Genomic DNA, 121,896 nt, shown 5'->3' with positions numbered 1-121,896 from the left:
TTGCTGCCCTTATCATTGCCATCATCTGACCTTTTTAACCTGTCTCTCCTCACTGAGGAGTTTCCCATTGCTTGGAAGGCAGCCATGGTGCGTCCTTTATTTAAACGGAGAGATTAAGCTGATCCTAACTGTTGTAGGCCAATTTCCATTTTGCCCTGTTTATCAAAAGTGTTAGAAAAACGTGTCAATAATCAACTGACTGGCTTTCTTGATGTCTATAGTATTCTCTCGGGTATGCAATCTGGTTTCCGCTCAGGTTATGGATGTCACTGAAACCTTAAAAGGTCCTAAATGATGTCACCATTGCCCTTGATTCTAAGCAATGTTGTGCTTCTATTTTTATTGACTTGACCAAAGCTTTTGATACGGTAGACCATTCCATTCTTGTGGGCCGGGCTAAGGAGTATTGTTGTCTCTGAGGGGTCTTTGGCCTGGTTTGCTAACTACCTCTCTCAAAGAGTGCAGTGTATAAAGTCAGAACATCTGCTGTCCCAGCCATTGCATGTCAGCAAGGGAGTACCTCAAGGTTCGATCCTAGGTCCCACGCTCTTCTCAATTTACATCAACAACATAGCTCAAGCAGTAGGACTCTCTCATCCATTTATATGCAGATGATACAGTCTTATACTCAGTTGGCCCCTCCCCAGATTTTGTGTTAAACACTGTCCAACAAGCTTTCTCTGCCCTTAACCTTGTTCTAAACACCTCCAAAACAAAGGTCATGTGGTTTGGTAAGAAGAATGCCCCTCTCCCCACTACCTGTGAGGGTTTAGAGCTCGAGGTAGTCACCTCATACAAGTACTTGGGAGTATGTCTAGATGGTACACTGTCCTTCTCTCAGCACATATCAAAGCTGCAGGCTAAGGTTAAATCTAGACTTCGTTTCCTCTATCGTAATCACTCCTCTTTCACCCCAGCTGCCAAACTACCCTGATTCAGATGACAATCCGTTCAATGTTAGATTACGGAGACATAATTAAGAGATCGGCAGGTAAGGATTATTTCGAGCAGCTAGATGTTCTTTACCATTCAGCCATCAGATTTGCCACCAATGCTTCTTATAGGACACATCACTGCACTCTATACTCCCCTGTAAACTGATCATCTCTGTATTTCCTGTTGCAAGACCCACTGGTTGATGCTTATTTATAAAAGCCTCTTAGGCCTCACTCCCCCCTATCTGAGATACCTACTGCAGCCCTCATCCTCCACATACAACACCCGTTCTGCCAGTCACATTCTGTTAAAGGTCCCCAAAGCAGACACATCCCTGGGTTGCTCCTCTTTTCAGTTCGCTGCAGCTAGCAACTGGAACAAGTTGCAAAAAACCCTGTTTTATCGCCATCTCTTCATTCAAAGACTCAATCATGGACACCCTTACTGACAGTTGTGGCTGCTTCGCGTGATGTATTGTTCTCTACCTTCTTGCCCCTTGTGCTGTTGTCTGTGCCCAATAATGTTTGTACCATGTTTTGTGCTGCTACCATGTTGTGTTTCTACCATGTTTCTGCCATGTTGTGTTGCTACCATGCTGTGTTTTCATGTGTTGCTACCATGCTATGTTGTCGTTTTAGGTGTCTCTTTATGTAGTGTTGTAGTGTCTCTCTTGTCGTGGTGTGTGTTTTGTCCTATATTTTTATTTAACTGTTTATTTTTAATCATAGTCCCTGTCCCCGCAGGAGGCCTTTTGCCTTCTGGTAGGCTGTCATTGTAAATAAGAATTTGTTCTTAACTTACTTGCCTAGTTAAATAAAGGTTAAATAAATAAAATCTATCTTTATAGGGCTATATTCAATAGAGCAGGGCCTACATTTCTACCTGCAAACTTTAAATTGTTTCCTCTGAATAGAGCCCGCCAGCTTGTACTTCTAAAACCCAGAAATGAGTTACCTTTCCCATGGGGGAAATTAATGGGGGAAAAAAATTGGGTTTTGGGATAAACGCTGAAATTTTGTTCTATGATATAATCAGTCAGTTAACATGACCTTGATGAATATTATGAGAATTCACAAAAAATTAGCTGTTGAAGATTATCTCATAGAACAAATCGTATAAAATCTCATAAACATGTGTTTACCACAGACCTTATTTTCAGAGTTTATTCAAAAACACTTCAAAAACGCCATTAATTTCCACATATTCTTTGTCAACGAACCATGGCGGAGGTAGTGCCTACAAAAGACTCCATGACTATTTCTCTCTATAAAAAGCATACCATTAGATTATTCTGAAATAGGTATAATATACGATAGGCCAAAACAAAACGTAATCGCCAGTGGGAATCTAATTAACGATCGTTACAGAAACGACGTCACCGTGGAGGCAGGGGTGACATCTCTGTCGATGACTCCTGTAATGATCAGCTACTCTGGTCTAGGGGCGAGAAGTCAGCCGGGAGCGAGCCTTGTGGAGGGTGTGTGAAAAATGCCTTTCACCCGTCAGAGAAACAAGACCCGTGATCTCTTGAATATATTATAGCTGGTTGGCCATTGTGCAATAGTCAGGGAGGTATGCAATCCAGTTTCTAGGCGAACACGGCCGCTCAGAGCAAGGAACAACTACACAGCGATTCGTCTCAGTTTTGTGCATGGTTACATTCCGAGTAGTGACGATCGGTTCTACGCGGATTAAGTATTGATACGAATCTTTTTTTTTTTGTTGCATTGGAAGACGCTGCCAGCTACAGTTTTGAAAGGGAAACGATTCGCCACAATTGCAGACATGGGAGCTACAACTTGAAGACAGACTAGACAAACTGTTGCGGATACAAGGAAAAATAACGAACATAGCCTAATTTTCTTGTTACCCACCGATATTTATTGGAGCTATCTAGCAGCTGAAGAATACGGAATCAAGTATACAATTCTAACCACGGGTAGAGTCAAAGGTAAGCCCCCAGCATAAAACCAGATGGCTAGGCTAGCGTTGTTGAATAGGCTAATTTAGCCACTAGCTTAAGCTATTTGCTAATATATCCCAGCCTAAATATGGAGTCAAAAGGTTGTATAATGTTAGAGCAGTGTGAATTTCGGTTGGTTTTTACAAGCGCTCAGTACACGTTACACATCTACGTTGTTTAGTAATGCCTTGTTAGCTAACGTTACCTACCGTTCATTATTCAAGTTGAACAACACAAATTAGGAAAAAGCCAGTGGTTTATTCGATAAGTTTGTATTAAAGGTAAGAATTTCACCACCCCACGGAAGGACCGCGGTTGTACAGGACAAACATAGGTACAGGTAAGCGTCTTGAAAATTGACAATTGTATAAGTATCGACTGATGGTGACCCAATGTTGCTGCAAATAAATCGCTCGACCAATTATCAAAACTCAACTCCGCCTCGATATGAGAGAACGGAGTTGAGCGTTCCTCAGCTAACAAGGCATACGCTAATTTAGCTACATAGTAGCTAGCCTAATTCCGCTGTTGAGTCCGTTTATCGCATGGGGAAACTATAAATGACAGGAAGATAGGCTGGTTGTAGGCCTAAACAAACAGTGTTGCAACACCTCTGGGCAGCCTCCTGATAAAGGAATTGTAAGGTGAAACAAAATGTCTTCCATTGTTACTTCAAGCCGAGCAGCACGTTTAACATGGAGGCTACAATGTAGCACTGACTGCTTTGGAATTCTCTGACATCTGTAACGTTAAGCGATGTACGATTTCAGAAGAAACACGTCTGTGCATTAGCTACGTTGTAACTGTGCAAAGTATAATACCCCTGCAACAGTAGGCGAGGCTATGGTCGATGTTTTTCAGGTGTGTGTGGATTGGGTTGAATGTTTTCGTATTAGGCTACAACAAATAAACTGTCAGTGTGTATCTTGTGATCCATCTCTTGTCATGATGAGATCTGAGATGCTAAGTAGCCTAGCGCCCAAAAGCTTCACCCATCATGAGAATAGTAGTAATTTAACTCCTTTAAAAACACCAATTTAACGCAGTCAAAGAAGATTATTAATTAGGAATTTGTAAATGGTGGTGTTTGCACACTTATACCCAGACCTACAAGTATAACGATACACCAATAACAACACTCGGGAAATTGTTTAAAATAAGTTGTATCCTGTGGACCAGGGGATCTTCCTACTTGTAGGACCAAACTAGCCTAAGAGTTGAAAACAGACTAAATTGGAGTGAGTCAGACAAGACAACCATCTGAATGACTTGTCAGCACCATCCCAGGGACCAGTGCTGGTTCAGAGACTGAGGGGTTGAGCGATGTTGCTCCAGGTGATTTGGGGTCCAGCTGCAGCTAGGTGAGGCAGCTGGCTGGCAGAGGTTAAAGGTGAGACTAGGTGAGAACAGATGGCATGGGTGCCTATTGGCTGACCTGCTAGATGGAGTTCAACCCGGAGGTGGATGAGATTAGGCATATTCCATATACACACATTCTGTACAGGGCTGTGCGGTATATCAGATCTTTACAATGCCTGGATAAGTGTTGAACTCAGGAACCACGTCAATATGATACAATGATTTTGTAATCTGTAGTCCTGTGCTGAATTTATGTATCTGAAATGCACTGTATACCTTTCTGCTCAATGCTAGACTGAAATAAGTGCATGCTCATGGGTGCTGACACTGTTTATATTTAGGTGCAGGAACTCCAGAATACCTTTGAGATAATATTATATAACCAAAAATGGGCAAGTGCCTTTCAGACCTTAAAGGTGCTACACATAAGATTTTTTGAAGAATCTTTGCTTGTATTATGGACATTTTCTGAAATTGCATCTGCCGCTAATAGTGGAATGGTAGTGTTTCACAGTATTACTTACCAGCCAGTGTTGTGATTGGCTGTGATATTTGCCTATTGATTTCTCCCGTCGGAGTGGCATCTTATCAAAATGGGTAAGCTGTTCTGACTTTGGCTGTGTTTATCTAGTGGAAATGGTCATTTTCCTGGTTGCAAAACTGAAATTGAGCGAACAGTGTAGAATTTTATGTGAGAAACAAGCAGTGAATAGTGTAGGGAATCATACCATCTAAATTGCTGTGAAATATCTTTTTAATAACAAAAAAATTTTTTTTTTGAAGCTGCTGGACCAAAACGAAAGTTACTTATTGTTTTTGGTCCACCAGCTTCAAACAGCTGTAAAAATATATATTTTTTGTTACGTTACAGCCGTGTTCTAAAATGGATTAAATGAAATATGTTACTCATGAATTGACACACAATACCCCATAATGACAAAGCAAAATCAGGTTTTTATATTGTTTTGCAAATGTATTAAAAATAAACAGAAATGCCTTATTTGCATAAGTATTCAGACCCTTTATGAGACTTTAAATTCAGCTCCGGTGTATTCTTTTTTTCATTGATCATCCTTGAGATGTTTTTACAACTTGATTGGAGTCCAGCTGTGGTAAATTCAATTGACTGGACATGATTTGGAAGGTGTGTGCCTGACAGGATTGTGTCGAGGCACAGATCTGGGGAAGGGTACCAAAGCATTTCTGCAGCATTGAAGGTCCCCAAAAATACAGTGGCCTCCATGATTCTTAAATGGAAGATGTTTGGAACCACCAAGACTCTTCCTAGAGCTGGCCAAACTGAGCAATCGGGGGAGAAGGGCCTTGGTCAGGGAGATGACCAAGAAGATGATGGTCACTCTGACAGAGTTCCTCTGTGGAGATGGGAGAACCTTCCATGAGGACAACAATCTCTGCAGCACTCCACCAATTAGGCCTTTATGGCAGAGTGGGCAGACGGAAGCCACTCCTGAAGTAAAAGGTACATTACAGCCTGCTTGAAGTTTGCAAAAAGACTCTGAGAAACAAGATTTTTCTGGCCTGATGAAACCAAGATTGAACTCTTTGGCCTGAATGCCAAGCGTCACATCTGGAGGAAACCTGGTACGCCTATGGTGAAGCGTGGTGGCAGCATCATTCTGTGGGGATGTTTTTCAGTGGCAGGGACTGGAAGACTAGTCAGGATCAAGGGAAAGATGTACAGAGAGCTGCTTGATGAAAACCTGCTCCAGAGCGCTCAGGACCTCAGACTGGGGGCGACGGTTCACCTTCCAACAGAACAACGACCCTAAGCACACAGCCAAGACAACGCAGGAGTGGCTTCGAGACAAGTCTCTGAATGGCCCAGCTAGAGCCCGGACTTGAACCCGATCAACCATCTCTGGAGAGATCTGAAAATAGCTCTGCAGCGATGCTCCCCATCCAACCTGACAGAGCTTGAGAGGATCTGCAGAGAACGATGGGAGAAACTCCCCAAAAACAGGTGTGCCAAGCTTGTAGCGTCATACCCAAGAAGACTCAAAGCTGTAATCACTGCCAAATGTGCTTCAACAAAGTACTGAGTAAAGGGTTCTGAATACTTATGTAAATGTGATTTCTGTTTTTATTTTCAATAAAATGTGCAAAAATTTCTAAACCTCTTTTTGCTTTGTCTTTATGGGGTATTGTGTATAGATTGAGGGGGGGATAATTTAATACATTTTAGAATAAGGCTGTAACGTAACAAAGTGGAAAAAGTCAAGGGGTTTGAACACTTTCCGTGTGTGTGTGTGTGTACATATAGTACTAGTCAACAGTGTGGACACCTACTCATTCAAGGGTATGTCTTGAGCTGTTTTGGGATGAGTTGGACTGCACAGTGAAAGAGTGTGCAAGGCAAAGGGTGGCTACATTGAAGAATCTCATAAAATACATTTACTTTTTTTGGTTACTACATAATTCCAGATGTGTCATTTAAGAGTGTTTGATGTAATCACTATTCTACCATGTAGAACATAGTGAAAATAAAGAAATACCCTTAAATGAGTAGGTGTTATAAAACTTTTGACTGGTAGTGTGTTTTTGTTTTTTCTCCTCCATATTTCCCCCTAATGTTATTAGCCTACCTCTTTTGCCCTCTAGTTTTGCTTCATTCTTTCCTCGCTTTCAACATTGGTGAAGATAATCTCATGACATGCTTGAATAATATAGGACTTGAATTAGATGCCGAAGGCTTTCACTTCATGAAGATTGAATGGTTTTGGGTCTGAATAAATAACTGCTATGGCCTACCGCCATCGTGCGTTTGCTCTTCTTTCAGATGACCCGTGAGTTCTGTTGGCTGCTGTATTTAGCAAAACAAGGGCTTGTGTCCTTCTTCAAATAGTCTTTTGGTATAAGATATGCAAAGAAAATAATGTCCAGCAAGCTATTCTCGTGTAGCTTTTCCTACATGAGACTCTAAGAGGTAAGGAGAGGCAAGCAGAGCACAGTTGCATCCGTGTGGCGCAAGAGACGGAGGCTTATGTATAATCCATAATTCATTGGCTAAATATAAGGCTAGTACTGCATTGAATTTATTACTTGAAAGAGGCCAGGACATCTTTTTTTATATATGACCGTGCCAATCAATCTTGAAGAGGATGATCTATTTAGGATGCAATTTGAATGGCATTGATGGAGAGTGCACAGTCGTGCACTGATTTAAAGCAACAATATGAGTGATAGGCTGTTTTAAAACTCTGCAGTTGCAATAAATAAAGCAATTTACAATAAAAAAAAGGTGACCCCTGAAAGCCAGATATAGATGTGTAAAGACGTGCATTCGGTCTTTATATTATTGTCATGTCTTTGGCATCATTAAAGTGAAGACTTATTTTATCAAATCAGTTCTTTGTAATCATTATTACGTGATGAAACTAATCATGTAAATGTAATTAACCAGGAAGTCGGGGCACCAAGGAAAATCTTCAGATTACAAAGTTATAATTTTCCTAATATAACTTTTCAGATATTTTAATATCTGCCCAATTAGTCTTCTAATTAATAAATCATTCTTTACCTCACGTTAGTCTCATTCCAAATGTCGAAAGTTGTTGGTTATCTGCACGAACCAAGTCTTTGCTATGAATCATCCATACATCAATTGTCTTAATCATTTATTTACTAACTGAATAATCACAGAAATGCATAAACAAACAACAATATATATGGTTACAAGGAAATAAGGGAAGTGGGTGTGGACTGAGAAGGACAGGAAAGACGAGTCACTACACAGCTGATAATTATAATTGAAATGCTAATCCTTTGCACGTGAACGCTCACTCATTCGGGAATAATTGCAATCAATATATTTAAGCTCAGTGTATCATCGTGATCTCTGTTGGAAAGTTAATTCGCCCCTCTTCCACAAAGTATTTTTGGTTAGAATGGATACTTCAGCGTAACATTCAGCAATGTTCTTATAGAATAGATGTTTTGTCGGTCTTCGCATTCAGTCGACATAAATTTTAGCTGCAGACCTAGTAATTAGTATCGAAGATTTGCTCTTATTCTGTCAGTATCGATAGTCTGAGTTGAACCATTTCCACCAGTGTAGCCAATGTTCCACGTGGTTTGGTTAGGAATTCAACAACCAAGGAATGCATGGTCTCTACTCAAACCTTAGCCCTCTCGGTAATCGAGGTGCGCATGTTCTGCAGATGATTTCTCTAGGTGGGGGTTTTATTCGGAACAGCAGAAAAGGCTGTCCCATGACGCCAGATCAATGTCTGTGCTCATGGGGCGGGCCAATGACTTAGTTAAATTTTAAAGGGAATTGGATTCTCTTTCATTAAACTGTTTAAAATCCCATTACATAATTTCACAAATATTTTCATCTTTACTCATTCATTTTATACAATAATTAGATGCAAATCTCATAACGGAGACTGTTGTATAAACAAGAGTTATGGTAATGTGGCTGTATTGTCTCTCATGAGGTCACAAACATTAGACAAAATGGACCGGTCGTAGCTGAATTCTCCACCGACCGTTTATACATTCTCCAAAACATGGATATTGTTCAGTTCTCAAGTTCTGTGAAGTAGAAGTTCCTTTGTTCTACTGTGAACCCTCGCTCTATACTGCATGGCCGGGGGTGGAAGAGAGTCTCCTCCAGGAATTTACGACCTGAGATAACAGAGCCTGGGTGTAGGGGGAAGAGAGGGGTGGTGAGAGAGGGATGGTGCTTGCTACATCCAAAGAGGGCCATGTCATGACAGTAGCATAGGCCTAACTGTCACAAAGTTACCATGATGAGATGGGTCTACATGTATTGTGAACTGCGCTCCATACTGAGAAGGGCTGTCTGTCCCCACCCTGAGCGTTGATGATTCATCACGTAGAGAGAAGGCAGAAGAAAAGCTACATTTAAACATTGCATACAATAACAGTTCCATTCCATTTGACCTCAGGCTTTTCACATAATTTATTAGAATTGACAGATTTCTCAGTTATTTATCATGGGAAAGGGAGTGGTTTTGGGTGGTAAATCTTGCTAACCAGGTTCCTGACATTGTGTGTATCAGTGTTCTGAGGTCATTTCTGATTGCCTTTCCACCGGCTGCATACCCTTAAATACGTAATGACACTTAAGATCCCCAATTTAAATTCTCCCAACCAGTGAATGAATTGTGTATGGAGGACTTACTGCTGCTAGTAGCTCTACTCACACTGAGTGACAGACAGGATATTATAGATATTCAAACCTGTGTGTGTGTGGCTCAGTCAGTGAGTCAGAAATGTGGGTGGGACTCCGTCTGACACACGTAGCTGTTCTGTCTCCATGCAAAACCCCCTCATAAAGCAGTGACGCAGATGACGGAGGCACACACGTTGTCTATGTAAGAGGGAAAACAGGAGGCAGTGGTTGGACAGTCAGGTGGTGTTTTGGTCTGGGAGAGATGGTAGTGCGAGGAGAGGGGGAAGGAGAGGGAACAGTGTGTTCTGTTCATCACAGCGCTGGAACAGTCTGAGCTACTATTCCCTCACAAGCGCACACTGACACAAGGTTGACGGGGGGGCAATTCCACGGTAACGGAATTGCTCTCAGAATTCTGATTTTTCACTTAAAATGTGTACCAAGCAAACATTGATTTAAAAGTTTAACAAACCTGCATAGAGTTGTATAAGTACACTTTTTAACAATTTTTAAATTGAATGTTACATTTACTGGAATTTCGGTCAAATACATTTTGTGTTCACGTAAAAAGAAAAGGTAACACCTTCAATAATTCGTAGCAGATATTTAATGGTTAAGTTTTAATGATGTCTGCAGAAAGAATGGGGTGTCGGCTATGACATGACACATTGACTGTCTCTTGATCTCTCTTGATTATTGAACTACAGTAATGGAATTTCATCATGGGTCCCTGATCTGTACGACACAAATACATAATTAATGATATGAATGTAATTCTCTTCATGGTGATGTATCCTAAATATGTATCCTAAATTTCTACACAAGGTAGAAATATGCAATATCTTCCTTAGCATATGTGGGTGTTATACTACAAACTGGCTATTATTTTAATGAGCTCTGCCCCCAAACAAGACGCAATTTGGTTGGTCCGGACCAAATCTGAACCAATCGTAGATGTCTGTTTCACAAATTTGGACATCAAAGTGCAGTACAGCATAACACAATACTGAACAGTAGCGTACAGTAACGTATAGTTTAGGGCTGACCCCATTTAGTCGATTGTTTGGTCGTTAGGCTGTTGGTTGACCGAGAATTTCTTTAGTCAGAGCAGTTGCAAAAAAATGGTTTTATGCCACATGTCTTGATTGACACCTGTCTCAGTGGACTAATCCATTGCGGAGGCCGAAGGGATGGCTCACCAGTAGTACATTTAACGTGAATTCCCACTTGTAATCTACAATGTTTGTTTGATTACCATACTTTCTGTTAATGCATTCAATCTGGGGCGCAACTTTGGTTTTTGAAGTGTGTATTTTATTTATTAGGGATGCACGATATAATCGGTGAACATATCGGAATCGGACGACATTAGCTAAAAATGCCAACATTGGTATCGGCCCGATGTTAAAAACCGATCTCAAAGCTACCATGCATACCTATAACGTAGGTAGATGACGTGTACGTGCAACACAGCATTCATTTACATTTTAGTCATTTAGCAGACGCTCTTATCCAGAGCGACTTACAGTAGTGAATGCATACATTTCATACATTTATTTATTTTATTTTTTTCTTCTGTGCTGTAGCATTCCTAGCCTAGCCCGTGATGTTTGCTGTGTGGATTGAGCAGTCAACAAGTTGAACAGTCATTTCAAAGAGTAAGAACATTTCAGCGAGACAACTCAAAGGCGAAATCCATTAACGCCAAGATAATGGGATTCATTGCCCTTGACAATCAACCGTTCTCTGTCGTGGGTGATGTTGTCGTCTTTCGCTGACTGGTCGAGCACTGGTATACACTACCAAGTGCACTATTTTTCAGATGTTGCCCTACCAGAGTTACAGTAATAGCTTCACGACATACATACTATGGAATGCCGTTTGTGTCTTTGCGTGTCAAAAATGATACAGTAGCACTGTCAAACCTGTACAAAAATGTCTGCAAACAAGCAAACCCCAGCCACGAACGATGTGTTTACAATACTGCGTTGGTAATAAAGCATTTGTTCGACCGCAACTTCTGGGGTAGCTAGCTTTAGCTTGGTACCTAGCTAGCACCAGTACAACCAGCCTGAAAACAATGACCAGTAGAAACTGCAGTCATTTTCATTATTCTTAGCAATGATTTAGGAATCCTTGTGAGTAAGTATTAGCTAGGTTTCTACTTGTTGTTGGCCTATTGAAAATGAACAGCTAGCTAGCTACTTATCCCCGTTGCCCAAAGCTAACCTTATAAGCAGCCAGCTTGCTTCATCTGACTGGTGAGGCTTGACCGGAACCGGGTTATGTATTGTGAAGCTAGCCACAATAAGGATTAGACACAACAGTGGAACTTGCGGTTTGCCTTCAAAATAAAAGTATGTCTGACTGTGATGCAAATTAAGACAAATAGTAGAATTATGCCTTACTTTTATTTTGAAGGCTAAACGCAAAGTCCACTATTGTGGCTAATACTTGTGGCAAGCTTCATATAGATGGGTCCGACCACCATTAATCAAATGAGAACTGTCTTATAAATTAGGGTTATTTTAGATGACACCAAGCTATGTAGTTAGCTAAGTAACTATGCTATGTTTTTGGGGAAGAACATTGTTTGCATCCAAGAGCAAGCTTGCTTTTTTATGACCAGCACTGTAGGTGCGCGAGACAACTTTACCAGCATCATAGCATACGTATCGATGAATCGTTGTGACATATGAAATACGAGTGATAGTGTAATCAATGTGTAATAACTACGTTAAAATGTATGAGCGCGTTAAACTATTTGCTGCCAAAGCAGCAGCTACTCTTCCTGAGGTCCAGCAAAATTTAGGCAGTTTATACAATTAAAACATTTACAGTACATTCACATATTTCACAACACTGTGCCCTCAGGCCCCTACTCCACCACTACCACATATCTACAGTACTAAATCCGTGTGTGTGGGTGTGCGCATGTCTGTGCCAATGTTTGTTGCTTCACAGTCCCTGCTGTTCCATAAGGTGTTTTTATTCTTTTTTTTTTTTTTTTTTACTAATTTTACTGCTTGCGTCAGTTACTTAATCTGGAATAGAGTTCCATGTAGTCATGGCTCTATATAGTACTGTGTGCCTCCATAGTCTGTTCTGGACTTGGACTGTGAAGAGACCTCTTGTGGCATGTCTTGTGGGGTATGCATGGGTGTCCGAGCCTTGTGCCAGTAGTTTAGACAGCTCGGTGCATTCAACATGTCAATACCTCTCATAAATAAAAGTAGTGATGAAGTCAATCTCTCCTCCACTTTCTGCCAGGAGAGATTTACATGCTGCTTATTATTATTATTATTATTAGCTCTCTGTGTACGTCCAAGGGCCAGCCGTCCTGCCCTGTTCTGAGCAAATTGGAATTTTCCTATGTCCTTTTTTATGGCACCTGACCACACGGCTGAACAGTAGTCAATGTGCGACAAAACTAGGGCCTGTGGGACCTGTCTTGTTGATAGTGTTGTTAAGAAGGATGAGCATCGCTTTATTACAGACAGACTTCCCCCCATCTTAGCTACTACTGCATCAATATGTTTTGACCATGACAGTTTACAATCTAGGGTTACTCCAAGCAGTTTAGTCATCATCTTGCTCAATTTCCACATTATTTATTACAAGATTTAGTTGGGGTTTAGTGAGTGTTTTGTTCCAAATACAATGCTTTTAGTTGTAGAAATATTTAGGGCTAACTTGTTCCTTGCCACCCACTCTGAAACTATCTGCAGCTCTTTGTTGAGTGTTGCAGTCATTTCAGTCGCTGAAGTTGCTGATGTGTATAGTGTTGAGTCATCCGCATACATAGAAACTCTGGCTTTACAGTCAGTGGCATGTCGTTAGTAAAAAGCAAGGGGCCTAAACAGCTGCCCCGGGGAATTCCTGATTCTAACTGGATTATATTTGAGAGGCTTACATTAAAGAACACCCTCTGTGTTCTGTTAGACATGTAACTCTTTATCCACATTATAGCACGGGGTGTAAAGCCATAACACAAGATTTTCCAGCAGCAGACTATGATCAATAATGTCAAAAGCCGCACTGAAGTCTAGCAGTATGTTTTACTGATATTATGTGACTTGCAGTCATATTCAGGTCCTGATCGGTCAACAAACTTATTTGACACGTCACATTTGATGTGTATCTTTGTTGACATGCAAAGACCCAAACGGCGTTCCAAAGAAATCCTGGGTAAGAATGAAACGGCTGAACAAATGAACAACGAAACGGCAGAGCAAGTAAGTGAAAGAAATAGGTTTTGATTATATTTTACTGGTTGTGTGTGTGCAACCTTTTCTTTAACTAGGCAAGTCGGTTAAGAACAAGTTCTTATTTACAATGAAGGCCCCGACGACGCTGGGCCAATTGTGCGCCGCCCTATAGGACTCCCAATCATGTCCGGCTGTGATACTGCCTGGATTCAAACCAGGGACTGTAATGACACCTCTTGCACTGAGATGCAGTGCCTTAGACCTCTGCGCCCCTGTGTGTGCGTTAACTATTTAATTGTACTAGAATGCTTAAGGCCCCAAACATTTTAAATATTGGTATCGTTTTTATTTATTATTTTTTTTGCAAGGAAAATATTGGGTATCGGTATCGGCAAAAAATGTCATATTGTTGCATCACTAATATACATACACTTACTTCACCTGGAATACATTCCCAACATTCTTGAAAGAGTTCCCACTTATGCTGAGCACTTTTTGGCTGCTTTTACTTCACTCTGCGGTCCAACTCATCCCAAACCAGCACAATTGATTGTGAGGCCAGGTCATCTGATTCAGCACTCCATCACTCTCCTTCTAGGTCAAATAGTTCTTACACAGCCTGGAAGTGTGTTGGGTCATTATCCGGTTGAAAATGAAACGATAGTCCCACTAAGCGCAAACCAGTTGGAATGGTGTTTCACTATAGAATGCTATGGTAGCCATGCTGGTTAACCTCTCTAGGGTATGTGGGACGTGACCGTCCCACCTGCGGGGCACACTATTCAACAGCCAGTGAAATAGCAGGGCGCCAAATTCAAAACAACAAAAATCTCATAATTCAAATTTATCAAACATACAACTATTATATCCCATTTTAAAGATAATCTTCTCGTTAATCCAACCTTATTGTCCGATTTCAAAAAGACTTTACGGCGAAAGCATAACATTAGATTATGTTAGGACATCACCTTGACAAGAAAAACCACAGCCATTTTCCAAGCAAGGAGAGGCGTCACAAACCAGAAATACAGCTAAAATTAATCACTAACCTTTGATCTTCATCAGATGGCACTCATAGAACTTCATGTTACACAATACATGTATGTTTTGCTCAATAAAGTTCATATTTATATCCAAAAGCCCCATTTTTACATTGGCGTATAATGTTCAGAATTTTTTTTGCCTCCCAAAACTTCCGGTGAATGAACACATCAATTTACAGAAATACTCATCATAAACGTTGATAAAATATTAAACTGTAATTCAAAGAATTATAGATACACTTCTCCTTAATGCAACCGCTGTGTCAGATTTCAAAACTTTACAGCGAAAGTACACTTTGCAATAATCTGAGTACAGCGTTCAGACACGAAACCAAACCCGCCATTTTGTGGAGTCAATAAAACTCTGAAATAATATTATAAATATTCACTTACCTTTGATCTTCATCAGAATCCACTCCCAGGAATACCAGGTCCACAAATGTTTGTTTTGTTCGATTATGTCCAAATACCTCCTTTTTGTTCGCGTTCAGTCCACTACTCCAAATGCAGGAAGCGCGCGAAAATGTCAAGACGAAAAGTCAAAAAAAGTTATATTTACGTTGGTAGAAATATGTCAAACGATGTATAGCATCAATCTTTAGGATGTTTTTAACATAAATCTTCAGTAATATTCCAACTGGACTATTCCAATGTCTTCAGAAAAGAAAAGGAACACAGCTCACACCCATGTGAGTGCGCGCCTCTGAGCTCATGTCATTTCCTCACTCATCAACTTCCAGGCCCTCTTGTTCGCTCCATATTCACAGTAGAAGCATGAAACAATGTTCTAAAGACTGCTGACATCTAGTGGAAGCCTAGTCACTGTATAGTCAATCACTTGAAAAAACGACAAACCTCAGATTTCCACACTTCCTGGTTGGATTTTTCTCGGGTTTTTGCCTGCCTTATGAGTTCTGTTATACTCTCAGACATCATTCAAACAGTTTTAGAAACTTCAGTGTTTTCTATCCAAATCTACTAATAATATGCATATCCTACCTTCTGAGCCTGAGTAGCAGGCAGTTTAATTTGGGCACGCCTTTCATCCGGACGTCAAAATACTGCCCCCTACCCTAGAGAAGTTAAGAGTGCCTTGAATTCTAAATAAATCAGCGTTACCAGCAAAGCACTCTCACACCTCTTCCACCATGCTTCACGGTGGGAACCACACATGTGGAGATCATCCGTTCACCTACTCTGCGTCTCAATCTCAAATTTGGACTTGTCAGACCAAAGGATAGATTTCCACAAGTCTAATGTCCATTGCTCATGTTTCTTGGCCCAAGCAAGTCTCTTCTTCTTATTGGTGTCCTTTTAGTAGTGGTTTCTTTGCAGCAATTCGACCATGAAGGCCTGATTTCACGCGGTCTCCTCTGGACAGTTGATGTTGAGATGTGTCTGTTACTTGAACTCTGTATTTGGGCAGCAATTTCTGAGGCTGGTAACTTTTTAATGAACTTCTCCTCTGCAGCAGAGGTAACTCTGGCTCTTTCCTTTCCTGTGGCGGTCCTCATTAGAGCCAGTTTCACCAAAGAGTTTGATGGGTTTTGCGACTGCACAGTTCTTGAAATGTTTTGCATTGACTGACCTTCATGTCTTAAAGTAATAATGGACTGTCGACATGGACTGTCATTCTTGCCATAAGTTCTTGCCATAATATGGACTTGGTCTTTTACCAGATACAGAACTTATGTTTCACTGTTGGATTACTCCAATATATTGGTATCACTCCACGGCGGAGGGATACATCCGAGGTGAGGATTTACAGATTTACTCCCGTGTACACCTGTGTCACGGCTGGGGTCCACCCCTATATATTTTATTTAACCTGTTGGGGCTAGGGGGCAGTATTGACACGGCCGGATAAAAAACATACCCAATTTAATCTGGTTACTACTCCTGCCCAGTAACTAGAATATGCATATAATTATTGGCTTTGGATAGAAAACACCCTAAAGTTTCTAAAACTGTTTGAATGGTGTCTGTGAGTATAACAGAACTCATTTGGCAGGCCAAAACCTGAGAAGATTCTCTACAGGAAGTACCCTGTCTGACCATTTCTTGGCCTTCTTTGTCATCTCTATCCAAAAGAAAGGATCTCTGCTGTAACGTGACACTTTCTAAGGCTCCCATAGGCTCTCAGAAGGCGCCAGAACGTTGAACGATGACTTTGCAGCCCCTGCCTGAAAAACAGTAGTGCATTTGGATAGTGGTCGATCTGAGAACAACGAGACGGGTGTGCGCGTGCACTTGAAGAGTCCATTTTACTTTTTCAGTCTTTGAACGAAAACGACTCCCGGTCGGAATATTATCGCTATTTTACGAGAAAAATCGCATAAATTGATTTTAAAACAGCATTTGACATGCTTCGAAGTACGGTAATGGAATATTTTGACATTTGTCACCCTTCGTTACCCTTCAGATAGTGTCTTGAACGCACGAACAAAACGCAGCTATTTGGATATAACAATGGATTATTTGGGACCAAACCAACATTTGTTATTGAAGTAGAAGTCCTGGGAGTGCATTCTGACGAACACAGCAAAGGTAATAACATTTTTCTTATAGTAAATCGGACTTTGGTGAATGCTAAACTTGCTGGGTGTCTAAATAGCTAGCCCTGTGATGCCGGGCTATCTACTGAGAATATTGCAAAATGTGCTTTCACCGAAAAGCTATTTTAAAATCGGACATAGCGAGTGCATAGAGGAGTTCTGTATCTATAATTCTTAAAATAATGTATGTTTTTTTGTGAACGTTTATCGTGAGTAATTTAGTAAATTCACCGGCAGTGTTCGGTGGGAATGCTAGTCACATGCTAATGTAAAAAGCTGGTTTTTGATATAAATATGAACTTGATTGAACAAAACATGCATGTATTGTATAACATAATGTCCTAGGGTTGTCATCTGATGAAGATCATCAAAGGTTAGTGCTGCATTTAGCTGTGGTTTGGGTTTATGTGACATTATATGCTAGCTTGAAAAATGGGTGTCTGATTATTTCTGGCTGGGTACTCTGCTGACATAATCGAATGTTTTGCTTTCGTTGTAAAGCCTTTTTGAAATCGGACAGTGTGGTTAGATTAACGAGAGTCTTGTCTTTAAAATGGTGTAAAATAGTCATATGTTTGAAAAATTGAAGTTTTTGCATTTGAGGTATTTGAATATTGCGCCACGGGATTACACTGGCCGTTGAGTAGGTTGGACGCAAGCGTCCCACCTAGCCCATAGAGGTTAACCAGGTAGGCCAGTTGAGAACAAGTTCTCATTTACAACTGCGACCTGGCCAAGATAAAGCAAAGCAGTGCGACACAAACAACAGAGTTACACGTGGAATAAAAAAACAGTCAATAACACAATAGAAAAAAAATCTATATACAGTGTGTCCAAATGAGGTAAGATTAGGGAGGTAAGGCAATAAATAGGCCGTAGTGGCGACGTAATTACAATTTAGCAATTAAACACGAGTGATAGATGTGCAGAAGATGAATGTGCAAGTAGAGATACTGGGGTGTAAAGGAGCAAATAAATAACAATATGGGGATGAGGTAGTTGGCTGGGCTATTTACAGATGGGCTATGTACAGAGATGAGTCTCCAGCTTCAGTGATTTTAGCAATTCGTTCCAGTTGTTGGCAGCAGAGAACTGGAAGGAAAGGCGGCCAAATGAGGAATTGGCTTTGGGGGTGACCAGTGAAATATACCTGCTGGAGTGCGTGCTACTGGTGGGTGCTGCTATGGTGACCAGTGAGCTGAGATAATGCGGGGCTTTACCTAGCAATGACTTATAGATGACCTGGAGCCAGTGGGTTTGGCGACGAATATGAATCAAGGGCCAGCCAACAAGAGAATACAGGTCGTGGTGGTGGGTAGTATATGTGGCTTTGGTGACAAAACGGATGGCACTGTGATAGACTGCGTCCAATTTGCTGAATAGAGTGTTGGAGGCTATTTTGTAAAGCTAGCATATAATGTCACAAAAACCAAAACCACAGCTAAGTGCAGCACTAACCTTTGATGATCTTCATCAGATGACACTCCTAGGACATTGTTATACAATACATGCATGTTTTGTTCAATCAAGTTCATATTTATATCAAAAACCAGCGTTTTCGTTCAAAGACTGAAAAAGTAAAATGGACTCTTCAAGTGCACGCGCACACCCGTCTCGTTGTTCTCAGATCGACCACTATCCAAATGCACTACTGTTTTTCAGGCAGGGGCTGCAAAGTCATCGTTCAACGTTCTGGCGCCTTCTGAGAGCCTATGGGAGCCTTAGAAAGTGTCACGTTACAGCAGAGATCCTTTCTTTTGGATAGAGATGACAAAGAAGGCCAAGAAATGGTCAGACAGGGTACTTCCTGTAGAGAATCTTCTCAGGTTTTGGCCTGCCAAATGAGTTCTGTTATACTCACAGACACCATTCAAACAGTTTTAGAAACTTTGGAGTGTTTTCTATCCAAAGCTACTAATTATATGCATATTCTAGTTTCTGGGCAGGAGTAATAACCAGATTAAATTGGGTATGTTTTTTATCCGTCCGTGAAAATACTGCCCCCTATCCATAAGTTAAGAACAAATTCTTATTTTCAATGACGGCCTAGGAACAGTGGGTTAACTGCCTTGTTCAGGGACAGAACGAAAGATTTTTACCTTGTCAGCTTGGGGATTCGATCTTGCAACCTTTCGGTTACTAGTCCAATGCTCTAACCACTAGGCTACCTGCCTACCTGACATCGCCGAAGTCGAGGATGACGGCGTAGTGTGTAACTAATGGTTTTCTTTGAGACTGTGGTCCCAGCTCTCTTCAGGTCATTGACCAAGTCCTGCCGTGTAGTTCTGGGCTGATCCCTCACCTTCCTCATGATCATTGATGCCCCACGAGGTGATCTTGCATGGAGCCCCAGACTGAGGGTGATTCACCATCATCTTGAACTTCTTCCATTTTCTAATAATTGCGCCAACAGTTGTTGCCTTCTCACCAAGCTGCTTGCCTATTGTCCTGTAGCCCATCCCAGCCTTGTGCAGGTCTACAATTTTATCCCTGATGTCCTTACACAGCTCTCTGGTCTTGGCCATTGTGGAGAGGTTGGAGTCTGTTTGATTGAGTGTGTGGACAGGTGTCTTTTATACAGGTAACGAGTTCAAACAGGTGCAGTTAATACAGGTAATGAGTGGAGAACAAGAGGGCTTCTTAAAGAAAAACTAACAGGTCTGTGAGAGCCGGAATTCTTACTGGTTGGTAGGTGATCAAATACTTATGTCATTCAATAAAATGCAAATTAATTACTTAAATCATATAATGTGATTTTCCAGATTTTTGTTTTAGATTCCGTCTCACAGTTGAAGTGTACCTATGATAAAAATTACAGACCTCTACATGCTTTGTAAGTAGGAAAACCTGCAAAATCGGCAGTGTTCCAAATATTTGTTCTCCCCACTGTAGGTCCCTCTGCTCTCTTACCAACGCGGCCATGCTGCTGCCGCCCTACCTGCGGACTCTGTTACACCGGCTGCAGGTTGGCACAGAGGAGCACCTCCAGGAAGCGATGGTGTTTCGCCTGCTTTCCCTGCTCCAGAGGGATGTGGCCCGCTCCAACGGATGGGTCATGGCGCAGATGGTTACCTCCCAGCGCTATCTCTGGCTGGCACAATCTCGTCTGCCAGCTCCTCTCCAGAGCACATTTGCCACTCTCCCCATCACCCCAGGGCTGACCTTTGGCACAGGGGTTAATGACATTCTGGAGCAGACCAATAAGGTTCGTAGAGATCGGGAGACCTTGAGACGGTTCATGCCGCCTCCTCAGGCCCCGGGTCCAAGGCAGATGGACCGTTGCCACCCACCTGAACCCGAACGATGGTGGTGTCCTTCTCCTGCCCCATCGCCTCGTGCTGAGGAACGACAGTGGGGAGGGACACAGCATATGGTGGAACAACAACCTGTCAACCGTCACCGCCATAGGGACGTGCCTGGGGTGCCCAGGCGCTCAGGGCGCCAGAGGAAAAGTGAGCCCTGGCAGGACCCCTGACACACCCTTACCCGGCCTTGGCCGCTTCTCCTGATCTCTAACGGCAAAGTGGGAGGAGTGTGTGAAGTCCCCATGGATGTTGTCCACAATGCTCGAGGGATACCGACTCCAATTCCGGTGCTGGCCCCCGTCCTTTAGGTGCCTTCATGTCACCATGGTGGCCAACCCCCTGAAGAAAACCCAGTGGCTGGAGAGCTCCTCACTCCTGGACAGGGGTGCCATCCACAGGATCGAGAGTTCAGAACATCTAGTTGGATTCTACCCCACTTATTTTGTGGTCCCAAAAAGAGATGGAGGGTTTTGACCGATTCTGGACCTCCGCAGTCTCAATGGGTACTTAAAGGTACTGAGGTGCCACATGCTGTCCCCAGACCGTATCCAGGGACCAGTGGTTTGTGACGCTGGACCTGAGGGATGCGTATTTCCATGTTCCTGTTCATTGGCAGTGCTTACGAATTCATGGTTCTTCCTTTCGGCCTCTTCTTGGCACCCCGCACTTTCACAAAGTGCATGGACACTGTTTTGGCACCTCTTACGTCCCGAGGGTTGTTGATCCTCAATTACCTGGACGATTGGCTGATTTGTGCCCCAACCAGGACCCAGGTCCTGTCAGACAGAGACAAGCTCCTGACCCACATTGGCGGGCTGGGCAGTACTGTAAACGACAAGAGTCGTGGCCTTCATTGGCATGGAACTGGACTCAGTCCTCATGAGATCACGCCTGCCCACCAGAAGGGTTCAGGCGTTCTTATCTTGCCTCGACCACTTTCGTCAGGGGCGGATGGTATCTGTCCTAACCTGCCAATGCCTGTTGGGCTTGCTGACAGCGGCCTCGTTGATTCCCCTGGGCCTGCTCCATCTCCGGTCTCTTCAAAAGTGGTTCAACTCCCACCGGCTGTCACTCCTCCACCTCACCTGAGGGAAAGATGCTGAGGATGTGCCGCCGGGAGCTGGTCAGCACAGACGTCTCCCAGTTTGCCTGGGGGTGTGACCAAGGGCCGGTCGGCCAGCGGCTGTTGGCTACCCCCTTGGAGCGACAGGCACATCAGCCTCTACACTGAGAGGGTATTTGGCTGCTATATCTGCCTGCCATGTGGGGTGGGTGGACAGGACAGGGGGGTGCCATACCTTGGACTCCAGGTTTATGAGGGGGGTTTGTCGCCTGCATCCAACTAGGAGCTGCTCAATGGCGAGCTGGGATCTGGATGTGGTCTTGGCAGCTTTGGCAACGCCGCCTTTCGAACCGTCTGCCTACCTGAAACACCTCGCTATGAAGGAGGCTTTCTTGGTAGCGAATGCTTCCATGAAGAGGGTGGGTGAGCTCCATGCTCTTTCGGTAAGTTCTGAGTGCTACCGGATGGACCCGTGGGGGGAGGAGGGTATATCTCTCCGCCCCAAAACTTCATTCCTCCCGAAGGTTCTGTCAGACAGGCATGTGAACATCCATTTTATCCTGTCTGCTTACAATCTCCCGGCGGGGGAGTCTGGGCCTCCCTCCGGCATGCTGTGCCCTGTGAGGGGACTGGCTGCCTATGTGGAGCGGACACGGTCAGTGAGAACAACAGACCAGCTCTTTGTCTGCTATGGTGAGAGAGCCCAGCCCAGCCCCCAGGACAATCAAAGCAGAGGCTCTCTCACTGGATCGTGGAAACGATTGACAGCATACCGCCTGGCTGGCAGGCCAGTGCTGGGATCTGTGGTGGCACATTCAACACGACGTGTGGCTGCGTCCTGGGCTCTACTGAGAGGAGCGCACCTCGCTGATATCTGTGCTGTGGCCAGCTGAGCAGCTTCTTACACCTTTGCTAGGTACTATTGGGTAACTGTGGCACCTCCCTCTGCGGTTGGTTCAGCAGTCCTGGACGTCGCCTCCCCTTACAGGGCTGTGCCGGGACCCCCTCCCCCCTTCCACATTAACAGCCCCTGCGTCTCGGTCTCTCTAGCACCGACTAATCTGGTACGGGTATACCAATATATAGTATGTGTGTGTGTGTGTATATATATATATATATATATATATATATATATATATATATATATATATATATATATATATATATATATATACTGCTCAAAAAAATAAAGGGAACACTAAAATAACACATCCTAGATCTGAATGAATGAAATAATCTTATTAAATACTTTTTTCTTTACATAGTTGAATGTTCTGACAACAAAATCACACAAAAATAATCAATGGAAATCCAATTTATCAACCCATGGAGGTCTGGATGGAGTCACACTCAAAATTAAAGTGGAAAACCACACTACAGGCTGATCCAACTTTGATGTAATGTCCTTAAAACAAGTCAAAATGAGGCTCAGTAGTATGTGTGGCCTCCCTATATATGTATGACCTCCCTACAATGCCTGGGCTCCCAGATGTGCTCAATTGGATTCAGGTCTGGGGAACGGGCGGGCCAGTCCATAGCATCAATGCCTTCCTCTTGCAGGAAGTGCTGACACACTCCAGCCACATGAGGTCTAACATTGTCTTGCATTAGGAGGAACCCAGGGCCAACCGCACCAGCATATGGTCTCACAAGGGGTCTGAGGATCTCATCTCGGTACCGAATGGCAGTCAGGCTACCTCTGGCGAGCACATGGAGGGCTGTACGGCCCCCCAAAGAAATGCCACCCCACACCATGACTTACCCACCGCCAAACCGGTCATGCTGGAGGATTTTGCAGGCAGCAGAACGTTCTCCACGGCGTCTCCAGACTCTGTCACGTCTGTCACATGTGCTCAGTGTGAACTTGCTTCATCTGTGAAGAGCACAGGGCGCCAGTGGCGAATTTGCCAATCTTGGCGTTCTCTGGCAAATGCCAAACGTCCTGCACGGTGTTGGGCTGTAAGCACAACCCCCACCTGTGGATGTCGGGCCCTCATACCACCCTCATGGAGTCTGTTTCTGACCGTTTGAGCAGACACATGCACATTTGTGGCCTGCTGGAGGTCATTTTGCAGGGCTCTGGCAGTGCTCCTCCTGCTCCTCCTTGCACAAAGGCGGAGGTAGCGGTCCTGCTGCTGGGTTGTTGCCCTCTTACGGCCTCCTCCACGTCTCCTGATGTACTGGCCTGTCTCCTGGTAGCGCCTCCATGCTCTGGACACTACGCTGACAGACACAGCAAACCTTCTTGCCACAGCTCGCATTGATGTGCCATCCTGGATGAGCTGCACTACCTGAGCCACTTCTGTGGGTTGTAGACTCCGTCTCATGCTACCACTAGAGTGAAAGCACCACCAGCATTCAAAAGTGACCAAAACATCAGCCAGGAAGCATAAGAACTGAGAAGTGGTCTGTGGTCACCACCTGCCGATCCACTCCTTTATTGGTGGTGTCTTGCTAATTGCCTATAATTTCCACCTGTTGTCTATTCCATTTGCACAACAGCATGTGACATTTGTCAATCAGTGTTGCTTCCTAAGTGGACAGTTTGATTTCACAGAAGTGTGATTGACTTGGAGTTACATTGTGTTGTTTAAGTGTTCTCTTTATTGTTTTGAGCAGTGTGTATATGTGTGTATATGTATGTATATATATGTATGTATATGTATATGTATATGTATATATATATGTATGTATATATATATATATATATATATATATATACACACTGCTCAAAACAATAAAGAGAACACTTAAACAACACAATGTAACTCCAAGTCAATCACACTTCTGTGAAATCAAACTTTCCACTTAGGAAGCAACACTGATTGACAAATGTCACATGCTGTTGTATATATATTGGTAGTAAATCTGTATATCCTCACCGGATGTATCCCTCCGCCACAGAGTAACGTCCGTTTTTCAGGACCCTGTCTTTCAAAGACAATTTGTAAAAATCCAGAACTTCACAGATCTTCATTGTAACGGGTTTAAACACTGTTTCCCATGCCTGTTCAATGAACTATAAACAATTAATGAACATGCACCTGTGGAACAGTCGTTAAGACACTAACAGCTTACAGACGGTAGGCAATTAAGGTCAGTTTTGAAAACTTAGGACACTAAAGAGGCCTTTCTACGGACTCTGAAAAACACCAAAAGAAAGATCCCCAGGGTCCCTGCTCATCTGCGTGAATGTGCCTTAGGCATGCTGCAAGGAGGCATGAGGACTGCAGATGTGGCCAGGCCTATAAATTTCAATGTCCGTACTGTGAGACGCCTAAAACGGTACTACAGGGAGACAGGACAGACAGCTGATCGTTCTCGCAGTGGCAGACCACGTGTAAAAACACCTGCACAGGATTGGTACAGCTGGACATCACACCTGCGGGACAGGTACAGGATGGCAACAACAACTGCCTGAGTTACACCAGGAACGCACAATCCCTCCATCGGTGCTCAGATTTTCCGCAATTGGCTGAGAGGCTGGACCCTAATCCTCACCAGACATCACCGACAACAACGTCGCCTATGGGCACAAACCCACTGTCGCAGGACTAGACAGGACTGGCAAAAGTGCTCTTCACTGACGAGTCATGGTTTTGTCTCACCAGGAGTGATAGTCGGATTCGTGTTTATCGTTGAAGGAATTAGCGTTACACCGAGGCCTGTACTCTGGAGCGGGATCGATTTGGAGGTGGAGGGTCCGTCGTGGTCTGGGGCGGTGTGTCAGAGCATCATCGGACTGAGCTTGTTGTCATTGCAGGCAATGTCAATGCTGTGCGTTACAGGGAAGACATCCTCCTCCCTCATGTGTTACCCTTCCTGCAGGCTCATCCTGACATGACCCTCCAGCCATACTGCTTGTTCTATGCGTGATTTCCTACAAGACAGGAATGTCAGTGTTCTGCCATTGCCAGCGAAGAGCCCGGATCTCAATCCCATTGAGATCTGAGACCTGTCTGGGACCTGTTGGATCGGAGGGTGAGGGCTAGGGCCATTCCCCCCCAGAAATCTCCGGGAACTTGCAGGTGCCTTGGTGGAAGAGTGGGGTAACATCTCACAGCAAGAACTGACAAATCTGGTGCAGTCCATGAGGAGGAGATGCACTGCAGTACTTAATGCAGCTGGTGGCCACACCAGATACTGTTACTTTTGATTTTACCCTCCCCCTTTGTTCAGGGACACATTATTCAATTTATTTTAGTCACACCTCTGTGGAACTTGTTCAGTTTCTCAGTTGTTGAATCTTTATACAAATATTTAGACATGTTAAGTTTGCTGAAAATAAACGCAGTTGACAGTGAAAGGACATTTCTTTCTTTGCTGAGTTTATTGGAATGATCCAAATAGCTCACATAACCGTGGTTACAAACGTAACCTTCGATATTCCTTTACCCAACCCTACATTGTCACAACACAACCGACTGGCTCAAATGCATTAAGAAGGAAAGAAATTCCACAAATGTAACTTTTTAAAAGCATTCCAGGTGACTAACTCATGAAGCTGGTTGAGAGATGGCCAAGGGTGTGCAAAGCTGTCATCAAGTCAAAGGGTGGCTACTTTGAAAAATCTCAAATATAAAATATAGTTTGATTTGTTTAACACTTTTTTGGGGGTTACTACATTATTCCATATGTGTTATTTCATGGTTTTGATGTCTTCACTATTGTTCTACAATGTATGAAATAGTAAAAATAAAGAAAAACCTTTGAATGAGTAGGTGTGTCAACTTTTGTGTGTATAGATATTTATTTTGATCGTCGGATAAACACTCCAAACAACCTCCCTGACCACTCTGAGACGTCTGCATGGTCGTAAAGCACACTGTTGCCTCGTTTTGTATCACATTCAATGATAAAGCTGGGGGGGCAAAAATGCAAAATCAGAATGTGGGGGGGACGCTAGTCTTTTTACAGTTCTCATTGTTGTAGTGGACACGTTGTTTGCAGAGCGCACAACCTAGGCTACACTTGTGAGAAACAAGTTTTGGTTTATTTCATTCCATTTACAAGTTGTCAGTTTATTCGTTTTGTTTTGAGCGCTCCTGTCGATGTTGAGTAAGGAGGACGCACATCTGATTACGCATAGAAGTAAGGCTACCTGGCCTGCGCACAAATGTAGGCTTATAAATGTGTCCATTTGATGGGGATCTGATAGTATTGTATTTCAAAAAATATATATTTTTAAATCGCCACTAAAAATGAGCCGTGGAGCTTCTCCAGAGTAATTTTTTTCTTCACCTCAAATAGCAAGTAAATTAACTCTGTTTTTACATTCATTGAGAATGACAATAGTTCCTCAACGTAGCCTATTAGAAATATACACTGCTCAAAAAAATAAAGGGAACACTTAAACAACACAATGTAACTCCAAGTCAATCACACTTCTGTGAAATCAAACTGTCCACTTAGGAAGCAACACTGATTGACAATACATTTCACATGTTGTTGTGCAAATGGAATAGACAACAGGTGGAAATTATAGGCAATTAGCAAGACACCCCCAATAAAGGAGTGGTTCTGCAGGTGGGGACCACAGACCACTTCTCAGTTCCTATGCTTCCTGGCTGATGTTTTGGTCACTTTTGAATGCTGGCGGTGCTTTCACTCTAGTGGTAGCATGAGACGGAGTCTACAACCCACACAAGTCGTTCAGGGAGTGCAGCTCATCCAGGATGGCACATCAATGCGAGCTGTGGCAAGAAGGTTTGCTGTGTCTGTCAGCGTAGTGTCCAGAGCATGGAGGCGCTACCAGGAGCCAGGCCAGTACATCAGGAGACGTGGAGGAGGCCATAGGAGGGCAACAACCCAGCAGCAGGACCGCTACCTCCGCCTTTGTGCAAGGAAGAGCAGAAGGAGCACTGCCAGAGCCCTGCAAAATGACCTCCAGCAGGCCACAAATGTGCATGTGTCTGCTGAAACGGTCAGAAACAGACTCCATGAGGGTGGTATGAGGGCCCGATGTCTACAGGTGGGGGTTGTGCTTACAGCCCAACACCATGCAGGACGTTTGGCATTTGCCAGAGAACGCCAAGATTGGCAAATTCGCCACTGGCGCCCTGTGCTCTTCACAGATGAAGCAAGTTCACACTGAGCACATGTGACAGACGTGACAGAGTCTGGAGACGCCGTGGAGAACGTTCTGCTGCCTGCAACATCCTCCAGCATGACCGGTTTGGCGGTGGGTCAGTCATGGTGTGGGGTGGCATTTCTTTGGGGGCCCGCACAGCCCTCCATGTGCTCGCCAGAGGTAGCCTGACTGCCATTCGGTACCGAGATGAGATCCTCAGACCCCTTGTGAGACCATATGCTGGTGCGGTTGGCCCTGGGTTCCTCCTAATGCAAGACAATGCTAGACCTCATGTGGCTGGAGTGTGTCATCACTTCCTGCAAGAGGAAGGCATTGATGCTATGGACTGGCCCGCCCATTCCCCAGACCTGAATCCAATTGAGCACATCTGGGACATCATGTCTCGCTCCATCCACCAACGCCACGTTGCACCACAGACTGTCCAGGAGTTGGCGGATGCTTTAGTCCAGGTCTGGGAGGAGATCCCTCAGGAGACCATCTGCCACCTCATCAGGAGCATGCCCAGGCGTTGTAGGGAGGTCATACAGGCACGTGGAGGCCACACACACCACTGAGCCTCATTTTGACTTGTTTTAAGGACATTACGTCAAAGTTGGATCAGCCTGTAGTGTGGTTTTCCACTTTAATTTTGAGTGTGACTCCAAATCCAGACCTCCATGGGTTGATAAATTGGATTTCCATTTATTTTTGTGTGATTTAGTTGTCAGCACATTCAACTATGTAAAGAAAAAAGTATTTAATAAGATTATTTCTTTCATTCAGATCTAGGATGTGTTGTTGTGTTCCCTTTATTTTTTTGAGCAGTATATTTTAGAGCTCTCTCCCTTTCGATAACCACTCCATTTGAAAGGGGGGAAAAATGTCATGCTCTGATCTGGTGGAAATGTCATAAAATAGGCCTTCCTGAATACTTCTCATCCCTTGCTCAAATACAGCTGTGTCTGTCTGGGGCTCAGTGGTGCAGAAAACTGAGGGTCCAGAATATTTTATACAATGTTGCACGTTTGTTAGCATAAGCTGGCTGGACCAAATTGATAGTTTAATGTTCTTTGCAGACAGGCCATACTTTGCCAGTGATTTTGTTTTATCAGGATATTTTCTACCTGCAGGCTGCAATGTCTTTATTTGTTTGCTTTGTAGGCTATTTGACATAGTTGGTAATAGCAATAGAAGTTACTTTTAGATTTGTATAATTTTTATTTAGATATATTTAGTATTAATTACATGACAATGATCTTGAAATACGAAGAATTTTATAAAATAAATGAATGTGCGTATGAAAATCATAACTGGCACGCGGATTGGTAGATAAAGATAAATTGGCGCTCCAAATGGGAATGGTTGCCGACCTCCGGTGTAGTTGTCTTACCGTCAACTTCGGGAGCGTAAGAGCCAATTTATGCTTGATCTGAAAATGTGGTCAGAGGCACCATATGGATGGTGTGACGCAATAGCGGAGCCTCTGATGGCACGCAGAGGCCAAATTGAGCTCCGTACCGCATCATCATGCGCCTCTCAAATTTTGTAACAATGCAGAGGGCTTTGAATAGCTCCGCATTGACTTGATTGGTGGGCGGGAGGTCTTGTATAAACACAAACTCGCTTCCTTGACAACTTCTTTTACAAAAGCTCTGTTTTTCTCTGCGAAATGTAAAAAGTATGTATGCCCTGACTTCTGCAGAGGCCATATCACCATAAATGCTGCATGGCCAATGCAGACATTGGATGGACCATGCAGAACCTTTAATGTCAGAATCTGTGAAGACACATGGGGTGTGTCTATATATGGAAAAATACACTTTTTAAAATTTCGATTAGTTGAAAGAACAGACTACTCTTGGTCGACCAATATTTTTTTTTTGGTCCGCGACAACCCTAGTATAGTTCAGTACATTATGGTGAACTCAACTATACATTACTTTACTCTGTGCTGTACTGTACTAAACTAACGTTATACTTTTCTTTACTGTCCAAACTTGTGAACCCAACTGTAGTTTGACTACTATGATTTCCAATTTTAAATTGCACAAATTCGGTTACCATGTCGTCGAGTTTAGGTCCGTAGGCAGCTTCCTTATTTGCTGTTCTCTTAAATTCTCTTAGCTTTCAATTTGTCACCCAATTTGACATGCTCCTATGAACTTCATGTTGGGTCCTTTTACATGGAAATGGCCAGGGAACTAATATCGATATAGAAGGTGTCTGTTTGGTAACTGTCACTACATAGGGCGGCAGGTAGCTTAGTGGTTAGAGTGTTGGGCCAGTAACCGAAAGGTTGCTAGATCGAATTCCCGAGTTGACAAGGTAAAAATCTATTGTTCTGCCCCTGAACAAGGCAGTTAATCCACTGTTCCTAGGCCGTCATTGTAAATAAGAATTTGTTCTTAACCGACTTGCTTAGTTAAATATAGGTTCATTAAAAATAATAATATCCCCACACACACACAATCAAATATTATTTGTCACATGCATCGTATACAACAGGTTTGGAATTTACAGTGAAATTCTTACTTACAAGCCCTTAACCAACAATGCAGTTAAGAAAATACCCCCCAAAAATTGACATAAGTAACAAATAATTAAAGCGCAACAGTAAAATAACAATAGCGAGTCTAATATACACACTCTGCTCCATCTGCGGGGTGTCTGACCCAATTCTGTGAGGAGAGGAACACTGATGTTGGCAACAAATTGGGGAAAGGGGATATCTAGTCAGCATAATTGAATGCATTCAACCGAAATGTGTGTTCCGCATTTAACCCAGCCCCTCTGAATCAGAGGTGCGGGGTGCTGCCTTAATCCACATCCACGTTACTGTCCCAATGCTCTAACTGCTAGGCTACCTAGCGCCACCTTAGCATGTCAATTAGTGGAGTGTTGTGGAAATTCACAACTATGGACTTTTCCCTCACAGGAGTTTACTCTGAGATGAGTCGTAATTTACTGCGAAAGAGAGATCGGGATGGAGAGGGTGATTGAGGGGAAATTGTATTGAAAGCCTATGATTAGAGGTCGACCGATTAATCGGTATGGCCGATTTTAATTAGGGCCGATTTAAAGTTTTCATAACAATCGGTATTTTTGGACACATTATTTTTTTATATATATTTTTATTTCATTCATTTTTTTAATTATTTAACTAGGCAAGTCAGTTAAGAACACATTCTTATTTTAAATGACGGCCTAGGAACGGTGGGTTAACTGCCTCTTAACATAATCACTAGTTAACTACACATGGTTGATATTACTAGTTTATCTAGCATGTCCTGCGTTGCATATAATCGATGCGGTGCCTGTTAATTTATCATTGAATCACAGCCTACTTCGACAAACGGGTGATGATTTAACAAGCGTATTTGCGAAAAAAGCACTGTCGTTGCACCAATGTACCTAACCATAAACATCAATGCCTTTCTTTTAAAATCAATACACAAGTATATATTTTTAAACCTGCATATTTTGTTAATATTGCCTGCTAACGTGAATTTCTCATAACTAGGGAAATTGTGTCACTTCTCTTGCATCCCGTGCAAGCAGTAAGGGTATATGCAGCATTTTGGGCTGCCTGGCTCATTGCGAACTGTGTGAAGTCTATTTATTCCTAACAAAGGCCGTTATTCATTTGCCAGAATTGTACATAATTATGACATAACATTGACGGTTGTACAATGTAACAGCAATATTTAGACTTAGGGATGCTATCCGTTAGATAAAATACGGAACGGTTCCGTATTTCACTGAAAGAATAAACGCTTTGTTTTCGAAATGATAGTTTACGGATTCGACCATTTTAATGACCAAAGGCTCGTATTTCTGTGTGTTATAATTAAGTCTATGATTTGATAGAGCAGTCTGACTGAGTGACGGTAGGCACCAGCAGGCTTGTAAGCATTCATTCAAAACAGCACTTTCGTGCGTTTACCAGCAGCTCTTCGCAGTGCTTCAAGCATTGTGCTGTTTATGACTTCAAGCCTATCAACTCCCGAGATTAGGCTGGTGTAACCGATGTGAAATGGCTAGCTAGTTAGCAGGGTGCGCGCTAATAGCGTTTCAAACGTCACTCGCTCTGAGACTTGGAGTAGTTGTTCCCCTTGCTCTGCATGTGTAGTAGAGTGATGTTGTTCCCCTAGATTATGCACCAAGTTGCGCACAAGGACAGTTCAAGTAGGCCAGGTCAAGAGGGGATGTTAATAAGTTAATAACAATAATAATAATTAAATGTGTTTTCTTTATTTAATTACTGCAGCATAGTTAATGTTATTTTTCGGTGTACAAACATTTTTTGATATCTATATTGTAAATACACCTAATTGTAAAAGTTTGTATATTTTGGTTTGGTCCATCGCGGGTTATCCGTACTTACGTACCCTTTTATCGTTCTCTTTTGCCGGACCTTCAGCTAACAAGGTGCCCGAGAGCTGTGACTGCACCGAGGGCTAACATATTGTGTGTTGTCTCTTCGTGTGCAGGTCGAATAAAAATGATTCTACCAACAGAATTCCAGTTGTGGCAGTGTCCTAAATAAAAATACACAACGCAGAACGAACCACGCCACACATGGGTAACGCTGCTTCGAGGGTGGCTGTTGTCGATGTGTTCTTGGTTCGAGCCCAGGTAGGAGCGAGAGGGACGGAAGCTATACTGTTACACTGGCAATACTAAAGTGCCTATAAGAACATCCAATAGTCAAAGGTATATGAAATGCAAATCGTATAGAGAGAAATAGTCCTATAATAACTACAACCTAAAACTTCTTACCTGGGAATATTGAAGACTCATGTTAAAAGGAACCACCAGCTTTCATATGTTCTCATGTTCTGAGCAAGGAACTTAAATGTTAGCTTTTTTACATGGCACACTCAATTTAAACCAAATTGAACATGTTTAATTATTTATTTGAGGCTAAATTGATTTTATTGATGTATTAAGTTAAAATAAGTGTTCATTCAGTATTGTTGTAATTGTCATTATTACAAATGTATCGGATTTTTTTGGTCCTCCAATAATCGTTATCGGCATTGAAAAGTCATCGGTCGACCTCTACCTGTGATCTCTCGGCAGTTAACAAGCTGTATGTGTGTCAGGGTTTCTATGAGTAAAATGTTGCGCCAGACACGCGCAACGTGTGCATTTAACAAATTCTGTTGCGCAATTTTAGAGATTAGAATATCTGTCCACGTTTACTTTTCCTCAGCCAACAAGAGTAAGGAACAGCAAAATCACTAGCCGATATCAATGTCGGCCAACCATCCCCCATAGTAGAAACGTGTATATATTCTATTGGTTAGCTTGCTGTTCTGTGCGAGGAAGAAATAACCTATTCAAACAAACTCCGAACAGTTGTGGGACGATGGAGCCCATATTCATACAACCAGTGTGCTAAGTAAACAAAAAAAATGTAAGAAGCAATGAGGCTCATGCAACAGATCAGAACATTTAGCTTAAAATGTTGATAAACTATTATTTATTCACATTATAAGCGCAGCAGTGTGCACAAGTATTGGCACAAGGCAGTAAATTGGCTACGCATAAATGTTAGTTCCATAATGCAATTAGCGGGAAAACATTGTCAGAAGCGCACCGCACCATGCAAGCGGTTTCATGAGACAGATTCAAATATCTGTTTAGAAATTTGGATAAAGGGGAGGTCTAAGGTTGCGACAACTAGCATGGGTTTCTAATATGACTAGGATTGTGCCTTTTGGCTACTGGACAATGGAAGTTGATTTGAAAACCAATAGAACATGAGAGAAATAGGCTATACTGGTTTCAATGGCATTCTCCAGTCTATAAAATAATTGCCTGCACGTTTGGTTGTATTTTGTCTAGGCTACTTTGAAGCAAGGTAAGCCATGCCTCATAATATGTAGTAAAACGTTCAGGGTTCAAACAAGTATGCTTTGTAAATGCATACTTCCTCCAGCTCATTGCAAAGTGTTGTGTGATGAGCTGAAGCCTGCCTACCTTTTGCCTAAGCACTTGAATGGCAAATGGGAAGCGAGCTTCAATTACCAGTTGAGAAATAAAACTAGTAGCTCTTTTCAATCATGGCCATCAGTGTTTTTAACACGCGATTGCGTTTAGAATTGTTGCGCAATGACGGGGCTAATAAAAGCACGTTTCACTCCAGCAGCAACAAACTGTAGCAGCAGCTCTCGCGCTACATCGACTGGTATTTCAATCAATGAATAGGGAAAAATCTATTTTCGCAATGGGATTTATTTTCTTCTCCCTGGCAATTGGCGGTGGCAATTTTATTTATCAGCTCTTCATATATTTTTTGGCCCAAAAGCCAGCTATTAATGTGTGTAGGCAGCCGTCTCATTTGCTGTTCTCTTGAATTCCTGTAGAAATCAACGAGCTAAATTTAGACCCTGCTGCCTGCCCCTCCCTTCTATGAGAACCATTATGCCAGGCAGTAATAGGCTAACTCTTTTGCTCTCTCACACACAGACCAACAGACAGACCGAGATACACACAGAGCAGAAGCTAAAGGGGAAGAGGAAGGTAAGCGTGTGTGTGTGGCTATGATGGTGGTGAAGTCACTGCTTCAGTTCAGTGCGATGATTCGATCAGCTTTATTTACATGATATTGCTGATAACAAGAACACTATAATACATGGCATAATGAATAATTACATGATCAAAAGAATAAGAACACAACAACACATAACATACCGTTTCAATACTTCTCTCTTTCTCTTAGGCTGCCTGTCAGGGTCTCGTTGATCCCCCCCCGTTCCTCCGATGAACCCCCTCAACTCCATGAAACCTGGTCTGCCTCCCACTCCGCACAGGTACACACAAACACTCTGAATGACTCAGAGAGGGAGTGCTGAGCGCATTGTCCTCAGACAAACCGTTAGTTGTCTTCTGGTTGGCTTTCACCGCTCCCGCTATTGGCTGGGCTCTGGGACTCATTGGCTGCTGCTGGCGCTGGAGCGCTGGTTTCATGTACCAGCGAGATCACGTCCTGTGATTTCAGTTGAGGGAGTGGAGGGTAACCTCAGCCCCACACACACACGCACGTACACACTCAGGGGCCGCCTCTTGTCAGCAGGGCTACCCTTACCAGTTTCTACGTGACTGCTTTGTTGTTGTTGTTATGGAAATGTTGTGGAGTGCCTCTTGAAGATGTGCTGTGGCACAAGTCATTCAACTCTTACAAAGACTCCCACAAGTTTTCCTCTTCAACAAACAAATGGTCTAATGCAGGGGTTCCAAAAGTTTTTCACTCAGGCCTCCCAGCACTGTTCATGACACAAACTGTTCACACCCATCTTGTTGGTGGAGAGAACTTTTTGCATGTGTTAAAGCTTACTTCCAGCAATTGTACTCATTTTGTCAGGATGTGCAGATAAAATGTTGCAATTTTAAAGCAAATTTTCTTGCAATTCTATATATTTTGCATTGTCTAATGTGTATTCATGTGTTGAGTGACTCAAACATTACAACAAAATCTATGGGCTAAAAAAAACGTTAACTGACATGAGCTAGTTGATTTGGACATTTCTGAGAAGTTATAAATAACTCTAAGGTCTGCTATGGCTGACATGATGAGGATTATACTAGTGTTTTCTACTAAAATAACTTTCAAGAGAAAGTTGAAATCTGGATTAAATTTGTTCTATCTGCACTAATCTGAAAAGAACTGTATAGGTGAGAGTACTATGGTGTGTATACTTCCACCTACCAGGTATTTGCTTCCCCCTGTCCAGTGTCTGTATGTGTCAAGCGTCTCAGAGTATGAGTGCTGATCCAGGATCAGCCCGTACCCCACCCATCTTATTCATTTTGATTTAAAACGCAAAACTGATCCTAAAAATCAGCACCCGGACTCTGACATGCTTGATGCACAAGGCCCAGGTCTTTCACGATCAGTGCAGATGGAGAGGAAGCCTACTGCTGTACATGAATCCATCCCATAATGCCTTTGCTTCCTGGCTCTATCTTCCTTAGTGACGGTAACTTCCTGTATGACTCTGCCTCCTGGCAACAAGGCACCAATCAACAGCCAGGAGCACTCTCCGTGGTAACAACCGTCTGGGGCGTGACCAATCCCTCGCACAGCCAGGTAACAACCAGCCAATCATGGCTCTCCTCCTTCCTTTCTCTCACCCATCCTTAACTGTCTCTAATCCATCATTCTATCATCCCCTCCTTTCAACCAGTCCATCTATTTATTTAACCTTAATTTATCAAGGAGAGCAAATATCTTTTGCCACGTTCCAGGTTGCCTACATAGCAGCTGTGCACAAACTCACAAGGCCTGAATGAAGTGTATAACTATCAGAATCCGCATCAATGGTATTGCAATATATGCCATGACATTCATTAATTGTTTAATATGTAAAGCAGACAGTCTGGGATGTCACATGGACTTTTTATTTTTCTCTAACACTTTACTGTTTCCACTACCTCACTTTCTGTCCACTTCCTGTGTTTCCCCGTCTAGGTGTTTGGAGCGCCCATGGGTCCGGGCGGGAACTCTGGAGGTCACATGATGCAGAGCAGCAGTGGTGGTGGGGGGATGAGTCCTGGTATGAGCCACCAGTACCAGAGCTATGGTGATAAGGGCTACGGACAACCAGGCCTTTACGGCCGCCCCAACACCGCCTATAACCAAGCACCGCCATATGGACAGAGGTAAACATCTTTTGACTTGTTTTTATGGCATATGTTCACCAGGGTCTTGTTTATTGGGCACCAAACAGAGTGAAATGTAGACGTACTACCTGGGAAGTGTTCACTAGGCACGAAATGGAAGAAAATAGACTGAAAGAGGGACAGACTACTTGAACATACAGTTGAAGTCGGAAGTTTACATACACCTTCGCCAAATACATTTAAACTCAGTTTTTCACAATTCCTGACATTTAATCAGAGTAAAAATTCCCTGTCTTAGGTCAGTTAGGATCACCACTTTATTTTAAGAATGTGAAATGTCAGAATAATAGTGGAGAGAATGATTTATTTCAGCTTTTATTTCTTTCATCACATTCCCAGTGGGTCAGAAGTTTACATACACTCAATTAGTATTTGGTAGCATTGCCTTTAAATTGTTTAACTTGGGTCAAACGTTACGGGTAGCCTTCCACAAGCTTCTCACAATAAGTTGGTTGAATTTTGGCCCATTCCTCTTGACCGAGCTGGTGTAACTGAGTCAAGTTTGTAGGCCTCCTTGTTCACACACACTTTTTCAGTTCTGCCCACAAATGTTCTATAGGATTGAGGTCAGAGCTTTGTGATGGCCACTCCAATACCTTGACTTTGTTGTCCTTAAGCCATTTTGCCACAACTTTGGAAGTATGCTTGGGGTCATTGTCCATTTGGAAGACCCATTTGCAAGCAAGCTTTAGCTTCCTGACTGATGTCTTGAGATGTTACTTCAATATATCCACATCATTTTCCTACCTCATGATGCCATTTCTTTTGTGAAGTGCACCAGCCCTCCTGCAGCAAAGCACCCCCACAACATGATGCTGCCACCCACGTGCTTCACGGTTGGGATGGTGTTCTTTGGCTTGCAAGCCTCCCTCTTTTTCCTCCAAACATAACGATGGTCATTATGACCAAACAGTTCTATTTTTGTTTCATCAGACCAGAGGACATTTCTCCAAAAAGTACGATCTTTGTCCTCATGTGCAGTTGCAAACTGTAGTCTGGCTTTTTTATGGAGGTTTTGGAGCAGTGACTTCTTCCTTGCTGAGCAGCGTTTCAGGTTATGTTGATTATAGGACTTGTTTTACTGTGGACATAGATACTTTTGTACCTGTTTCCTCCAGCATCTTCACAAGGTCCTTTGCTGTTGTTCTTGGATTGATTTGCACTTTTCGCACCAAAGTGCGTTCATCTCTAGGAGACAGAACGCGTCTCCTTCCTGAGTGGTTTGACATCTGCGTGGTCCCATGGTGTTTATACTAGCGTACTATTGTTGGTATAGATGAACGTGGTACCTTCAGGCATTTGGAGATTGCTCCCAAGGATGAACCAGACTTGTGGAGGTCTACAATTTTTTTCTGAGGTCTTGGCTGATTTATTTTGATTTTCCCATGATGTCAAGCAAAGAGGCACTGAGTTTGAAGGTAGGGCTTGAACTACATCCACAGGTACACCTCCAATTGAGTCAAATGATGTCAATTAGCCTATCAGAAGCTTCTAAAGCCATGACATAATTTTCTGGAATTTTCCAAGCTGTTTAAAGGCACAGTCAACTTAGTTGTTATAAACTTCTGACCCACTGGAATTGTGATACAGTGAATTATAAGTTAAATAATCTGTCTGTAAACAATTGTTGGAAAGATTACTTGTGTCATGCACAAAGTAGATGTCCTAACCGACTTGCCAAAACTATAGTTTCTTAACAAGAAATTTGTGGAGTGGTTGAAAAATGAGTTTTAATGACTCCAACCTAAGTGTATGTAAACTTATGACTTCAACTGTATATAGGAAACGCTCATTTTCTTTTGCAAACTATTTTGCTAAAGTTGTTCATTTTCATTGCCCGAATGAAAACAACCCAGGGCTCCATTCAGTCGGTCAAACACATGGGGATAATGTTAATTGCATTTCATTAATTCCTTACGTTCTCCTCAATTTGCCTCTTTTTCCAAACCCATTCGTTGAGAAGCTCAGAGGTCTTTCCCCTCTGACCTTCTCATCCAATGGGTTTGGAAAAGGAGGCGAGGAGAGAGGACTCAAGGAATCAAGGAAATGCCATTGTTTATAGTGCTTGACCTTGGGAGTGAGTTCCAAATAATTATATCTCTCTGTCTCTGTCTGTGTATCTTAGTTACTCTAATAATGGTGGTGGCGGAGGAGGTATGGGCCAACGCCCTCCCTCTGACTTCACCCAGGCTGCTGCCGCTGCGGTTGCCGCTGCTGCTGCCACGGCGACCGCCACTGCTACGGCTACTGTTGCTGCCATCCAGGAGAAGCAGAACCAGGATCTGAACTATGGCCAGGTATGCGGCTAAGCCTCCTCGTTTGTGCGCACGCGTGTTATAGTTGGGACGATAAACCCAAAATTATCGACACGACCACAACGTGGACATTTTGCTGATATCATTCACTAGCTCTGCCACACACACACACACAGACACACACACACACTTTCTCCAGAGACATGGCTTTGATTAGAGAGAGAACATAAGTATTTTCTAGCAGACTGTTTACACGTCTACACTCTGTCTCTAGGGTGAAAGCACACTGTAAATTCTACAGGGAGTCTTCCATCTTTTGGTCTCTGTCTCCTGCCACAGTATTGTGTATCAGGGTTGATGTCTATTCTAATTGAAGTCACACATGATTTTAATTAAATAATGCTAACACATTTCAAACAAATAGCTTCTCCTTTTCAGTTTGAGAACTCATTGGAAATATATGCCCTTTTTTCTATATTTGAATTGGAATTTTTGTTTACTTCCTGAATTAACTGACTTCAATTCAAACCCCAATTCTGCCACTAGGTGTGTGTGCTCTGCATTTTTATAGCATCTAGCCTCCCTCCCCCCTTGTTCTCCTCCTCTTCTCTCTCTTTAGATGGGTGGAGGCCCCTCCTACAGTACCCAGTTCCTGTCCCACCAGGGCCCCCAGCAGGGTGGCCCCCGCGGCCCCCCGGGCATGAGCCCCAGTGGGATGATCCAGTCCCGGCCCGGGCAGCACCCCTCCATGGGGGGCATGGGGTACCCCCTCGCACCCCTCCCAGGGTCAGGGCCAGAGGATGCCTCAGCAACACCCAGGCTACCCAGGAGGCCAACAACAAGGGCTCAAACGCCCCTACCAATCAGAGGTACAAAGCTGGAAAACACATGGGTGCTTGCAAACACACTAACACACTTCACATAAATTGTTTACTAGTTGCCACACACTCATCCCTTCCATATGTCCTCCGTCCCTCCCCCAGGGTTTCCCAGGGCAGCAGCAGTATGGTTCAGGGGGGATGTCTCCGTACCACGGTGGCCAGCCCCTCCAGTATCCCCCCCGGCCCCCAGCAGCACCAGCCCCAGTCCCCCTCCTACCACCCCAGCCAGCGTATGCCCCCAATGGGGCAGTACCAGCAAGGTCCACCCAATCCTGCACAGTACTACAAGGTAAACAGTGCAACCACACACACAAACACTAGTTAAAGGCGCAATCAGCAGTTGCTCCATAGCATTTAAAAATAAAAAGTATGTACCCATTTCATTCTTGAAGAACATGACTTCTAAATGCCCCACGGTCTTAGTTCAACTGTTGTACCCCATCAAAACTCAAAATATAAACTTGTTTTACTCCAATGTCTATAAACAAAGTAAATGTAAACAAATATAGCGTATAAACTTGGTTAAAACTATAATTTTGATGTCATGGATGGTCAGTCCTAGCATCTATAGTGCTGTCTGTGAATTTGAGTGGTCTGTGAATTTGAGTGGTTACATTTCTCCAGCCCTCAGCTTTTAACAAAACGGGCAGGGAAAATTGCTTCATTATTGTTTCTACTGCTGATTGCTGCGTTAAGCTATGAATGTGTATTTCAAAGGATTAGAGCCTTTTAACACACTGCCAGTATGAACCCGGCTCCAAAAAGACTTCTCCATGACATGTTTATAGTGTAGAGACAGGATCTAGCATCAAATCTGACCAGGGCCTGTATTCACAAAGCGTCTAAGAATAGGAGTGCTGATCTAGGATCAGTTTTGCCTGTTAATGTTTGTGTGTGTGTGTTCAGCAGGAGCAGCAGTATAACGGGCAGCAGGGTAACATGTTAATGTTTGTGTGTGTGTGTGTGTTCAGCAGGAGCAGCAGTATAACGGGCAGCAGGGTAACATGTTAATGTTTGTGTGTGTGTGTTCAGCAGGAGCAGCAGTATAACGGGCAGCAGGGTAACATGTTAATGTTTGTGTGTGTGTTTTCAGCAGGAGCAGCAGTATAACGGGCAGCAGGGTAACATGTTAATGTTTGTTTGTGTGTTTTCAGCAGGAGCAGCAGTATAACGGGCAGCAGGGTAACATGTTAATGTTTGTGTGTGTGTGTTCAGCAGGAGCAGCAGTATAACGGGCAGCAGGGTAACATGTTAATGTTTGTGTGTGTGTGTGTTTTCAGCAGGAGCAGCAGTATAACGGGCAGCAGGGTAACATGTTAATGTTTGTGTGTGTTTTCAGCAGGAGCAGCAGTATAACGGGCAGCAGGGTAACATGTTAATGTTTGTGTGTGTTTTCAGCAGGAGCAGCAGTATAACGGGCAGCAGGGTAACATGTTAATGTTTGTGTGTGTGTTTTCAGCAGGAGCAGCAGTATAACGGGCAGCAGGGTAACATGTTAATGTTTGTGTGTGTGTTTTCAGCAGGAGCAGCAGTATAACGGGCAGCAGGGTAACATGCCACCAGGCGCATCAGGAGGCTACAATGCCTTCACACAGGCTGCTGTCAATGCGGTAAGCCAACCTGGTGTGTGTGTGTGTGTCTGTGTGTGCGCGCGCCTTGGCAGTGTGGAGGAGATGGTGCTTTTTGTTTCCATGACATTGTCCAGGCTTCCGTGTGACCTTTGTAATTTTTGGGTCCTTTGCAAATGTAATGTAATTTGTGGTTTTTGTGTCCGCAAATTACAGATTGATATAAATGTTTTTCAATGCGAGTCATCCGTTGACCTATAATGGACGGAGATGATTGTCCGTCAAACAAACAATATGTCTGCCCTCATGCCGTATGTAACGCGTCCGAAAATGGTTAATTGGAGTTTTAACTTTTGATTGGACAAAAACCGACAATTGATTAATTAATGTACAATTTCATGTGTCCGTACGTCTTTGTGGCCCTAGCCTTATATAGGATGATGTTTTTCTATGTTTCAAATTCTCTCTCCCTCCCTCTTTCAGCAGGGTAGCCGGGTGATGCCGGGGTACCCCAGTTCTCCTCTGGGTGGTAACCCCACCCCTCCCATGACTCCGGGCAGCATGCCCCCCTACCTCTCCCCCGGTGGGCCAGGACCAGACACCAAGCCCCCCTACCTCCCCCAAGGCCCTGACGTCAAGCCCAACATCAACTCCCTTCAGCCCCCCACTGGTGAGACCCACTTACTTCAGCACTCCTTTATTCAGGGCTCTATTCAATATGTATCGCTGAAGCGTTACAGGTTGCACTGGAGAAATGTAAAGGTCATTTTTTTTCCCCCGCTTGAGATGACATATGCAGCATTTAGCGTGAATGCAGTATTCACTAACGCGGGAACATTGCATTTAAATTTCAATGACGCTGTAACGCTGAACTTCCGCGATACGGATTAAATAGAGCCCTAACTCATTGGATTGTTGGAAATGTATACAGAGATCAGACCTGATTCGTGCTCATTAGACAGCAAATGGAAGAAAAAAGGACTGAAACGGGAAGGGACTTGTCCAATAAGAAATACATTTTTTTGTTGCATTCCCTAATGTAGAGGACCCTGGGCCGAATGAGTACTTGAAATACTCTCATCTCCCCTCACCCTCCAGGTAACCCTAGCGACGACCTGCGGCTGACCTTCCCGGTGCGTGACGGCGTGGTGCTTGAGCCGTTCCGATTGGAGCACAACCTGGCGGTCAGCAACCATGCCTTCCAGCTGCGAGACTCCGTCTACAAGACCCTCATGATGAGGTCCGAGCCCACCGCCTCTCAGCCAATCAAAGCAGCAGTTACTGTGACGTGATCTAGTGTTTTAATACCATAGTTTTGATTTTTTCCCACATTTTATTAATTGACGATTCTGGTGTGTGTGTCTGTGTGTTCGTGTGTGTGTTCATGTGTCTGCCTGTGTGGATCTGTTGACTGCATGTGTGTCCTCTAGGCCTGACCTGGAGCTGCAGTTTAAGTGTTATCACCATGAGGACAGACAGATGAACACTAACTGGCCCGCCTCCGTACAGGTACAATCACACTTACAGGTACAATCACACACACACAGATGTAAATGCCACATCAAACAAAACACAATATTACAGACCTTTCCCAAGATAAGTGTTTTGTATGTTAAGATATATATATTTTTTTACATACAACCTGATCTTTGTGCATTTACACACATCCCTATCACAATGGGTTAGGCTGGGTTTATACTCCCCCAAGTGCTCTCACTGCTCTCTTGCGTAAAGTCACAAATTCTACCATGCACTGACATCTCTGTGTGGAGCCCTCCATACAGGTGGTGAAGTCATGAAGCCTTTATGGAAAACTAGTGGAGTGGAGATCCAGCCTTATATCTGGGTTAGCAAGGTGATGACAATGAACTTGATTGGCTTCCCAGTTGAGTACTTCATTGGCTAGACAGGGTTGCGTTCAGGAGGGTGCAACATACTGAACGTTTTAGGTAGAAATTAAATGTATTTATATAGCCCTTCTTACATCAGCTGATATATCAAAGTGCTGTACAGAGGATCAATACCATCAATAGAACTGATGATTCCTTACTCTACATCTCTATTCTGCATGTCTTTTCTACACAACGTATTTCTACACAACGTATTTCTATCTAAACATTCCACAATATTGCACCCTATACTAAAGGTGGCCCAGGGCCTGTATTCATAAAGCGTCTCGAGTAGAAGTGCTGATCTATGATTAATTGTGCCTTTTGAATCATAACAAATAAGATTATATGGATGGGGGGGCTGATCCTAGGTCAGAACTCCTACTCTGAGCCCAGTGTGACGACTGTGACTAGCGTGTTAGCCGATCCTCCATTCACCTGTCTGTCATGTAGGTGTCTGGTCCTTGCTTACAGGTGAGTGTGAATGCCACACCGCTCACCATCGAGAGGGGCGACAACAAGACGTCCCACAAGCCCCTCTACCTCAAGCAGGTGTGTCAGCCGGGACGCAACACCATCCAAATCACTGTCACCGCCTGCTGCTGCGTAAGTAGTACCATACAGGCAAAAATGCCTTATGAAGTCCTAGTCCGGTTGTGTGCTGGTTGTATAAGGATGTTTTGTTAAGTCTTCATCTGGTTCTGATCTTTGATAGCAACCAAAATATGACCTCTTTCCCATATCTTTATCTTGTCACGAAAGGACATATTTACTTGTTTGTAATCCAATTTCTCTCTCTCTCTCTCTCTCTCTCTCACCCTCTCTCTCTAGTCCCACCTGTTTGTGTTGCAGCTGGTCCACAGGCCGTCAGTACGCTCAGTTCTTCAGGGATTAATGAAGAAGAGACTACTGCCTGCAGAGCACTGTGTCACTAAGAGTGAGTGGAACACACACACATACGCCTGACTGGCTGGTTGGTTCTCAGAAAAACATAGACTTCTTCTCACTGCAATTCTCACCTGTTCTCTTCCCTGCTCTCTTGTCTCTTCCTCTCCCTCTCTCTTTCTCTCCCTCTCCTCAGTTAAGAGGAACTTCAGTAGTGGGACCATCCCCGGGACCCCAGGGCTGAACGGAGAGGACGGTGTGGAACAGACGGCAATCAAAGTCTCCCTGAAATGTCCTATCACCTTCAGGCGCATCCAGCTGCCTGCACGAGGACACGACTGTAGACACATACAGGTGAGAGACTAGGCACATACAGGTGAGAGACTAGGCACATACAGGTGAGAGACTAGGCACACGCACAAATACAGGTGAAAACACGTGCTCGCATACACACGCGCATATCATCACTCTTAACATATTGTGAGAGACAAACATCCGCACACACACACCCTAAACCTCTTTCTGTCTCTCTCTCTCTCTCTCGCTCTCGGCAGTGCTTTGACCTGGAGTCGTACCTGCAGTTGAACTGTGAGAGAGGGACCTGGAGATGCCCTGTGTGCAAGTATGTTAACGCAACAATTTACATATCTTTTAGCATGCCTTATCTTTCCCATAGACAAAGACCTGCTGTTTTTTTTGTCATCTGGACCATGTGTATCTCTCCACCACAGTAAGACGGCGCTACTGGAGGGCCTAGAAGTGGACCAGTACATGCTGGGCATTCTAATATACATACAGAAGTAAGTGTCTGTCTGCAAATCCCCTACTACATGGGTATTTAAATCTGAGCCTGGAGGTCCGGAGTACTGCTCGCTGGTTTTCTGTTCTACCTGATAATTAATTGAACCCACCTGGTGTCCATTTAGAGGGGAAGAAAGAAAATCAACAGAATTTTCCTGCCCTACTATGTTCATATTTCGTTTTTCTTTAGCTTAACCATAATTAGGTCTACAGTTTGCCATATCTTGCTCTTCCTTGTCTAACCTCTTCCCTCAGTTCGGACTATGAGGAGATCACCATTGACCCAGTGTGTGGCTGGAGGCCGGTGCCCGTCAAACCAGATATCCACATAAAGGAGGAAGCAGACGGGCCGGTGTTAAAACGCTGCCGGACGGTCAGCCCCAGTCACATGATGATGCCCAGCGTCATGGAGATGATCGCTGCCCTGGGACCAGCCTCACCCTACCAGGGTCAACCACCAGGGGGCAGGAACACACCTGACTACAACAGCCAAGGTAGGGAGGAGACAGACAGATGCGAGCGCACACACACACGCACACAAAAGTGTCCTTATATTTGTGGTTTTCATCCAGCAGGCACAGGATACTCCAGCCAGTCAGGTTTCTCTGACTTCCCCAACACCCCTGGAACTCCCACCCTGAGAGACTTCACCTCCCCCGGACCCCCTAACATCTACCAACAGGACCAGGTAACACACCCACAGATAGGCACACACTAATGCACAGACACACAGGAAAACACTCACAGCGATAAACAGGCAGTAGTGCTGAGCGATTAGTGCCTTTTGAGGTCGGTTCGATTATTTATAAAAATGAGCACTTTAAAAAAAAAAATGTGGATTGAATGCTGTAACAACACAGAATAAAACAATTAATACAAGTTCTATGATGGTAGTGACTGCCCATTACTGCTTATTAACCATAATTTATTAACATTACTTTAATAAAATATTTTAGTTACATTTGAGCTGATGCCTGACAATCACTTCAATGTAAGGCCTATGTTTATGACTGCTGAATACCAACTATCAATCACTTAGATCGTGCATTTTCAGGTAAAGATGCCTCCCAAATCAACTGAGCTCTATCTGCTGTATATCCAGCAATCTTCTTTCTTTTACGTAGCAGGCGTAAAAGAAACACAGACGGGACAAGTAGGCGAGCAATGGATTATGGTCATTATGCACTGAACAAAAATATAAACGCAACATGCAACAATTTCAAAGATTTTACTGTAAATAAGAATTTGTTCTTAGCTGACTTGCCTAGTTAAATAAAATAACATTAATTACACAGGTGCACCTTGTGCTGGGGACAATAAATCAGTCACTTTAAATGAATTCATTAGGCCCTAATTGACTTCTTTTTTTTTTTGTAATCTTTTTTTTTGTAGGGGCGTGGATCAGAAAACCAGTCAGTATCTGGTGTGACCACCATTTGCCTCATGCAGCATGACATCTCCTTCGCACAGAAATGATCAGGCTTTTGATTGTTGCCTGTGGAATGTTGTCCCACTCTTTAATGGCTGTGCGAAGTTGCTGGATATTGGCGAGAACTGGAACATGCTGTCGTACACATTGATCCAGAGCGTACCAAACATGCTTAATGGGTGACTTTGCAGGCCATGGAAGAACTGGGACATTTTCAGCTTCAGGAACTGTGTACAGATCCTTGCAACATGGGCCTATGCATTATCATGCTGAAACATGAGGTGATGGCGGTGGATGAATGGCACGACAATGGTCCTCCAGGATCTCGTCACGGTATCTCTCTGCATTCAAATTGCCATCGATAAAATGCAATTGTGTTCGTTGTCCGTAGCTTATGCCTGCCCATACCATAACCCCACCGCCACAATGGGGCACTCTGTTCACAACGTTGAAAGCAGGATTTATCCATGAGCACACTTCTCTAGCGTGCCAGTGGCCATCAATGGTGAGCATTTTCCCACTGAAGTCAGTTATGACGCTGAACTGCCGGTCAAGACCCTGGTGAGGACTACGAGCATGCAGATGAGCTTCCTTGAGATGGTTTCTGACAGATGGTGCAGAGATTCTTTGTTTGTGCCAACCCACAGTTTCATCAGCTGTCCTGGTGGCTGGTCTCAGACGATCCCGCAGGTGAAGAAGCTGGATATGGAGGTCCTGGCCTGGCATGGTTACACGTGGTCTGAGGTTGTGAGACCGGTTGGACGTACTGTCAAATTCTCTAAAATGATGTTGCTTATGGTAGAGAACTGAACATTCAATTCTCTGGCAACAACTCTGGTGGACCATCCTGCAGTCGACCTTGCCAATTTGAGCACTCCCTTAACTTGAGACATCTGTGGCATTGTGTTGTGACAAAACATAATATTTTAGTGGCATTTTACTGTCCCCAGCTCAAGGTGCACCTGTGTAATTTATTTTATTTAACTTTTTATTTAACTAGGCTAGTCAGTTAAGAACAAATTCTTATTTATAATGACGGCCTACCAAAAGGCCTCCTGCGGGGACGGCGGCTGGGATTAAAAATGTATTAAATAAAAATATATGACAAAACACACATCACAACAAGAGGGAACACTACATAAAGAGAGACCTAAGACAACAGCATGGCAGAAAACATGACAACACAGCATGGTAGCAACAACATGGTAGCAGCACAAAACAGGGTACACACATTATTGGGCACAGACATCAGCACAAAGGGCAAGAAGGTAGAGACAACAATAAGTCATGCAAAGCAGCCACAACTGTCAGGAAGAGTCTTCATGATTGAGTCTTTGAATGATCATGCTGTTTAACCTCTTGCATCTAGACGTTCCGCTAGCGGAACCCCGTTCCGCCAGCGGAACCCCTAGCCAACAGCCAATGGCGTTAACCTCTATGGGCTAGGTGGGACGCTTGCTCACCAGCCAGTGTAATCCCGTGGCGCGTTATTCAAATTCCTCAAAAATGCAAAAACTTCAATTTTTCAAACATATGACTATTTTACACCATTTTAACGACAAGACTCTCGTTAATCTAACCACACTGTCCGATTTCAAAAAGGCTTTACAACGAAAGCAAAACATTAGATTATGTCAGCAGAGTACCCAGCCAGAAATAATCAGACACCCATTTTTCAAGCTAGCATATAATGTCACATAAACCCAAACCACAGCTAAATGTAGCACTAACCTTTGATGATCTTCATCAGATGACAACCCTAGGACATTATGTTATACAATACATGCATGTTTTGTTCAATCAAGTTCATATTTATATCAAAAACCAGCTTTTTACATTAGCATGTGACTAGCATTCCCACCGAACACTGCCGGTGAATTTACTAAATTACTCACGATAAACGTTCACAAAAAGCACAACAATTATTTTAAGAATTATAGATACAGAACTCCTCTATGCACTCGATATGTCCGATTTTAAAATAGCTTTTCGGTGAAAGCACATTTTGCAATATTCTCAGTAGATAGCCCGGCATCACAGGGCTAGCAATTTAGACACCCAGCAAGTTTAGCACTCACCAAAGTCAGATTTACTATAAGAAAAATGTTATTACCTTTGCTGTCTTCGTCAGAATGCACTCCCAGGACTTCTACTTCAATAACAAATGTTGGTTTGGTTCAAAATAATCCATTGTTATATCCAAATAGCGGCGTTTTGTTCGTGCGTTCAAGACACTATCCGAAAGGGTAAATAAGGGTGACGAGCATGGCGCAATTCGTGACAAAAAAATTCAAAATATTCCATTACCGTACTTCAAAGCATGTCAACCGCTGTTTAAAATCAATTTTTATGCCATTTTTCTCATAAAAAAGCGATAATATTCCGACCGGGAATCTGCGTTTAGGTAAATAGACGAAAGAAAATAAAGCATGGGGTGGACTCGGGCACGCGCCTAAGCCCATAGTACTCTGATCGGCCACTTGCCAAAAGCGATAATGTGTTTCAGCCAGAGGCTGCCTCGATATCGTTCAGCTTTTTCCCGGGCTCTGAGAGCCTATGGGAGCCGTAGGAAGTGTCACGTTATAGCAAAGATCCTCAGTCTTCAATAAAAAGAGCCAAGATGAAACACAACTTGTCAGACAGGCCACTTCCTGCATGGAATCTTCTCAGGTTTTGGCCTGCCATATGAGTTCTGTTATACTCACAGACACCATTCAAACAGTTTTCGAAACTTTAGGGTGTTTTCTATCCAAAGCCAATAATTATATGCATATTCTAGTTACTGGGCAGGAGTAGTAACCAGATTAAATCGGGTACGTTTTTTTATCCGGCCGTGTCAATACTGCCCCCTAGCCCTAACAGGTTAAATACAAATACCTCAAACTCTATAATTTCAATTTCTCAAACATATGACTATTTTACACCATTTGAAAGACAAGACTCTCATTAATCTAACCACATTGTCCGATTTCAAAAAGGCTTAACAGCGAAAGCAAAACATTAGATTATGTCAGGAGAGTACCCAGCCAGAAATAATCAGAGCCATTTTCAAAGCAAGCATATATGTCACAAAAAAACAAAAACACAGCTAAATGCAGCACTAACCTTTGATGTTCATCAGATGACACTCCTAGGACATTGTTAGACAATACATGCATGTTTTGTTCAATCAAGTTCATATTTATATCAAAAACCAGCTTTTTACATTAGCATGTGATGTTCAGAACTAGCATACACACCGAAAACTTCCGGTGAATTTACTAAATTACTCAGCATTAACGTTTACAAAATACATAATTATTTTAAGAATTATAGATACAGAACTCCTTTATGCAATCGCGGTGTCAGATTTTAAAATAGCTTTTCGGCAAAAGCACATTTTGCAATATTCTGAGTACATAGCTCGGCCATCAAGGCTAGCTATTCAGACACTTGCCAACGTCGAGGCTCAGTAAACTCAGAATTACTATTACAAAAATTTGATTACCTTTGCTGTTCTTCGTCAGAATGCACTGCCAGGACTTCTACTTCAACAACAAATGTTGTTTTGGTTCCAAATAATCCATAGTTATATTCAAATAGCTCCGTTTTGTTCGTGCGTTCAGGTAACTATCCGAAGGGTGACGCGTTTCGTGACAAAAAAATTCAAAATATTCCATTACCGTACTTAGAAGCATGTCAAACGCTGTTTAAAATCAATTTTTATGCTATTTTTCTCGTAAAATAGCGATAATATTCCAACCGGGCAACGTTGTATTCATTCAAAGGCTGAAAGAAAAAAATGGCCACTTCTCATGAACGCGCATCTCCTGCCTCTGAGCCACTAGGCTGACCACTCACAAACAGAGCTCCTGTACTTAGCCCAGAGACAGCAGACACCCCATTCCACTTTCTGGTGGCTTCAGAGAGCCAATGGAAGCCTTAGAAAATGTCACGTTACAGCAGATATGCTGTATTTTCGATAGAGATGCAACAGAAGGCCAACAAATTGTCAGACAGGGCACTTCCTGTAAGGAATCATCTCAGGTTTTGGCCTGCCATACGAGTTCTGTTATACTCACAGACACCATTCAAACAGTTTTAGAAACTTTAGGGTGTTTTCTATCCAAAGCCAATAATTATATGCATATTCTAGTTACTGGGCAGGAGTAGTAACCAGATTAAATCGGGTACGTTTTTTTATCCGGCCGTGAAAATACTGCCCCCTATCCCAAAGAAGTTAATCAGCTTCTTGATATGCCACACCTGTCAGGTGGATGGATTATTTTGGCAATGTAGAAATGCTCACTAACAAGGGTGTGCACAAAATTTGAGAAATTCGCTTTCTGGTGTCTTTTTTATTTCAGCTCATGAAACATGGAACCAAGACTTTACATGTTGCATTAATTGTTTTGTTCAGTGTAGTTAATTACCACCCTTTCTGTGCTAAGCTATGTAGAATACAACTCCCTGTTACATTGCAAAGTTGGGGCTTGATCTGATTTATCACTAGAGAAACTGCAGTTTTAGCTCACATAAAAAAATCTAGATGGAATTCAAATAATTGAACAGACATTGGTCAATTAGTTGTTCAAAAAACAAGAAATAACTGAAATGTGGTTAATCAGCTCACCACAAACACATACAGGGACACAGTGACTAGGTTCGGGGGTCAATTCCATTTCTAGTCAGTCAGGGTCAGAGAAAGGGAGGGAATGAGCACACATACAAGGCCAAAGTATACACCTGATGTTCTTACATCAGGCTTCTCTCATCTCTATAAAGAGACCTATCACATGCTCCAAGTAGGTCACTTAATGGTGAACATGCATTTGCAAATGGACTCTGGAGTAATCGGAAAGCATTGGCTACATTTTCATCCTCGAACAAGCACTTGAAATCTTATTTATTTTCCTTTGTGATCTGCTCAGTTTATGGAATTAGTTAACTTTATTTGCATTTGAAATGTATCAAATAAAATTATTTCAGTACAGATAAGTAAAACATACACATTTGTTCCTGTGTTGGGACTGTGAACCACACAATATTTTGGGTACCTCAGCTTCATTTTACGGTACTATTTTGATTCTTTACCTGGTGTTTTAAATCATGTGCATAATAAACCCTAGTGATACATTCACTTAACCGAAGCATATAGATATACAGACGCATGAAAGAATATATTTGCATGGATACTGGCACACTACTGAAAACTTCATTGGAATGTTCCCTTATCAGATGCACACTTGTTATGGCTTAGGCATCCTCTATACTTTATATTTGCATAGTACACTTTTTGTTTTAAATATGAACATATTGGGCATCTTGAAGTGCCTAACAGTCAATGAGTAAAAGTGGCACTTCACATAGGGCAGACACACGCTAGTATAGTAATGGAGTTACTCCTAGGAATGTGTCCCATATCAGATTACCGTCTCGTGCTTCTAATTACGCACATTGTTTATGTCCCAAATGGCACCCTATTCTCTATAGTACACTACTTTTGACCAGAGGTCTATGGCCCTGGTCAAAAGAGGTGCACTATATAGGGAATAGGGTGCCATTTGTGATCCAGCCAGTGACTGTCCTTGACACAGTAGAGTAGTCAGACATTTTGTCTTACTTTGGTTCCAGTGGCACAGTTGGTTAGAGCAACACCAGTTGGGTGGATTTCTGAGTAGGGCGAAGATTGTGTGTCTGTGTTCACCATAAGTGACTTTGGATAAAAGCATCAGCTGATTGACCATGTTATTACATTCGTTTTTCCTGAAGCCACTTACTGTGGTGTTTTTTATATAAGTGATGTAAGAGTGACTGTCATGCCCTTGCTCGTATGTACAGTAAAGAGCCTTTTGACTGGGCCTGGAGGAGACAGCGTTTACTCTCATACCCACACACTCTTACACACAGGCGCTCAGTTGTCCAAGAAAGCTTTTTAGAGGAACGCAAAATGTCGACCATTCTCTCTCTTCACTTCTCTTTCTCTCACTCACTCACACACACACACTGTGGAGTCGAACAGGATTGCACCATTTTGAACGCGTTCACAACTGTTCAGCGATCGTGAACTTAACCTCCATGTAACGTCATACAATGTGAAACTCGATATCCTCTCTCTTTTTCTTCCTTTTATTTTTCCCCCTTCCTATCACTCTCTCGGTTGCTCTCCCTCTTTCTCTCACCATCAGATGTCCCATTCTGGCCGTATGGACCCTTCCCATAATGCCCTGCAGCAACAACAGCAGCACCAGCAGGGTCTCCATGGTAACCAGAGTCTCGGAAGCAGCATTGGTGGACAGATGCAGCAGCGGAACTCCAATACCCAGAATGCCCGGCTACAGGCGGAGGGCTCGTTCGGCCAGGGGGGTCCAGGAGGAACGGGGGTAGCGGGAGGAGGAGAGGGAGCGGATCATGCCTTGGATGTAAGTCACCACCTCAGCCCTGTCTAGACACACCCATATGGAAATGCGGTCCGATACTGATATGTTCTTGACCATGGTAGCTAATACAGATATGGCAAAACCACATTTTTTTCCTTGTGATATTCGGGCAACAGCTGCGATAGCAAACAGTCACTTTTGCAAATTTACACAAACAGTTTGAAGATTCATCACCAATGACGAAGTGGTGATAATTCATGCAGGTGTGAGCTAAGAGTGTACATATGATGCATGCCATTATGATTTTTAGCCGTGGGCCCTGTTCCAATATCCACTCTAGCAATATCACTTAGACTGAAATCCTATATTGGGCATGCTGCGCATGCGTCCTAAGTGATATTGCTAGTGTGGATATTGGACCGTGGCCCTGTGCCCATGTGGGTGGTCTTATACTAACCCCCACCCTCCCTCTTTTACTGGGGACGGGGCGAACCGGGTGCAGGGGAGGAACTTCCACAGATCAATCTACTACGACAACCGTAAGACAACCATAAGACAACCGTTAGACAACTGTAAGGCAACCACACAGAGCCAGCTAGCTGCTCGTTCAGCGATAATGTGGATTGAGTGATATTGGGCATGTGGAACTGAAGCTATCTGAAGCTACCTTCACTCTTGGAAAGAGCTTGTTTTTTGCCACATCCATGTGCCACAAACAAACCTTCCTCTCTCTTGTTCTCCCTCTCTACCCCTTTCTCTCTGCTTTTCTAAAATTCATTCATTTCAATTCTAGAGGCTTTATTGGCATGAAAAGCGAAGGAACATGTCAAAGCAAACAATGACAACAATAACACTTTCTTCCCCTCTTCTCTTTCCCATTTCCAGCTTCTCCCTGAGCTGACCAATCCAGATGAGCTGTTGTCCTACCTAGGTCCTCCAGATCTACCTAGCAACAACAACGATGACCTGCTCTCACTGTTCGAGAACAACTGAAGACTCCCTTCTCATTAAGGGAAAGCTTCATCCTAGAGGGGGAAGAGCAGAGGAGAGGGGGGCAAAAAAAAGAGAGCGGGTACAGACCGAGGGATCCATGTTTGTATACTCTCTGTGGACCAGACCAACAGGCTTTCCAAGGGAAGGTGCAGAGGGTAGTGAGAGACATGACTGTTTCTGTCTGGGAACTCTGTCAAGACTATAGTGTTTTTAGACTTAATGTAAAGCGTCCCATTGCACTCTGGATCCATCAAGTACGTTTTAAAAAATTCAGAGAAAGAGAATGACTGTCTGTCCAAGACTGAGTGACTGACACATGGGACTGCCTGCACAGGCCAGCCGCTATAATTGTAATTCAATGTTCTCAAAAAATCACAAGCCGAAGGATTTAAGTTTTTAAAGGATATTTTTAGAAACAAGAAAAAGAAAGTGTTATGTTGACTTTCCATTGTGTATTTATGATTGTGGATCTTGTCAATACACGTGGAATAGGCATAGTGGATCTCTGTTGACATGACTTAGTTTCATAAAGAAAGTAAGAGGTGGTGTTCATCCTAAAGGGGAGTTATGAATGCTGAAATCAGGATATGCAGCCTCACACCTGGGCAATACATACAGTACTCAGCTTACTGTATCTACACTTAGATCATACAAAGCCAGCACACAAAAGGAGATGGGAGGGAATTTTTTCACTTACACTGATCTAGACTTGTAGAGCAAGAGGGATACAGAGAGAGAGGTGTTATTTTTGTACTGGGTTGGGCACAAAGAGGGTAAAGGGGGGGTGGGATGGGAGGAGAGGGTTAGTCGGATGAGTGCGAAGCCAGATGGGACTCTCACCTCCATTCACACCCTGTCTCTGGTAATCCTCCCTTCTCTCTTGCTCTCCCTCCTTCAAGATAACAACTATACTGCTGAGACATTTAAACATGCACAATTGTACACACATACACTTTCAAGAAGGGATCCCCAGTAAAGTCCTGTGCATTGATGGAGGGGGAGAAGTTGTTTCCCTTATGTCAGGAAGTGAATGTGTATTATCTCTCTCTTCCTCCTCTCCAGCCCATCTCTTTCCAGCCCCGTAACACACATTTAAAACAATAACAAGGTTTAAACAGCCTTTCTGCTTCCTCTCTCTGGGTCTTTAGCCTGAAGGGACTATCTACCTGTCCCCACTCCTTTCTGAGGTTCATTGGTTTGTATGATAGGCCTTACTGTTCATGGCACCAGAAGTTGGATGTGCAATGTTTTTTTAAATCTGTATGATATAAATTGTTTTATAATCATGACCATATTGTTATTAGAGTAATTCCAGAGTTGGTGAAGCTGTGCACATCTGTCCTATATGTGTTTAAACTAGCAGAGGTCATGAGTTCAGAAATGTCAAATTCATGTCAGTAGACTTACAGGGGCCTGCATTCACAAAATGTCTCAAGGTCCTGATCTAGGATCAGTTTTCCTTTTCAGATCATAATTAATACAATTATATGGGGGAGGGGGGGGGGGGGGTCTAGGTCCTAGATCAGCACTCCTATTCTGAGCTGCTTTGTGAATAAGGGCCCTGGTTACTATATGAGACTGTACAAGGGATTTCAGAGACAACACCAGCATCTGCTAGGTAACAATTGTTCATGTTTTATTGTCTAGATGATTATGCTTAAGAGGCCCATGTCAGTGAATACAATTAATACACTGTTAAATTGTCCTATTAACTGCACACCAGTTTTTCTAAAAATGTGAAATATTTCCATTATGTTTTATAAGTAAAAAATGTCACTTCTGATTATGTTTCCCTAGTTCTTTAATGTATTTTGTCCCCCTAGCTAGCAGGTGTAGGCTACAGGAAAGAACACGCCGACTTATCCCATGTGCAGCAAAACCAGAGAGCAGAAACCAGGCTTTGTCTAGATAGGATGTAGCAGGTTATGAGAATTTGTTGCAGGTTGGTTGAATTAGGTTAGGAAAAGGTTTAGGGTTTGCTAAAACGCAAAAATTGACTCCGACGCGACTCGAACCTGTTACTTTGACATTAGCAGCATCCCTTGTTTTTATATTACAATACAAAAACAGGACATCGCTACAAATACATTTTCTTATGAAGCATAAAATAAATTAAGCAATAAAATAAAAAAAAATACAAATGACTACACATGAATTGCCAGTGACATTCGTTTCACAAAAGTAAAAAAAAAAAAAACCTTCTAGCCAATATGACGGTCATGGCTTGAAAGGATCATGCTTTTGTCATAATTTAATTTCCACTGCAGGTTTAGAATTTACGCGGCAGGTTAAGGTTAGCTAAAATGCACAACAACAACAAAAACCTTGGACGTAAATTTGATAAACTGCATCCCATCTAGATATTACCAACCGTGACCCAGGCTCGAGTTAGCAACACGCTACAACCGCAACATTTTAGGCGTGGCCCCCGCACGGTAGTTTACCCTGGCACACATACAACACTTGCTAATCCGGCATACATACAAGATAGCGGTGTATTTTATTAGGCCTACAATAATTCGTGATCATGCCGCATACATTCCACGAGCGCTTTGTCCAGTGGTGAAAGACAAACACTTGCCAGTTCGTATCCGTTGCGCCATACAATGCCATTGGTAACTCAGTTTTATATTTGAGCCATAATGGCGATTTTATTCGGCGGGAGACGCCCTGTACAATCCAGCCAGCGACAGTACACGCCTAGACTTTCCCTGGCAGAGCATTGGGCAGTATGTGTTATTGTAATTTGTGTGCATCATAATGAGCCAATCACGAGTACGTCCCCCAAACCTCGCTGATCAAACCGGCGTGCAAGGGAAGGGACCATTGTTGTAATTTATTCCCCCCGAGACATCTAATTGGTTTAAACTCATGCCACTCAGTGGTCCCAGTCTTCTAATTGGTTTGCATTGGCTCCAGAGGCTTCCCTGGGGTACGCATATATATTTTGTGTACACAGCAGTGTTTCTGTTCCGAGTCAGCTGCGGCACGGTCCAGTAAACTTGTCCTGTACTCGTGTATTTTCACGAAATTAAAAACCTTTAATCCCAATCATGCCTAACCCCAGAGTTTTCTTCGACATCACTATCGGCGATTCCCCCGCCGGCAGGATTGAAATTGAGGTAAGGAGCAGAGCAAATCTTCTTGTTTGGGAATAAATGTGATTTTTAACTTCAAAAGGATTGCTTAAGTCTCATTAGGGTCTGCTTTAACTAGCTGCCCGGCAGTTGCATGCACCCGGGATGCTGTCAGACTCGACCCACGTGCTTTCATCTTTGACATGTTGATTAACTAGCTAACGTTAGCTAGCTATTGTGTTTCATTGAAAACTCCCCAATTTTGCTCCAACCTCAGTTGATCTGCATAATTTTCCCACAATGATTGAGATTTGGTTTGTTTTTGCTGTTCTTGCGTTTACTTTGGCATTGTTTTCTTGTCGGTATCTAAATCGTGATGTAAAATAACGGTCTTGTCCATAGTTTTTGCAATAGCATTGATAATTACTACGATCTTGGAATTCCAAAATGAGCGCGTAAATGGTCAATTGCGTTGTTTAGATTAACACCGCTAGATAACGTTAGTTTCAGTTTCACTAGAGTTTCCGGACATGCAATTTTTAACCAGTCGCCATTTTCAACGTATTTTTTTTTTCATAGCGCCAGATGCCATTTTGAGAAAGGAGGGATGTAGGGTTGGAAGGCCGGGAACACAATGTACCTAAAAGCACATTGCACCAAATCAAAGTATTGGCTGCGATCAATGAGTTGATTAATCTGGTAATTTACCCATCCCCATTAGCATTCTAAGGCACCAATGAGAATGTGGACCATGGTCCCACTGCAATCCAATGTACTGCGGTGTAACGTTATGCTAACTGTTAATTGTTATGAAATATGCTGTAAAGGTCATACATTTTCAACTGCCTGGCCTTTCTCTCTATAAACTTCTAAAACCTTGCTTTTAGCTGCTGCAATCATGTTTTCCATTCAAACAGCACGTGGCACTAGAGAGCCTGCATGCCCATTCCCTCCTAAGTAATCAGGATATTGTGAATGGTATTAAATCTCAAGATTTTGTTGACTAGGTGCAGTGGCGCACACGAAAAGGATTTAAGGCCAGATATCACCGTGAAATCCAGGAGGATAAAAACGCTAATCCGCCTTTCCCTTTTTAAGATGAAACATTACACAGTAGCTTCCAAATGGCAAAATGGACTGTGGTACTTGGTGACTATTGTAGCTTTTGCTTCGTTTTGGACAATTTGATCTCCAAACCTTTTGTCATCACGTGGGAGGGAGCACGTGGGCGTGCAGTTGATCCCATTGTTTATGACCTATAGGCCATGATCCCAGTAGCTCTGGTGCTGCTTGCTAAGCTAAACATTGTAGCCTATCCAGCCTAGTGTAGTACAGAGGTTGGTCAAAATCACAGATCCAGGAGAAGTCTATGCTCCCTAAATCTTTACCTTCCACATTAGGGTGCGGGAGACTCAAAACTGACCTCAGACCAGCCTCTACAGCATTGGCCCAATGACAGCAGTGGTGACTTCCTTTTTCCTTAAATTGTTCCTCATCTAAGGAGTGGAAAAGTACTGGGGTGTGTCTGGGGCTGGAGGAGGGAGGGAAGTGAGAAGAGTGGCTGTGTCAGCTGGAACCTGGTGGAGGGAAAGGCATGTTGTAAACCGCCTATATGTCAACATTCACGTTTCACAGGTGGTTGACACTTGGCAGGAATAGAATATAGCCTAATTGGCTCTAGACATTGATCTAACCTAATCCCATCCCTCTTAATGCATTTGAAAGGATTTTGTGAATTGATCCTTGATCAGTTCCTTAAGGGAAGAGTAATTTCATGGTGACGTGAGATAGTACACACTACACTTGACATGTGTCATGCTGTGGAATTCAGTGAAGTCATTACCTGTCGCTAGTGTTCTAGGTGGCCAGTTGTTGCCCCTGACTGTCAAGTGATGGGTTGGAAATGACGTCTGTAGAGATTCACCTGTCTCACAGTCAGTAGCTGTTTCCATTAACTTGTCCAGTGAACTTTTTGTTTAATTTTGCTCTTTTTTTGGGGGGGGGGTTGACATGAATTTCTGTAGATGCAACAATTGCCTGCTAGGGTATGTTTCCATTTAACTGTCTTGTGTTGATTTTAAAAACATCTAAGTAATGACATCACACTAACAAAACGTCCGCTAAAATTTTGTGGTTGAAGTGTTTCCTTTACCCATTTAGGCAAATTGTGCCATAATAAATTGGTGGTAGCCTGTATTCCCTGCCACCTATGTTTCATACCTCTGGTAGCCTGAGAAAGCCAGCATAGAATGCAATAATATACTAATATTTGTGGCAACGCATCAAGGCCTGTGCTATGGTGAAACATGCACACCTGTAGATCTGAAATAATTGGTTTAAACTTGCCAGCTTACCAGAAAAGTAAGGAAGCAGCAATCCAGTCATTCTTGAAAGTCCGGACAATCCTCGTCCTGCAAATAACAATTATTTTTAGAGTTGGATTTGGAAAATTTTGAAGCAGTAGGCATTCAGAATTAAATGTGGAGTAGAGCTTATAGTTAGTTACATGATGGCAATCATCACTTATTGGAAGAACACTTTCATTTCAGAATTATGTTGGCCAAAAGATCCATCCCTGTTGAACAGAGAAATTGTCGCTCTTTAGAATTTCTATCTGCTGTTTCCATTACACACGTCATAATTTGATGTTGCGTTTGTCTAATAAACCTTAGTCAATGGAAACCTGCCTACGGTCTCATGGTCCTCACATGGGAGTTGTTCTAGATTGGAACAGAACGAGTCTAGAAGCAACACCTAGAACCAACGAGGTTTAGACGCCGTCTGCTTTGGGTCCTGTGGTCAATGCTTTAGCGGTAGTCTTTTATTACCCTGGTTTATAATTATCACGTTATTCATTAGTGACAACTTGAGCTCTACCTCCATTGAGCTGCATGCTGTTTCCCCTTCATTGATTGTGTATACTAATGAAAAGCCCTCTCTCCTCGTCTTTCAGCTTTTTGCTGATGTGGTCCCCAAGACTGCAGGTAAGATGGCTTCAATGATGTACAATTCCTGAATAATTAACAAACACACACTCTGCAAGTGATTATCTCACGATAGTCTTCCAAGCCTTGTGGTTGGAATGACACCTAATGGCAACAACGGATGCTGTCCAACCTTCCCCACATTCCTCACCCCCTTCAATGGCACCTTTTCTGTCATCAGTGAGCCCTGGTCCCCAAAGGCCAGCAGCATGCATTTAGATCCATCTACACGACATGACAAACATGTGTCGCTGCATGATCAGATATCATATACAATGCAACAGCTGATGCAAGGCTGTTTGTAATTAAGTAGCATTGAGTGGCCCTGGCCTACCATGTCAGTCTTGATAGATTTCAGTGATCAGGAGCAGAACTACTATTTTGACTTCATGCAGCCTTTAAAGGGATACTTTGCCAAAATCCCAATGAGGCCCTTAAACTACTTCCCCAGAGTTGGCTGAACTTGTGGATACCAGTTTTGTCTCTGTCCAGTATGAAGGAAGTTGGTGGTATCGGCATGCTAGCATATACCTATAGACTTCCAGTCATTGCGCTAATGCTAGTCATAGTGGACACTGAGATATACATTTTTCTTTTTATCCATCTGACTCTGGGGAAGTTGCTAAAGGGCCTCAATGGCAATATTTAGAAATATCCCTTTAAGCAGCTATGCACACATTGCTGATAATAACAGGGTGCCTGTCGTCCCCCCCCTCCCCCCCAGAGAACTTCCGTGTCCTGTGCACCGGGGACAAGGGGTTCGGCTACAAGGGCTCCAGCTTCCATCGTATCATCCCCGGTTTCATGTGCCAGGTGAGTGGGGGGGTTGGGTGGTTGGCAGCAGAATCTGGGTTGCTGTTTCCAGACTAAACTCAACAGTCCCGAAGGCTGCTTCTGCTCCTCAATCTGCACTGATATTTGTAGTGTCTCAGAGAAGGAGTGCTGATCTAGGATCAGTTGTTGCCTTTTAGATCATAATTAATTATATTGGGGGGGGACTGAACCTAGATTGGTACTTATCCTCTGAGACTTTCTGAATATGGGCCCTGATCTGACTGGTGCAACCAGGCCCAATGCTGGGCCCCTACCATCCATATTATTCATTGAGTGAATAATTTACACGCATTCCCTGCAAGTGACGTTTTTCTCACAATGGTCTTCTGAGCCTTGTGGTTGTGATGACGCTGCCTAATGGCAACATTGTAGAATACAGGAGCCTTGTTAGAGAAAGGGGAAAGCTATACAAAATAAATGATGTCCCTTATGCTTTGCCTTCCCCTAGGGTGGTGACTTCACCAACCACAATGGAACTGGGGGCAAGTCCATCTACGGCAACAAGTTTCCCGACGAGAACTTTACCCTGAAGCACACAGGCATGGGCTGTCTGTCCATGGCCAACGCTGGCCCCAACACCAATGGATCCCAGTTCTTCATCTGCACTGCTAACACCGACTGGTGAGGGGCGAACACACACACACAAAGTTTACACTAATTGGTGAGACTGGTTCATTTCAAATTTTGTGAATAATTTACATGCGTACTCTGCAAGTGACTATCTCACGATGGTCTTCCTAACCTTGTGGTTGTGACGACACTGCTTAATGGTAACAAAACTGACGCAGTCCACCTTTCCCAACACGCCTCATACCCTTCAATGGTTCCTCTCTGATACATGCGCACACAAACTGCGGAAACTAAGACACATCCTCACTAGTGATGTGGCCAACAACTGTAAAGTAGTGTCCTTCAGGGCAGTTCACCACTGGTCTGTGAATATGTTCTTACCAACAGTGGGGCTGGTACACTAATTGTGTAGCAGATCATGGATGAAGACCATTAAGAAAATAACTATCATATCTACTTTAAGTAGATATACGCGGAACAAAGATATAAACGCTACATGTTGGTTTCATGAGCTGAAATAAAATATCCCAGAAATTCTATATGCACAAAAAGCTTCTCTCCAATTTTATCGAAATTACATCCCTTGTTAGTGAGCATTTCTCCTTTGCAGGATAATCCATCCACCTGAAGGGTGTGGCATATCAAGAAGCAGATTTAAACAGTATGATCATTACACAGGTGCACCTTGTGCTGGGGACAAAAGGCCACTATAAAATGTGACGTTTTGTCAACACAATGCCACAGGAGTCTCAAGTTGAGGGAGCATGTAATTGGCATGCTGACTGCAGGAATGTCCTCCAGAGCTGTTTCCAGATAATTGAATGTTAATTTATATACTATAAGCTGCCTCAGTGTAGTTTTTAGGCCTCACAACCGCAGACCACGTGTATGGCGTTGTGGGCTAGCAGTTTGTTAACGTAGTGCCCCATAGTGGCGGTGGGCTTATGTTATGGGCAGGCATAAGCTATGGACAATGAGCACAATTGCCATCGATAAAGATGCAGAGATGGTGACGAGACTCATTGTTGTGGCATTCATCCACCGCCGTCACCTCCGTGTTTCAGCATGGTAATGCATAGGCCCATGTTGCAAGGATCTGTACACAATCCCTGGAAGCTGAAAATATCCCTATACATGTTTAGGTGACCTGCATCTATTGGACGGCCACAGCAATTAAAATCACTGCAATGCTTAACAAGTAGCTGCAGTCAGTTTTAGAATGGGTGGCAGGTAAGAAGCCTTTTCTAAATATTTCTCGACGCGAAGGAGCTGTGTCACAGGAGCTGTGTTGTGCAACTCGACGCGAAGGAGCTGTGCCGTATGAGGCAAATGGTCACACCATATACTGACTGCTTTTCTGATGTTTTTTTTTTAAGCCATCTGTCCGATAGATGCGTATCTGTATTCCCAGTCATGTGAAATAGATTCATTTAGGCCCTAATCTATAGAGCTCAATTGAATGATTTCCTTATGAACTGTAACTCAGTAATCTTTGAAATTGTTGCATGCTGCTGCTTAAAATATTTTTGTTCAGTATACTTTACCTAATGGCACTGCTGCAGTGCCTACTGCTGCAGTGCCTACTGCTGCAGTGCCTACTGCTAGTGCCAGGCAGAAGGACAGGAGAAAGTGTATTTTGAACGGTTATAGTGATGCCCGTCATTTGACTAACAAATAATCCTTACCCATAGTCCATGATTCACAGCCTGTGACTAAAAACATATTTTTGTGTTCCTGGTTGCCCTAAGTCTCAGGATTACTTCTGTCTGTTTGTCCAGTTAGGAACTATTCCTTAGATGCGCTTATCTTGCTCTCTCCTTCTGTAGGCTGAACGGCAAGCACGTTGTGTTCGGCAAGGTCGTGGAGGGGCTCAGCATTGTCTCTAACATGGAGAAGAAGGGTTCCAGCAGTGGCAAATGCTCCGCCAAGGTCGTCATCGCTGACTGTGGAGAGCTCTGAGCACCCTGTCCCTCCCTCTCGCTCTTTCCGCTTTCATCCCTCCTTCCCACCCTGCCTCCTTTCACCCAGCTTTGAGCTTTTCATCCCTTGGTCCCTCCCTCCACACAGCTCTAAGCATCAACCTATCCTTCCTTCTATCCCTCCCTTAAGCTATCCCTCCCCCATAATCGAAAACATTCCCTTTAAGTGAGATTTTTTTTTTTTTTAACCATTCCTCTCCCTTACTGAACGGTTTGTCCTGTCTGAACTAGTTTCATTTGGCTTGCTTTTTTATTTATTTTTTGGATTGTTCCATCAGGACCACATTTGTTTAGCAAATTCTGAATAAAGTGGCAAAAGATTCCATAGCTGTGTGTCATTGAGTAAGAGTGGATCAAATGTGTATGGTTTCAAGTGTTTAATTTTTTTGTTCTTTTTCTCCAGCATAGACTAGTGAGCTGAGGTTACATGATGCGCACACTTCAATGGGGCAGAAGGCTGTGTGTTGTGACTCTGGATGGCTAGCAACAATGAAGGGGCCATGTGGGGAATTTCAGGTGGCTAGTTTTATTTTCTTGATACCAGGTTTTGGTTGGGGTACATCCACGTTGACAGGGTAGCAGTGGAGTGAGTCGAGAGCGTTAGGTTCCTGTGTCCAAATCATTAAGGACTCAATGTTCCACATGCAAACAGTTGTGAAGGTGCAACAGCGCCTCTTCCCTCTCAGAATGTTAAAGATTTGGCATGGGCCCTCAAATCCACAGTTCTACAGCTGCACCATTGAGCGCTTCTTGACTGGCTGCCGCACTGCTTGGCATGTCAACTGCACCACCCTCAATCGCTTGGCGCTAGAGGGTGGTGCGGACAGCCTAGTACATCACTTGGGCTGGGCTCCCTGCCATCCAGGACCTCTTATCAGGTGGTGTGAATGGGTGGCTGGAGACCAACAAGTCCAGGTCTTCCAAGCCATACTGTTTTTCGCATGGCAAATGCTACCGGAGCATGTCTGACACCACCAGGCCTCTGAACAGCTGCTATCCCTAACCCATAAGACTGCTAAATGGCTAACAAAATGGCTTCAGGCTATATTCCTTGTCTTTTTGCACTGACAATGCACACTAGACACACTTAATTTGTGCATTCATGCTGACTACACACATTCAGAATCATATATGCTGTTGCTATACTTTATCATATACCCCAATGCCTAGTCACCATACCCCTATACATGTTTAGGTGACCTGCATCTATTGGACTGGGCCACAGCAATTAAAATCACTGCAATGCTTAACAAGTAGCTGCAGTCAGTTTTAGAATGGGAGGCAAGTAAGAAGCCTTTTCTAAATATTTCAAGAGCGAAACGCATTTGTATTGGGGACAAACCCATTACTAATCTAAGTCTTATAATGAGTAATGTGAAACTTGAGCAAGTTGAGGTGACTAAACTGCTTGGTATAACCCTGGATTGTAAACTGCCATGGTCAACATATTGCTGCAATGGTAGCTATGATGGGGAGAGATTTGTCTATGCCACAGCTGTCAACCAATCAGCATTCAGGGCTCGAACCACCCAGTTTATAATACATTTAGTTGTTAATGTTATATGATGTACAATTTATTTACAAAAAAAGTGTGCCTTAATGTGTTTGGACCCAAGGAAGAGTAGCTAATGGGGATCCTTAATAAATACAGTACAAATGTCACAACTCATTTCAATGCACTGCTATCAAGGCAGGCAAATCAAATTGTGTAGACTTTACTGTGAAATGCTTGCTTACGAGCCCTTCCCAATGATGCAGAGTTAAGCAAATGTTTTTACTTGGACTGCTTTTCACTTTTTAACTCTTCAACCCGTAGACTTATTTGGTGACGTACCATTGTCTAGATTAATTACATTACAAGAATCTGTAGGCTTAACTAGATGAGCATCATTGACATTGCTTTTTGTGTGTAACTTTGTAGCAATTCACACCTTTCACCACCAGAGGTCAGCATAGTCTTACTAAATGCACTCACACTAAATAGTATCTAGGAATGGGTGCCTGTGCAAGTCTGGCAGCGGGTGGGGATGGCGGCGAATAGTGTGATGCGGAGATGGAGTAGCAACAGCTGCGCTGGAATGCGATCAATATGGTTGATAGTGCTCATGATATGGGTGGGGAGGACCTGAATGGTCTGTAGTGGAACGTTATTGGAGAAAGGGATCATGACGCTACTGAAAGCAGTGACGCTTCTAGTGTAGAGTGTGAAGGACGGGAACAAATAATGTGTTGGAGTGGAAGGTTGTGAAGGTGTTTGATGTGAACACAGGGATGCACCTACACCCTATCCGATTAACCAATGACTTTAAAAAAAGAGGAAGTTAAACTAACCCGCTTCATTGGAAATGGTAGAATGCTAATATTCTGTGCTAGCCATGCTCTGCATGGGAAGATTCTTCAAATGGAAACTCAATGGGAAGAATATCAAAAGCCATGTCCCCAGAGCTTATGCTAAATTGAGGGGAGCCATTTCTGGGGACCCACTATGTCTGTAGATGATATTAAAGAAAATGTGAAGGGAGGCAGAGTGATTGAGGCCAAAAGGTTGATCAGTAGGAAAGTGGGTCAAAGAAATGAAAGCTTATCAGTACTGCTGAGGTTTGAGAAGGTTTTGCTTGCAAAAGTACAGGATGTTAGTTTGACTGAGAATTTGTCCCATCCCCCATTGCAGTGTTTTACATTACAAAGATTGGGACATGTATCTGTTCAGTGTAAAGAAAATAAAAGATGTGCCAAGTTTGGAGGGGAACATGATCATGGTTACTATACGAACAATGTGAAGGCTAAGTGTTGGTTGTAGTTGTGGGGGGAACACAATGCAGCATTTGGTGGATGCCAGGTGCAGAGCGAGGCTAGAGGGGCATAAAGTAAATCATGATGTTTCATATGCAGAGGCTGTAAACCAGATTGGTGGAACTACTAGGCGGACTGATGGAGCTACCATGGCTGCTCCCGTATTAAGTAGATTTACTGGTACTTATACTAATCCTGACATGATTTTGAGGCATGTTCAGAACTTGCTCCCATGAATGTGCTGTGTCAAAGGACACTTTGATAGTAAATAAAATTTACTTTCTAGCTTTCATTGGGAAGGTTCTCAACATGACCCGGATTGTGGAAAGCAGAAATGCCAGGTTGAAGATTATTGTGGATACGGCAACAGAGTAATTAGGGGTAACAGATGTTACTGTCGAATAATTCTTTGTCTCAGCATGGTAGAAGTTGGGGGGGTTGTTAGAAGTACAGAATTTAGGCAAACCATAAATGATTGCACACACCCGCAGAGTAGATGGCGGCATGCGCCTTAAACGTTTGTTTGCGGACCGCCATTATACCGAAGAAGTATCTAGACTGGTAGCCACATTCTCGGACATCCCTGCTGCTTTTACACCATACTGAGAAAGGATGAGGAGATATGAAGACGCTTCCTTGTTTACAAGCCACTGATAACAACCAAAGATTTTTACATTTTCTGTTTAATAATCTTATTTGGTGAGGTGGTAACAAACACACACGCATTGCAAATGTTAGGCACTTTACATACAGGGATCGTCGTTGTGCGGCATGTCCATTGCACCTATCACTGTCCTGTCTAGTCTGTATATTCTGTCATTGTTATGTGAGATGTGAAGCTCCTCTAGGCTATTGCTCACTATTGGCCAACTTCATTAATACTTATTACAGTCGTTTCATTACGGCTCAGCGGACACGAGAGAGAGAGCGAGAGAGCAATGACATGGTGCACATATCTGCACATACAGTATGTGATGTAGTACGCAATTTTCTGAGACCACTTTTCGCTCGTGAGTGCCACTTTCAGAACTTCTGGCTTAAAAGCCTACAGAAGTACCAGAGAATCTCTTTAAGACTAAAGGTTTAGGCCAAATGGTTAAAATCATTGCATTTGAAAAGCGCTGTCCTCGCTAGCATGACCAGATAGTGACGTCCACCCCAGTCCCACATCACTCAAGCTGCTGTCCTGTTGTAGCCTACCCCAAGACTGCGTCTGAAAGTGGGTACGTATAAAATGCATTCTATTTTTTGTGTACTATAGGGAATAGGGTGCCATTTCGGACGCATTTACCACATTCATTGATTTTTGGTGCTAAGTGTTCTAATCTTAAACCCCCGAATGAATCAGATGACTCATACACACGTTACTAGGCTACTGTCTGCATCAATAGGCCTATCCTCTTGTGACACTTTCCTGCAAGCCACAGGAAAGTACAACTCACTATCTGGTTATGGTAGAGTGTATTGAAGTAAAGAGCTAACTATAATTGTAACCCCTTACACTCTATAGGGCTAAATTGAAATGTTTCTTACGGATGAAATATGTAAAGCATATGCATAACCATGGTAGCAATTAAAAGGGAATAGTTTGGAGATTGTCGGACAAGCCTGAATCCAAACATTACACTGTTGTTTTTATGTGCATTTTACATTTACTGTACTTTCGCCGCATTTGTTGATAATGATGTTGTTACGGCTCTGTGTTACACAAAGTTTAATATTCCATTGAGGTATGTGTGTAAAGCTATTTTGTAGGCAAACTGAATGCGCACAACAGTAAACCGATAAATCTCATAGATAACCTCACCTGAATACCATATTCATAATGTATCAAATATTGTTGATACATTATGAATATGGTATTCAGGTGAGGTTATCTATGAGATTATCGGTTTACTGTTGTGCGCATTCAGTTTGCCTACAAAATAGCTTTACATTCAGTAACATAAGAATATTCTCTAAAGTGTGCACAGTTCCTAAGTAATTTAAATTAACTTTTAAGACTCAAAGAAGATTCTTCAACTGTAAGGTGCTTTTTTTTGTTGCTTTCCTAGCTGTGCCGTTGAGGAACTAGAGCAAGGACACTTGTAGTTGTTTTGTTTGGAACACAACCCTGCGTCCCCACCTTTACACAATTACTGTTGTTGTTTATGCAATTCAAAAAATGGTGCATTATAAATCCCAAATCTGGGTCAAGTGGGCATAATTTGAAAGCTTGTTCTATTGGCAACATGACTAGCTAAATTATAAAATATGATCATACAGTGTTAGGCTTTCACAAGGCAATTCAGAGAAGCAGATCATAATTTTGGTGCGCAAAGAATGGAATCACGAGTGCATTCGGATGCCAGGTCCTCGGCAATCTTTCTTCGTAATACAACAAACATAGGCAACCAAGTGGTATTTATTACAATCCTCAACGTCTCATCTTTCAAAATACATAGAGTCCTCATAATTTACAGCATTTCCCTCACTCAGACTAAAAAAATAACTAAATTGCCAAATGGTGGGAGGGATGGGGGCAACTCAAACAGGAAGTACCAGAACAAAAACTCAAACAGGACTGTTTCGCTAGCACAGACTGGAAGCCTATAGGGATGAGATCAGAGATCTGGCAATGTAGTGCCAGGACAACAACCTCTCCCTCAACTTCAGCAAGACAAAGGACTTGATTGTGGACTACAGGAAACAAAGGGGCGAGCACGCCCCCATCCACATCAATGGCGCTGTAGTGGAGCGGATCGAGAGCTTCGAGTTTCTTGGTGTCTACATCACTAAGGAATTAGCATGGTCCTCACAGTTGTGAAGAGGGCCCGTCAGCGTCTCTTCCCCCCTCAGGAGGCAGAAAAGATTTGGCATGGGCCCTCAGATCCTCCTACTAACTCTCTTGCACTATGCACACACACTGGACTCACACACTACGTACGCCCATACACACACATGAATACTGACACCACATACGCTGCTGCTACTGTGTCTTATCTATCCTGTTGCCTAGTCACTTTACCCCTACCTACACTGAATGTTCCATACATTAGGAACACCTTCCTTATATTGAGTTGCACCCCCTTTTGCCCTCAGAATAGCCTCAGTTTGTCGGGGGCATGGACTCTACAAGGTGTCGAAAGCGTTCCACAGGGATGCTGGCCCATGTTGACTCCAAGCTTCCCACAGTTGAATTTTGCTGGACCCCAGGAAGAGTATCTGCTGCGTTGGCTAATGGGGATCTATAATAAATACAGTTGTCAAGTCAGCTGGATGTCCTTTGGGTGGTGGACCATTCTTGATACACAGGGGAAGCTGTTGAGTGTGAAAGACCCAACACTGTTGCAGTTCTTGATACACTCAAACCGGTGTGCCTGGCGCCTACTACCATACCCTGTTCAAAGACAAAATCGTTTATCTTGCCCATTCACCCTCAGAATGGCACTTCACAATCCATGTCTCAATTGTCTCAAAGCTTAAAAATCCTTCTTTAACCTATCACCTCCCCTTCATCTACACTGATTGAAGTGTATTTAACAAGTGACATCAAGAAGGGCTCATAGCTTTCACCTGGATTAACCTGGTCATTCTATGTCATGGAAAGAGCAGGTATTCCTAATGTGTTGTACACTCAGTGTATATGTACATAGCAACCTCAATTACCTTGTACCCCTGCACATCGACCTGGTACTCCCTGTATAAATCCATGTTACTTTTACTCATTACACTTTTACATTATTACACTTTTACATGTATACTTTTACTCAGTGTGTATTTATTCCTCATGTCCCTATTTCATTTTAAAAAAATGTATTTTTGATCTTTATCTTAACTCCGCATTGTTGGAATCCATAAGTAAGTGGGACCCATAAGTAACCATTTCACTGTTAGTCTACACCTGTTGTATGGAAAAAGTATGAAAATGTATGCACTCACGTCGCTCTGGATAAGGGCGTCTGCTAAAAGACTAAAATGTAAACGTTTACGTGACAAATACACATTTATTTTGATTTGTACTTCTTGTCGAGCGCAGCGGTCAAGTTCAGAACCGCTGTCAGTCAAAACCCATACAGAGCTATGAAGTGGAGACCCTGAGCTCTGACGTCATGTATAGCAAGTTACTGTACAGCCACTGTGTTCCAATTTAGGCGCTTATCAGTGTCCAAATACTCACTTTTCAACCGGTATACAGGTACGAGTGTAAAGGGTTAACCCCTAACAGATGGCACACAAATTTGTTTGTCAGTTCCCATTAAATATTGTCACTTGTTCGCTCTAGCCTGGCCACTTAGTAGCTTGGGTGCCTGCTTCAGCCAACTCCTTTGTAATTGTCATGTCAAGTACGGTAAAAGCAGAGACAGACTGGCCCTCTAGTGACAATAGTCTAGTGACCCTTCCAGGCTTCATGGTGTAACTGTTCGTATGAGGGCAGTCCATTAATAACACTCTGTGATGAAGAGATGGATGGTGTTGAGAAGTGACCCCTGAAACATTCACAGGAGCACAAACATGGCAACTGAAACAGGACTGTAAAATCCATGGACCTGTTCCAATACTTTAAAAAATGCACCCTTTCAACCTCTTTTACTAAATAGTCACAGATCTGACTTGACTGTATTGATGGAAGCTATGTAGTGGAAGGTCAGTGATTACTTTGCGGAAGGGGAATGGTTGAAGTATTGGGTCATGGCCCATGTCGTATCTCAGAGCAGACCCAGAGGTGAGAGGGGGTTTAAGGCAGGTGAGGTGTGTTTCTCTTCCTCCTGCCTCTACATACACAGTAGAGGACTGTTCATTCACACACCAGAAACACGGTAGGACATAGAACAAATCAGGACCCATAGACTTTTTCTCATATTTACAAAAGCAGATAGTCTTATTATTTCCATTTGAATAGAAAAATCTTTGCAATGTACATGTAGGGAATGTCGACTTAGCTATTGGGCAGTGCTTCAGTTCAGTTTACCATGCAGAAAGGAATGCGTTCAAATATCTCTTCATTCTAAATACAATAAACTGCAAAGGCTTGTTTGGCAAATCTATAGGAAATACTGGTCAGAATAAATACATTGTCGTTGTCGGTTCCTCTGACAGGTCAAAACAGGAGTGTGTCACACTTAATATAAGCAGGATGCAGATCTGTCAGACGCACACACACACCCACAGTGTAGTCGGCAGGAAACGTGTCACAATAATAATAAATGTATTTCATCATCCCCAGGGTGCAACATACTGGATGTTGCAGATAGAAATGCCACAAATAGAGCTGACATGATTCCTCACTCTACATTTCAGAGAGCCATGTCTGTTCTACATCATATTTCTTTATCTGGGCGTTCTGCAATGTGGCCCATGAGTTACCTGAAGTTCTCCCTCAACAGGTAGCCCCTCGTCCAGACAGTGACTGAGGGTTGAGAGGGAAATTTTAGTCCAAGAGTTTGGTTTGGGAATCCTGCACTCATTCCTGAAACTGGTTGAGTGAGCACTGTAGAGGTTTGGGCAGTCAGTCATTAAATGACTGACTCCACTTGAGTATGATATATGACAGTACCCATAATGCTCTGGGTCCCGTCTCGTTATCAACACATGAGGGTCTGAAATCTGAATATTTTTTTCTCCATTGTTGTGGTTATCTCCCTGGACCTTAAGAACAGTTTGTCCGGTAAATTCACTTTAACGACGTATAGTCCGTATGGTCTGTTAGACCAGTCTATTCCAACTGTGTTGTCATAGCAACGTAACACCACTCCGTTCGAACTGTATCGCCATAGCAATGCGCTACACCAGTTCATCCAGTAGTGTGCCCAGGCTGTGGTGATGTTCAGGTGGTCCAGTGATGGGCTTGTTACACATGGGACACACACAGCGCACCTCCAGCCACTTCACCAGGCAACTACAGGGGCAAACAACAATTCAGTGAGACAAATATACACACGCACACACAGACACACACATCTGACACATAAATTCCATCTGCTTGGTGTGAGGTGAGGCGACACTTGCCTCCGGTGAAAGGCATGTTGGCATGGCAACACTCCTAGCTCATCTTTCACTCTGAAGTCCTCCAAGCACACTGCACATGTGTGCTGTGATGGAGAGAAGTAGAGGGAGAGCAATGGAGAGAGAAAGAGAGAGAAACCAGGGGAGCGAGAGCGAGAGAGAGAAGGTGGTTGGAGAGTGTAAAAAGCATCTGCACTAAACAGAAGCATAATGGAAAGAAGAATAACAAACTTACCCCGTGTAGATTCAGTTTCTTTGTATCCCCTTTGAATACCACCTGTGAAAAAGCATCAGTGATTACCGCTAGAATTGTGAGACAAATATGGAATGAAACAGGTTTTCTATTCACAAGATGAAGGGGTGTTTAAAAGATCAGTGGAATGTTTTTGAGGATTGATGTGGGGCGGTCTTCATTGCAGTTACAATATATTTCTGTAATGTATTCCTGAGATTTTAAACAATTCTCCAGGCATTGTGCTTCTGATTATATGCACAGCACGACTGCAAAAAAGGTGACCTGGAAGGCACCCTGAGTTTGTATGCAAACGTGTCATGAAGTAATTGTGTTATACGTGCAGTGTGTTGAACATGACTGACTTATAGAAGACAGTTCAGGAATGTGACTTTTTTTGTGGTGTTGTGACGTGGCTTACCGCTTTGTATCCAAACCTCTCTCGCTGAGCCTGGTGCCTCAGTTTACTGGGAGGGAGGAGAGCAGAAAGAGAGGAGAGACTTTTAGTACAACTGAGTAAGAAGACAGGCAGACGTAGGGACAGACAGTGGTTTCATCAATGAACCTGTCTGTAATCACCCTAGAGGTACATAAGCTGAAACGATTGGCCCTAGTCAAAATTTTATTTTTACTTTTAACGTGCACTGATCGCCAAATAATAATTCTGTGTAAAAATGACCATATACGGTAGCACGTTTTCATCAAACAGATGTAGTAAAGGGACTCGTGCCCGCTGTGCCAACTCAGTTTCAATGGGCATAATGCCTCTCCTTTCCTCTCTGCCACTTTGAAAGGACCACATTGTGGAGCAAAGAGGGTCATACCCTGGACACAGTGCTGTGTTGTTCACACTGAACACAATCTCACTTCATTAAGGCTCAATAACTCTTCAGAGCCAGAGCAGTCTCCAGTTACCACTGTGGTATATCCTCTTTGTCACAACACAGACGAAAACAATAGACATTCATCCTTCTATTCGTGTCTTAAAATGTGCATGTGTGTGTGTGAATGTGCATTTGTCTACTGTGTGTGTTTGTATACGTGTGTGTAGGGCCCTATAATATCAGTTTTATTTTTTGCCTGATTCCGTTTAGTTTTTCCCAAATTCTGTTTTCTCCATTTAGTTATTTCAGATTTCCTTTTTCAGTTTTTTCTTTGGTTTTCGCTCTCAAAATCACACTTTTTGAAAATAGACCATCCAATTTAGAAGTTTTGTGAGTCCACAACAATGCTTAAACCACATCAGGAGACCACTTTTTGAGGTCTGGGATAAATAGAGAAATTTCGATTTTTGTGTGTAGTTACCCTTTAATTGCAGTGTGCAACTAGCAAGAGGCTGTTGTCTAGTGTTTTTTTTGTTGTGACGGTAGAGTTTGCAAAACAAATACCCACTGGATTGATGCAAATAATAATGTTATAATTCTGCCAGGTAAGCATAGGTTACTTTGTAGTTAACATTTGATTGAGGTTTTTGGGAAAGGCAAATTTCTATCTACCAGAAGACTTTTCATTAGCATCATCGCTAAAGGCTACACAATGTGGTAGACACACGCACTGCACATTTCACAGACCAGAGCAATTCTCGTTGACTCTTCAGAAAGTTTCAGGAAATACGAATCACTATTTATAGTCTTATGATAAACTTGGGCAAATTAATTCATTTTCAATACATTTAGTTGATTCCCTACTAAGTTAAATACAATTTTGAATATTGTTGAATTCCGTTTTAATGTCTGGATTCCGTGATCCCGTCCCGCGTTCTCTGCTTCGCAGATTTTATAGGGCCCTATGTGTGGGAGGTTCAGGATAGGAGGAGGACCCTACATTTACTTCCAACCGTGGGGCTGCTGCCTGAGGCCTTAAATAGACTCAGGGACAAACCAGGCTGATAATCATCTGCAGCTGATTGTTTGAGTTGGGAAATACTTAAGGACAGAGGAAACTGAGGGACGGGTGAGGAGTCCCCCATGACAACAATAGCCTGGACCTCATTCTAAAGAGCTTTTTAGAGAAGCCTTAGTCACAGTAACAGTAATAACAGTCACACACACACACACTCATGCAAACACATTGCTGACATTTCAAGATCCATGGGGATCTACACTGAACAAAAATATAAACGCAACATGCAACAATTTGTAAGATTTTACTGACTTACAGTTCATATAAGGAAATCTATGGATTTGACATGACTGGGAATACAGATTTTGTTGGTCACAGATACCTTTAAAAAAAGGTAGTGGCATGGATCAGAAAACCAGTCAGTATCTGGTGTGACCACCATTTGACTCATGCAGCGCGACACATCTCCTTCGCATAGAGTTGATCAGGCTGTTGACTGTGGCCTGTGGAATGTTGTCACACTCCTCTACAATGGCCATGTGAAGTTTCTGGATATTGGTGGGAACTGGAACACTGTGGTACATGTGGATCAAGAGCATCACAAACAGGCTCAATGGGTGACATGTCTGATGAGTATACAGGCCATGGAAGAACTGGGACATTTTCAGCTTCCAGGAATTGTGTAGAGATCCTTGTGACATGGGCCTGTGCATTACCATGCTGAAACATGAGGTGATGGCGGTGGATGAATGGCATGACAATGGGCCTCAGGGTCTCGTCACAGTATCTCTATGCATTGAAATTGTCATCAATAAAATGCAATTGTGCTCATTGTCCATAGCTTATGCCAGCCCATACCATAACCCCACTACCACCATGGGGCACTCTGTTCACAATATTGACATCAGCAAACCGCTCGCCCACACAACGCCATACCACACAACGCCAATGCCATTTGCCTGCTACAGTTGAAACCCGGATTCATCCATGAAGAGCACACTTCTCCAGTGTGCCAATGGCCATCGAAGGTGAGCATTTACCCACTGAAGTCGGTTACAACGCCGAACTGCAGTCGGGTCAAGACCCTGGTGAGGATGATGAGCATGCAAATGAGCTTCCCTGAGACGGTTTCTGACAGTTTGTGCAGAAATTCTTTGATTTGTGCAAACCCACAGTTTCCTCAGCTGTCAGCTGGAAAAACTTGTCAATAATCAACTGACTGCCTTTCTTGATGTCTATAGTATTCCCGCAGGTATGCAAACCGGTTTCTGCTCAGGATATGGATATGTTACTGCAACCTTAAAGGTGCTCAATGATGTCACCATTGCCCTTGATTTTAAGGAATATTGTGCTGCTATTTTTATTGACTTGGCCAAAGCTTTTGATACGGTAGACCATTCCATTCTTGTGGGCCGGGCTAAGGAGTATTGGTGTCTCTGAGGGGTCTTCGTGCTGGTTTGCTAATTACCTCTCTCAAAGAATGCAGTGTATAAAGTCAGAAAATCATCTGTCTCAGCCACTGCCTGTCAGCAAGGGACTACACAAAGGCTCGATCCTAAGCCCCACGCTCTTCTCAATTTACATCAACAACATAGCTCAGGCAGTAGGAAGCTCTCTCATCCATTTATATGCAGATGATAGTCTTATACTCAGCTGGCCCCTCCTTGGATTTTGTGTTAAACGCTCTACAACAAAGCTTTCTTAGTGTCCAAAAATATTTCTCTAATCTTAACCTTGTTCTGAACACCTCCAAAACAAAGGTCATGTGGTTTGGTAAGAAGAATGTCCCTCTTCCCACAGGTGTTATTACTACCTCTCAGGGTTTAGAGCTTGAGTTACTCACCTCATACAAGTACTTGGGAGTAGGGCTAGACGGTGCACTGTCCTTCTCTCAGCACATATCAAAGCTGCAGGCTAAAGTTAAATCTAGACTTGGTTTCCTCTATCGTAATTGCTCCTCTTTCACCCCAGCTGCCAAACTAACCCTGATTCAGATGACCATCCTACCCATGCTAGATTACTGAGACATAATTTATAGATCGGCAGGTAAGGGTTCTCTCGAGCGGCTAGATGTTCTTTACCATTCGGCCATCAGATTTGCCACCAATGCTCCTTACAGGACACATCCCTGCACTCTATACTCCTCTGTAAACTGGTCATCTCTGTATACCCGTCGCAAGACCCACTGGTTGATGCTTATTTATTAAACCCTCTTAGGCCTCCCTCCCCCCATCTGAGATATCTACTGCAGCCCTCATCCTCCGTTCTGCCAGTCACATAAAGGTTCCCAAAGCACACACATCCCTGGGTCGCTCCTCTTTTCAGTTCGCTGCAGCTAGCGACTGGAACGAGCTGCAACAAACACTCAAACTGGACAGTTTTATCTCAATCTCTTCATTCAGACTCAATCATGGACACTCTTACTGACAGTTGTGGCTACTTTGCATGATGTATTGTTGTCTCTACCTTCTTGTCCTTTGTGCTGTAGTCTGTGCCCAATAATGTTTGTACCATGTTTTGTGCTGCTACCATGTTGTGTTGCTACCATTTTGTTGTTATATTGTGTTTCTACCATGCTGTGTTGTCATGTGTTGCTGCCTTGCTATGTTGTTGTCTTAGGTCTCTCTCTTTATGTAGCGTTGTGTTGTCTCGTTGTGATGTGTGTTTTGTCCTATATTTATATTGTATTTATTTTTTATATTTAACCCCAGAACCCTGTCCCCGCAGGAGGCCTTTTGCCTTTTGCTAGGCCATCATTGTAAATAAGAATTTGTTCCTAACTGACTTGCCTAGTTAAATAAAGGTTAAATAAAATGAATAAAAATATAGTCTTCCATAAATACAGTACCTAACATTCGATTTGGACCACCATTCCTCCTAACAATGAGTAAGACATGAGGAATCCAATAAAAGTATCAAAAGCCACAACACCCCATGCCTACCCCACACCAACAACCAGTATACAGTATCAGTTCTCTATATCTGACAAGTAATATGCAGCTGCTGCTGGGAGTATTGTTTCTTCATCCTTCGTACTGTAACGCATTCCATGTGAATCTGGTGTTGTCCCCCTGTTCAGAGAAATTAGCCATTGAAGTCACTTGCATTATTTACCATAAATGTGTATGCGCATGCATTGAGTTATTGTGCTTATTTTAACTGATTTCATGGGATTGATTTCCATGTGGCATTTATTTCATTGTACTGATCAACATTTGCATAGAAGTGGCTTCTTTTATAAAAGTGTGTGCTGTCTCTTTAACCAGTAATGACTCATTCATGAGCCAGAGCCCTCAGCCTCAGTTCGCTGAGGGAGAGATGTGAGGGAGACCGATTAAGTGAATGAATAAAGTTTTTGGTGGCAATCAGCTTTGAAATCAACATATTTTGCGGTATGGTTTGGATATTATCACAAAGAAAGTACGAGGGTAGTGAATTGATGATAGTTTCAGCTGTAAGCTAGCAGGGAAAGGGTCAGTGCAACCCTGAATCCTTGGGATGTCCCTACCCTAAAACCTAACCTTAACGCTTACCCTAAACTTAGCCCTTTTTCATTTAAAATTCAATGGGGTAGGTGACATCCAAAGGATCCTGGATTTCACAGACTGCAAGGAAAGTTGGCCTACAAAGCTGGTGTCTTCTTGCATTGTAAAGTTATTCTAGTCTATATGGAAATTGTTTTGTGAACAGTAATTAACAGTACATTTTTATATGCCATGTCACATTATTCAAGTGTGTAACTTCTGTGCAGCATGAGTGGGGAGCTAAAAATGATGCAGCCCAGATTCCCAGTGCAGACTATCAATAAGTATGTAGAGTAGGCACAGTGTGCTCTGTGGGGGACATCGGCTGCGCTGATAGACAGACTTGATCCGTGAGACACATTTTGCACAATTACCGAGAGTAACCACAATTCTAGTACCCAACCGTTTTTCACATTTTAGTATAAAAAAGGTATGGAAGTTTCGGTATACCGTGCAACACTAGCAGACAGACAGACAGACAAATAGATAAAAAGATGGAGGGATATGTTTACCTGATGAAGTAGCAGCAGAAGATGAGGCTGAGGATGAAGACGAAGACTCCTGTCCCGAAGATGACCATGTAGATGTTGAGAGGAAAGTCCTGGAACGCCACGGCAGACATGATCCCTAACCTCTAGCCCCCGACCTGCTGTGACCTATGATTCTTCCCCTCTGACAGTGAACCAGACACACACACCCTGGAGGGAGACACACACAAACATTCAATAATTTCAGAAAAGCGTGCACGTTAAGAATGTTGATTACAAAAAAAGAATGCAAGGATGCAAACAAACGCACGGCACTCACACCAGAATAACACAACACAACACAACACAACACAACACAACACACACACAGTAAGAAACCCAGCCCGTCTCTGTTGTGGGTGAGGGAGAAGACAACAGGCGCTGACAAAGCAGGAAGTGATGCAGTCTGTGGCGAGACATACTGTAGCTCAGGTGCTGTGCAGCTGGCAAGATATTGTAGACCCCAAAGACTTGAAGTTACCAATAGACACTGATCTAAGGGCAGTTTGTATGTAATGTTAGGTGGGATTGGGGAAGGTGAGCTGATCCAAATCTGTGACTATTGTCTATATGGGTTTACTGATGCCCTAGTCTTCTGATGTACGACTGTACAGCATGAACGCCTGTACAGCATGAATACAGAATAGCTGTATTTTCAGGCCCTGGTCCAAGTACAACAACCTGCTCACATGCGTGCACACACTGCCCTAGGTAAGCCCTTGCCTACAGACTGTTTATATTCCTAAACTCTATTGGTCAAGCAGCACGTGTTCAGTTTATTGGTTGAGAGAACAGAGATCACACTGCATGTGTGTGTGCGCGCAGTGTGCGTGCATTCTGAAGCACGGATGTTGGTGTGGGTCACTGTTAGAAGAGACTGTGATTTCCAAACACTTAATCCACTTTTTTCCCCAAGATAATTTGAAGGCAAATGTATAAGTGTGTGTAATATAAAGGATAGAATCAATAAGTTTACTATTGTCTGTTGTCTCAACTTACCATAAAACAGACTTGGATATCAAGAACTATCTGCGCACACAAGAGAAGTTGCGCACACCGCATACTTACAGTGACGTAAAGTCACCAAGGGACAATGACATACCATTACTGAATATCATATAATTTATTTTCAACAGAGGATATATGTCGTCAAAATTTCCAATGTGTTAGTAATAGAAACGATTACATAAAGTGATGCAAGTAGACCTGGTGTTATGAGCGAAAATTGAGCATATCATACAGTAAAATAAAAAAGTCACAGTGGTGTCAGCTCATAACTTGATCTTGCAAAACCATCAAAACAATGCACACAGTGATTAAGTAAATGTTATGAAAAACAAGAAACGTTAACAGAAACAAATGTGTTATGCGTAAAATTATTACCGTTATAACGAAGAAGGCTCACAGACTGCCCCTCGATGGTAGAACATGTTTATTCTTCATTAACACCAGTGGTTCGTCGTGAATGGATGCGGCTCACAGCTGGACTATACATTCTTCCTTCGGTAGGAATTTCTCTCTCTCGCTATGGTCCTTCTTTTCCAATGTCCCAACCAAAACAGACATAAAGATGAAAATGTTGCCATGAGATATACTGGTCATTTGCGACTTTAAAAAAAGACAAAGAAAAAAGTTGACATATGCACATCCGTAGCCAATTTTACTTCTGGATTCTACATCTGTTGTTATTTTCGTAACGCGAGAAGTCCTGCCTTGGTATTGTCATACACAACATTACCGGTACAGCTAATTCCGTAAGGGAAGCCTATTAATTTAAGGATCCGCCCCTTTCTTTTTCAGTTTTCGCCTAAAATGACTTACCCAAATCTAACTGCCTGTGGCTCAGGACCTGAAGCAATTATATGCATATTCTTGATACCATTTGAAAGGAAACACTGAAGTTTGTGGAAATGTGAAATGAATGTAGGAGAATATAACACATTCGATCTGGTAAAGGATAATACAAAGAAGAAACCATGCGTTTTTGTTTTTGTACCATCATCTTTGAAATGCAAGAGAATGGCCAATATATGATTTAGGAATCCAGGCGCAATGTAGATTTTGGCCACTAGGTGGCAGCAGTGTATGGGCAATGTTTTAGACTGATCCAATGAACCATTGCATTTCTGTTAAATGTTGTGTGTCTGTCCAAATGTGCCTAATTGGTTTATAAATAACATTTCAAGTTCATAACTGTGCACTTTCCTCAAATAATAGCATGGTATTCTTTCACTGTAATAGCTACTGTAAATTGGACAGTGCAGTTAGAGTAACAAGAATTTAAGCTTTCTGCTAATATCAGATATGTCTATGTCCTTGGAAATGTTCTTGTTACTTACAACCTCATGCTAATCACATTAACCTACATTAGCTCAACCGTCCTGCGTTCAGCTCAGCCCACCAACCCTGTAGAGGTATAAAGTGGAAACAAATCATTTTTCCTCACCTTCTCCTATTGAGCCAATTTGAGTTCAAAATAATTGTACCAAAAGAAAAAAAAAATATGTAAATGTATAAACATTATTATTATTATTATTTTTTAAATTTTTATTTCACCTTTATTTAACCAGGTAGGCTAGTTGAGAACAAGTTCTCATTTGCAACTGCAACCTGGCCAAGATAAAGCATAGCAATTTTGACACATACAACAACACAGAGTAAACATGCAATAAACAGAACATACAGTCAATAATACAGTAGAACAAAAGAAAACAAAAAGTATATATACAGTGAGTGCAAATGAGGTAAGATAAGGGAGTTAAGGCAATAAATAGGCCATGGTGGCGAAGTAATTACAATATACCAATTAAACACTGGAATGGTAGATGTGCAGAAGATGAATGTGCAAGTAGAGATACTGGGGTGCAAAGGAGCAAGATAAATAAATAAATACAGTATGGGGATGAGGTAGGTAGATAGATGGGCTGTTTACAGATGGGCTACTGTATGTACAGGTGCAGTGATCTGTGAGCTGCTCTGACAACTGGTGCTTAAAGCTAGTGAGGGAGATAAGTGTTTCCAGCTTCAGAGATTTTTGCAGTTCGTTCCAGTCATTGGCAGCAGAGAACTGGAAGGAAAGACGACCAAAGGAAGAATTGGCTTTGGGGATGACCAGTGACATATACCTGCTGGAGCGTGTGCTACGAATGGGTGCTGCTATGGTGACCAGTGAGCTGAGATAAGGCGGGGCTTTACCTAGCAGAGACTTGTAGATAACCTGTAGCCAGTGGGTTTGGCGACGAGTATGAAGCGAGGGCCAACCAACGAAAGCGTACAGGTTGCAATGGTGGGTAGTGTATGGGGCTTTGGTGACAAAACGGATGGCACTGTGATAGACTGCATCCAGTTTGTTGAGTAGAGTGTTGGAGGCTATTTTATAGATGACATCACCAAAGTCGAAGATCGGTAGGATGGTCAGTTTTACGAGGGTATGTTTGGCAGCATGAGTGAAGGATGCTTTGTTGCGATATAAGAAGCCGATTCTAGATTTAATTTTGGATTTAAAGCGAAAGTGTAGTAATGCAAGTAAAAAAAAAGGTAAACAAAATATATTGAATTGTATGATAATATGAAGAATTCAAACGTATTGAAAATGGTTTTGGAATCATTCAGTTGATGTTTACAACCATGCTCCATGCTTGTCCCCCGTGTGGCTTAGTTGGTAGAGCATGGTGTTTGCAACGTCATGATTGTGGGTTCGATTCCCACGGGGGACCAGTACGGTGAAAAAAATGTATGAAATGTATGTATTCACTACTGTAAGTCGCTCTGGATAAGAGCGTCTGCTAAATGACTAAAATGTAAAATGTCAAAGTTTCTTTGGTCAAACAACTTATTTTCACTCTCGGTTTTTGTCCTTTCAATGAATCCACCTAGTTAAATAAAGGTTAAATAATATATATTTTTAAATCATATTGTATAAAACAAATCGTGACAGCTGGGATGGAAACAGGACATTTTTGTGTCATTTTATATATGCAGACAGATCATCTGTTCACTCGATCTGGTGGGATATTTTTGTGTGAGTAAAACGTATTATTTGGGAAATGGCGGTGGAAACGCCTTTATGCACAAATATTGATATAATAACCATCATATCAAAGTCAATTTGGAGTCAATTTGGGAAGCGCACAGTACTACATAGAGCAATGACTACATTGAACTCTATTCCACATCAGGTAACTTATGCAAGCAGTACAATCAGATTTAAAAAACAGATAAAAATACACATTATGAAACAGCGAGGACTGTAAAGAGACACACATACAGGTACAGGCACACGTATACACATACGGGCGCTAGCACACACTCTCTACACATGTACATTGTAATATTGTTGTATAGTGGTATCATACATTTTGTGTTGTAGAAATGTGGTGGTGTAACAGTGTTTGCTGTTTTATATTTTGTTTTGTGTGTAATATAAGTGTCTTAATGTGTTTGCACTCCAGGAAGAAGACAGCAGCTATTGGGGATCCCTAATAAAATATCAATACAAATTCAAATATGGTGTGTGGTCCTCCCACTACGACTTGGGAAACCATGCAGTTTATTAGGGTGCCGATGAAAGAAGTTCTGATGAACTTCACAGGGTGTGAAAGTGCCAGGTGTACGGTGTTTCCTCAGGCACATTGGTGCGGCTGGCTTCCGGGTTAAGCGGGCATTGTGTCAAGAATCAGTGTGGCTTTGCTGGGTTGTGTTTCGGAGGACGCACGGCTCTCGACCTTCGCCTCTCCCGAGTCCGTACGGGAGTTGCAGCGACGAGACAAGACTGTAACTACCAATTGGATACCACGAAATTAGGGAGAAAAAGGGGTAAAAGTATTATTTTTTTAACAAAATAACAAAAGAAAGTGCACGGTGATCAGCTTGATGCTGCTTTCCAATAAATATTGAGGGTCTCATGAGGATCGATGCTTGACTGCCGTTTGACAAATAAAAATATTCTCGCTCTTATCCTTATCATGTAGATTAGTCAACTCGCACAACGTACTTGCACAACTGTGTCTGTGAGCTGTTGGCTAGAACTCATGTGCGAAAACCAGACTAGGCACATTTGCTATTTAATGCAACCGTTTTTTGTGACAAAACTATGGATAGAGGTGAAACTGTGATGGAAACACATTGAACTTTAGATTTTTATTTGATACACGATACAAATATGGTGTGTGGTCCTCCCACTACGACTCGGGAAACTCTGCACAGCAAGCGATACCGGTTCGCCAAGTCTATGTCCAAAAGGCTCCTTAACAGCTTCTACCCCCCAAGCCATAAGACTGCTGAACAATTAATAAAATGGCCACCCGGACTATTTACATTGACACTCCCCCTCCCCCTTTGTTTTTACACTGCTGCTACTCACTGTTTATTATCTATGCATAGTCACTGCATTGTTGGTTAAGAGCTTGTAATTAAGCATTTACTAATCTTTTGTTAAACCTGCACTGCATGACAATGTGTGTACAGGTTTAGAGACCCCTCTGGCAAGAAGGCAATATTTCTTCTAGAGTTGAATACGATATCCCAAAAAACCCAGTTCTCATTCGTTGTCGCTCCCATAGGGCGGCTCACAATTGGCCCAACGTCGTCGGGATTAGGGTTTGGCCGGGGTAGATCATCATTGTAAATAAGAATTTGTTCTTAACTGATTTGCCTAGTTAAATAAAAAAAATAATGGCGTAGCATCAACAAACGCTCTGAGACTTTGTAGCTGTGTTAATTTGTGACTACCCAACAAAGTTTGTTCATTTGTGACTGTGGATTGAAGATAACTCAATTGCATTTGAGCAACAACAGCTAGGTTTCCATCCAATTGGCAACAGATTTTCATTAGAATATTTAAAAACAACGTGCATATTTTAGTTGTCGCTACTGACATAGCATCTTCAAACGCTCTGAGATTTGTGGCTGTGTTATCTAGTGGAAACCCAGTGTACCAATTTTGATTTTGTAGCTATGGATTTTCATGCACATTTTCCCACCAGTGGTGTTTTCACCAAACTGATTTTTTTACAGAAAATAAATATGTGCGTGAAGACTATTGCACACGAAATGTACTTCGTTTAAGTTGTCATGTACTGAAAACAAATCAAGTTCAATGTATATCCATCACATTTTCAACTCTACCGATAGTTTTGTCACAAAAACTGTTGTGTTAAATAGTAAATGTGCCTACTCTGGTCTTGACATGTGCACTCTAGCCAACAGTTTGCAGATACAGTGCGGGTAGGCTAGTCTGCACAATGAGATTATTATGGATAAGAACGAGAATATTTTTATTTGTCAAATGGCAGTCAAGCATTGATCATCATGTCACCAGAATCAAACCCTCAATATTTATTGGAAAGGCGCAACAAGATCACCGTGCACTTTCACCACCCTGTGAAATTCATCACAAATTATTTAATCTGTAGTGTAATAAACTGCATGGTTTTCCATTCGTAGTGGGAGGACAATCCCAGGTGAAGCAGTAGACAGATGCGCAGTGACGTCAGAGAAAACCCACTACAGGCTACCCCACCTCTGCACTCGAGTGTATCTTCTCTTGATGTAGATTCGGATTCTAGCTATGATTCCCAAGGGAGTGGATATTTTTTAGGACTCAAGCGAGGGGGAAGAGGAAACCCTCAATGGCCCAAGAGGGCTCAGCAGCACCATGGACATGGACGAAGTGTCGTAGGGGCAAGAAGAACAGAGCAAGGCCGCTATTGGACATGGAGTCAGAATGCTTCTTCATGTCCCATAAGCACTTCATGTCAGCTGGCCTTGAGTAAAGGCTTGCCTTTCATCCCCAATGCGTCATGTAATGACTTTGACACAACAATACAGTTTCAAAATGTATTTTGTACTTTGAGACTTAGGGAGGTCTTCTGCTCCATTATTGATAAGAGTCCAAATGTGGATGTGTCAAGTATGGGTGATAAGGGTGTTCAGGCTATGGGTGACACAATAGAGAATTGCATTTCCCACAGAACGAAAAAACCCTTTCGAGCCAAGTCCACCTTTTGTACGCCCAGATACAGAAATCCTTCCCTAGAAGCATACTGCAGATTGCTGGAAAAAGATGGGTAGGCGTATAAAGGAGGGTGGGTAGGCGTATAAAGGAGGGTGGGTAGGCGTATAATGCGAACATCTAGCTAACATAATGGTTGCGTGTTCTAATCTCTTCACGGACAACTTTTGCATTTGAACTAATTAGCAACTTTTCAACTACTTACTACTTTAACTAAAAGCATTGTATTTGAAACAAAACACTCACAAAAACCCTAAACCTCAACTAAATCTTGTAATAAATAATGTGGAAATTGAGCAAGTTGAGAGGACTAAACTGCTTGGAGTAACCCTAGATTGTAAACTGTCATGGTCAAAACATATTGATGCAGTAGTAGCTAAGACGGGGAGAAGTCTGTCTATAATAAAGCGATGCTCTGCCTTCTTAACAGGGCAGGTCCTTAAGGCCCTAGTTTTGTCGCACCTTGGCTACTGTTCAGTCGTGTGGTCAGGTGCCACAAAAAAGGACTTTGCAATTGGCTCAGAACAGGGCAGGACGGCTGGCCCCTGGATGTACATAGAGAGCTAATAAAGATAAAAAAACACCTTATGGAACAGCAGGACTGTGAAACAACACAAACATTGGCACAGACACATGCATACACACACACACACACACACATACGATAACATATGCACTACACATACCCATGATTTAGTACTGTAGATATGTGGTAGTGGTGGAGTAGGGGCCTGAGGGCACACAGTGTGTTGTGAAATCTGTGAATGTATTGTATTGTTTTAAAATTGTATAAACTGCCTTAATTTTGCTGGACCCCAGGAAGAGTAGCTAATGGGGATCCATAATAAATACAAATACAAAATATAGTTACTTTACCCTTCCCCTAACCCTTTTAACGAACCCTTCCCCTAACCTTAACACTTTAACCTAACTCCTAACCCCTAGCCTAGCTAACATTAACCAGGTAGCTAACATTAGCGTTAGCCACCTAGCTGACATTAGCAACAACAAATTGGAATATGTAACATATCATACATTTAGCAAATTCGTAACATATTGCACATTTAGAAAATTCTGAACTGATTTACTTTTTCAAATTTGTAACATATCATATGAATTGTAATTCTTAACTTATCATGCAAGATGGATGATGTACATCCACAAACATGACATCACATATCATACTAAAAGAAGTATCTCGGATTTACATACAGAATCATATGAAATGATCTGAGACCAGGTTGAGAGCATAGATATCACGGAAAAGAGAAAAGTGTGGTAAATAATTTTAAAACCATTCCAAAAGTAGCCTTCCCTGTGGCTCAGTTGGTAGAGCATGGTGTTTGCAACGCCAGCATGGTGTGTGCAACGCCAGGGTTGTGGGTTTGATTCCCACGGGGGGGCCAGTAAAAAAAAAAGAAAATGCATGAAATGAAATTGTATGAAATGTATGCATTCACTACTGTAAGTCGCTCTGGATAAGAGCGTCTGCTAAATGACTAAAATGTAAAATAATGATGACTAATATGCATGATAAAAAATGCACAATTATTATTTCTCACACAAGTTTATTGTTGCCGAGACAAACTTCCCTTATTTGTATGATTTATATGATCGGTTGTAGGCCCACCTATTTCAACAGCAATTCTGAGTACTCTGTCCCTTACAAAAAATATATCCGTTTTGAAACTGCAGTAAAAGTGCAGTAACTGCAGTCGACTGTGGTGTTTTGGACGCAGCTTAATTGCACTGTACTGCAGTTGAACTGCAGTTATACTGCAGTTGAACTGCAGTTATACTGCACTCTAACTGCAGTTACACTGCAAAGTTATTTTGGATGCAATATTTGCAGCATACTGCAGTTATACTGCACTCTAACTGCAATCTTTTTTCGTAAGCGGTAGGTTTTCACATTTCCCGGGAACCACCAAGTCTGACAACAGGGAAAGCTTTGGTTGTTCCCAGCTCAAAGTTTGCTGTCTGCACCCTGTGTTGCGTAGCAACATCTCCTTGTAACAGCCCAGCCATTGTTGCTGGTGGCAGTTCAGGGATTCTTGGGTCATCTGATTAAACTGATTGCAATCTAAACTGAAGATCATGATTAAATGATTATTGGAGCCATGTGTTAGCTGGGGCTGGGGAAAAAGTGTGTCATCAATCAAGCCCCCGAGGACTGGAGTTGATCATCCCTGACCTAGATCAGAGATAAAACTAGCTATTTTTAGAATGTCTTGTACAACAGCTGATTAAAGACGAGGCATTCAGATCAAGAACTCGAGATGTGCAGTTGAGAAAGTTTCCACAATAATGGTGCCGCTTTACAATTCCGTGATGAAACTTTGAAACAAAGTTGACCCTCGTTGTAGCAAATGAGTGTCATGAAATACTTGCCCCAGAAACAGGGTAGGGTACAGTTTTTGACTTCTAAGAAACGTCAACAAGCCAGGCTAGCTACAGTTGAAGTCAGAAGTTTACATACACCTACAGCTTTAACTTCCTGACTGATGTCTTGAGATGTTGCTTCAATATATCCACATAATTTTCCTACCCCCATGATGCCATCTATTTTGTGAAGTGCACCAGTCCCTCCTGCAGCAAAGCACCCCCACAACATGATGCTGCCACGCCCGTGCTTCATGGTTGGGATGGTGTTCTTCGGCTTGCAAGCCACCCCCTTTTTCTTCCAAACATAACGATGGTCATTATGGCCAAACAGTTCTATTTTGTTTCATCAGACAAAAGGACATTTCTCCAAAAAAGTACGATCTTTGACCCCATGTGCAGTTGCAAACTGTAGTCTGGATTTTTTATGGCGGTTTTGGAGCAGTGGCTTCTTCCTTGCTGAGCGGCCTTTCAGGTTTTGTCGATATAGGACTCGTTTTGCGGTGGATATAGATACTTTTGTACCTGTTTCCTCCAGCATCTTCACAAGGTCCTTTGCTGTTGTTCTGGGATTGATTTAGGAGACAGAACACGTCTCCTTCCTGAGCGGTATGACAGCTGCGTGGTCCCATGGTGTTTATTCTTGCGTACTATTGTTTGAACAGATGAACGTGGTACCTTCAGGCATTTGGAAATTGGTCTTGGCTGATTTCTTTTCAGGGTAGGCCGTCATTGTAAATAAGAATTTCTGCTTAACTGACTTGCCTAGTTAAATAAAGGTTAAAAATAAATACTGTACTGGAGTGTGAGGCCAGTCACAGCCTATCTACATGACATTCTCTTCATTAGTCCTGTTCCTCTAAGAAAGTGAAATAGATCCCTATACACCACTTCCTCCCACTTCACCACCCAAACCCCAACCCCGTCCAGCCTCTTTAACCCTTTCACACAATCTCTCCCTATCTATATGAACAAAATATCAACACATGCTCCACTGTTTCCTCCACTAAACACTCATCACACAAACCTGTTTTAAGTCTCCCTATCATCCAACACGTGGCATTCCAACCTGTGTGTCCAAACTGTAGTCTACCCTACACAACTTCCTTGCACATACTTCCCATACTCCCCACCTCTTCCTTAACTAACTGGTTCACGTGATAAAATTGCCTCCCCTTACTACTCGAATCCCACTCCCTTTGCCAAAGATCAAGCCCTTTTGCTCGGATCAAGGATTTCACTTCCCTGCAGCCCAGTAGGACCTGAATATCTACACCCTCTCTCCTCACCGTACTCTTAGCCACCACATCAGCCTTCTTTAACCACCACATGGGCGAGAACCCAGCAAAAGCTTACCACCACTCCCATCCTCTTCAATCCCATTACCAGCACCATCATCTCCACAAACAAGTCTCCCCTATCCGATCTCCACACCACTCAACACTGTAGCCGAATAAGAGCAGATCACCACTCTGAGTGGTTTCACCTCCTCCGCCCATCTCAAACCTATAATCATGGCCATCAACTCGACCGCATACACTGACACATAATCAGTTAACCGCTTACATGCTCCTTCATACCGATTATCTATATCTCTCTCCACACACCGTCTAACGTCCTCACCCCATTCTCTCCTGCCCTCAATCATATCCACATCTACACTTGGTTTTCGGAAACAGCCACGGAGGAACGTTCCCTAATGCAATTGTCGGCCCTATCCCCAGTCCATATTCTATCACTTTCTGCCCAACTGTCCACCCGTACAGCCTCTTCTTACCCACTCCGAGCTCCGAGCATTCCCCAGTTGCCATGATTGCAGGATGTCCTTCTACATGCACTTCGCTACACCAGCAATAACATTTGCTAAACATATGTATGTGACCAATAAAATTTGATTTGAACTCCCTTTCAACCTCACCCAATACGCTAATGCAAGTTTGTCCCGCCTTATCCTCAGTGGCAGTCCCCCACCTGCAATTCCTCAACAAGTGTCATCCTGAAGGCAACCACACAGAATCTCAGGGCCGTTGACTGGTGATGTGTGTTGTGTATTTTGACATTGAGAAAGCTTACGATACCATGTAACCAGGAAGGTTGATCAAGTTGAGTGCATTGGGGGACATCTGTATAACCGGATTATGGACTTCCTTTTCGATCAAGTCATACGGGTGCGGGTGGGGTCAGAACAGTCAATGTGGTTTGAAGTGTACAATTGTACTCCTCAGGGAAATGTGGTTAGTCTGGTGTTGTTCACCTTGATGATAGAAGACATATTAAAGGAGGTGGGACAGGGAGTGGGTGTGGCCTTGTATGTTGATGATGGGGCTGTATGGAAGAGAGGTGGGAATGTGAAATATGTGATGAGGAAGATGCAAGAAGCTGTGGGAGTTGTGGAAGATTGGTCTCTAACATGGGGGTTTAGGATGTCTATGGCCAAGTGCTACTTTATGATGTTTTCTAGGAGGAAGGTAAAAATGTTAGGCTGCAAAGAGGTGTCTTTTATTGTCAGGGCCTTGGTTATCTCTGTACTAACTGTCACCAGGGCATCCATGGCAGACCTCCCTCTCCTGAACCCACTCTGTGCTACGCTCATCAAACTCCTAACGTCCAACTCCTAACATCATCCTACTCACTATCATGTTTTCCATCAACTTACACTTGTTGGATGTCAGCGTCATAGGCCTATAACTGCCCGCCCTAGCGGGATCTTTACCTGGTTTTATAAACGGCAATATCACCACACGTTTCCACCCAGCAGGTATCACCCCAGTCCTCCACACCTTATTATACAACCCTAACACTGCTTCCAACACACTGTTCCGGTACATGCTTAAACATTGCATAACACACCCTATTTTCTCCAGGAGCAGTCTGCCCAGAGCCCTCCAATGCCGTTGTCATCTCAAACACAGAAAACTCTGCATCCATAGCTTCTCCCGACTCCCCTTTTTTCTTTAAAATATCTCCATGCTCCTTTAACTATTCCCTATGTCTCCTCTTACTTTCATCACACAGCTGCTCGCATCTATGCACTGCTGCAAATGCACCACCTAGGACATTTGCCTTTTCTTTACTTGATACAGCTGTGACATTTCTTTCTATCAACACTGGAATGACAGCATTTTTACCATTCCCCATCATTTTTTAAAACATTTACAAACTGCACCAATTTCGGTTCCTCTAACAATAGTGAAGCAAAATTCCCGCCATGCAATGTTTGCCATTGGCTCAGCAAGCTAGCTATCACACCGCCTTCTCACTTACTGAAAAAACGTCACTCATTGTACGCGCCACAAAATCTGGCAGGAAATCTGACCTGACTGGGAAAATGAATACCAGTGAATACAGTGGTTCTCAGGCAGGCTAGGGGTGCATTAGTGTTACTCTTGCATTACATTGGATAACCACTACCAACTTATTGGAGCATTTGAACATAAAAAAAAATACAAAAAGTGATATATTGCCAATTTTTTTGCGTGGCCTCATCTAAAGTGTGGGCTATTTATACTTTAGAAATACTTTAGAAATGTTTAGATTGACAATTGAAATTTCTCACAAAAAAGCTTTGGCTGAGACTTTCCTTTTGCGAGGGTGGAGACTTTGCAAACCGTAACTTCCAATTTCTGACACGTGGACCCAGAATTTAATCCCACAGCTGACCAAATGACACAAGATTTTAGTTCTGGGTTAAATGAGATTGGACTGCTCTAAGGAGTAGCCTGAGCAGGGTCCTCTATATCCAGATGTTCTGGTTTTCAGGGGAAATGGAAGAAAGCGGACGTGACTTCCGCTTTCAAACGTTAAGAAGGGTACACTCCATCTTAACTCCTCCTCCACATTTACTGGATTGGTTGAACAGTGCAGAAGAGAACATCCCCAGACAGTTTACTTTTTTTTTGTCAAGACCAGAATGCGAGGGATCTAGTTTCATTTTTCTTTGATGCCTGCTACTTTAGGTAACTAAGGAGTGACTTAGAAAAGTCACTCCCAAGAAACACCTACTTTAGCATTTTTGGACAAAATACATTTTACTCAGCATAGAGTGTGTCTGAACCTACACATCACACTGTTACAACAGTGAGACTGTCTTGGAATAAAATGTTCAATATATTTTCTTAAACATCCTCTGTATTGTTTGCTTATTGTTTTAAGCATTGATATCCAAGACAGTACAGTATGAAGATGGGCAAAATCTGCTTCTCCAATAACAATCCCCGATCACACTTGTAGGCAATGTCATGGTGACCTTGGCTAGCTAAGCTCATGCGAAGAAACACGTCATCAGGTCTAACGGTCGTTTCGCGCCGAACTGCGCATTTGCAACCCCTCAAATCAAAGGCACTGTTGCTGGATGTCTCTGTGCTGAAGGTAGAAGAGACCTACAGGGATTTCCACATGCTGGTTTGCTCTAGAATGCATAATGAGACGGAAGCAAAGATTTAAAATAGAAAAACCTAAGCCGGCCTTTATTCACAAATGGTAAATGGTAATCAAACTTTGTCACTGAATTTGAGCTCTGCTGGATATAGGTATTAGCTAGACTAGTAGGCTAACTCAAAGTCTTCCTGACTTCAGAGTCAGGAAAGGCTATTTTGACGTCTGCATAATGCGGCGATAAGGAAGGGGGATGTGCTTTTTTAATCAAGGTTTAAAATAGCATGTCAATGTCAGTATCAAAAAATGATTAATCAGCATCAATATAAACGACAAATAATCCGATTTCGCTCCTTTCCCCTCGACGCTGAAGCAACCCTTATTGAAAACCACATGGAAAATCACGATTTATGATTCACATGGTCATAACCATGTCATAATGTCATTACAGCTGACATAACTTGTCATAACCTGTCATAATATGGTCATAACACTGTCATGACCCATATATTTGCACCTTTTGTGGCATATATTGCGTTATTTTATGGCTGGTTATGACACCTACACAGTGGCAATTTTTTGCGTAAATCTTGGTGGGGCAAAAAAATACAATAAAAGTGGGATGCATGCCAGCAAAGCCACTACGCAACGCAACACAACACAATACATTAATTGCACTATAGCGGTGACAAACTGTTAGGGCCTACATAAAGCTGTCCCAACAGCAGTAAAAACATCTTTCCACTGCTACACCTGGCTAACAGCGGAGCCTTGTCTTGCAGCGAAACAGTTATTTCAACCTCATTTACTGCCTTTTGAAAAAACATAGCTCATATGGCTGACTTGCTTAAACAAATGTGGTTTCTACTGACAATTGTGATGTACAAACTAAGTAGATAAGAGACAATCTGTAATTTCGATTAAGACATTAAAGAGCGAGTTAGGACGGACGTAGTCAATATAATTATTTGTTTCGCACTTTTGAAATGTACAGCGACAGAATTCAGAACATGGGCCGTTCTTACAGTGTTCTTCCTGTACACCAAGTCAGAACCGTAGGATAAATAAAGGCATATAAGCAGACAATGAAAGCTCTTACAACATTTGATGATTACATTTCTCTAAAACAGGTTATAGGCTACATGTGCACAACCAAGTCAGAACAGTAGGTGAAATTAAGAGGGGTAAATAGACCAAATGATTAGGGTGAGGCACATGGGCTACTAACAGCTTACTACACAACATACACTTAGTATTACTTTCTTAGCTACAGTATACATATCTCCCTGGCATATTTATGCAGCAGCATACAAGACATTTTTGGACTCACCTTGTTGTGCTGTGCTCACTTGAAAATGTTGTCATCAAAGTCTGGCATTCTCTGGATTTATGGTGCTTTCAAAACAACTGGGAAACTCAGATTTTTTTAATACATATTCAATTATCATTGTAATTGCACACACATTAATGTCATACATGCACCTACCCCAGTGCTCTGTTGCTGATGACTGGGATTAATGCAGGAGCAGATTTCAGCAGCAGGACAAGACACTCTCTTTTTGACTGATAACTGACATAAGGGCATGTACATGATAAGCCTATCTGGCTCATATGATTATGATGATCATAATGCTTCTTGAGTGTCATAAGAAAGTATTTACTAAAATAAACTGAAGGAAAAAAACTATAATAATAAATAAAGAAGAAAATAGAACAATTACAAATAATTAAAGAGCAACAATAAAATATCAGTTGCGAGGCTACTGGGGGTACTGGTACAGAGTCAATGTATGAAGAGCACAGGTTAGTTGAGGTAATTGAGGTAATACGTACCTGTAGGTTGAGGTAAAGTAACCATGCATACATAACAAACAGAGAGTAGCAGCAGCGTAAACATGCTTTTTATGTTTAATTAATTTGCAAATATTTGAAAAATATGGGGTATTGTGTGTAGCCCAGTAAACCTGTGGTTAGGGTAGGATTCTAGGCTAACCTAGGGTGGCTCCTCTGTTCCAAGATCATTAGGGACAGTCGGAAGTGGAGGCTGTAATGGAGCCATTATCATGGCTGCGCTTATGGCTTCTTACCATGGATTATCTCTACAGGTGCCGGGCCATGGATTATTCCTACAGGCTTCGTGCCATGGTTTATCCCTACAGGATCCGGACCATTTATAATCCCTCCAGGCTTTTTGCCAAGGATTATTTCTTCAGGTTCCGGGCCACGGATTACTTCTTCAGGCTTCGTGCCATGGAATATCCCTACAGGCTCCGGGCCATGGATCATCTCTACAGGCGTCAGGCCATTGATTATCAATGGAGGCTTTGTACGTGGAGCAGGAACCGGTCTCACCGGACTGGGGAGACACACTGAGGACCGAGTGCTCAAAGCAGGCAGCGGCCTTACTGGGTTATGGATGCGCACTGGAGGGAGAGCGCGAGGAGCAGGCACAGGACGTACTGTGCTATGGAGGCACACTGGAGAGAGAGTGCGAGAGGCAGGCACATGCTCACCACTAAAAGCACGGGGAGTTGACTCAGGCCTCACCCCTGGCCCAGCCAAACTACCTGTGTGCCCCCCCCAAAAAATGCTAAAAAAAATGTTGAACATTTGTGACCCACAAACTGCGTCTCCCTTCATGCCGAAGTTGAGGCATGGTGGAGAGGGCCAAAAACATGATTTTCGGCCATGTCCATGAAAAACTGCTCAAAACTATGTTTCAAATTCGTGACCCACAAACGGTGTCTCCCTTCATGCCGAACGAGAGGTATAGTGGAGAGGGCCGAAAACATGATTTTCGAACGTGGCCATGAAAAACTGCTCAAAATTATGTTTCAAATTCATGACCAACTATACGTGTCTCCCGTCATACTTAATGAGTCAGGTGGAGAGGGCCGAAAACATGATTTTCGGCCAAGTCCATGAAAAACTGCTCAAAAAAGTGTTTCAATTTCCTGACCCACAAACGGTGTCTCACGTCATGTCGAAGTTGCGGCACATTGGAGAGAGCAGAAAACATGATTTTCACCCATGTCCATTACAAACTGCTCAAAAATATATTTCAAATTAGTGTCCTAGAAGCGTTATTTCCCCACAAAAGGTGTCTCCCGTCATTCCGAATTAGAGGCATGGTGGAGAGGGCCCGAAAACATGATTTTTGGCCATGTCCATGACAAGTGGCTCAAATACATCTTTAAAATTCATGAACCAAAAGTTGGTGTTTCCCGTCATGAAGATAAAAGTGGCATAGTGGAGATGGCAGAAAACATGACTTACAGAGTGCATCAATACTGCCCCCTAGCCCTAACAGGTTTTAAGAACTCTTATGACCAACTTCTCTAAACTGTCTTGAAATACAACTCTCTTTCTGTTGTTTATGTTTTTGTGGGATGAATCTTACCTGTTTATTGTAATATGTTTCCTCCCAGCAGGCCAGCAGAGTCTGAACATAAAGGCTGCTTCTACAGAATTCCTTTGAAGATAATGAAAATAATTATGCTTTGTTATGCACATTATGCACAGGCATTTACACTATGCTAAAAGGAATTTCTCCTAAGATTACCTTTGTGGGACCATAAGTGAACTCCGGAATGCACCAAACCCTATCCATCGTAAGATGGGGAAGAAATGCAGCGCTATAGATATACGGGATGCTCTAGAGATAACAGGAATGACTTAAAGTCGCGAATGATCAATGACTGTGGAGTCGTCCAATATGCTGCACTTAGAATTGAGTTGAAGGCGATGTTTGGCACAAAATAGAATGTTTACATTCTATTGCCATGGAGAAATGGAATGTGTAGAACCTGTATAATTGGGTATGCTTCTATCCCATAGTGGGCAAGGAGGTCTAGATGCCCCCTGAATGCATGTAAAACGTTTTTGAGTGTTTTGTTCCCATTCAATCACCAGGCAGACAAAAGTATGTTTTTTTCAAACCTCCATAAATCACTGATTCCGGCCCACATTGACTTGAGTCCATAGTAGGGTGCTCCCATAGCGGGCATGGAGGTCTATATGCCCACCGAATGCATTTAAAACGTTTTTGAGTGTGTCCGTAGTATTGTGTTCCCATAGTGGGCAAGGAGGTCTAGATGCCCCCTGAACGCATTTAAAACCTTTGAGTGTTTTCTTCCCATTCAATCACCAGGCCGACAAAAGTATGTGGACACTGACAGACTGTTTTTTTCAAAACCTCCATAAATCACTCATGCCGGCACCTTATTAACTTGGGTCCGTAGTAGGGTGGTCCCATAGTGGGCATTGAGGTGTAGATAACCCTTGAATGCATTTAACCTCTTAGGGCTAGGGGGCAGTATTTTCACGGCAGGATGAAAAACGTACCCAAATTAAACTGGTTACTACTCCGGCCCAGAAACTAGAATATGCATATTATTAGTAGATTTTGATAGTAAGTACCATTTTGCTGTACTGTTTAAACTTGATGAAAGGAACATTGTTGACACTTTTCAGCATGTTGTCATCATGTAATACAGAAATAAACAGTTTTTCATAAACTAGATCTAAATCATGTTTGATGCACTCTGTAAGTACCATTTTTGCTGTACTGCTTAATCCAGATGATAGGAACACTGTTGACACTTTTCAGCAAGTTGCAATCATGAAATACAGAAATAAACAGTTTTTCATAAACTAGATCTAAATCATGTTTGATGCACTCTGTAAGTACCATTTTTGCTGTACTGCTAAACCTCTTACATCTAGACGTTCCGCTAGCAGAACACCTGCTCCAATATCCAATGATGGGCGTGGCGCGAAATACAAAGTCCTCGAAAATCCGAAAACTTCAATTTTTCAAACATATGACTATTTTACACCATTTTAAAGACAAGACTCTCCTTTATCTAACCACACTGTCCGATTTCAAAAAGGCTTTACAGCGAAAGCAAAACATTAGATTATGTCAGCAGAGTACCCAGCCAAAAATAATCAGACACCCATTTTTCAAGCTAGCATATAATGTCACAAAAACAAAACCACAGCTAAATGCAGCACTAACCTTTGATGATCTTCATCAGATGACACTCCTAGGACATTATGTTATACAATACATGCATGTTTTGTTCAATCAAGTTCGTATTTCTATCAAAAAACAGCTTTTTACATTAGCATGTGACGTTCAGAACTAGCATAACCACCGAAACTTCCGGTGAATTTACTAAATTACTCACGATAAACGTTCACAAAAAACATAACAATTATTTTAAGAATTATAGATACAGAACTCCTCTATGCACTCGATATGTCCGATTTTAAAATAGCTTTTCAGTGAAAGCACATTTTGCAATATTCTAAGTAGATAGCCCGGCATCACAGGGCTAGCTATTTAGACACCCAGCAAGTTTAGCACTCACCAAAGTCAGATTTACTATAAGAAAAATGTTATTACCTTTGCTGTTCTTCGTCAGAATGCACTCCCAGGACTTCTACTTCAATAACAAATGTTGGTTTGGTCCCAAATAATCCATCGTTATATCCAAATAGCGGCGTTTTGTTCGTGCGTTCAAGACACTATCCGAAAGGGTAAATAAGGGTTACGAGCATGGCGCATTTCGTGACAAAAAATGTCTAAATATTCCATTACCATACTTCGAAGCATGTCAACCGCTGTTTAAAATCAATTTTTATGCCATTTTTCTCGTAAAAAAGCGATAATATTCCGACCGGGAAATTGTTTTTTATTACAAAGAGAGTGAAAGTAAAAGCATGCTATCCCCTCATGCACGAGCCTCAGTCTAATAGCCCTCTGATAGAGCACTTGCCAAACGCGCTAATGTGTTTCAGCCTGGGGATGGAATTACATCGTTCAGCTTTTTCCCGCCTTCTGAGAGCCCATGGGAGCCGTAGGAAGTGTCACGTCATGCCAGAGATCCCCTGTATTTGTTAGAGATGATCAAGGAGGGCAAGAAATGGTCAGACAGGCCACTTCCTGTAAGGAATCTTCTCAGGTTTTGGCCTGCCATATGAGTTCTGTTATACTCACAGACACCATTCAAACAGTTTTAGAAACTTTAGGGTATTTTCTATCCAAAGCCAATAATTATATGCATATTCTAGTTACTGGGCAGGAGTAGTAACCAGATTAAATCGGGTATGTTTTTTATCCGGCCGTGCAAATACTGCCCCCTAGCCCCAACAGGTTAACAAGAAATGTGTGGAGTGGTTGAAAAACAAGTTTTAATGACTCCAACCTAAGTGTATGAAACTTCCGACTTGAACTGTATGTGTGTTGTACCCTCACCCCAACCCCAACCCTAATGATGGACTGACCCTAACACCCAGCCATCGCACCCCAGGGCGTTTTTATTACAGGTCGGCAACCAAGGGGTCTTAAAACTCTGGCCGGGTGTACCAAGTCCCCGCTCGCTCATGCGTCAATGCTGTGGAGTGCACCTCCCTTATCCCCACTCCGGATTCCACATGGCAGAGATGGAAGTGGATCAACTGACTCCACAACTACCAAAGAACCTAACCATAATCTGGGTTCGCATCCCACCCCTAACCCTAACCTTAACCATTAGCCTAACCCGGGTTTGCATCCCGCATCCACCCCTAACCCAGGTTCGCATCCCGCTCCCAACCTTAACCCTTCCTCCTCATCATCCCATCAACAGAAAATACTCATCCCCTTGGTATCAACATTTTCACATAGAGTCAGACCCCTACATCAAGCAATAAAACACAACTTCTCCATAGCACAACAGGTTTACCCACCCCTTCAAACTTACAGAATCATTTCAGCATTCAGGAAGAATAAAAATCTCGAAGACTTACTCAGTCAGGCAAAGTTCAGTAACATACCACCACAACCCCCTAACACCCACTACAGACAGAGAAAATTCATCTCTAATCCCCACAGTGACACCTCTGCCACGATCACAGATAGCCTCTCCCTCAGCACCTCCAATGTTATCTATATTATCACCTGTACAATATGCAATAAACCCTATATCGGTCAAACAAAACATACAATAGAAACACGGTTGAAACAACATATGTACAACATCAAACAAGCATAATTACAGACAGTACTGGTTAATCACTTTAAATCAAATCAAATGTATTTATATAGCCCTTCTTACATCAGCTGATATCTCAAAGTGCTGTACAGAAACCCAGCCTAAAACCCCAAACAGCAAGCAATGCAGGTGTAGAAGCACGGTGCCTAGGAAAAACTCCCTAGGAAGGCCAAAGAGAGAATTAGAGAGAGCATACTTAAATTCACACAGGACACCGGATAAGACAGGAGAAATACTCCAGATATAACAGACTGACCCTAGCCCCCCGACACAAACTACTGCAGCATAAATACTGGAGGCCGAGACAGGAGGGGTCAGGAGACACTGGCCCCATCCGACGATGTGGCCCCATCCGACGATTTAATCACATCACCAACCTCAGTGTATCGGATCTGCAGTCGGGTCCTGGGTGGATCGGGAGACAGCAAGGGGCAGCAGAATGCAATTGGATCAGAGTTTTAATAACCATTACACTGGAGGGTTTAAATGAGAAACAGGGATAGGGCGGTGAGGAGGGGTTGGAGGGATTGAACCCTTTTAGTTGTAATACAAAAATTTAAATTTTAAAAGATAGTACTAATAAATAGTTCTAAAACCAAAACCAACAGATTGATTTTAGAGCATGAACTTGTTTATTCATGACTTAGAAAATTCAGCCCTCCAGAGGCTTGGCCTACTGCTTTTAAGACTCACTTAGTACCATCTTTGTTTTATTTATGATCCTATGCTGCCATCTAGCAACTCTTAAACTGCATTTGAATAATATTTTATTAAGACATTGGATGGGGCACATAGGAACAGGCCTAAAGCCTAAAAAGACAAGTTTATTTTAACCCTACCAAATATAAAACCTAACCCTAACCCCACCCCTATCCTAACCCTAACCCCCACCCCAACCCTAACCCTACATGGACTTAAGATATACGTATGACCAAGGATGAAGACTCCTAAAACCAACACACCCCAAAACCAACTCTACTAAAGTGGGCAACTATAGGGTTCTACAACCTGGGCGGATCTGTTCCCGGACCCCTCGACTCCCCCATTCGGCAAGCGGAGTGCAACCCTCCCCCCGGTCTCTGCATCAGCTTGAAGGAATCAGATCAACCTTGTGGATTCCCTAACAAACAAAAACCTAACCCTAAACCCCTAACCCTAACCCACAGAACCCGGTTTCTAACCTTAATCCCAACCCTTACCTTAACCCCCAGGATCAGGATCAGGACCAGAATGCCTATAAGGACCACCAGAACACTGGGGTTGACTCTGACCTTCACCCTCAATACCACCACCACAGACCTCTGGGCCTGCCACCCATATCCCTTTCTCTCCCTTTCCCTAACCAGGGTCGAAATCCCAATCTCTTCCGCTACCCTCAGACTTTCCCTAGAACCCCCACTCCCATCTTGGTTACGGGGCCTGAACCCCAGAGGTTACCTATTATCAGCACCTATTCACAGACAAAACAACGCATACATTCAAGATTAAAAAGCGCATTTTTGAATACAGAACATGCCTTCCTCCCACTACAACCATTCCGACCCATTTCAGCGTACAGGAGGAATTCCAACCTAAAGGACCTCTTAGTCCATGCTAAATTTTCGAACAGGCCCTCTCCCTCATTACCCATAGAATATCACTACTACAGACAACTGACAAACATACACAACCCACACGCACACACCTTCAGCCCAATCAAACAACTGATGAACATAAACAGCACCAATATCGTCTATGCAATCACCAGTGCATTATGTCATAAAATCTATGTCGGGGAAACTGGGTTTACAATCTTAACACGTCTTAAACAACACCTATATACAATCACTAATAATAAATTGTCCACACATCTAGTCACACATTTCCAAACACACCCCATTATACACCTGAACATCAGTGGGCTAGAAACTACCTCCACCTGGACTATAGCCCAGAGAAAGGCTGCAGAATCCAAGTGGATAGCCACCCTTAGATCTCTGGCTCTACTTGGACTGAATGGCAAAATATAAGGGTAGGTCAACCATTCCTTCATTTTCACACACAAATCTTTCCATAAACCCAGGATTGGAAATAATAACAGAGGAGATCACAATAGGCCAGTGCAACTCAAGGTGCAAAACCTCAATAAACAGAATTTCCCATAAACCTAACGCTAACCCCTAAGCCATAACCCAGAATTTAATTCAAAGGGACTCTACTTATTTTAGTACATTTAGGTTTTATATGGCAGGGAAAGATCATCTTACAAAACAAGAACGTAAATCCTTAAGTAAGAATTCAACATAGTTATAAAACCAGCAGATAAAGGATCAAAGATTGTTATATTGGATAAAACCCAGTATCTGATAGAGGCGAAAAGGCAATTGAGTAATTCTAAACATTATAGACCACTGACTCATTCCTTGCAGCAGGAGACCCAGAGACAAATGAGGCAGATTATAGGTGGAACTTTATGAGAATAATTACATTACAGACAAACAAATGTTATACCTATATGGACCAGATACCCCACGCCCTAGACAATTTTATTTGTTGCCTAAAATCCACAAACCTCCTGAGACTTGGACAATTCCTTCTGAGGTTCCATGTGGTAGGCCGATTGTATCGGCCTGTGGTTCGGACTTGTATAAAATAGAGGAGTACTTAGATTATTTCATAAATCCTCTGTCACGGAAACATCAAAGCTTCATTAAAGACAGGTATGAATTTGTGACAAAATTGAAAGAAATTAGTGTGCCTCAAGAAACTGTTTTTTTTTCCAATTGATATTGACTCCTTGTATACCAACATTGACACCAACTTGGGTCCTAGAGCAATCAAAAACATCTTCCATAAATATCCAGACCTAGGTAGACCAGATGGGGCTTTATTACAATTAATGGAACTTAGTCTAACAAGATGACTTTGAATTAAAATCTAATTGGTTTCTTCAAACCCATGGTACAGCTATGGGGAAGAAGTTTGCCCCGTCATATGCCAATATTTATATGGCGAAATGGGAACAATCAGCCTTCCCCAAATGAATAAAACTTCCAATCTTGTATTTACAGTATCTAGATGATATATTTGGGTTATGGACACATTCCCTCAGAATTTATGGAATTTGTGAAGATTGTGAATACACATCATCCGTCAATTGCGATTAAACACAATGTTCAGCCGGAATGAATAGAATTTTTGGACACCGAGATATTTTTTGTAGAGGGTAGTGATAACATGAAGGAATTAGCAACAAAGGTTTATTTTAAACCTACGGACACTCATTCCCTCTTACATAAATCCAGCTTTCATCCAAAACACACCTACAGAGGGTTGATAAAGTCGCAGCGTATCAGATTTCACAGGATTTGTACACAGGGAAAACATGTTAAGGAGGTTATAGGAATTATTTTAAGGCTCTCAGACCCAGAGGATACTCTAAACGATTCCTCAGCACTATAAGAGCAGAGGTGAACGCTATGGTTGTAACCGAACCTATATATGGGAGGACTAGTAATGATGGATGTACTATCCCATTTGTCACCACATATTCACAGTCTTCTATGAAGTTTAACTCCATAGTGAAGGATCATTTTAAGCAGACAAGGGAGGATGTGGAGATACTCCAGCAGTTCAGAGTAATATCAGCAAAATACAAATTTGAAAGATGTGCTGGTACACTCTGGTTTCAGGGAGAAGCCGGGGTGGAGTGGATCACATTTTAGACAAGTAAAATATATTCAGAATAAATGGTCGGGTTTAGGGGCTCCAGTATGGGAGGTATTTCAATTGAAGACCACCAACATTGTATATGGAATTGAATGTCTACATTGTGGAAAACTGTATATTGGAGAAACTAGGAATTCCTTGGAAGCCAGACTCAAACAACATCTATATCATATAAGTAAAGAGTCAGTTAAAACCACACTATAGATCCACTTTAGATGTCATCCAGTAGCTCAGTTAAGAATAGCAGGGTTGGAATCTAACCAGGGGTGGTCGCTAAAACACAGACAGATCAAGGAGCGATGTTGGATAAAACAGTTGGGTACTTGTAATCCCACAGGCCTTAATGAAAAGTATTAGAGACCTTAACCTTTCTAACCCTGATCTTAACACTAACCTGAACCATCCGAACCCCAGCTCACCCTAACTATAACCCTAACCTTAATCCTAAACCTAACCTTAACCTTGACTATAACCTTAATCCTAACCCTGATCATAACATCAAACCTAACCCTAATCCAAACCCTAACCACAATCCTAACCCTGAACTCTGACCCTGATACCAACCTTAATTCTAACCACAGCCTCAAACCTAACCCTAACCTTAACCTCAAGCTTAACCCCTTGGACTCAAAAAGTGGGTATCGGGAATCCCTCAGGCCTGAATGAAAAGTATGAGAGAACCTTAACCCTTCTAACCCTAATTCTAACCATGACACTAACCTTAACCATTCTAACTCTAACCTGAATCTTAACCTCTAAGCCTGGCTCCATAAAGATGTATCCCGAGGAGCCAGGTAATTAGACAGCATATGTTGGTGTACTGTCTGCGTGTTTATCCTCTTCGATGAAAATGTTCTTTTTACCTATCCTTATTCAGGTTTGAACCAAAACCCCTTCTTCTGGGGAATATCTCCTAATTTCCTGTGGAATAATTATTTATCCCTAGGAGCAATAGAATTAGAGAACATGTGCCCATGTATTTGGTTCTCTTGAAGGGCAATTTTCTCCTAACCCAAAACCCTAAACCCTAACACTAACCTTCCCAAAAAGACACCAAAAGACAACATTTGTTGTTGAAGTAGAAGTCCTGGGAGTGCATTCTGACGAAGAACAGCAAAGGTAATCCAATTTTTCTTATAGTAAATCTGAGTTTGGTGAGTACCAAACTTGGTGGGTGTCAAAATAGCTAGCCGTGATGGCCGGGCTATGTACTCAGAATATTGCAAAATATGCTTTCACCGAAAAGCTATTTTACAAATCGGACACCGCGATTGCATAAAGGAGTTCTGTATCTATAATTCTTAAAATAATGTTTTTTGTCAACGTTTATCGTGAGTAATTTAGTAAATTCACCGGAAGTTTTCGGTGGGTATGCTAGTTCTGAACATCACATGCTAATGTAAAAAGCTGGTTTTTGATATAAATATGAACTTGATTGAACAAAACATGCATGTATTGTATAACATAATGTCCTAGGAGTGTCATCTGATGAAGATCAAAGGTTATTGCTGCATTTAGCTGTGGTTTTGGTGACATTATATGCTAGCTTGAAAAATGGGTGTGTGATCATTTCTGGCTGGGTACTCTCCTGACATAATCTAATGTTTTGCTTTCGTTGTAAAGCCTTTTTGAAATCGGACAGTGTGGTTAGATAAAGGAGAGTCTTGTCTTTAAAATGGTGTAAAATAGTCATATGTTTGAAAAATGGACGTTTTGGGATTTTTGAGGTGTTTGTAATTCGCGCCACGCTCTATCATTGGATATTGGCGAGGCGTTCCGCTAGCGGAACATCTAGATGTAAGAGGTTTTAACAGTGCAAAAAAAGATGTGTATCACTTGAGTTTCCCCAAATCCTATTGTTAAACTTTACCCTAGTCTTCGGTGGCTTTGCAGCAGGTATTGATGCCCTAGAGCCCGCTGGCACGAAGGAGGAACCAGCTCGCTGGTAACCAACCCCGAACCACGGATGTGCTCCCGAGACAACTGCTCTGACCGCTATCACCACACAAAAGTAATAAACAACGCACAACGTGCTCCAAGCAGGAACACGTCGCTATACCTAAGAGGGGAAAGACCATAGCTCTGGGCAATGATTTATGTCTGCCTCAAAACTTCTCACTGTCATACATGGCAAAGACATCTCACCTTCATAATCCGATGACCCAACAGGGAACAGAACAAAGTGTCTCTAGACAGTACAGGAAAATAAACTTTGACATCTTCTCTCCACTGATACACCAAATCAAAACTTGTAACAAGTCATCAAACCGATACCTTAGAAGGCAAATTCTCTAAACCAATTGAAGTGTGACTACACAGCTACAAAAAAACAAAAAACATGTAACTCCCAATATATAATAGCGTATACAAATGGCCAAATAGCCATACATGCTTCTGGGACAATACCAGAACTAAGCAAACGACAAGACCCACCCAAGAGTCACCAATTAGCGCCAATCAATTACCATATACCATGTATACTAGGGATAACCTCAAACTAGCCAAGGCAAGGTCCCGAATGAGACCCCATTTGTCACAACCTGGCTCTAAGATGGTGACAAACAGGGGAAGCAACACATCAGCAGTTAAGGAGTAACAAAAATATTTATGAAATAACTAACAAAGTTTAAAACTACAAAGGAAAACTAACCTGTGAAGTGTGAAAGTAGGCATGTGAGGGGTGTAATGGAGATGCATAGATGAAGGTAAAATGTGTGTAAGTATTGAAGGGTGCACCTAATCAAAAACATAATCAACCAGATCACAAAACAAAAATGGTGCTTGTGGAGAGAGAGAGATGGAGAACAGGGCACCAGAATCTTTTATCTCCTAGTTGATTCCAAACCCAGGTGCAACTTGTCTCCTTAACGACCCAATCAGCTCCACCTGTCCCCAATCTGCAAATATAAACACAAACACAGGAGGAAGCAGGGAGAGGGAGGGGGTTGTAACATACTGGAGACTAAGATCACGTACCTAAAAGGGGGTGGTGAACTCTTTGCTGTTGTATGTATGTATGTATGTATGTATGTATGTATGTATGTATGTATGTATGTATGTATGTATGTATGTATGTATGTATGTATGTATGTATGTATGTATGTATGTATGTATGTATGTATGTATGTATGTATGTATGTATGTATGTATGTACAGTTGAATTTGGAAGTTTACATACACTTAGGTTAGCCTGTTTAGGATAGGGGGCAGTATTTTCACAGCCGGATAAAAAACGTACCCGATTTAATCTGGTTATTACTCCTGCCCAGAAACGAGAATATGCATATAATTATTTGATTTGGATAGAAAACACCCTAACGTTTCTAAAACTGTTTGAATGGTGTCTGTGAGTATAACAGAACTCAAATGGCAGGCCAAAACCTGAGAAGATTCTATATGGGAAGTGCCCTGTCTGACCATTTCTTGGCCTTCTGTTGCCTCTTTATCGAAAATAGAGGATCTCTGCTGTAACGTGACATAGGCTCCCATAGGCTCTCAGAAGGTGCCAGAACGGGGAATGATAACTCTGCAGTCCCTGGGCGAAAAACAGTAGGGGTTTTGGAAAGTGGTCGTTCTGAGAACAATGACACTGGTGCGCACGTGCATGTGAAGACTCCATTTTCTATTTTCAGTGTTTGAACAAAAACAAGGTCTCCCAGTTGGAATATTATTGCTATTTTACGAGAAAAATCGCATAAAAACTGATTTTAAACAGCGTTTGACATACTTCGAAGTACGGTAATGGAATATTTTTTAATTTTTGTCACGATATGCGCCGGCGCGTCACCCTTCGGATCGTGTCTTGAACGCAAGAACAAAACGCAGCTATTTGGATATAACTATGGATTATTTGGAACCAAAACAACATTGGGTGTTGAAGTAGAAGTCCTGGGAGTGCATTCTGATGAAGAACAGCAAAGGTAATCCAATTTTTCTTATAGTAAATCTGAGTTTGGTGAGTACCAAACTTGGTGGGTGTCAAAATAGCTAGCCGTGATGGCCGGGCTATGTACTCAGAATATTGCAAAATATGCTTTCACCGAAAAGCTATTTTAAAATCGGACACCGCGATTGCATAAAGGAGTTCTGTATCTATAATTCTTAAAATAATGTTTTTTGTGAACGTTTATCGTGAGTAATTTAATAAATTCACCGGAAGTTTTCGGTGGGTATGCTAGTTCTGAACAAAACATCCTAATGTAAAAAGCTGGTTTTTGATAGAAATATGAACTTGATTGAACAAAACATGCATGTATTGTATAACATAATGTCCTAGGGTTGTCATCTGATGAAGATCAAAGGTTAGTGCTGCATTTAGCTGTGGTTTGGGTTTATGTGACATTATATGCTAGCTTGAAAAATGGGTGTCTGATTATTTTTGGCTGGGTACTCTGCTGACATAATCTAATGTTTTGCTTTCGTTGTAAAGCCTTTTTGAAATCGGACAGTGTGGTTAGATAAAGGAGAGTCTTGTCTTTAAAATGGTGTAAAATAGTCATATGTTTGAAAAATTGAAGTTTTTGGATTTTTGAGGTGTTTGTAATTTGCGCCACGCTCTATCATTGGATATTGGTGAGGCATTCCGCTAGCGGAACATCTAGATGTAATTAATCATTAAAACTCGTTTTTCAACCACTCCACAAATTTGTTGTTAACAAACTATAGTTTTGGCAAGTCGGTTAGGACGTATACTTTGTACATGACACAAGTAATTTTTCCAACAATTGTTTACAGACTGATTATTTCATTTATACTTCACTGTATCACAATTCCAGTGGGTCAGAAGTTTTCATACAGTAAGCTTGGAAAATTCCAGAAAATTATGTCATGGCTTTAGAAGCTTCTGATAGGCTAATTGACATCATTTGAGTCAATTGGAGGTGTACCTGTGGATGTATTTCAAAGCCTACCTTCAAACGCAGTGCCTCCTTGCTTGACATCATCGGAAAATCCAAAGAAATCAGCCTGTATCTATAGGTGCAGTGTTCTGTGTGTTTTACTTGCCTTTGTTGTAGTCTTGGTTGAGTTTCTGGAGCGATGTGTTGTGAGGTCTGCGGCTCCTCTAGTGTTTGGTGGGTGTGGCCCAGGTGGTGTGGGCCTTTTTGGTTGGTCCGTACTGTTGCTATGTCATGTGGCAGAAATCAGGTTTTGGGTTAAGGGGTTCAGATTAAGGTGAGAGTTTGAGTGGGATGCAATTAAAATTGGTGAGGGGTTAGAGTTAAGGTCAGGCACACATGACAACAATACATTGGTGACCCAATATGACAAAAGTCCAACCTTTTAGTAACACAAGGCTTGTTAAAACATTATTCGGTATGGATAAAGCTATGGAGTCTGACAAAATGGGGATCACAATACATTATAAGGGGCAGACAAGGTTAACAACATGAGGTCAGGCACAGACACACACACACCTCCATACATTCACGAATACGTATATGCAGAGTATAGATAGATAGATAGATAGATATATATAGATATATATACACACATTCCACAAACATATAACCAAGCATATACACACACACACACCCACCCAGACATATATAGGGTTAGGGTTACATGCTGACCACACCGCTCGCGTCGCAAAAATAAATGTACACATACATATTATTCAATCATTGCACCCACATTGCTCGGGCACACCAATGAGCGTCTGCGTTGCCAAGCACTCAAATAGAAGTCAGTTCGATTTGTGACGCTGAATGTGGTGCAAGTCCTGCCTCTCCCATCTCCTCATTGGTTTATAGAAGCAGATACCCACGTGCCATCTCCTCATTGGTTATACCCACGTGGGTGATTGAAAGACAAACTGAGTTTGTCCGTCGTTGTGGTAATACTATGAAAGTTAGATGCCGATCACTAAATAAAGTCCAAAGAAAAAGCCTGGAAGGAGGAGAGATGACTAGAAATTATTTGGTTGACCGTTTTATTTAAATTGTTTACCTTTATTTAACTAGGCACGTCAGTTAAGAACAAATTCTTATTTTCAATGACAGCCTAGGAACAGTGGATTAATTGCCTTGTTCAGGGGCAGAATGACAGATTTGTACTTTGTCAGCTCAGGGATTTGATCTTTCAACCTTTCGGTTACTAGTCCAATGCTCTAACCACTAGGCTACGCTGCCGCCCCAATGCGGATTAATTGTCGGAGTAGAGGACCTTGTGCATTTCAGGTAAAACAACAACTCAACGTTTATGTCCCAGGACAAATTAGCTAGCAACAGCAAGCTAGCTAAATTGCCATAAATGTTCAATGCTTTTCAACCTGTCCCCAAATTAATATAATTGGTTCAGAGTCTGTTTTGATATTTCAATCTGCGTGTCGTGATCTCGTTTGGTGTGGGGTGACAAAATCAATTTGCGCATGCACACGTCCAGATTGGGACGGGGTTAGGGTCGGGATTGGGATTAGGGTTTAGAGTTGGGGGTTAGGGTTGGGACGGGGGTTAGATTTAAGGTTGGGATGGGGGTTAGGATTAGGGTTTGGACGGGGGTTAGGATGGGGGTTAGAATTAGGGTTAAATTTGAGATGGGGTTAGGGTTAGGGGTGGGATGCGAACCCGGGTAAGGGTTAAGGTTAGGGGTGGGATGCGAACCCGGGTTAGTTTTAGGTTCTTTGCTAGTTGTGGAGTTGGTTGATCCACTTCCATCGCTGCCATGTGGAAACCAGAGGGGGGGATTAGGTAGGTGCACTCCACGGCATTGACGCATGAGCCAAGGGGGTCCGGGTACACACGGCCAGAGTTGTAGACCCCTTGGTTTCCCACCTGTAATAAAAAGGCCCTGGGGTGCGATGGCTGGGCGTTAGGGTAAGTCCGTCAGTAGGGTTGGGGTTAGGGTACACACACATACAGATGAAGTCGGAAGTTTCATACACTCAGGTTGGAGACATTGAAACTCGGTTTTCAACCACTCCACACATTTCTTGTTAACAAACTATAGTTTTGGCAAGTCGGTTAGGACATCTACTTTGTGCATGACACAAGTAATTTTTCCAACAATTGTTTACAGACAGATTATTTCACTTATAATTCATTGTATCACAATTCCAGTGGGTCAGAAGTTTACATACACTAAGTTGACTGTGCCTTGAAACAGCTGGGAAAATTTTAGAAAATGATGGCATGGCTTTAGAAGCTTCTGTGAGGCTTATTGACATCATTCTAGTCAATTGGAGGTGTACCGGTGGATGTATTTGAAGGCCTACCTTCAAACTCAGTGCCTCTTTGCTTGACATCATGGGAAAATCAAAAGAAATCAGCCAAGACCTCAGATTTTTTTTTTTTTTTTTTTTACCTCCACAAGTCTGGTTCATCCTTGGGAACAATTTCCAAATGCCTGAGGGTACCACGTTCATCTGTGCTGCTGTTCTGGGATTGATTTGCCCTTTTCGCACCAAAGTACATTAATCTCTAGGAGACAGAACGCGTCTCCTTCCTTAGCGGTATGATGGCTGCGTGGTCCCATGGTGTTTATACTTGTGTACTATTGTTTGTAAAGGACCTTGTGAAGATGCTGGAGGAAACAGGTACAAAAGTATTGGTATTCACAGTAAAATGAGTCCTGTATCGATATAACCTGAAAGGCTGTTCAGCAAGGAAGAAGCCACTGCTCCAACACCACCATAAAAAAGCCATACTATGGTTTGCAACTGCACATAGGGACAAAGATTGTACTTTTTGGAGGAATGTCCTCTGGTCTGATGAAACAAAAATGGAACTGTTTGGCCATAATGACCATCGTTATGTTTGGAGGAAAAAGGGGGAGGCTTGCAAGCCGAAGACAACCATCCCAACCGTGAATCACGGGGGTGGCAGCATCATGTTGTGGGGGTGCTTTGCTGCAGGAGGGACTGGTGCATTTCACAAAATAGATGGCATCATGAGAGGAAAATGATGTGGATATATTGAAGAAACATCTCAAGACATTAGTCAGGAAGTTAAAGCTTGGTCGCAAATGGGTCTTCCAAATGGACAATGACCACAAGCAAACTTCCAAAGTTGTAGCAAAATGGCTTAAGGACCACAAAAGTCAAGGTATTGGAGTGGCCATCACAAGGCCCTGACCTCAATCCTATAGAACATTTGTGGGCAGAACTGAAAAAGTGTGTGCGAGCAAGGAGGCCTACAATCCTGACTCAGTTACACCAGCTCTGTCAGGAGGAATTGGACAAAATTCACCCAACTTATTGTGGGAAGCTTGTGTAAGGCTACCCGAAACGTTTGACCCAAGTTAAACAATTTAAAGGCAATGCTACCAAATACTAATTGAGTGTATGTAAACTTCTGACCCACTGGGAATGTGAAGAAAGAAATGCATGCTGAAATAAATCTCTCTCTACTATTATGACATTTCACATTCTTAACATGAAGTGGTGATCCTAACTGACCTAAGACAGAGAATGTGTATGTAAACTTCCGACTTCAACTGTACCTGCAGTTTGCATAGATTGCCCACCCAAGGTGTTGCCTAGGTCATTGTTCTGAGTTTGGAGGCTCATCAAGATAATATCACACCTCTGAGTGGGTGTTTCACAAGCTATTGGCCTGGAGATTTTCTGCTGAAAATCAACAAAGGTAATCCTTATAGTAGCCTGATGAGTTGTCATTGAAGGTGAGTTTGCAAGGGTAATTATAAAATTACCCTTGAGGAGCAATGCAGCTTACTTAATTACCTGTTTATAATAAAAACAATACGCAGGTTGTTTATTTATGTGTTGTTTCATTTAAAGTGTATGATAGCCAAAACAGACATTTTCAGTCAAACATGCATGGCTAAACATATTACAGAAATTACAGTTTTAAATTTAAAAAAAGGGGTTTGTTGGGTTCTGAGGATATTTGTCCATCAAGTTCTTACTCTAATAATCAGAACCTAACAGGTTACTGGATAGTTTTGAGTCCCATCAGATTTCAAGCTGACGGACATAGCTGTCAAGCCATTCCAAATCTTGTCCTTCTCCACCAAAAGATTTTCTTGACACCCCATAGTCAAATAACAGTTCTTGCTGCACCTGAATGTCTCGTAGGGCAATGAAAAGGATGACGTTCCACAGGATGACGTTCCATCCTCTTCTAATTGCTGAAGCTGACCCTTTATGTTGCTTCTCTTTCTGGAATGATTTATCCTACATTCAACTGTGTCCATCTCTGGGTGGCAAGGGCAGGGCACAGTATTTGCATCTATGCAAATATATAAATCTAAATCCATCTAAGATCTGTCATTGACTTACATTGGGTTCCCAGGTACTGGTGCTTAAAAACATCTTAAAATATCCAGTGGTGCCCTCTTGTGGACAATCCCGGGAGTGATGGTGCTCCCTACATGGGCATGGACCTCCATCACCCCCCTGAAGCCATTAAGAACCATCCAAAAATATAGACCTGGTAACCCGTTCAATCACCAGGCGCACAGGCTGGACATGTGCACTCCCCTATTGACTTGGCCCGGGTATGGAGTGCTCCCTACCCAGGCATGGAGCCCTTGAACCCCTCTAAATGCATTAAAAACATTATCAAAATCTACGCCTGGTAACCCGTTCAATCACCAGGCGCACGACAGAGAAGTTGCGACTGTCATTTAGACTGGTGGCCTGGATACAGTTGCTATATGGTGCTGCTGTTAGTAGAGTTAAATGTAACGGGTTAATTACTGATGCTTTCCCCTTGGAGAGGTTGGTGAGGCAAGGGTGCCCGTTTTCTGCGGCCTTGTATTGTTTGTCGGTTGAGCCTCTGGTGGCTCTCCTTAAAGCAGATGCTCAAATCCGAGGCGTTTTGATTCCAGGAGGTGGTGTTAGCATTGTCCAGCAATATGTGGATGACACTACAATTACTGTAAGAGATGTTGACAGTGTAAATAGAGTGATGGAATGTTTTGAGCTCTTTGGGAAAGCATCGGGTGCCAAGATTAATGTGGAAAAGACTGAGGTCTTGTGGGTCTACTTAATGATAATGGGTGTAGGTATCAATTTAAAAGAGCTAATGGCTATATTATAGCACTTGGAGTTATTTTGGGTATTGATGAAAAGGAGGCGTGTGATATGACTTGGACAGGTGTCAAATAAAATCAAACAAACCGGCATTTTGGAGAATGAGAAATGTAAAATTGAAAGGGAAAGTAGTGGTAACAAATTCTTTATTGTTATCTAAATGTTTATATGTCATGGGTGTGTTTCAGATGCCTGAGTGGGTTTTAAAATAACTGAATTCTATTGTTTCCAGCTTCTTGTGGGATGGCAAAGGTGCGAGGATATCTAGGTCTACTCTTGCTGCAGATTATAAAGATGGGGTCTTAAATCAGTGGACATTGACGCTAAATGAAAAGCATTAAGAATTAAAATTATGCAGAAGTACTTACAGTGGGGCAAAAAAGTATTTAGTCAGCCACAAATTGTGCAAGTTCTCCCACTTAAAAAGATTAGAGGCCTGTAATGTTCATCATAGGTACACTTCAACTATGACAGACAAAACGAGAATTTTTTTTCTCCAGAAAAATCACATTGTAGGATTTTTTATGAATTTATTTGCAAATTATGGTGGAAAATAAGTATTTGGTCAATAACAAAAGTTTCTCAGTACTTTGTTATATACCCTTTGTTGGCAATGACACAGGTCAAACGTTTTCTGTAAGTCTTCACAAGGTTTTCACACACTGTTGCTGGTATTTTGGCCCATTCCTCCCTGCAGATCTCCTCTAGAGCAGTGATGTTTTGGGGCTGTCGCTGGGCAACACGGACTTTCAACTCCCTCCAAAGATTTTCTATGGGGTTGAGATCTGGAGACTGGCTAGGCCACTCCAGGACTTTGAAATGCTTCTTACGAAGCCACTCCTTCGTTGCCCGGGCGGTGTGTTTGGGATCATTGTCATGCTGAAAGACCCAGCCACGTTTCATCTTCAATGCCCTTGCTGATGGAAGGTGGTTTTCACTCAAAATCTCCCGATACATGGCCCCATTCATTCTTTCCTTCACATGGATAAGTCATCCTGGTCCCTTTGCAGAAAAACAACCCCAAAGCATGATGTTTCCACCCCCATGCTTCACAGTAGGTATGGTGTTCTTTGGATGCAACTCAGCATTCTTTGTCCTCCAAACACGACGAGTTGAGTTTTTACCAAAAAGTCCTATTTTGGTTTCATCTGACCATATGTCATTCTCCCAATCCTCTTCTGGATCATCCAAATGCTCTCTAGCAAACTTCAGACGGGCCTGGACATGTACTGGCTTAAGCAGGGGGACACGTCTGGCACTGCAGGATTTGAGTCCCTGGCGGCGTAGTGTGTTACTGATGGTAGGCTTTGTTACTTTGGTCCCAGCTCTCTGCAGGTCATTCACTAGGTCCCCCCGTGTGGTTCTGGGATTTTTGTTCACCGTTCTTGTGATCATTTTGACCCCACGGGGTGAGATCTTGCGTGGAGCCCCAGATCGAGAGAGATTATCAGTGGTCTCGTATGTCTTCCATTTCCTAATAATTGCTCCCACAGTTGATTTCTTCAAACCAAGCTGCTTACCTATTGCAGATTCAGTCTTCCCAGCCTGGTGCAGGTCTACAATTTTGTTTCTGGTGTCCTTTGACAGCTCTTTGGTCTTGGCCATAGTGGAGTTTGGAGTGTGACTGTTTGAGGTTGTGGACAGGTGTCTTTTATATTGATAACAAGTTCAAACAGGTGCCATTAATACAGGTAACGAGTGGAGGACAGAGGAGCCTCTTAAAGAAGAAGTTACAGGTCTGTGAGAGCCAGGAATCTTGCTTGTTTGTAGGTGACCAAATACTTATTTTCCACCATAATTTGCAAATAATTTCATAAAAAAATCCTACAATGTGATTTTCTGGATTTTTTTTCTTCTCATTTTGTCTGTCATAGTTGACATGTACCTATGATGAAAATTACAGGCCTCTCTCATCTTTTTAAGTGGGAGAACTTGCACAATTGGTGGCTGACTAAATACTTTTTTGCCCCACTGTATATGGTGAGGAAGAATATGGGTGGAAGAGTTTCTTTTGGAAGTATTTGTATGATTATGGTGGATGTGAAGAGAGTGGGCTATTAATGGTTTGGAAGAAGCCTATGTATGAACATGTTCATTTGTTTTATAAGGAAGTGTTTCTTGCATGGGGAGAACTTCTTCCTCACGTTCAATATGTGTGTGAGCATAAGAATATAGTACTGAATCAACCTCTGTTTTTAAATCCCCAAATTCTGTTTAATGATAAAGTGTTGTATAATCCCCCTTTTTATGAAGGCTGGACTGAGATTTATTGAAGACTTTGAATATTAAGTTATTCCTGGTTTTCTAAGAGACCAGGCCATTTATGACAATGTGACTGATGTGGATGATTCAGTTTCGAAAAGGTACTATATTGCATGCTTTTGAACGGGTGAAAAGTAGCATTCCAGCAGACTGGGTTTCAGTCATAAATAGAGATGAAATTAGGGAAGATTTGTATGTATTACCGAATCTATATATTGGCAATGGGGATAAATGGAAATCATTGTCTAGTGTCAGAACAAATGTTTTTTTTATAAAATGTTACTGGTTACTGACAGGCCTGCTGCTGAGAAGATGTGGGTAGAACTGTTTCCCGAAGTTGGATGTTAATGTATTATGGAAAAATGTATACTTACCTGGAAATAAATTGTAATGTGAAAATAATGATTTTAAAATAAGACAAAATCGTATATTCACAAAAGTAGTTTTGCATCAAATTAATAAAGAAATAAAAAGAGAATGCGATATATGTGGTAGGGTATCGGAAAATGTATTACACTTGTTTGTAGAATGTGAGGAACTACATTTTTTTTAGGAAAGTAAAGGAAATGACAAGTAAAAATTGGGGAGTGTTTTTTGGGGAAAGTATGTGTGGGAGGAATTGGTTTTATTTGGTGTGTGTGATGAATGGGATGGGGTTAATGTGTATTTGTTGAATGTTGTTAGGTATGCTATTTTTTTGTGGGAGAAATGATGCATATTTTGAGGTGAAGAGGGTAATGGTGTGGAGTATTTTATAGCATTGTTTAATAAGCACATAGATATGTTTTATTGTTATAGAATGGAACATTTTAATATTGATGAAGCTTTTGTTGATGGGAGTGGGTTAACTGCAAGGGTGGATGGTGGAGGAATCACATATGATTTTTGAAAGCATTGTTTTGGTATTTTATTTGGTTTTTATAGTTGATAGGGGGTTGCTGTTAACCTGTTTCTTTTTTGTTTCTTTTTGTGAGTGGAGTTTGTCTTAGTCTTGACTGTATTTATCTATTCTTTTTTTTAAAATTATTTATTTATTTGAGTTCTTTGACTTGATATGGGGTGAATGGTTCACCTGCCTATGTTAGTCCTAGAGTTTGTGTATTGTTCATTCTATAGATATTGTAATTGAATAGAGATATATATATACACACACAATTATTATATATTTTTTTTAAATACGCCTGATTTCGTCTGATCTTGGAAGCTAAGCAGTGTCAGGTCTGGTTAGTACTTTCTTGGGAGACAGCTTGGGAATACCAGGTGCTGTAAGCTTTTTGCCCAGTCGAGTATACTCTTCTATACACAATAATGATATAATTGCCATTTTAAAAGGGAATGGATATTCTACTTCCTCAAAGTTTTTTTGAGTTGCATAAACTTGAAATAGTCTATCCAACTCTTCTTCCATGGCTTACGGCCATACTATCCTGAATACTCCTAATCTCGAAAGCTAAGCAGGGGCAGGCTTGGTTGGGTGATCGCTTGGAATACCAGGTGCTGTAAGCTTTTTGCCCAGTCGAGTATACTCTTCTATAAACAATAATGATATGATGGCCATTTTAAAATGGAATGGCGATCCCCTTTCCTCAAAGTTTTTTGAGTTACTTAAACTTGAAATAGTCTATCCAACTCTTCTTCCATGGCTTACGGCCATACTATCCTCAATACGCCCGATCTCTTCTGATCTCAAAAGCTATGCAGCGTCAGGCCTGGTCAGTACTTGGTTGGGGGACCGCTAGGGAATATCAGGTGCTGTAAGCTTTTTGTCCAGTCGAGTATACTCTTCTTCCATGGCTTATGGCCATTACATCCTGAATACTCCCGATCTCGTCTGGTCTCTGAAGCTATGCATTGTCAGGGCTGGTTGGGAGAACATTTGGGAATACCAGGTGCAGTAAGCTTATTGCCCAGTCGAGTATACTCTTCTAAACACAAATATAATATAACTTCCATTTTAAAATGGAATGGATATTCTACTTCCTCAAAGTTTCTTGAGTTGCATAAACTTGAAATAGTCTATCCAACTCTTCTTCAATGGCTTACGGCCATACTGATCTTGCAAGCTAAGCAAGGTCAGGCCAAGTTAGTACTTGGATGGGAGACTGCTTGGGAATACCAGGTGCTGTAAGCTTTTTGTCCAGTCGAGTATGCTCTTCTATACACTATAATGGCCATTTTAAAATGGAATTTCTATCCCACTTTCTCAAAGTTTTTGAGTCACAAAAACTTCAAATAGTCTATCCAACTCTTATTACTTGGCTTATGGCCATACCACCCTGAATACGCCCCTTTTTGGAATTTCAGGAAGTGAATGAGCAGCAGGTGTCTGTGTTTGAGAGAGAGAAAATTGTTTTTTTTGTGGTTTATTTGATACATTAAGTTTTAAAGTTTGTGTGTAAGTGTAGTTTATTTTATTCTTGAACATTTGCGTTATTATCCCCCAACGACGTGAGCAGTTTGGGGGATTCTGCTTAAAATAACCGGACGGACGCCATGGCTTCAACATCAAGAATACCATCGACGACGAGAAAGGACAAAAGTGAAAAAATAATTTCAAATGAAGAGCTGAGTAGAAGAAAGTATGAGAAAGAGCTGACGGTGCACGTGGAAGTCATTGGAGAAGACAAAATAACAACAATGGAATTGCTGAGAGGAATAAGAGAAGTGTGTGGAACAATACTTGGATGTAGAACGAAAGATGGAAATAAGTATGAAGTAACCATGTCGCACGTGAATGGAAAAGAAAGACTAATGGACGGGCTAAAGATAAAGAACTGTCAAATCATGGCTAAAGAACTGGGGAACGATGAACTTGTGGTTTCCTTTTTGAATTTGCCTGCATATATCACGGATGATGAAATACATGATAAATTACAGGGCTGGAAAGTGAACACGACAACGCCGATCAAGAGGAGGATATGGCCAGGAACAGACATTGTAGACGGGACGAGATTTTGCAAGGTGAAGTTTACGGACAGTGTGCAATCTTTGCCATATTCAACCAAATTCAATACAGTCGAGGGATTTGAATACTTCCGTGTGATCCATGACAATCAAGTTAAGGTACGTCGACTATGCACTCAGCCGAGGCACATACTTAAGGATTGCCAGGAATTCACATGTCATAAATGTAGTGAACAAGGGCATTATGCCAGAGAATGCTTGAACATCGTTAATGTGTGTAGAATGTGTGACAGACCTAAAGATAGATGTAAATGTACGAAGGGAAAGGAGAACTTATTTTTGCAAACAATGGACCTCACTTCTGAGGAAGATGAGGGGAGAGTGGCTATGGAGAGAGAGGAAGAGAGTGATATGGAAAGTGTGTCGCAGGTGATTCCAGAGACAGTTGCAGATATGCTTGGAGAGTATGTAAGGTCTTCTGGCAATACACGAGATGCAGTCTTAGTCTCTGCTGCGGGAACAGCAGCACATGATGGGTGAACTAGATACACAGGTAGAGATGGTGCAAGGTGCTTCTCAGGTGCCTGAGCCAGTCTAAAGCCTGTGTAAAAATGACACCAAACAGAGGGCTGGGTCCACTGAAGTCGATGGCACTACTTCTTATGGATCCCTTCGTGCGCCAATCCCGTTAGGGGGATCGATTTGACAACACCCAGTGAAATTGCAGCGCGCCAAATTCAAAAACAGAAATACTCATAATAAGAATTCATAAATCATACAAGTGTTATACATCGGTTTAAAGATGAACTTCTTGTTAATCCAGCCGCAGTGTCAAATTTCAAAAAAGCTTTTTGAAAAAAAAGCAAACCATGAGATTATCTGAGGACAGCACCCCGCATACAAATGCATGACAAACATTTTTCAACCAGGGAGATGCGACACGAAAGTCAGAAATAACGATATAATTCATGCCTTACCTTTGAAGATCTTCTTCTGTTGGCACTCCAATATGTCCCAGAAACATCACAAATGGTCCTTTTGTTCGATAAATTCCGTCGTTATATCCCCCAAATGTCCATTTATTTGGCGCGTTTGATTCAGAAAATACACCGGTTCCAACTCGCCCAACATGACTACAAAGTATCTAATAAGTTACCTGTAAACTTGATCCAAACATTTCAAACAAGTTTCCTAATCCAACTTTAGGTATTTTAAAACGTAAATAATCAATAAAATTTAAGATGGAACATACTGTGTTCAATAGCGGATAAAATGAAGGTGGAGCGAGTTCCAGGTCGCGTGCACCAAACAAAAAAGTACAATTGGCTTGACACTCAAAAAGGAAAGGGCTACTTCTTTATTTCTCAAAGGAAAAACATCAACCAATTTCTAAAGACTGTTGACATCTAGTGGAAGCCATAGGAACTGCAAGCATATTTCTATTAAAAAGGGATTGCCATGGAAAACAGATTGAGCTCAAAACATTTTTTCCCTGGATGGATTGTGCTCAGGATTTCGCCTGCCAAATCAGTTCTGTTATTCTCACAGACATTATTTTAACAGTTTTGGAAACTTTAGAGTCCTAATCTACCAATTATATGCATATCCTAGCTTCTGGACCTGAGTAGCAGGCAGTTTACTTTGGGCACGCTTTTCATCCAAAATTCCGAATGCTGCCCCCTACCCTAGTGAGGTTAAATGGGCTGATGGCGAAGTAGACATACTTGGTATTCATATCACAAAATATATAAATAAGCTCTCCACAACGAATTTCAATAGAAAACTGAAAAAATAGACAAGATCCTGCAGCCAAGGAGAGGTAAATACCTTTCTATTTATGGAAAAATTGCCCTGAATAACTCCTTAGTCATATCTCAGTTTACTCACTTATGGCGCTGCCTACTCCTGATGATTCGTTTTTCAAATCATATGAGAAAAAAATATTTTGCTTTATCTGGGACGCTAAACGAGACAAAATTAAGCATGCCTATCTATATAATGAATATGAATTGGGTGGGATGAGATTATTAAATATAAAAGCACTAAACCTCTCTCCAAAAGCTTCACTTATTCAAAAGTTTTAATTGAACCCTGAATGGTTCTCAAGTAGATTACAAAGAAAAACTCATCCATTGTTTAAAAATTGCCTTTTTGCCTTTGTGCACATTGCCATGTCTCATTTTCGTATAATTGAAAATTATACTTTTTTCAAAGTATCTCTCTTTTTCAAACAAGCATTGCAGAGCTGGCTACAATTGCAATGTCATCCCCCTGAAAAGATAGACCAAATATTATGGCTGAACTCAGATGTGCTGGTTGATAAAATACCTGTATTTATGGGAAAGATGTTTGAAAAGGGTATTTTATTGTTAAATGATATTGTAAATTGGAACGGTAGAGTTATGCCCTTCATGGAGTTCAGAATCAGAATTGTACGGAAGGTCTGCTCTATCCAAGAGTACAACTAATTGATTACAGCATTACCCCAAAAATGGAGGAGGCGGGTGGCAGCGGGAGGAGTTGGGAACTGGTCTGTGTCCAATATAAAGGATCAAAACTGGCAGAGGAATAAAAATAGCATAACTAGGAAAGTATGCCAGTTTCATTTGAGGACCAGGATGTTGACAACTGTGCCATACAGATTGCAAAATATTTGGGAAGAGACTTTTGATGTATCAAATTTATTTATATAACCCTTCTTACATCAGCTGATATCTCAAAGTGCTGTACAGAAACCCAGCCTAAAACCCCAAACAGCAAGTAATGCAGGTGTAGAAGCACGGTGGCTAGGAAAAACTCCCTAGAAAGGCCAAAACCTAGGAAGAAACCTAGAGAGGAACCAGGCTATGAGGGGTGGCCAGTCCTCCTCTGGCTGTGCCGGGTGGAGATTATAACAGCACATGGCCAAGATGTTCAAATGTTCATAAATGACCAGCATGGTCAAATAATAATAATCACAGTAATTGTCGAGGGTGCAACAAGTCAGCACCTCAAGAGTAAATGTCAGTTGGCTTTTCATAGCCGATCATTGAGAGTATCTCTACCGCTCCTGCTGTCTCTAGAGAGTTGAAAACAGCAGGTCTGGGACAGCTAGCACGTCCGGTGAACAGGACAGGGTTCCATAGCTGCAGGCAGAACAGTTGAAACTGGAACAGCTGCACGGCCAGATGGACTGGGGACAGCAAGGAGTCATCATGCCAGGTAGTCCTGAGGCATGGTCCTAGGGCTCAGGTACTCCGAGAGAGAGAAAGAGAGAGAGAGAATTAGAGAGAGCATACATAATTCACACAGGACACCGGATAAGACAGGAGAAATACTCCAGATATAACAGACTGACTCTAGCCCCCCGACACAAACTACTGCAGCATAAATACTGGAGGCTGAGACAGGAGGGGTCAAGAGACACTGTGGCCCCATCCGATGATACCCCCGGACAGGGCCAAACAGGCGGGCTATAACCCCACCCACTTTGCCAAAGCACAGCCCCCACACCACTAGAGGGATATCGTCAACCACCAACTTACCATCCTGAGACAAGGCCGAGTATAGCCCACAAAGCACGTCCGATTCCATGGTACATGGTGTATGGAGTTGATATATAAAGCAACTCAAGATTCAAGACTATGCTTTGAGCTAAAATTATTATATAGAATTCTTGCCACCAACAAAATGTTGAATATTTGGGGCATAAAATCATCTCTGCAGATTTTGTTGTGAGGATGCATAATCAATAGACCATATATTTTAGTATTGCCCTCAGGTAGCCTGTTTCTGCTCTCAGGTTCAGGAATGGCTGAAAATGCATAGCATTAATCTAAAATTGACCCTAGAAATAGTGCTGTTAGGAGATCTGGAGAGACCGGGTCAGTCAATTACTAATATACTAACACTCTTAGTAAAAGTATTTATCTTCAACTCGCAATATGTGGATTTTATTAAATTTGATAGATTGAAATTGTACGTTAAACATCACAGCATATTTGAAAGATATATGTTTCGTAGAAATCCGAAGAGGGTGGCCAGCAGCAGAAATAGGTGGGATGGGCTGAGGGAAGCTGAGGGTTGGGATGAGGGAGTGGAGTTGCTGTGCGGGAGATAGAATGATGGTCAAAGATAAAAGTAAAAAATAAAGTCAAAATAAAACATAATAAAAAGTAAGTTTGAATGACACTGAGGGGCATTGTTTTTATAGTTAATGCCGGTTTTCCTGAGGCTGATGCACTGCAGGTGTTTGTACACATGCATATACACACACTCATTCAAATAAACGCATACAAGAACACACACATGCATGTAATAGTGTCAGACATGCACACAAACATATACATTTGGCTTTGCTGTTATGATTTTATTTGTTCTTAGTTTTATTTTATTTTTTGCATTGTTGTTTGCTGTTTTCTTCTGACTTTTTTTTTACTCTTCAGTTCATTCTCTTGGTTGTTGGTGCATTGGGTGGTTCTTGGGAGTG

At 42.3% G+C, this 121,896-nt stretch overlaps 3 protein-coding genes and 1 pseudogene across 4 annotated transcripts; 3 read left to right on the top strand and 1 right to left on the bottom strand.

The window, feature by feature from the left end:
* Positions 1-2,366: 2,366 nt before the first annotated feature.
* On the top strand, positions 2,367-55,191 carry LOC106562906 (zinc finger MIZ domain-containing protein 2). The gene is given in 23 exon segments (XM_045689832.1): positions 2,367-2,887; positions 34,135-34,188; positions 34,388-34,478; positions 35,641-35,755; positions 36,137-36,327; positions 38,474-38,645; positions 39,223-39,369; positions 39,371-39,472; positions 39,587-39,658; positions 39,660-39,773; positions 41,008-41,094; positions 41,536-41,722; positions 42,151-42,292; positions 42,483-42,561; positions 43,395-43,547; positions 43,773-43,878; positions 44,023-44,180; positions 44,381-44,448; positions 44,558-44,626; positions 44,883-45,121; positions 45,200-45,315; positions 52,224-52,457; positions 53,301-55,191. Coding segments are annotated over 21 exon segments (2,709 nt in total). The 5' UTR covers positions 2,367-2,887; positions 34,135-34,188; positions 34,388-34,428; the 3' UTR covers positions 53,409-55,191.
* Positions 55,192-56,390: 1,199 nt separating this feature from the next.
* Positions 56,391-63,175, top strand: ppia (peptidylprolyl isomerase A (cyclophilin A)). The gene is given in 5 exon segments (NM_001146606.1): positions 56,391-56,530; positions 59,439-59,469; positions 60,194-60,282; positions 60,752-60,924; positions 62,700-63,175. Coding segments are annotated over 5 exon segments (495 nt in total). The 5' UTR covers positions 56,391-56,461; the 3' UTR covers positions 62,833-63,175.
* A 6,082-nt stretch (positions 63,176-69,257) lies between these two features.
* LOC106562905 (RING finger protein 122) lies at positions 69,258-79,526 on the bottom strand. 2 transcript variants are annotated; one of them, XM_014127980.2, is made up of 6 exons: positions 79,139-79,526; positions 77,741-77,926; positions 72,284-72,329; positions 71,866-71,907; positions 71,634-71,716; positions 69,258-71,523 (listed from the first exon to the last, which is right to left on the bottom strand). In XM_014127980.2, the coding sequence occupies exons 2-6, from the start codon at positions 77,848-77,850 to the stop codon at positions 71,409-71,411; spliced, it is 396 nt and encodes a 131-aa protein (XP_013983455.1). In that variant the 5' UTR covers positions 77,851-77,926; positions 79,139-79,526; the 3' UTR covers positions 69,258-71,408. The 2 variants fall into 2 exon arrangements, with proteins under 2 accessions (XP_013983455.1, XP_045545787.1); XM_045689831.1 differs by lacking the exon at positions 79,139-79,526 and having other exon boundaries at positions 77,741-78,075.
* A 36,640-nt stretch (positions 79,527-116,166) lies between these two features.
* On the top strand, positions 116,167-116,285 carry LOC123725267 (uncharacterized; annotated as a pseudogene).
* Positions 116,286-121,896: the final 5,611 nt, after the last annotated feature.

The sequence above is a fragment of the Salmo salar genome, chromosome ssa11, assembly GCF_905237065.1.
Source record: "Salmo salar chromosome ssa11, Ssal_v3.1, whole genome shotgun sequence".
Lineage (NCBI taxonomy): Eukaryota > Metazoa > Chordata > Actinopteri > Salmoniformes > Salmonidae > Salmo > Salmo salar.
The sequence above is the reverse complement of the archived record's forward strand: the minus strand, read 5'-3'. Positions and strand labels throughout refer to the sequence as shown.

Bases quoted from the DNA above. Each gene is read 5' to 3' on its own strand.
- LOC106562905 (XM_014127980.2), bottom strand. From the start codon at position 77,850: ATGTCTGCCGTGGCGTTCCAGGACTTTCCTCTCAACATCTACATGGTC. The intron at 72,330-77,740 runs GTAAACATATCC...CCTCCCTCCCAG, and splicing joins TTCTGCTGCTACTTCATCAG to TAAACTGAGGCACCAGGCTC. The intron at 71,908-72,283 runs GTAAGCCACGTC...GCTTTTTCACAG, and splicing joins AGAGGTTTGGATACAAAGCG to GTGGTATTCAAAGGGGATAC.